We start from the raw sequence: 144,179 nt of genomic DNA, 5'->3' as shown, positions 1-144,179 counted from the left end.
TGCTGGACCCATGCTGCTTTTCTTCCCCTGAGCACACATGGTTCTTTATTTTATTTTATTTTATTTTATTTTTTGGTTTTTTGAGACAGGGTTTCTCTGTGGCTTTGGAGCCTGTCCTGGCACTAGCTCTTGTAGACCAGGCTGGTCTCGAACTCACAGAGATCCGCCTGCCTCTGCCTCCCGAGTGCTGGGATTAAAGGCGTGCGCCACCACCGCCCGGCTAACACATGGTTCTTTATTGATCAACACTGGCACTGCCCACCAGGAAGTCAATAACTGGAATTACCTTTCTACCACACGCTATCAGTTTTGCCCAGAAGCCTCAGTGGTTGTTCTGAGCTGAATACACAAGTGATGTCTTCAGTTCCTGCAGCCAGACTCTCCCCAGAAGCCCAACCTTCTTCCCGAAAAGAAAAGGAGCCCTAACTGGGAGGCTGGATTTGAACAGACAAACTGTCCAAGTCACTGCCTCTTCTGGTCTTGGGTTTTCAGTGTGAGATGTGATATTTAGATTTGATGGTGCCTGGGACTCTTTTTCTAAGAATTTCCAGCATAAAAACTAACTGGGGAGCCTGGACCCAGGACAGCTTCCCATGCTCCTTGAAGCACTGGTTTTCTACTTTGGGACACTTAGTCTCAATCTAAAGGATCTCCTGTATTCACTCACATTCCCGCTGTCCTACTCCATCATGGCTACATAGTGGACCACATTCTTGGCCCCAGGTCTTTGCTCCTCCTTGCATTCCCAAGTTAGGCACATTTATCTGGTGTCAGTCATGGGACCTGGATGGTAAGCAGAAGTCACCATAACCAACCCTGGGTCCTCAAAGTCCTTCTTTTCTCCTACTTGCAATATTGTTCCTCCGCAGTGGACGGCTAGCACCATCCTTTCCCTAGATAGTTCAGACAACTCAAGAAGTGTGAGCTCCTTGGAAGTCACAGAGCACTCATCCTGTGCCCTAGAAAGCAGCCCTCAGGGAGGGGAACTTAGACCAAACAGCAGTGCAGTCAGCAGCAATGACTGAAAGATTTCTCAGAAGCTTTTTGGTCCCTGGGAATTGAAGGCTGTGCCATGCTCTGTCCAGTTGCTTGAGCACTATTTGCCTCAAAGCCTCTTCTCCCTGAACTGATGGATCCTCTCAGGACTAGATTCAGCTGGGAGGTGAGCTGGCGTGGGCCTGGTAAGGGAGAAATTTGCTCAGTTCATCCCTGACAAAACCTCATCATCAGCTACTTGGCCAGTGACCAGGAGTCCTGCAAATGCGCACAGATCACAGGCGCCTGCAGGTCCACAGAGTGCTGGCCTAAGCCATTTGGCTTACAAGTTGAGCACAGCCTTGTTTACCAAATCCATGGTCGGTACCTGTGAGTAGTAAAGGCCTTTTTCCCAGTGTCAGGACCAGGAATCTAGTGACTGTCCAACTAAAATAGGACTGCGTGCCTGAGAAACTGCGGGGAGGTCATTTTAAGCCCTTTCTACAATAGCTGTTTTACCCCCATCATCCAGAGTCAGTGGGGAAGGGAGCATCCTTATATAAAAACACACAGGCATCTCTTCCATGTGTAGTGATATTTCATTTATATTTTAATAAACAAAGTTTGCCTGAAGATCAGAGATTAAAACAGCCATACTGGTCAGCCTTATAGACCAGGCAGTGGTGACACACACCTTTAATCCCAGTAACCACACTAGTCTGCCATAGAAACTGAAAAGTAGTGGTGCACGCTTTTAATTCCAGTCTTAGAGAGGAATATAAGATGGGAGAAGACAGCTTTTAGAAACAATCTTATTCTGAGATTCTTGGAGGCAGAATCGCCATTTTAGACTGAGGTAGAGGTAAGAGTCAGATAGCTGTTCTGCTTTTCCAACCTTCGGGTTGAACCCCAATATCTGTCTCTGGGATGTTATTAATCGTGCTACAAACATGTCCCTTTGTCTGGGGTGGGACAACATCAAAAGACAATCTTGTCCAATGTAGACTTTTTTTCTGCATCTGTCGCCCTTCTATGTCTTCTATTACAAGGAATTCACTACCTGATCCAAACAGCTGACAATGGATTGGAATCTGCTTTGCTCCTTTTTCTGCCTCAATCTCAGCCAGGTATAGCTACTTTAAAAGTCTCTTTCACTGGATATTAATCCACACACCTATACACACCTGATTTTTGACAAAGAAGCTAAAATTATACAATGGAAGAAAGAAAGCATTTTTAACAAATGGTGCTGGCATAGCTGGATGCCAACTTGTAGAAGAATGAAAATAGATCCATATCTATCACCATGCACAAAACTCAAGTCCAAATGGGTTGAAGAGCTCAACATAAATCTGACTACACTGAACCTGATAGAAGAGAAAGTGGGAAGTAGCCTGCAATGCATGGGCACAGGAGACTACTTCCTATGTATAACCCCAGTAGCACAGACAATAAGAGCAACGATGAATAAATGGGACCTCCTGAGACTGAGAAGCTTCTGTAAAGCAAAGAACACAGTCAATCAGACAAAAGGCAACCTACTGAATGGGAGAAGATCTTCACTAACCCCATATCAGACAAAGGACTGATCCCCAAAACATATAAAGAATTCAAGAAACCAGACATTAAAATTCTAAATAACCCAATTAAAAAATGGGGCACTGATCTAAACAGAGAATTCTCAACAGAAGAATTTCAAATGGCAAAAAGATACTTAAGGATATGTTCAACTTCCTTAGCTATCAGGGAAATGCAAATCAAAACAACTTTGAGATACCATCTTACACCTATCAGAATGGCTAAAATAAAAAACATCAATGATAGCTTATGCTGAAGAGGATGTAGAGTAAGGGGAACACTCATCCATTGCTGGTAGGAATACAAACTTGTGGAACCACTTTGGAAATCAGTGTGACAGTTTCTCAGAAAATTGGGAGTCAACCTACTTCAGGATCCAGCAATTCCACTCTTGGGAATATACCCAAAAGATGCACAATCATACTATAAAAGCATTTGTTCAACTATGTTCATAGCAGCATTATTTGTAATAGCCAGAACCTGGAAACAACCTAGATGCCCCTCAATGGAAGAATGGATAAAGAAAGTTGGCACATCTATACATTAGAGTACTGCTCAGTGGTAAAAAAGCAATGACATCTTGAATTTTGTGTGCAAAGGATCACACTACCCTGAGTGAGATAACCCAGACCCAAAAATATGAATGTGGTATGTACTCTTTCATTAGTGGATTCTAGCCATAAACAAAGGACATTGAGCCTATAGTTCGTGATCCTAGAGAAGCTAAGTAATAAGGTGAACCCAAAGAAAAACATATATAGATCCACCTGGAAATTGGAAGCAGACAAGATCGCCAAGAAAAGGTTGGGAGCATGGGGAAAGAGGGAGGTAGAAGGAAGGGGAGGGGGAGAAGAGATAAGGGGAGGGTTGTGGAGAGCTTGGGGGAGTGGGATGGTTGAGATGGAGGAAGGATGGATATGAAAGCAGAGAAGGAAATATATTAATTGAGGGAGTCATTTTGGGGTTGGCAAGAGGCTTGGCCCTGAAGGGTTCCCATGAGTCCACGGAGATGACCCCAGCTAGGAAGCTGGGCAGTGGAGGAGAGGGTGCCTGAACTAGCAGTCAGACTGATGATTATCTTGAATATCACCATAGAATCTTCTTTGTCCGGCCGTGGATGGAGACAGAGACCCACAATGGAGCATTGGACTGAGCTCCCAAGGTCCAGTTGAAGAGCGGAAGGAGGGAGAATATGAGCAAGGAAGTCAGGACCATGAGAGGTTGGTTCACCCACTGAGACAGTGTGCCAGAGCTAATTGGAGCTCACCAACTCCAGCTGGACTGGGAATGAACAAGCATGGGATCAAACTGGACTCTCTGAATGTGGCTGAAAATTGAGGCAGACTGAGGGGCCAATGATAATGGCACTGGGATTTGTCTCTACTGAATGTACTGGCTTTTTGGGACTCTATTATCTTTGGATGCATACCTTCCTAAGCCTGGATGTAGGGGCGGAGGGCCTTGGACTTCCCACAGGGTAAGGTGCCTTGCCCTCTCTTAGGACAGGGGGGGGTGGGGGAAAGGGTGTTGGGGGGGAGCGAGAGGGAAGTGGGAGGAGAGGAGGAAGTGGGAATTTTGATTGATATTATTTTCAAAATAATAAAAAAGGGGAAAAAATAAAATAAAAGTCTCTTTTGTAAAGAACTCATTAGGAAAGACACCATCTCTATCTCTGTCTCTTGTCTTCAAGTCAAATAGCTCTAACTTGGCAACTGTCTTCATGTAGCCAATTTTTAGCCCATCATATGCTGGACTCCCCTCTATGGCTGTTTCAGAAGGAACCAATCCTTCTCAAGGACCCCCATCAAGTCTGACACAGTCTGCAGATTCCTGGACAAGATTGAGACAGGCTGTCACCCGCACCCAGAGTTAGTCCTCTGTGGAGCTTGTTCGCCACTGGGGAAATACACAATCCACTTACCCTAAGTAACATGCTGTCATTCAAGTAAGACTAGAACACTGGGCTGCATCTGGTCCTACATTAATGAAAACTGGCACCAGTTCTCCACTGCCACAATTAAAGATGAGATGTATTTGTCTTTTGGGTAACAGTGCCAGAGACACGAGGTTTATGGGTCCACTCCTCAAAGTCATGCTACGACAGAGAAGTCATAGAGGGGCCACCATCCAGTGCCCTAGCATTCTCCAGAAAAGCTGAGCCAATAGCTTGTGTGTGTGCCGAAATTTATGTTAAGAAGTCAGGTAATATGATTTTAAAAATTTGACTGAGAGCTGTGGAGATAGCTGTCAATAAAGAGCCTGCCACAAAAGCGTGAAGACCTCAGTTTCATCACTATCACCCAAGTAAAAGAGGAGGACATGTTGGACTGGAGAGAAGGCTCAGCAGCTAAGAGCACTGGCTACTCTTCCAGAGGTCCTAAGTTCAATCCCCAGCAACCACATGGTGGCTCACAGTGATCTATAGTAAGATATGATGCTCTCTTCTCACATAAAATTACACATGCAGATAGAGCACTCATATACATAAAATAAATAAATCTTTTTAAAACACTGGAAATGTGGAGACATAACTGTACTCCTGGTGCTAGGAAGAAGAGACGGCAGGACCCTGGGAACTCCTTGGTAAGCCAGTCTTGAGGAATGAATGAACTTCATGTTTAGTGAGAGATCCTGCCTCAAAAACAGGGTAGAGAATGGTTGAGTCAAACAACCCATGTCAACACACATGTACACATACACAGAGTTGGGGGGACACTGGAAGGACATGCTGGAGGTTTGGGGTGGCAGAAAGAGCCCAACGCAGACTTTTAGTAAATGTTCTCTTTTAGGGGAGGTCAGCTTTTGTTCTGTTTGGTACCTTCAGCAGAATGAATAAGAGCACCTGCATACAAAAGGTTGTTTCCTTCAACTCCACTAGTTTACAGGTGAACATCATGGAGAAGCACCCTTCTCGAAACATCTAGAGCAGTGGCTCCCAACTTGTAGATTGCAGCCTCTTTGGGGATCAAATGACCCTTTCACAGGGGTCGCCTAAGACCATTGGAAAATGCAGATATTTACATTATGGCTCATAATTGTAGCATAATTACAGTTATAATAACAAAATAATTTTATGATTCGACCTTACCACAACATGAGGAACTGTATTAAGTGGTCACAACACAAAGCTGAGAACCACTGACCTAGAATAATGTGTGGCCATACGTTGGGGACTGGCCAGGCTGACACACGAGATTAGCCATCCCTCCCAATAAGCCTCCCATCCAGGGACAATGGAGGTTATTTGAGACATGCTTAAACTTGAAAGGTTTTCCAGAAGACAATGGCAGTGTCAGGAATCTTCCTGGAGCATCACAGATTCTCGCATTCTTATTATCTAAGGCAGTGATGGGTTTCCTCACACCACAGACTACAATCTGGAAACCTACAGCCCAGGGTTCAGTCATCCGGTCATCTAGCCATCAAAACTGATATTGTCTTAAAATCCTTAGTCAGCTGGTGAGACATTATTAAGTATAGATGTCAGAATAAGGTGAAACAACAATTTACAATGAAACAGTTTGCATCCATCAAAATGGGCATAGTCTCTATCTCCAGACGTGGAACTAAAATGGGCTTTTTGGTTTGTTTGCTTATCTTGCGAGCATTATGTAACATCTTTGTTAAGATCCTCCACCAATAGCTAAGGGAGGTAATAAATAAAGAAAAATTCCTCATCTAGACAAAATGATTTTAGAAAATCATCCCCCATCGCTCAAAATACATAAAATTCTAAAATAGATATGCCATTTCTCTGAATTATGCTTCAGTTTAATCTAACTAAACTTATACCTCCTAGCTTGAGTGTTTTGTTGTTGATCAGACTGTTCAGTTAGAAAGTGTTTCCATGGGTTCTGACAAAATTGGGGGAAGAACTTTATAAACCTTATTAAGTACCATGCAGGAACCAATTATTTTTAGGAGACATTTTTATCCACAAATGCTGGTGTTTTGGTACTTGCCTGAAGCTGTAACAAACTTCCATAGACTGGCTAATTTATAAAGAACAAAAGTTCACTGCTCACAGCTGGTGGGCTGAGTACAAGGAAGGCTGGGTCTTCTGCCTCAAAGACGGGAGCTTATTGCTGTGTCTTCTCAAGAGACAGCATGTATTCTCCCACAATGGAAGGCATGAAAGGTTAAAAGGATGCCCAGTTCCCTTGTCTTCTTCTATAAGGTCATTAATCCCATTCATGAGGTAATTGCCTTCTACAAGGCCCTCCCTCCGAAGACTACATTGACAGTTAACCATCAGTGTGTGTTTTGAAGACATATTCAGACAGAGACACTGGCCATAATTAATTCTTTTTTACTCATGTTTACAAGTAAGTATCAGCATTTCTGCTCTCAGCCGCCACTTCTGCCAAGCTGACTACTTCAGACTTTCCTCAGCAGTCCTGTGTTTGAAGGGGAAAAAAATCCTCACCTTTAGTTGGTAGTCACATGAGGCTGAACTGCAGGTTCTGCATCTGTCAAGGGGATCTTACTGAGTGTCCAGGTTGTGTCCAGGTTGCTCAGCTTAGAGCTTGGTGACTCCTTAATGAGGCGAGGGGGATATCCTGTGTAATATAGGATGACTAACATTATCCCTGGCTTCTACCCACTCAATTCCAGCAGCAGACAACTAGCAATATCTCTGGGCAAATTTTTTTTTATCATATTGGTTGAAATTGGTCTGCATGGTCTCACGAACTCTGGAATAATAAGCATGAAAGAATGACTAGATAAGCATTTGAAAAGCAGAAAGCACCTTGCCCATGGGGACCTCCCACACCACTCTCTGTGTGGTTTGATGGGGTCTCACTGGCCTCGCATTCAAACTCTGGAATTAGAGTTACGCGCTCTCTTGCATCCGTCATCAGGGACACTTGAAGGAGCATCGCCCCGAGATAGTCTGTACCAATACAGAATCAGGGCAAAGGAGTTGTACAAAAACCAAAACAACAAAAGTCCTACAGGAGTTGGAAGTGGTGCGTGGGTATATCCGCATCTTTGGATCGCTAAAAAATTCTGGAGGGTGCAAACAACAGCAAGGCAGTGAGAAATAGGTAGCTCTCCTGCTGGTCTGTGCCTCAGACAGACCTGGTTCCCCAGGCCTGGTCTTCTCAGGCCTGGTCCCCACTGCTAGGCACCTGGTCTCAAGGCCACCCTTACACCTGTTCCCTAAGAGGAGGCCCTGATGACAGGAAGGAGTTTCAGCGACTCAGAGGCTGAGGGAAAGAGGAAGGAAGATGCCTGGCTTCTGGCTTGCCTCTGCATCTGTTCTGTGATGTTTATGCTACTTTTTCCAGCCTTGACACTAAAAGCCCAGATCTGGGCCTGGAGAGATGATGGGATGATGTTTCAGATGTCGCCAGGCTTTATGACTCTGATACTCCAACCTGCTGAAATTCTGAGCTCTGTCTACCCCACACGTACTCTGAAAGTCTGCCTCTATTCACCTGAACTCAGGGACCTGTGGTGGCTCCCTGCTTTCCACAGTTAAGCTCACTATTTCTTGGGACCACTGTGGCAAGTTGCTATAAACTAGGTAGTTTAAAATGGTAGAAAAGTATCTTCCCGCAGCCCTAGAGAGTCATAAGACAGTGATCAAGGTGTTGGCAAGGCTGGCAGTTCTTGAGGATCCATGGGAGCATTGCTCAAGGCCTTTCTTGACATTAGCTGGCAACTGTTGGCATCCTTTACTGGCCGCATTGAACTCCTGTCTCTGCTTCCTGCTCCTGTGTATCTGTGTCTTCTCCCTGTCCTTTTTCTTATAAGGAAAATGTCACTGGCCTTCAAGCTCCTCTGGAAAGCCTGAGACTTACCTGGACCGATTACATCTGCAAGTATCTTCCGTGAAAGTCAAGGTCACAGATAGGACAGCAAGTGGGCACGGAGAGAGCCATAACCACACTCAGTGCAGTGCCCCCGGGTGTCCAGGGATGAGCATCCTGGCTTTGTTCTTTTCTTCACTCATTGGAATCAGTGAGATTCCAACCTAGGCCAACATCTTAGGTGTCTTCTGGAGTGTGTGTGTGTGTGTGTGTGTAGGGGGGCTTTTTCTTCTACCCTTTTGTCCATGTGGCCATGTTCAAGGCTCCTAACAACATTTCCACTGCCTCAGGACATCTTCTTGGCCTTCCCTGTCCTCACTGATCTCCCTGTCATTGATATATCCCCACAGGATCTTCATCAGCCTCACTGACAGGTGTGGACTCCTGCTGAGCCCCTGCAAAACACCGATCACATGCAGCTCAGCAGGTTAGTAGGAACCAGTACTGTACTCTGTGGTCCTGTGATGGTTAAGAATGGCTGTACTTGACAGAACTTTGAGTCACCTAGGAGTCAGGTTTCTGGGCATGTCTTTGAGGGAGATTTTTAGATTAGGTTAATGCCGGGGTAAAGAATCCTCCTCACTACAGTTGACTCCATCCCAGTGTGAGATTCCTGACTATAAAAAGGAGACAGAGGCCTGAGCATCATAATTCATCTCTCTTTGTTTACTGGCTAGGGACACCAAGTGACCAGCCACCTCAAACTCCTGGCTCCGCTGTTGTGACTTCCCTGCTATGATGGATTGTACCCTCCTTTCCTTGAGTTGCTTTTGACAGGTGTCCTTGTCATAACATCAGGAGACATCGCTAATGCTAACTGTTTTCTACCACGGCACAGGGGCAGAAGATGGAGAGGAGAAGCTCGTCACCAGAAACTTCACAAAGCAGCGCCACGACTAGGCTTGAATCCTATTGTGTCCCCATGTCCCCATTGACTTCTAAGGAACCGAGGCCTCTGCAGTGCCTTGGCTTCAAGTTCAAACTCTAAGATGAGCTGGGACTGGGGACAGTTTTCCTGGAACCTCTTGAAGAGATTTTCTACAGCTGGCTGGAACAAAAGGCCACTTGACGCAAACTTCAGTTTAGACACTCACTGCTGTTTCCTCTCCGGATGCTTCCCGGTCTAGGTTTCCATCTGTCACCTGTGTGTTGTCAGTGCCTAGGGAGGCAAGTGCCAAGGACAGGAGAAGATGCCTGTGAAGCCCTGAGTGGGCCTGGCAGTGTGGCCCAGTAGGGAGACCTTCAACACAGGAAAGGTTTCTCATCTTTCCAGAACAAGCTGAGGGACCCCTCGCCACCAGGTCCCCACAGACACTACAGTAATCCCTTCCCTGATTTGCACTCCCTCCCCTCTCCAGCCACCCCACTTCTCTCACCAGGGTCCAGCATTGCATGGTTCACTGCTGTTTAGCCTGTGGCAGTGCCCCAGCCCCTAACCCTGGTTTACCCCTTCTCAAGCCCATACTCATTTCCATTGGCCTAGGCGGGTAGTTGTTCCGGCTATGCAGACCAGCTCTGCTTTGAGCACATTTCCATCACAGACTTACGTGGGGGCTGTTGAGGAGGACTGAGCCTTGAGTCACACTGCACACCTCATATTAGAGCAGCACCAGAAGCTCTGGGTTTAGCTGCATGTGTTGCATTCGGGCACCCAAGTGCCCAACACACCGTACAGCAAATTCCCCTTGTTTCCTCCATTGCCAGCTCCATTTCCCTAAGTCCTCCTGCCTTCTCTGCTACAGTCTTTGGATGAGCCCTCACTGCAGGCTTTTTCCTGGTTCTTCTTTCTGAGTGTGACTGAAAGCTGGAGGCTTGAAGGACAAATGCAAAAAAAAATCTGTGGGACCTCCACTTTACTACTTTTCGGATGCACGTGCATGTGTGTGTGTGTGTGTGTGTGTCTGTGTGTGTGTGTCTGTGTGTGTCTGTGTGTGTGCGTGTCTGTGTGTGTGTCTGTGTGTGTGTGTGTCTGTGGCCATGTGTGTAAATCCAAGGGCTCACGCAGACTAAGCACTGAGTTATCAACATGCCTGTTCCAACCCAGATATAGCTTCCAACAACAAAGTCAAGAAGCTCTTGGCCAGAAGTCAAGGTCACAAAAGGTCAAGTCTGCCTCTGGTCTCCAGCTCTATGAACAGTTTCTTATTTTCAGGAAGAAGGGGCATGGCAGAGAACTGAAGGAATATAATCAAAAGCACCTGCTTACTACTTTATTTATCTGTCTATCCATTGATTTAATAGCTTTTCGGAGGCAAAGTGACGTGCAGTAAACCAGATGTGTTCAAACCACACAATTTCATACGTTTTGTCACACACCTCGTGACACCACACGACAGTGAGCACACACCGGTCCCTAAGGCTCTCCAGTTGATAGATCTTCCTTCACTGTCCTGCAACTCTGGGTCCCAGCTCCAGTCACTACTGTGCTTTCTGTGACTGTAAACTCATTCAACTATCCTAGCTCCCATGGGAAAGGAGTCAGAGTGTGCACACTTCCGTCTAGCCTCTCTTGACCATTATTATTATAGATTCATCCATATTGTAGTATACACCCGTCGCTTATCCCTTTTTGTGACTGAGTAATACTCTTTTGGAAGGATATACCACAGTTTGCTTCAACGTTCTTAGCTGATAAGCATTTGGGCTGTTTCCTGTTTGAGCAGGGCTACAATGAAACAGCTGTAATGGGGTATGTTTTCTTTTTCTCCTGGGTACTTAGGAAACATGGAAAGGCTCAGTCACACAGGAAGCAGAGAGTTAATTCTCTGAGAAACAATGTTTACCAGTGAAGATGGGAGCTTTCACATATCCAGCAGCTACGTAAGCCTTCTCCTTCCTTTCCACCCTCTCTAAGATGGTTTTAAGCTGTACCTGCTCTGACAGTGGTGTGCTATTGTGCTTCTAATTTGCATCTTCCTAATTACTAATGCGAATGAGCATCTTTTCATGTGGTTTCCCATCCCAATACCTAACCTTTTGTAAAGCAGATTCTATTCAAGTCTTTTGCTCACTTTTTATTGTGCTGTTTTCTTAAGATTGATTTTTGAAAGTTCCTTAAATATTTGGATGTGAGTTCTTTATTTTCGCACAGAATGGAGCTTGTGTTTTCATTCTGTCAATGGTGCCTTTTGAAAAGCAGGAGGTGTTCATTTGCGGGGTGGTCAGGACATCCATTGGTTGTCTCAGAATGGCATAAGGATTCATCGAAACATTTGAAAAAAAAGCTTCTGGAGGCCATCAGTCAACATTTATGAAGAACCTATTTTGTATCGGGAGCTAATAACCTACTAGGCACCAAGAACTGGTGTTGGGGACTGAAGGCCTACTATCTTCCAAAAACTAAGAACCTACTGCATATCGGGGAATGAGAACCCACAGTGTTTCAGGAACTTAGAACCTACTCTGGTCCAAGAACTAAGAACCTACTGTGTATTGGGGAATGGAAACCCACTGTGTGCCAGGGATGTTTGACTCCAAAGAGAAAAAGGAATGAGATACAGTACCTGATTTCAGTCACCAGTAGAGGAGAGGGTAATGGCGACTCATGGACCATGACAACATTATCAACGTTGTCAGAGAAGAGCAGAGGGTAATGGGATTCCAAGGGGAAGTAAGAAAAAAAATTATGTGGGTAAAAACCCATTCTTGAGGGGGTTTTGTTTGTGGGAAAGTGTGAGGTTTGGGTTTGAAATACCTCCACATGCTGAAGGCTCCATTGCTTACCCATGGTCCTATGAGGAGCTGAAGGAAACTTCAGGGGGTGGGTCCAGTGAAGGCTGGTAGGCAATTGGAGGCATTATTGGGATCCCAGCCCCTGCTTTCTTTCTCCTTCGCTTCCCAGGCATCAGGAGGTGGACTACCCGCACCAAGCTGAAGCCCAGTCATCGTGCGCCATGGACAGAAAGCTCAGAAACTATGAGTACAGACGAACCTTTCTTCTTTTCGCTCATTTTATTTATTTTCTTCCTTCTTTCTTTTTTGCTTTATGTGGTTTATGTGTGTGTTGTGGAGACTGCTTGTGCACATGAGTGTGGAACCCAGAGGTTTCCTTGGCCAGCTTCTCCATGGGTGCGAGAGTTCCAAACTCAGGTCCTCGTGCCTCTGCAGGAAGCGCTCTAAAGGCCGTGTTATCTCTTCAGCCCCCTTTCTCCCTTAAACTGTTACCTCAGGTATTTTGACACAGCAAGAGTGCCAACCGAAAGAGAAAGCTGTCCTAACTTTGTTTTCTCTGTTTAGGGAAGGTGAAATGTTGGAAAACAGGCCTCACTGAAAACAAAAGAGCTTTGTTGGATCAAAAACTGAGAAGAGCTGGCTGGGAGAAAATGCCAAGAAGGGTAGGGGGGAGATTAAGAAGAGGAGGAAAAATGACTAGAGCAAAGAAGTATCAAGGGAAGTTTCTACTCATAAAATAGAAATTAATGGATTATAGAGCAAGGGCATTAAGAAAGATCTTTAAGGGTTGCCGGAAATGGGAGAACCAGGGCGACTCTGAGCTGTCATGTAGAACGTTTTATATAACAAACTGCTGGGGAAAGCTAATATGGGCTTTATCTTACAAAGGGTAAGAGGCCATGCAAGTCCGAGAGAGGAAAAGAGAGAGGAGGGCCCACACCAGGACACACATGCAGCTGACTTCACCAGAATTCGGTGTTGCTTCAGGTTAAGCTGCTGTCCCTTTTCCCTTGTTCATTTAGGGGTCACAGGACAGAGATTTTTGGGGGGACAGAGGACAGGGATGTTTTCCTGCAGACTGCAGAACCTTTTCATGCTTACATTTTCCCTGGAAGTTGCTTCAGCTTGAAGGGGAACGTGGGAAACTAGGCAGATACAAAATGCTTCTTCCTGCTGTGGTGTGCTTTGGAGGGCCACAGAGCACAGGTGTCCAGAGCACAGGGGTGCCCGACTAGAGAAAGCCTGAGGTACTTGAAGGAATTTGCTCTTCTTGCTTCCAGCATCTAGTGGTCAGCAAACTGACAGGCACAGGGAAAGCAGGGAAAGACATCAGGCGGGAAGGATGTTCGCTTTCACTTTAAACTGTCGTCTCAGGTGAAGAGCTGTCTGAATTGCAATACAGTAACAGTGAGCATTCCAGGGCTAAGCAGTGGGGCAATGGGGTGACTGGGGGACTGAAGATGAGGGGATGGCACCAAACAAAGGCCAGGAAACTGACAATCCCATGGCCACCTGAGGCATTTTGTTCTCCCTTCTCTGAAATATTAACTTCAAAGACAGGCGATGCCTGCACTTTGTGAGTCAGGTTGAGTCCCAGCTGACAGGTCTCACCCCAAACAGCAACATAATCCTTCTCAACTATGTGAAATGGGATTAAAATGTGACTGACCAAAATTCAAAATACAGCAGTGACTTAAATGCATTATCTTATTAACATAGAAGTCTGGATGGGCTGGAGAGATGACTCAGCAGGCAAAGTGCTTGCTCCCCAAGCCTGAGGACCTGAGTTCCGGTTCCCAGAACCAATGCAAGGCTGGGTGCAGTAGCTTGAGTCTATAATCCCAGTGTTCTTACTTCAAGATGGTAACCAGACAGGAGAATCCCAGCTCAGGGAACAGCAGACCTGTGTGAGCAAGGGACCAACAGAGAGACCCTGTCTCACTCGAGACTGTCCTCTCCCTCTGCAGGAGTTGTGATGTATGTACGTGTGTAAATGCACACACAAAGACCTTACAAGTAGATCAAAAGACTGATAGAAGGGGACGCCAGAGACCCTGGAAGCTTCTAGACCACTGTTTTTTGCCACCCCTGCACTGCAAACCGTATTCTAATAGTCTAAAGGAACTTGTGTGTCTTAAGAATGAACAGATAATGGGGGCAGGGAGGTACATACCTGGTCTCTTCCTAAAAGGCCTCGGACCTACTGTAGGTAAACACTCCTGCTCACAGGGCTTAGCCAGCTTAATCCCATGGCCATGCGTTCAGCTATGTCACTTGGGGTAAAATGTGACTGACTAACAATCAAAGTACAGTGGTTTACAGACAGGTGGGAAGCACTGTCTTAAGGTATGGCAGTCATATACTCTGATAACACTCTGCTTCTATGGAAGAGGAGAAAATGGATATTAAAATCAGCTGGTGACCGCTGATGTGGGAAGTCCTTCTGTCTATGTGTTGCTTTTATTTGCTAACAAATAAAAAATTACTTTGAGCCTATAGCAAGGGAAGAACAGAACTAAGCGGGGAAAGCTAGGCTGTATGCTGGGAAAAAGGCAGAGTCAGAGAGAAGTCACGGAGCTGCTGGAGACAGATGCTGGGAACTTTACCCAGTAAGCCACAGTCGTGTGGAGATGCACAGATTAATAAAAATGGGTTAAATTAATATAAGAGTTAGCCAATAAGAAGCTAGAGCTACAACAGATTGGTCCCCAACGTGGGGCCCAAACCAATGACCCTGAGATTAAGAGTCTCATGCTCTACTGACTGAGAACCAACAAGCAGCTCTCCTTACAACAGATCTCAGTCACCTTAATGACTCTCTGACATTAAGTCCTAAATTACAGAAAATGTAAAGACATTATCATGTGTTGAACTGCATTATGATTAGCAATTGCAGTTAAGATTCTGTCACAGGAAATAAAAAGGGTGGCCCATCACAGGGTCCCAGGGAGGCAAATGGACAGGTGTGTGTGTGTGTGTGTGTGTGTGTGTGTGTGTGTTCCTGTGTATGTAGGTACATATGTGAATGGTTACAGGACAGAAGGCAATCCCGGGTCTCATTCTTCTGGTATAGTTCTCCATCTTTTTGTTTTTATTGTTCATTTTGAGGAAGGGCCTCTCGCACTGGTCTGGAACTCCCTAGGTAAGAGAAGCTGGTTGGTCTGCAAGTCCCAGTTATCTAGCAGACGCCATATCCCTAGTGCTAGAATTACAAGTACATACTGCCATGTCCAACTTTTTTTAAAGAGAGGTTCTGCTAATCAAACTCATGTCCTCGTGCTTATAAAGTAAGCACTTTACTGATTGACCTGCCCTCCAAGTCCATTGGGCAACTTTGGCTTTAGTGAAATAGGACAGTGTTAAAGACAGGCAGACAGACAGACAGACACACACACACACACACACACAGAGAGAGAGAGAGAGAGAGAGAGAGAGAGAGAGAGAGAGAGAGAGAGAGAGAGAGCAATGAGCAAGAGCAGAATGACTCTGGGTCACATGCTCTGTAGGTCACAGGAAAGCTACGGAACTGGGAGCAGGAGCAGAGGAGCTGCAGTCAGGGGGTGTCCATAGAAAGGGGTGTGGGCAAAAGCAAAATGGAGTGTGACGCATGAAAACTCAGGTGTTGAAATAGGAAGCAGCGGGCTGTGTCCCGCCACACGGCTAGCTTTACCCGAAATAATTACGTGGAAACTGTATTCTTTTAAACACCGCTTGGCCCATTTCTATCTAGCCTCTTCTAGGCTAGCTCTCGCACCTGGACTAGCCCATTTCTAATAATCTGCTATAGCCCACGAGCTGGCTTACCAGGAATGATCTTAATCTGCATCTGCCTGGAGTGGGAGAATCATGGCGACTCTCTGACTCAGCTTCTTTCTCCCAGCCTTCTGTTCTGTTTACTCCTCCCACCTATGTTTTAACCTATGAGGGCCAAGCAGTTTCTTTATTGCTTAGCCAATGAAATCAACAGATAGAAAGATGACCCACCTCCATCACTCAGGTTATCACTTACCTGCTCTGTGTCCTTTGGTGGCAGGACAGGCTTCATTCACCTTGATGGTCTTCCTGAACACTTGTCCTTCACAAAGACTCATGCTGAGACCAGGAGATGAAGGAAGAGAAAGGAGATCATCATGTCTCTGCTTTCCCGGTGGAGGTGGAGATTCCAGTCTCAGAATGCTGCCTGTGTACCTTACATGGCTAAGGGACACTTTGACATGGACCACTTCAAGCTTTGTACCTTAGTTCATAACCACCATAACAGAGATCTTTACTAAACAGGTACCCAATGGCATTTAATAACGAAAGTTCTGGCATCAGATATTGACATTTGCACAGTGGCTTTTCCCGTATTACCACTAAAATTCTTTAACAGATGGCCTATTGATCACTGATGTGTGTGTGCATATATGTATGTATGTATGTGTGTGTGTGTATTCATATTCTGTAGTGGACAAGTATAGGATATGTGTCCTCTTTGGGTCTCAGTTTTTTGAACTATAAAGTTGGGATAAACATTTTGAGCTTTTATAATTGCTGCACATGCATAGTGCTCTATAGGGCTCTGGGACTCCAAAAGTGTTCAGAGCATTCCCCGCCCCATGGTACTAGAAGAATCCTTTTGGCTCTGATGGCTTCCTGTCTGCTTTTTCATATCCTCTCACACAGAAACCACACTGTGACTGGGTATTCATGATGTTTTATAACAAATTTCTCATGAATGGTAAGAAACTACTGTTGTAGGGAAATTCTCTCTTCCAATTTAATATAGAGCTTGATATAGAGCTCCAATTTCTGGCCTTTCATCTCCTCTGTAGACTAATCTTGTCTCCCCATTGCTGAGTCTCTGAGACGAGACTGAACATCTATGTAAAGCAATTGTCTGGATCATTACAACGTTTGCTTTTCAATTCCCATTTCAGGTATTGGAATGATAGGGAATGTTGAAAATTACTGTTTTTATTTTTTTCCTTCTTTCAATAATGTTTACTCATGCTATTATTGGTTATCAAGCAATATGTCAGAGGCTAGGTATAAGGAACAAAAAGCCAAAGTCTATGCCTTCCAGAAACTCACTTGGGGAGTGGGCCCATAGGTGGGCAATATGGTTGAGTTCCCAGCACCAGCAAATAAACAATCCCCATTAGAGGACATTAGGAAATCATGACTTGAGCTTCAGGCTGTGCCAGTGTGCATGAGTGGTAGTGACAGGTGAAAGTCCTTGCCAGGCCTCGGTAGGCCATCAAACGCATTAGATTACCTCCCTCTGTGCACCAGTCAGATGGAAAGAAACACACTTAAGTAGAGGGGGAACATGGAGAAAGACCTAGGGCGATTTCAGGTCATGCCGGAACTCCAGTGATGCAGGAGGGTGGAGACTATGTTTTTAAGCTTACCTGGGAATATCAGATACGCACCTATCATCTGCAGGGTACCAGAAATACAATGTAGACTCTATCCTTGGAAAGATACTGGCTTCGTGAGGAAAATAAGATGTGTACCTGGGGGCTGAAGATGCAGCTCAGAGACAAAGTGCTTGCCTTCTTGGGTTCAAGGTAGTAGGAGGAGGAAGAGGAGAGATGAACTCGTAATTAACCAGACCAAGGTATCTGTTATAGACTGAAGGTTTATGGCCGCACCCTTGCCCTTAGACAAGGTGATTTATTGAAGCCCTAATCTGCAATGAAGTTGTGTTTAGAGACAAAGCCTCTAAATAAGTAGCTGGGATTTAAAACAGTCATAAGGGTGGTGCTCTAGTCCCACAGGATTAGTGAACTTGAAGAACCAAGAGCTTTCCATCGCCCCCTCTCTCAGTACACACCAAAGAAAGGTTATGTAAGGACATGGTGATGATCCAGGACCCTGTCCATCACTGGGGTATTTGGTGAAGCAGCCTGAGCTGACTGCCACAATCACCACAAACATGCCATCAGGGGGACTGACGATGGGAGAGGGAGCTCCTATCCACTGAGAAGCTGGAACTAGTTGCAGGAGGCAGCAACCCTGACTGAGCCTGGAAACACCTGCAAACAGTTAGATTTAAGAGAGATTGATAGAGACCATTCCAGCTAAAGGATATACCGAGGGCTGGCGGGCAGTAGGAAAGCAAGCACAAGGCCCTCTGGGCTCATGCCGTAAAAGACTCTTTAAGTCTGGGTAGAAACATGGAGTTGCAACCCATGTTACTGAGTTTTGACAAGTTTCACTGAGTCTTGTGCTTTGGCAGAAAGACCAAAAGGTCATGGGAGAGTCCCCAACGACAAGGTGACTACAGAAATATAGGGGAACTACAGTAACTATAGCATGAAGGGTGCAGCTCAGGTCAACAGGGATGGGGAGGTGGCAAGAGAGTTCCTGGAGTTCAGATCCACTGAATTTTGTAGCCATTGGATGTGAGCAGGAGCGGGATACGGATGTTAGACAACAAGGTACACTCACACAATCTTTGCTACTGTCAGCTTCTAAATCACTTCCTCCTAAACAGGCCTACCTTGGGGGTGAGGACATGTAGTTGGAAGAGTTAGTTAATATTACACCCAAAACTTCATTCCTTTTTGATAGTCAAGGCTGCTGCTCAGTTTGAGTTCCGAGCATGAGGTCATTAGAAGTGAGCTTACAAAAGAAAGTAGAGTGAGTTTGGACTAAGATGAAATAGTTTTCAGATTTTCTGAGCCCAAAATGACACCATGAATTTGGCAAAGTGTCCATGCCTGCCAGAGAGATGAAGGTGAGTGCATGGATTTGGGGGTTCGAGGAACTCACTCAAGTGAAAGCAGCAGCAGACAGAGGCCCTGGTACAGCCACACCTAGAATTCAAGAGAAGGGAGAAAAGCACAGGAAAACCGAAGGTTTAGAACAAGGGATACAACCTGACTGCTGGTGTCAGGTTGGGGACCACTGGGAACCACAATGTCAGCAGAGAACTGTGACCAGTTGAGCCAACCACTGTGAATTCTGGGAAACGAGAACAGAAAAGCACCCACGTGTTATGAGAAGAGTAAAAAACCCTCCCTCTGCACTGGACAGCAGATCTCTCCAGCCTGAGGGAGAACTTTGGACCAGGCAGGATGGATCTGAGGTCTGCTGTCCTGCAATTTGGGGGACCTTTGTTCCACTCTGTCCTGTAACCAAAGGTGTATAGGAAGGTACAATGAGCAACCTGTACTTGGGGAAAATGCCACAGAACATCTCAGTGAATGTCACAATCATCAACAATCATGCTGTTGTCATTTCCTGCACCTTGGCATATATGGGGACCATCTGATCATCATTTTCAAGAGTAAGGGATGTCAATGTGTCAGATTATCCAGCCAGAGGTCATCTACACAAGGGTCTATAGGACAGATCGTGAACCAACAGTCCCTGGAATCTCCTGGAGAGGTTATTCTTTGACTGGAACCGGTCCTAAAACATTAGAATTTGTTGACTATGTTTGAAAAATCTAAAACTTTTACTTTAAAATGACTCCATGTTCTATCTTTTCTCAAGAACCCCTGGAGTTTCAGTGGTTAGCATCTGCCTGTCAGAGGAGAAGCTGGTGCAGAACACATCCACAGATGCCCATCTATGACCAGGGAGGAGCCCTCCACCCATTCTGCAGAGAGCTCTGCCCCAGACTGACTCTACTTCTTCACTGAGGCAACCCTGGGCTCTGTGATCTCCCAGAACCTTCCGTTCCTCTTCTTTTGTTAGCCCCTCACCGGACAAAGGAGACAAAATGCAGAGAGGGTGCGAGACAGGGTGCACACACTGTTCTACACCACATCTGTCCTGGTCTGATTGCTGTTGCTGTGGCAAAGCAGCTTAGGGAAGAAAGAGTTAATTCTGCCTACAACTCCAGGCTCCAGTCCATCACTGGAGTCAAGACAGGAGTCACAGCACCTCCATAGTCAAGAGCAAAACGAAATGGATGCGCGCACGCTCACTTGGTTACTTGTTAGCTTGTGCTCGGCTCTATTTCTACACTCTCATACACTTCAGGACCCCTTGCCTAGGGAATGGTAACGCCCTTGGTGGTCTGGGTCTTCCCACATCAATTAACTTAGTTAAAACAGTCCCCACAGACATACCCACAGTCTGACCCAATGTAAACCAAGCCTCATTGAAACTTCCTAGATTCCTAGGTTGTGTCAAGCTGGCAACGAAAGACAATCATCACATGCCTTCGACCCTTTGTGTGCTTAGGAATTGCTCCCTAAAGATCCCTTGCCCAAACCATGCTGTCATTATTAGATGCTGAACTCCTCCCATGACTGCTCTCTGTGGGAACAAAACCATCCATGGAGGACCATACGAGACCAAATCACTCATCTCTTTGTCCTCTTCTCCTCCAGGTGCCTTCTTTTGTTTCTTGGGGAGAGGCTGAGGCACACCAACTCAAAAAAAATGTGCTTCAACTGAAGGAGAACCTGGAGTTTATCTAATAGGCAGGTTGGGAAAAATGAAAACGCTAATTACTTCAGGAGAAGCCATGGAGAATGAGTCAGCTGATTGGGCCACAGGGCAGCCAGTAGGAGCTGTTTTTTTTTCCCCCTGCTAGAGGATAATGACTTATTCTTATTCCCGGGGATTTTAGCTGTGCACACACAACAAAAAAATCATTCCAAGTGTCTGCTAGTAAAATCCCAGGCTGCTGAACGTCACGTTTGAAAATGAATGTGACAAGCTGGAGGCCCATTTGCCCTGAGATCAGAAGACAATGAAAGCTTCCTCTGCAGGAAATGTCTCAAGGTAGAAGCAGAGACCCGAAACTGGGGAAGCAAGGGGGCAGAGCCCCACCCCAGGACCCGGACAAGAGTCGGCTGCAACCTGGCAGCTGCCTTTGTCTTCACAGTCAGGCCCGGCCTCCTCAGTTACCGAACATCCACAGAGAAGCTAGTGAGGCTGATCATCAATCGCCTTATTCATCCCATCATTAAAATGAGAGGTCTTGCCAACGGAGCAGCACTAGCTGTCTGAGCATCAGACACACCTCCTGGTAGAAAGGTCTCCCCGCAGGACCCTTACAGGGACTTGGGGTTCACCTGATCACCGCTGGACTACAGGAGCTTGGGACCCCAAAGTCCTGGCTCTTACTCCCCAGCTTGCCGTAGAATTAATGAAGCTGGGGTAGCCCTGGATGCGGGGCACACTCTGGTCCCTTGCAGCTCTTTGTCTGCAGTCTGGCTCTTGTCTTTCAGAGCTGGCTGCCACTGTCTCTCGGGCTGATGCGGCAGTCAGATAATGAACAGTATATCAGCGCAAAGGGGGAGAGGGGCGAGGGAGCGCCTGAGCCAGCCAGCCTGACTTATTATTCCTTCACTCTCAAACAAAACAAAATCATTGGCCTGCCAGGGTCATTAAGGACCCCGGGGTTGTCATAGAAACGACCTTTGGGGCCCGGTGGTTGTTAATGCATGAGTGACTGCCTGCATTGTGTGTTCCAGGAGAGGTCAGAGTCTTGTTGGTGGCTTAAGAAAGAAAGAGGGGAAGAGAGAGAGAGAGAGAGAGAGAGAGAGAGAGAGAGAGAGAGAGAGCCAGCACAAAGCCCAGAAATGGACAGCTGACATTCAGGAAGAAGGCTATGTAAGATAGCACTGATTGGTTGGTTGTCTGGGACGGTGACTCTCTGGAGCCTGGTTCATCATAGGTGCTTAGTACAGGTCCTGCAAAGGGTGGACTCCTCTGGTTTCAGGGCCCCTGTCTCTCCTCCTACTCCATCCCTTCCCTGTAGAAGCTGCCCCACTAGTGTCCTCTAGAAAGACCACTTCTGTGGTCCCAGTGAAGATTAGCAAACTCAACAGACCGGTTTTAGAAAATATCAGCCTTCATCTTGAACCACATCATCTTTTTTTAATTAATTTATTTATTTATTTATTTATTAAAGATTCCTGTCTCTTCCCCGCCACCGCCTCCCATTTCCCTCCCCCTTCCCCAATCAAGTCCCCCTCCCTTGTCAGCCCAAAGAGCAATCAGGGTTCCCTGCCCTGTGGGAAGTCCAAGGACCACACACCTCCATCCAGGTCTAGTAAGGTGAGCATCCAAACTGCCTAGGCTCCCACAAAGCCAGTACATATTAGAGTACTACTCAGCAGTAAAAAACAAGGACTTCTTGAATTTTGCATGCAAATGAATGGAAATAGAAAACACTATCCTGAGTGAGGTAAGCCAGACCCAAAAAGAGGGACATGGGATGTACTCACTCATATTTGGTTTCTAGCCATAAATAAAGGACATTGAGCCTATAATTAGTGATCCTAGAGAAGCTAAATAAGAAGGAGAACCCAAAGAATAACATATAGGCATCCTCCTGAACCACATCATCTTTGAGGCCACTCGGAGACCAGGAGGAGCTGGGGAGCAAGACTGTTGCAGAGCAAAGGGACAGGCAAGCAGGGTCAAACATGCCAGCCTTGGACATTATATAGCTTTTTCAAGTCACCTCCTAGTCAAGGGAAGAGATATTAGTATCAAGTTTTAGGGCCAAGCCCAGCACCCAAATCCTAATGAACTCTGCCCGGCCGCAGGCCCCAGTACAATAGCTAAAGAGCTAAGCAATGGTGAAAAACAGAGATTCAATCAACACAGCCACAAGGAAAAGGTGTCAGCGACCTCAAAGTCCATCTTTGGGGTACTGACAAGCTATGAGTTTAACCAGGGCAACTGAAGTGTCGGGGTGGGGGGCAGTTAGGTGTCAAAGTGTGGTCTGGTTGATCTGACCTCAGGTTTATAGAAGGCCTCAATGCTTGAGAGGACAGCCCAGTTCCCATGAGATGGTTGCTCTAGTTTGAAGACAGCATCACGATGAGGTGGTCAGTTGAAAGGCTCTTCCATTGCTGGGATCCAGCTTGACTGTAGATTTAGGAGGATGGGTCAGAAAAGATAATGGGAACGCTGACAGTAAGGTGTCTCAGTCATTCTTCATTCCTTCAGATTTGAAGGGAGATAAGGGAACCTGTGTATCTCTAGGTTTTGAACCTTGACCCATTAACATGTTTGCAAAATTAAACAGGTAAGGGACATGAAATACAGGACACATATATAAAATGAAGACAGAGACACCCGGCCTTTATACTGTTTTGGTTTCCTTGAGGATCCAAGGTGAGGAGTTCAGGTCGGTTAGAGTGTTCTTGCCGGAGTCTCTGAGTCCCACTGGGCTGCAGAGCACACACGCCCTAGGAGTTGCTTCTTAGAAAGCTTAACCTATGTTGATTTTCCCCAGGCTGCCCCAGAGACCAGAAAGAACTTAGGGTTCAGGATCTACCTCGCTGTTAACTGTGCATCCTCCTGCAAGCCTCCTGCATCATTTTCTGTATCTGTCCGTGACATCAGAGATGGACCAGATGATAACTAAGACCCACACTTGCTGTGCTGCTTCTGTTCGGGTTTTTCCTCAACTTTATCAAGCAGTTTTTAGATAATCCGTGGGTGACAATGGAACTATCTGAGCCCTGAGAAGGCTGGTACTATCTATCCAATTTCTGTGGTGCAGCCATAGACGTGAGGTAGTTAGGACATTTTGAACCCATCTCACAAGCTAGGGACATCATCCAGCAATCCTAGTGTTAACTCCAGCATGGCTTCACCCCAACAGCTGCCTGAAGTCCCCAGGCCACAGTTGGCAGTAGGTCCTGAGACCTACTGGGAGTCACACCCATTTACATATTTGACATAAGCAAACACATAGCCAGGAAGCGGGAAAAGGGGCAGGAGAACCCAAAGCCACAACCTCAGTCTGCCATTGTCCTACCTGTAATGCTGGCCAGGTTGTCCCCAGATCAGTACCAGAGAGGGAGAGCAAACCTTATCATCTGCAGTTCTCGCTGCTGTCTAAAATGAACTTCCAGAGAGCTTTATTCCCCTTTGTTTTTGTTTTAACAGTCTGTATATCTGATTTGCATAACTATCTGGGCTGTGGTCTGGCACCTGCTCTCCCAGGGGACAAGGCAGAAGGAGACTAACTAGCTCTTGGAGTATTTTTCTCTTTCTTCTTGATTGCTTGTGGAAGCAGAAGGGGAGGAGCTCAGCAGGGACTCAGCTCTGCCTGATAGCTGATGGGTTGATTTTTTTTTTCTTTAGCAAACATCTTCCCAGACCACTGAGGAGACAAAAGTCCTGAGGAGCTTCCTAGGTTTACCAAGGCACAATGACTCCACAATAAAACAGTTCACATATTAGGTCTAATGTCCAAGAAAGGTGTTGAGGGGCCTCTGTTGGGAAGGGAAGACTGAAACTAGAAGGACCCAACTTCCCTGAGACCAGAAGGGCTCCTGACTCTTGCAGGAATGCTGAGCACATCGCCTCCCCTTGTGAGGCCTACTTCCATTTCTGTAAAATGTAAAGGGGAACCCAATGAGATGGCTCAATCTGGGAGAAAAACTGAGTTCTAGCCTCAGACGCCATATAAAAGGTAGATACAATGCTGTATGCCTGCAAGAAGCCAGCTCTGAGGAGACAGAGACAGGAGGGTCCTAGGTATTTGCTGACCAGTCTGTCTAGAGGGAATCAGTGAATTCCAAGTTCAATGAGAAACCCTGCACCAAAAATATAAGTTGGGAAAGGATTGAAGAAGACCCCAGCATCGCTCTCTGGTCTCCACATATGTGTGCACACATACATTCCACATTTCACACACACACACTGCGTACACCACACACACACACACACACACACACACACACACACACACATACTACGTAAACTATACACACAACACAAATACCACACACATACATATCACATATACCACACACACATACTATGTAAACTATACACACAACACATATACCACACACATATCACACATACATCATATACACCACACACCACACACACACACACACACACACCACACATATTACATATACCACACACACATACTATGTAAACTATACACACAACACATATACCACACACACATACCACATACACCACACACACACACACACACCACACACATATTACATATACCACACACACATACTACGTAAACTATACACACAACACATATACCACACACACATACCACATACACCACACACACACACACACCACACACATATTACATATACCACACACACATACTACGTAAACTATACACACAACACATATACCACACACACACCACATACACACATACACACCACATACACCACACGCACACACCACACACAACACATATACCACACACATATCACACATACATCATATACACCACACACCACACACACACACACACAAACACAAAACATGAACACACACATATAAATGAGCCTACACTGTGCAGTGCTCTTATTTTGAAGCCTGGGTTCTTCTAAAGGACGATAAAGTACGATTTGTACTTATTGAAATTAACACTAGGTTATGAAATCACAGCACTTCTTTGGAGGTTGGTGCATCAGAAGGAAAGAATAGAATGTTTCTCATAATCCTTAAATTTAGGATGTTTCCTTAGAAATAAGATGAAACACAACACTATAGAAAATGCCATGAGTATTTGCATATCATACAGATATGCATATAATATTTGCATATAATTACTTATGTGAAGGAGGATGCTTGTTTCTCAGGGTGGGAAATAGGCTAGCTGACAACTTTCCTAAGCTCCTCTGGTATACCAGGTACTTGTCAGGTAGGATTGAGTCCTCAGCATCCCAGATGCTCGGTACTTGTTAAACACATCTTGAAACTGAAGACCAGAGCAGGAACTGGCCAGTGGCCCTACCATGCTGTGTGGGAACTTTGTTATTTCTTGGTAGCCTTTCCTCTTCTCTGGCATCACAGTATCCAGCGGAAGAGATGTGTCTGCAGTAATATCAGCAAGGTGGAGTCATGGGAAGTGGGTTCTAGTCATATTCCTCTGCTGCATGGAAGGTTTGGGCAAAGTGACCTCTGAGATCCATTTTGGTTTTGAAGTCTCAAATGTAAGGTGCTTACTTAAGTAGCAGTTACCAAATCAAACTTTGAAACATGGTCTGCCCAGGAAACCTAAGTTTTGTAATCAAATGTGTTTAAAAAAAAAAAAACTGTGTTCCCAGTGAGAGAACATACAAAGCATGTTTATAGCATCAAAGAGTCTGATAAAGCCTGCAATAAAAGCTTGGGTAATAATTTCATTTCTTTCCCAGACTTACTGTATTCTCAATCCCCCTTTTTCTCCCCACATAACACTTGCTGTCATTTGCTGGGGAGACTAGAATAACAGCAATGGCAGCAATGGCTGTAATTCAAGGGTTCTTACTCCCTTTCTTTCCTGGCTTCCTTCCTTCTCCATGTGGGCAGGGGACCAGCAGTCCTCAGGGAGAAGAGTGGGGTCAGAAGTGAGGGCTGGGGAGAGTGTCTGTGTAAGATTAACATGCCCAGCTTCTGCTTCCAGGAGCAATTTGCCCACAGCTCTTAGAGCTCACAGGTGGCTTACTCATAAAAAGGAAGAGCCTGGGCTCCCGTGTGAGCCCTTCGAGAAGAAACTCATCCCACTGAAGCTGCTTCTGACATCTTGGCACTAGAAGGATCTTCATGCTCTCTGTATACCTTCACCCATGGATGAACACAAAACATGGTTGCTTTTCTGGTTTCGTCTTCCTTCTACGGGGCGGTCTTCTTCTATCACCAAAGTCAGGAAATACCCACTCTCAACCCAAGACTGTGGCTCATGGTTCCTACAGTCTGTTTATGTTGTTCCTCGGCTGTATCAAGTGAGTTGGTTCCATGTCTGTGTGGGGACTTCCTTAATCCTCGGTGGCCCTGGCTCTGTCTCACAGCTCCTCTGCCACTTGCTCACAGACAGTTTCTCTGACTGCAGGCCAGATCTGGTTCCCTTTTCTCCTTCTGTGACAACTTGGACTAGTCTGCAAGTAGCTGTCGCCTTTGAGATCACACATATGAGGGCTTCGTTGCAAATGCCTGGTCCTCCACTAGAGCACACATCTCCCAAGGACAGGGATCACGCCTATTGGCTCACACTGTGTGACCACCATCTGCCCAGACTGTGCGGAAGAACGTTTGGTTGAGTAAGTAAGTGAAGGAGCTGTTCTGTGAAGCAGCCTTGTCTGCCTGGGCCCTCGCCAAAGTTAGGCGCCTTTGCTAGCAACTGTAACATTTCTCTTCATTTAAACTTGACCTTCCTCTCATAGCCTGACCTCAGCTCCCCACTGACACGGACCCTAAGCCACTAGATAAGGCTCACCATTCCCCCTCTTCCCATTCCCACAGGCTCAATCATGTTTCCTACCAATGGGAAGACCACAGAGAGGGGATCTACAAATAATTGACTTTTTGATATCAAAGCTATACTAAAGGACATTTGTTCAATTTTATCTTTTATCCCATGAAGAAAGTCACAGTGTTAGTTTCAAAATGGCGCCTACTTGGTTAGGATTTATTTCTAAGCAAAACTTCAAACCAATGCATGATTGAGTTTTGAAAAATATAAATGGATTCTAAGATTGTGCAAAGAGAATGTTCAAGGCCTTGCTACCTCCTCCCACTTAACAAATGAAGAAACTGAGACCCTCATGATCATGAAGTTAGGAAGTGAAGCTGCCCAAGTTCTTTACCAAGCCCTAAGCTCCGCTAATCAGCTCAGGCTACAGTGATTGCCTGTCTCCTCTCCAAGATTATGAGCTACTTAAAAGTAGGGGCCATGACTTCTCTTTGGCAACCCCAAGCTCAGTATAATGGCACATAAAGAACATCGAGATGAATAACAGAAATATTAAAAGCTGTCACAGCAGTCAGCTCAGCGTGAGTCCCATGAAAGATGTGCAAAATGAAGAAGTCAGAGAGTCTTGAAGTTCTGAGGAATCACAAGTGCAAGGCCAGCCTGGGAAACTTAATAACACTGCTTCAAAATTAATAACAAAAAAATTTGCAAGCACTCAGTGTTAGAGTGCTTACCTAGCATTCACCAGACCTTAGGAGCAATCACGAAAAAGGAAGGCAGACAGGCAGGAAGACAAGAAAGCAGGAAGGCAGGAAGGAAGGCAGGCAGGAAGGTAGGAAGGCAGGTAGGAAGGAAAGAAGCAAGAAAGGGAGGGAGGAAGGGAAAGAGGGAGGGAAGGAGGGAGGGAGGGAGGGGGAGGAGGAGGAAGGAAGGAAGGAAGGAAGGAAGGAAGGAAGGAAGGAAGGAAGGAAGGAAGGAAGGGAAAGAAGGAGGGGGAGACAGACAGAGAGGAGGGTGATTAGGAAGGTAGAAAGACAGGAAGACAGGCATGCAGGAAGGAAGAAAGAAAGGGAGGGAGGGAGAAGGGGGAGGAAGGAAGGAAAGGAAAGAAGGTAGAGACAGACAAAGAGGAGGGTGATCAAAACATGTAGAATCTGGAGATAAACGTTTCACTCTTTTAGGTCAAATGAACTTATAAGAACTAATTTGTTTTACAGCAAAAGATTTGAATATAAAAGTCTAAAGATATTCAAATTGTCTAGATAGAAGGATAATTGTAGTGATTTGCTATTCTTCAAATTAACATCTAGAAATAGTGGTGGGAACCATAGGAAGACAGTTACCGTCTGCTTACCATTAACTCAATATAAACATTACTGTGTGTGCCCTGTGTGTGAACTCATAGCATCACCAAATGACTCCAGACACTTGTAAGAAAGGGTAGAGGTAGAGAACCAGTGTGCATGCATGTGAGCATAGGGGAAGGACTGCTGCCCTAACGCTTTTGAGTATATATCTTAACCCTCTCTTAGAGGTCTTGAGAGTAGTTTCAATAAATGGAATTTGCCTTGTAATTAACACAGAGGGCTTCCCAAGTGGCCTCTTTGTCCTTTTTTTAAAAAAATAGCTTTAAGCCATCTTTTGTCATGGCATTTGTCACTTCCTGAACAAGCCACCTTTTTTTGTTTTGCCACAAAGGTGATCTTTACCCAAATCCAGTCCTATAAAACCCACAAACTCCAGAGGGAGCAGATGCTTCAAGCTAAGTGTGTGTGCTGCGCCTCAGAGGAGACCTGGCTGGCAAGGCTGTGAGCAGCAAGGATGCTAAAGCAGGGTGGATGGCAGCCTTTTGCTCAGTACAGGGTACAGGCTCTGCCCGTGAGAGTGCTGACTGAAGCCAGCGGGGATGGGGAGGTGAACCCCAGCCACAAGTGGAGGAAGGCAGGGAGGAGAGGCAGAAAATGCTCCCCTTCCCCAGGGTCCCAGGATTGTTTTGGTAATTACCCCAGCTCCTTCAACAGCTTATGATTTGTCCAGTGCCAGAGAACCTGGATTTGGCTTACACAATGCATAATTCATAGGGCATGGACAGCAATTATGAGCTAATTGAGGGGTGTAATGTTTAAAGAAAGGATCCATTATGAGGCACATAAGGGATGCTGGAGCGAAGACACTCTTGAGTCCATGGAGGCTCGTTGCCTCTAATTCAGCTTTCCTTGAGATGACTCTAATTGTCTCCTGAAGGGCACTGAAGCTGCCTCTTTCAGGAGGCCAAGGGCTGGGCACAGGAGCGCCCTGTTAGAGGAGGCTCAAAGGGACCCAGAGTGACGTTCCTGCCTTGCACGTGTCACACCGACGCCGTTACCTGGATTCATAAGGTTTGACAGATGCAGTGTGATCCCAACCATATTTTCCAAAGGCAAGTCAAGATCACACCTCAGGCTGTGGAGGACGCTATAATCTTTGAAACGGTGCAGTGAGGAATTCACATCGTTTCCACCATAAAATCACCTCTTATCTAGGTTGGGAGATCTTAGGTGGCACATCCTGGAAAACAGGGAGCTAGGTGTCTTCGTAAGAAGCCCCTGGGCTGGCAACCTGTATGTGACTAGTTTTCCTCTTGCTATGGGTCACGGAGACACCATCACCCAGCTTCACCAGGTGAACTAAGGAATGCAGGTGGAAGGAGTGTGGTCTTCGGACCTCCCCCGCCCCCCCCCCCCCGTCCCCATGCATCATTCCTCTGCACCCAGACTCATCTTTCTGACTGAAAAATAAAACGTTTGAGACAGAGTATTTCTATGTAAACCAGGCTGTCCTCAGATTCGTGGGGAGATCTGCCTGCCTCTGTTTCCTGAGTACTGGAATTGCAGGTTTATTCTACATCCTTGGTTCTGACTGAAAAATTTAAACCATCTCTATAGAAGTCTTGCTTCCCTTGGGACCAACTCTGTGTACCATGGCTCCCACAGGATACCTACAATGTGACTGTCACACACATATGCTCATGTGATAACATATCAAGAAAAATATTTCCCCATCAGCTTCACTACCAAGTCAGATCCACAGTTCATAACAATCAAAAATACTTTGTAAAATAAGGACTCTGTCGACATCTGTTTGTGTAACTGGGAGGTTGAGGTAATTGTATACCGCATATGGATTGCCACCTTTCTGGAACCCTGTAGGCCTCAGCATATAGCTCACTCGGATTGTTCTAGCATGGCCCTTTAGAAAGTGAATTTCTCCTTTGTCTCCAACCAGGAACTTTCACAACAACGTGTGAGTATCATGTGAAGCCCTCTTTAACAAGCCTTATCTGATTGTATTACTGCAGCTACTCAAGCTGGCTTGCAGTGTCCCACAGCACCAATAAAGCTCAGTTTTTGAAGTGTGTCACACACAACCCAAAGAGTCAAGCCGTCATGGAGTCATTCCATGGGCAATAGGGGTCTTATGGACCACTGTGTCCAAACAGGCTTTGAACAGATGCTTTGTCCTTTATGGAACTTACTCTGTCTGCAAAGGAATCCTCAGCTATGGCATCATTGACTGTCATTGACTGTCACACAGCACCTTAGAGTATCTCATTTAAGCAGAGTATCCGACCAGTTTGCCTGGCCCCTTAGAGCACCAAAACTGACGGCCTCCGCTCCTCATGTCCTGATAAGAATAACAATGGCTGAACAATCTTTAATCTTTATTTTTGAGGTCTCCAAGGTGAGAAATTGAAAAAAAAGCAAAATGACCATATTGCTCCAAGGGTTAAATCACACAAGGCCCAGAAAACAAACAAACAACAACAACAACAAAACCCCACTGTCTCCTTTCTGCTTCAGATCTGAACCTTTCATGCTTTGTGGATGTTGGCTTCTGACGAGTAAAGTAAGAAATGGGATGGGGTGGGCCGTCCCTTTTCCCTTCTGATGGGGGTTCAGGAGTTCCCGTCTCTTTCCTCTCCTCACCGATCTGACTGAAGATCTTCCCACAACACGGGCCACTGCACCTTTCTTCACTGAGTTGCGCAAAACTTTTCAAAACCCTTTTCTTCCTTTCTATTTCTCTTCCCCGAGATTGTAACTAATTACAAACCCACAACTCATGTCACTTTAAAATGCTGCTTTTGCCTCCAATTCAGCTTCCATCATGTTACTCAGTGGATCGGTTTTCCAAGGTCCTTCTTGGTTTCTTCATCAAACTCCTGCCCCTGGACCATCTCCTCACTGCTGAAGTACCAGGCAGTTAGCCAAGCTCCACCTCTCCCACCCCATATCTCCTTCACTCAAGAGTTCATTCAACCTGTATGCTCATCAGTCATGGATCAAGCGCAAGGACAGGATCCAGGTTACAAACACCACAATAAAAAGCTGCCTTCAATGAGCCTGTGGCTTTTGTGACAAAGCTCATATCACTGTCATCATCTTGGCTGAGGGTTATGACAAAGGTGGCCAAGGGGCAGTTGAAGCATAGAAAAAAGTGTGACCAATGGTCTGTCCTCGTAAAACTTCCCTTGCTAATTGTACTGATTAGATTTTTGGCAACTTGACACAAACTAAGATCATCTGGGGAAAGGGGAGCTCAACTGAGAAAATGCCTGTATCAGATTAGCCTACAAACACTATGTGAGGCATTTCTCGATTAATGATTGATGTGGGAGGGCCCAGTTCACTATGGGCAGTGTTACCCTTAGACAGGTATTCCTGGAATACATAAGAAAACAGTCAGGGCAAGCCACAGAGAACAAGTCAATAGACAGAGTTCCCCGTGTTCTCTTCTCCAGCTCCTGCCTCGAGGTTCTTTCCCTGCTGGAGTCCCTGCCCTGGCTTCCCTCAGTGGCCTGGGAGACGAAAGAAGCCGTTTCTTCCCCAAGTTGGTTTGGACTGTGGTGTTTATCAGTGACAAAAAGCAAACTCTCACTCTGGCCTACATTCCTTTATTTTTTTAATCTTTTCTCCCCTTGATGTCTAGAGGGCCAACTGAATGCTGAGCTCTCTCAGAAAGCCAGAAGACAATGGAGAAGCGGCCATTCAACCTGCTACCCTTGTGAGTAACTGTTGGGAGGTTGACTAGATCCCCTCCTTTGAATTACCTGCTAACATCATCTTGAGAATTCAGCTTACCTTTTGGCTTGCACACATAGGGGCTTATTTCCCACAGGATGGCTTTTAGGAACCCCACCTGGTATGGCCAGATGAGATGGATATGTAGTTGTTTCTCTTGGAGACTGTTTTCCAGGTGTCCCTATCCTGGATTTAAGCTTCAATTTACACAGTAAGTCATTCACAGTTTTGCAGGTTATAAAGTGTGTTAGCATGTGGTTCCCCTTATTCTAATCATCAAGATGCTGATAAAGGCCTTGGCTGGACCCATGGAGAAAGGCAAGCAGTATAACAAGACTCAAAGCCAAGCTGTCTTAGCAAAGCCTGACTCCTATGCTGTTCCTTACTGTAGCTCCTCTGTGAGATAGCATACTCACCAAAGACCATGATCACCGGGACTAGTGATTGGTCACAAATAGCAAGTAATGAGATGGTGAACCTGAGTCCCATGTTGAGCCCACACCATGGGCAGGCATGTCTCCTGCTGAGGATCTAAATGCATTCTCTAGATGTGCAAATCATTGAGGTCGTTGGTTTCCAAACTGAAGTCCCCTGAGCAAGAGCAGCAGGGCACCTGTGAGGGTTACTGCTGTCTGTGTTCACCCATGACCTATCAGACTTAGGAACTGCCCGGATGGGTCATCTGTGTATGACCCTCCCAGATTCACCACACGTTTCTGACGCAAGCTCATACTTGGAAGGCTGGCTTAGATCACGGGTTCTCCACGGTGACACACCTAGATTCAGTTTCATGGGTCTCAGATGGGCCTGGGTATGGACATTTTCACCTTTCCTCTTGAGATCCCAGTGGGCAACAGAGGACCAGGACTGAGATACTGCATACTTTTGCCCATAGTGACCATATGTTAGGTATCCTGTTGATCTTATAGGTATGCTAAAGGCCTATAAACAAGGGGCAAGCCCAGTCATATGGCCCTTATGAGGTGAGGCCCTATGGCATGGTGGCGAATGCATGACTGGATGCTGTTGAGGTTCCAGAGGAGCGAGACAATGGGAAATTGTCAAATCTCACCATCACGGGAGAAGCAGGAAAAATTCACAGTGGGGCTATGCCATACCAGCCGTCATGCTACATGGATTACACACAGCAAAGGCTCTGTTGTGCCATTGGTGTAACGCGGCATCTTTTGTTTTGCTAGCTTTAAAACTGCAGTGAGGGATGGGCATGCTCAGTTGGGACAGCACTTGCCCAGCATGCATGAGGCCCCGGGTTTGTTTTGCAACACCATATAAATGTGATACTGCAAGCTTATATCCCAGCACTGGGGAGGTAGAAGTAGGAGGACCAGAAGTTCAAGGTTAAAGACAGCTTATTGCACTTGCCATTCCAAAAACAAACAAACCAGCAGTAAATCTGCAATGGTGCTTTGGCATCCCATCAGAGGAAAGTAAGCAGAGGTTGGGTTGTAGCTTTGTTTAAATTTAAACCATCTTCCACTATGATCTTTGAAGCCCACATTTGGAAGCTGTGGAAACAAGCTTCCCTCTGTCAGTTCCTGAGTTTGGAAGATTGTCACACCATGCTTCCTGCAGAGGTTGACGTGTGTTTCGGCCACATGTCCACGGGTCCCCTCTTGGTATATAGGCATTTAAAGGTTACCTGTTGGAGGTACCCTGGCAAGCCCAGGGCCCCCATACCCTCTAGAGGGCACCCAAGCTCTCTAGCATGTCCTCTGCACCTTGGGTTGAAGATTTCCAGGCAGTAATTAAATGTAATTTCATGGAAAGAAAATTTGGTCAGTTTCGATGTGGGACAAATTGGCTTCCCCTATCTGTCTTGAGGAGGCTTTGTGTGCTAGCCTGCTATCGGCCATTTTCTTGGAAGCATTGTTTCCCATTTCAATATAATTGCTTCAAAATAATGTGGAGAGATCAATTGCCACTTGTCAGCTGTAATTTTCTGTCACCGGGGGAAAAATAATGTGGGGAGGAAAACAAAATATGAGCCGGCTTATTAGCCAGGATGGAGGGAGGGTGGGAAGGCTGCTTTCACATGGGACAGTGGGTTTATCCAGAAGACAACATGCCATATGGCTCCCATTCCTGCGGCCCTCCCCGCCCAGAACTAGCAAGATCTCACCCTCCTCTTCCTGAACCATTTCTACTTTTCACAAGAAAAGCCTTCCTGACCTCCAGCTGTGCAGACCTGGCCTCCCCAGTGACCAAGCCAATAAATACAGATCAAATACCCAGGTTTACTTGTTTACAGAGAAAGTCTTTAGGCTTCAAGAAACCAGAAGTCTCACAGAGAGAGATTTCAACAGCTCATTTTCTTCCCATCACAAGAAAATGACTTCAGGTTGGGCTTAGAACCCACTTCCTTGCAGACTCCTTTGTTCTTTGAGATGGTTAAATGACCACCCAGGCTGCAAACATCCACCTGCCTCCCTGCAGGAACAGAAGCCTGGGCAGGAGCCTCCCACAGAGGAGAGAGCTCTTGTTAGGAAAGCCAATCTCTCCCAGGAAACCCCTGGCAGTGTTTAGAAACATCTCCAAGGGAGAAGTGACTATAACAAATTGCACCTATTTAGAGTACACGATCTGATCCACCTTGATGAAGTCCTCAGTCAAGACAGTCCAGAGATCAATTGTTCTCACAAAATATCTTCTCCAGAAGCACGCCCTCCGCTCTGCAACTTGGAAGAAGAAATTAACCATGCCCTGTTGTCCAGACTTGCTTTGGTAACCACCTAGAACTTGGAAAACACCCAGGAAAGTCAGGGCTTTGATCACCAAGACACATGGGAGTAAGAAGCTCGGAAGTCAACTTTGGCTACTGATGAGTGTGTCTGCTTTGCCTACTGCCCTGGTCTCAGAAAGAGTTGAGAACTGGGCAACCAGACTCTCTGGCCATGCAGTTGGTGGCAGCATGGTTAGCATGGCTGAATTGCAACAGAATCTATCTTGGTGGGCTGCCTGCTTTGGTGATACTGAGAGATAGTGGAAACTTGAGAGGAGGACTCTAGTAAGAGATTCCTGGTTCATTGAAGCCAAGGCCTTCCAGAGAATCATGCCTCCCAGACATGCAATGGACAGTTTGCTGGGTCATGCAGGCCCACCATGATGGACTTCTTTCCCATAGACTTAAAGCAGTGGGACCAATCAATCATAGACTGAAACCTCCAAAACCATGAGCCAAATGAGCCGCTTTCTCTGTATAGATTGGTGTCTCAAGTATTGTGTGACAGAAACAGAGAGCTAATTCATATACTCCATAGGCACCCAAGAGACAATGAAGGAAGGGAACTAGATCCCTGCATTTATTGTACAAATGGTGTACCTGTTATTTCCTAAGAACTGAGCTCCTCCTGCATGTCCAGTTACTACAGAGTCCCTGTGGGATATGCAAAGTATGTACTTCTCAGCCTTTCTTCAAGGAGGTCTGCAGAGGTGACATGACTGGTCTGGAGGGACATAGATGTAAGATAGTAAAGTAGGATCCTTGACCAATTTGAGACTATGACAGGCTCACGTTTGAGTCCAATAGGTTTTTATAGGTGAGAAGACCTACCCAAAGCCTGGCATTCAGAAGTCATGAGGCTTGAGTCAGAACCCTCACCTATGGGCATCTGCCATTCATTGTTCTCTGTGCCCAGAATGTGAAGATGCATGGAGAAGGGTATGGACAAGATGCATAGAAAATCTTAGAGAAAGACTTGCAAAATTTGGAACTATTGCCAGCTGTAGGATCTTGGGGCTTCTATGATCCTATGAACATATAGAGAACCCCTCGATTCTTCCCACAGGATTACTTTAGAGATCTGGAGATATAATTACTGACACTGTTTCTGCCATATAGCCATGAAGAGCCAGAATGGAGTCTCTGCACTGCAATATTGACCAGCTTTGTGGCCTTTGGCAAGGCAGACAACTTCTTGTGCTCACCTTTTTTATTCTGCTATTTACTAATGCTCTTGTACATTGTAAAGATTAGTCACTCATACTGACTTAATAAAATCCTGATTGGCCAGTAGCCAGGCAGGAACTATAGGCAGGACAACCAGACTAGAAGAATTCTGGGAAGAGAAAAGGCAGAGAGTTAGTCACCACCCAGACATAGAGGAAGCAAAATGAGAAGGCATTACTGAGAAAACGTACCAAGCCACATGGCTAAACATAGATAATACTAATGAGCTAATTTAAGTTGTAAGAGCTAGTTAGTAATAAGCCTGAGCAACCAGTTTATAATTAATATAAGCCTCTGTGTGTTTATTTGTGACTGAATGGCTGTGGGACTGGGCAGGGCAGAAACTTCCACTTACACCATTCATGTGTAAGAACAGTCTTTCTGTTCCTTGGAGTTATGTCAGTGGCTCTCAACCTTCCTAATGTTGTGACCCTTTAATACAGAGCCTCATGTTATGGTAACTCCCAATCATAGAATTATTTTCATTGCTACTTCATAACTGTAATTTTGCTATTGTTATGAATCATAATGTAAATATCTATGTTTTCTGAAGGTCTTAGGTGACCCTTGTGAAGTGTGATCCACAGATTGAGAAACACTGAGCTATGCTATTCTAGTGGAGATAATGCTCTTCCAGTATTTCTCTGTGGCTCAGTGCAAATGAACCACAATGGAAAGAATTCCCCAGGTGAACTTGAGAATTCATCACCAAGAACTAGATTTTGCTTGTAAATAAGACACCACTCTTTGACATAGATAATGGGACCCACACAGGCAGGCACCCTCAGGGTACCTTCTTGGCTCTATTCATTTGCTGTTGCAAAACCCTGACATTGTCACTAAAGTGCAAGCATGAGGACCTGAGTTTGTATTCCTAGCACCCGTGTGAAAAGGTTATGGTGGCATGAACTTGTAAGTCCAACACTGGGTGGGAGAGACAAAAAGATCCCTGGGTCTTTGTTGCCAATCAACAGAGCTGAAATCGTAAAGCTTCCAGTACAAGGGAGAGACTCTGTTTCAAAGAAACAAGATAGAGGACTCCTGAAGAATGATACTATGAGTTGACTTCTGGCCTCCACGCCCAAACTTCCAAAATGATTGTTTATAAATGCTTGTTTTCATTTAAAGGGGATTGATTATAGGTGATTAATGGTCACAGTAAATTAAAAAAATAAGGACGCTATGACTAGCGATGAATACTTTGCCCTGGTATGTATCTTGGTTACTGGTATAAATTTAAAGTCAATTTTGTTACACTGTGTTTATGTATTTCAGTTCTTGTTTAAGCTATCATCCTTAGCTCATTTAAAAATGTAATACATAATTAAAATTGCAGATTAATAGGTAGTCATTTATACTAGTTAAACTTGTAGTCATGTTAGATTTTTCTAGATATATAGAGATATATTTGAGTTAGATAAATAATCTTCAACACCCCAAAGACCTACAAAATATAGCATTTAAAACTTTTTAAGAACTTAGACTTTTCTTGACAGTGAGACATGTCTGCTTCTGGCAGCACCAATCTACTTCAAGAAGATGATGGGCATCAAAGAGGCTCCTTATGGAGTTTGCTAGCCATTTGGGCAAGAAACTGCTTTTGCCTGTACCGCTTAATGGTACGCTATGTGAACTAGACATGTAGCACCCACAGAAAAGTTACTGATGGTCCTCCAGGGTTCCTGCTTCACAGAGGAAACTGCCAGACATTCTACAGGACACAGAAAAAAAGCAACTGATGAACTTTGCAATCACAAGGCAAAACAGATCTTCAAATTTCCTGCTTCATAGAAAAATCTGTCAAATATATTGGGCCTGTAGGCTGAAGATGGATGTCCCAATGTTTCAGAAGAACTTTGGGTAACTGTCCAGACAGCAAGATGTCTCTGTCAATTCTAAAGTTTTGGAAGTTTTTTACAATGCACTTTCTGTTAACTTAGGTAATATTATATTCTTCTGGAGGCTTTGAAGAGTTGAAGACAGATATTTATAGTTTTCCTTAGTTATGATAAAAGATAAATTAGGTATAAAACTTTAGACTCACAAAGATAAAATAGATGATAGTATATTTTCTTTAATTTTGCCAGATACAAATAGACTAAATATTGTAACTGTAATTCTTGCTTAAACTTGTTTTGTATATGGAATTTTACTACGTTAAAGTTAAAACCTTCTTTTTTATTTAGACAGAAAAGGGGAGATTATGTGGGATGTCCTTCTGTATATGTGTTGCCTTTATTGATTGATGAATAAATCTGTTTGGGCGAATGGCTTAGCAGAGTAAAGCCAGATGTGAAATCAGAACAGAGCAAGAGGGAGAGAGTAAGCAGAGTTGAAGAGACACCATGTAACATCCAAATGACACAGACGCCCCAGAACCTTACCAGTAAGCCACAGCCTCGTGGTGATACACAGATTAATACAAATGGGTTGATTTAAGATGTAAGAGTTAATTAATAAGAAGCCCTAGCTAATAGGCCAAACAGCGTTGTAACTAATACAGTTTCTGTGCAATTATTTGGGTCTGAGTAGCCGGGAAACAAACAAGCAGTCTCTGCCTACAAACAGGCACATGTATCCCTCCCACAAACACATGTGTAAACCCTGTGCTTGTCACCTACACAGAGTCCCACCCCACCCTGGAGGGTCTTCTGGTCATGACCAGCTTGCTTCATGTGCCCACTTGCCTTGGTCTCAACCTAAGAACAATGTTTCAGGTTTGGGGCTCTGAGGCTTTGAGTTACTAACATCAGAAGGCCCCTGGACACTCGCCGCAGAGATCCATTGCCAGACACTGTGCTTGAATATCTAGAGTGTTCTTTTTCCTAGTCCCAGAGCCCCTGAAAGGAGGTAGAGGGTCCTGCTGAACGCTGAGCTGCCTGTGGAGGCAGGAAATCGCCCACAGTGGTGGGGCCAAATTTCCAGTGGTGGAAATGCCCTCAAACTGACCTGCAGAATGTGGCCTTGAAGCAAGCCATCCAAGGCCAGAATAATCTTGAATGGATCCTTGCTTTCTCGGAGCCTTGCCTGCTCCAGTATGCCTGCGGGACCCAATATTGCAGAAGAGAAGGGTGAGTGGAAGACAGATTCATCCACACCTTTAGGGAATCATCTCTCGGCGAGAGAGTTTGGAAGACACGGACCTTACTGGCTCCTGGCTCCTGGCCAACCAGCTGCCGGGGAGGCTAATGAAGGCCTGTCAGTTCTCTGCCTTGCCCTTCCCTCTGGTTAATGGGGTGGTCTTCATGGTGGCCGAATTGAGCCCAGGAGCCTGGAGCAGAGCCCTTAATGAGGGCGACTTGGTGATGAAAGGCCCCTTAAGCTTCAGCCACCATTACTACATGATGAAATAAATGCAGTCGGGCTCCGAGCTGCGCAAGAATAAATTTGAATAGCGAGACACAAATGCGGCCCTTAACTCTGACGCGCAAATAGAGTTTAATACCGAGGTAAACTGAGACCGCTTTTATTTATTGCTGTGTAAATGTATTTAAAAAGTATTGGCTTTGTGCGGCTACAGAGGCCGGCTCCTCCACAGCCTGGCACTTTCATGCCCGCCGCTGTTATTAGAGCCATAATGAATGGGCCGCTGTGAGTGCACTCTTCAGAAGGGCTGCAGAGGTACAAGATTAATGAGATGACAGCATCGAAAGGTACAGACAGCCCTGTTTCCCAGCCGCGGCGCACTGTCTACAGCAGCACCTCTGCCTTTGTTTGCTCTGCAGTAGCTGTGAAGCTGCAGCAGATAAACGTTGACAGGAACCAGGCTCAGGGATGGAGATTGCAAAGCAGAGGCATCCCCGACATACCGAATTGGGGGCCAGAAGCAATGCACGTCCCACTAGCCTCCGCCTTAACATGCAGCATCTCCTCCCGCAGGGGGAGAGCCCTTGTCAGCCCCTCTCCAAAACAAGCCGTTCCAGCTGCCGCCCCCACCCCAGCCTGCACTGCAATGCACATTTGTTTTTGTTTCTGATTGCGCATAGCCTCCCCACTCTCTCTTTTTTTGGGAGGGGCTGTAGAAAACCTCCCATTGCTCCTGAAACCCAGTAGCCACATTCAAGGTGGGGAATTGAATGTGCTGTAAGGCAGCTTCTTAGAAAAAGGTGTGGTATGTTTAATATCTGTGTGGAGGTCTTCAGGATGGGGGGGGGTTGTCAAATACTAATGCAAAAGTGAGCTTAGGCAGTGGTAAAGAGAATGGACTGTCCTGGACTGGAAATCCACAAACCACCTACAGGAAGATTATCTAGTACAGTGGTTCTCAACCTTCCTAATGCTGCAACCCTTTAATACAGTTCCTCATGTTGTGGTGACCCCCCAATCATAAAATTATTTTATTGCTATTTCATAACTGTGATTTTCCTGCTGTTATGAATCACAATGTAAATATCTGATATGTGACCCCCAAAGGGGGTTGAGGCTCACAGGTTGAGACTCACTAATCTAGGGGGGTGGAAAAAAATCAACTAGTGTCTCACATCCCTAGAGGGAGGATAAGAACCCATTTTATAGATAGGGACACAGAGGCAGAAAGAGAAAAATGCGTGTCTAATGTCACATGGCTAAGGTGCTAGGTTCAAGACCCATTTTTTCAGTGAAAAGAACTTCTGCGGGACAGTGTGGTGCCGTGCCATATCTTCACACTTCAGTCATAGCCTGGATAGACCGTGAAGAATTGATGCAGGCTGGAGAAAAGAGATCCCACCTCTAGGGGCAAGGTGAGCATCTGGCAGAAGCGCTTGCGTGCAGAGCCTGTGTGAGCCAGGTAAGTTATTCTGTCTCTCTGAGCCTCAACTTGCTCATCTAGCCATGGAGATGGCACCATTGCCACATTCTTTGCATAGAAGCACATACATCAGCACTCGGGAGGCAGAGGCAGGCAGATCTCTGTGAGTTCGAGACCAGCCTGGTCTACAAGAGCTAGTTCCAGGACAGGCTCCAAAGCCACAGAGAAACCCTGTCTCGAAAAAAAACCACACACACAAAAAAAGAAGCACATACATCTAAAATACTTAAAAAGACATGACTAGGGGCTGGGGAGATGGCTTAGGTCAATATTGCACTTGTAAAAGCAGGAGGACTGGAGTTCAAATTCCAGCACACACATAAAGAGCTATGTGTTCTGGGTGTGCACCTGCAATCCTAGCACAGGAGAAGAGGACACAGGGGTCCCTGGAGCTCTGTGACCTTAAGTGAGCTGGCGAAAGACTCTCAAAATTTGATGGAGAGCAATAGAGAGGAGGCCTGGCTTTGGCTGCTGACCTCTAAACTCTCTCTCTCTCTCTCTCAAAAACAGACACCTGCACATGCATGCACACATAAACATGTGTGACTGCATGTACTCTCCCATCAAAAAAAATAATACACATGATAAATCCTTAAAAATAACATGGGAAAAAAAAGAACTCAAGCACCATAAGAAGGCGATTCTGAGTCTATATACAGCACATTTAGACAGCAGAGCAAGGAGAGTTCCTAGATTGGAGGAGTGAACTCTTGTGTACTCTGTTTTTGTGTACAGTAGGATGATCATAATTAATAATTACGTTGCTTGTCTCAAAACCACCACAAGAGAGGTCTTTGAGTTTTCTACTTATAACAAATTGGCCAGTATATAAGGGGATAGATATGCTAACTGCCCTGATTTGATTGTTGTACAATGGAAGCACAAATATTGCAACCATAAATATAAATACTTAATAAGTCTCATCAATGTATGTTTGCTGTGTTTTGTTTTGTTTTGTTTGAGACAGGATCTCATATATAGCTCTGACTAGCCTGAAATTTGTTTTGTAGGTCAGGTTGGCCTCAAACTCGTACAGATCTGCCTGCTTTTGCCTCCCGAGTGCTGGGATTAAAGGCGTGGACTGCTACACCCAGCTAATCAGAGTATGTCTTTAATCCTAGCACTTGAGGGAAAGAGGGATGATCTGGTGGAGGGTGGGATCGGGACACATCTACTTTTTAGCAGGCAATGTGGTGTGACTTCCCCACATGTGATCTTGTGTTGGCCACAAGAGAGGCAGCAGTGACCACGGGGCCCTAGCACCTACCTCTCGACAGCCCATTGTCTAAGGATGTGGTCAGGACTTGAGTGGTGGGAAGGGCCACCAAGAGGGGTGGCAAGGGTGGACCAGAGACTCAGTGGAGGATGAACAGGCATGGCGTCACTAGAGAGACATCTTAAAAACATCTTAGCCAGGTAGAAAATAAGTTTTTCAGGTGTCTGATGAGAAAATTTTCTAGACAAGAATTCCAATCCACCTCCCCAGCATGAACAACTCTGGCCCAGTTCTGCAAGGGGTGGGTCATCTCAAGCTTCAGTATTACAGAGGCAGAGAGGACAAGTTAGGGTCATAGTGGACTTGGGAGATACAGGATGTCCTGGACAAGAACTAGGGCAGTGCCAGGGACAAATAGCAAGCTGGCGGGTAGACTCGTACCTGAACCAGGAGGACGCAGCAGGTGTGTAGAGCTGGGAGTCCCAGAGGCAGAAGTAGAGCTGACCCAGCTGATGCCCAAGCCTGAGCCCACCCTCGGCCCTCCTGGCCTCACATTAGTACTCATTAGCACATCTTCTAACTTACCAAGAAATTCAATTTTCTACAAAATCACCCGCCAAGTCCCCAGGGAACCAAAGCCTTATTCATCACAGCCAGCCTCACTAAGGACCTCACTGTCCGCCTGTGGATCTGCTCCTGTAGGGAGACTGGCCCACCGTGGGAAGAGGGACTAATTGGCACCACAGCAGGCTGGGGTGTTTTTTCCACTGGATCTGCAGTTTCTGAGTAAACAGGCATCAAATGAGCAGAATGCATGAGCCAGGGGAAAGTCTGCACACCGGCCATGTGGCTTGAATTAAAGAGTGTGCTGTAGTCACCGAGGCCTCTCTGCTAAAAAACAAACTTCCAGTATGGCAGGAATGGGGATGTTTTCTGTGGCCTTTTAAGGGAGGCAGATGTCAATTTTTTTTAATTCCAAATAAAAATGTCCCTGGCAATATTTCTGACAGCATTTCACAAACATCAGCCCGTGCAAGCTGTAGTACGCATGCTGACATGGATACGAATATAGATGAGGATGTGTGCGAGAGAGGACCTAAAAAGTTTTCGGACACACACGCATCACCGTGAGTAAAACACGTAAGCGGGTGTAAATCTGCATGTGTGTGAATATAGGCTGCGTGGATGTGGTGTGATTACGTGTGGGAGAATGCTCGTGAGCACATACATGTGTGTATGCATGAGTGTGACATATGAGAAGGCACGAGTGATGCGTGCATTGTGTGTGCGAATGAGTGCATGTTTGTATGCACATGCGTGGATTGTGTGTGAACATGTGAGTATCCTGCACTGTTTCATGTGTGGACAGATAGGTAGTTGTGTGTGTGGGCACGGGAACTGAATACCTGTGTCTCCTCCTGCTTTCTTCAGCAGCAGAGGCACTAAGGCTGCAGCCAAGAATGCAATCAGACCTCCCATTTGTCTCCTGTCTGTCACCCATGGGGGCTGGAGGTGTGCAGGTTGGGAGTGTGGGGGGGAGTGCAGTCCCCCTCCTCCTTGGAAGCCAGAACTCACTATAGCAGAAGAGCGCTGAGCCTGCTGGGGGCAGGGGCAGGTTTCCACCACGCTCCCAATTACTGGCACCTTCTGAGCAGCTTATGGAAAAGGCCTCGGTTGCCACGAGGAAGATATTCCACTGAAGCATTCCCGTCCCCACAAAAAGAGCCTTCCACATATTAGCCACATTTTTCAACGTAATTATCCCCAGCCCACACACACACAGCTTGGAGGATTAAAACATAAAATACAGTCTGCTCCCCACACATGAGACCAACGCTACAACTGGCATCATAATAAATAAATGAGTGGCCTCTCTCCTCCTTCTCCCCTGCGCCGCTTCCTCCGCTCCGCCTTTTCTCCCTCCCCTCCCCCTCCACTCTGCTTGGCACCAGGCTTGTTTTGCATCTTGTCTTCTGGTTCCAATCCATCCCTCCCACCCTCTCCCAGTACAGCCCAGGGTGGGCAGCATTGCCACCGAGAAAGTCACCCCACACTGCTGCTGCTGCCATGAATCTCTGGCTTTGTTCAACGCACCACCCAGGGCTCCGGTTGGTGCTCTGCGGCAGGATTCACGGTGCTCTAAGAGCTGGCTGATGGGATGGGGGTGGGAGGAGGGAGGAAAGGGAGAGGAGGGAGATTTTCTAAGCAAATGGCTTCTTGGATCATTGGCGGGGCGTTAAAAATCCTTCCGGAGCACCTAAAACCGAAGCCTTCTGCAAATGGATGGAAGGGCATCAGCTGCGGACCTGCAGTTGTGGCCAGCAGCTCGGGTTGCTAGGGAACAGCCCCGAAAATGTTTTGTCTTCCTGCTTCTGATCTGGATCCACCTGGGATTTCCAAGGCTGGGGCTACTGCCAGTCTGTGGTTCCAACAACAAGGGCCAGCAGAAGCAGGAAAGCAGTCCAGTCGGGTTTCAGGGCACCAAACAGGCAGCAGGAGGCTCTGGATGAGATGAGCATGCGCCCACAGGCCTGTCAATCAGCTAAGGATGACCCCATTTGGACCCAGAGCTGGTTGGTCCTGAACCTAATATGCCTGCTCTGTGGGTCCTCCTCCCCGTCCTCCGAGTTTCTCTTGACCACTCCACTCTCCAGGAGCGACTGCTGACCATGTTCATGCTCTTTGAGGATGAGAGGTGAGGGGACCTCCCCATCCCACTGCACATTAGAAACACTGACTTGCTAGGTAAATAACGAAAATTGGGTGCGGTTCTCCACAGTCCAGAGAAATAAGGGGGAGAGCAGGACCTGGTTCTGTTGACATCACATCCCTAGATGTGAACTGTCTCTGATTTGAACTCAATGTCCAGATTTTTAAGAGGCCGAGAAAATACTTACTGAGCAGGTGGGGCCAGAGTTAAGAGGCAGAAAGAGGCAAGTTGGGTTCTCACCACACCTCTGCTCCTAGGAACTGTTAGACAAGACATTGACTCCACTGAGCCTCAGTTTCCTAATCTATAAAATGGGCCAGAGAGAACTGGGTAAATTAGTGTACTGTAAGTTCAAAGCCCAGGTGTTGCTTCCAGCCCTCAGGCCTGGGCCCAGTGTAGCTACAAGGCAATTCCTTCTCCACTTCCTACCTGCCACCTCACCCTACCTTACTCCACCACTGCCATTGCCTCTCTGTGCCCACCTAAGTCTGCAAGTGTGTCCAGGAGCTGTGAGCTTGCTCACTTGCCTTCTGCCCTACTGTCCCTGATTCCACTGGAACCTGCCAGAACTTTCTCTTCTGAGCTTACATCAGATTTTGCCCTACTGGTGAGGAGCTGGCCAAGGTCTCAGACCTTTGAGGAGTCTGTGGTTGTGACCCCACAGCTGGTTGCTGAGCTCAGAGTCTCATTCCCACCGCAGGGTGCCACACCTGACCACACAGCCCCTAAAGCTTTGTTTTGCACTCCGTGTTCTTGGGGGCAGTCACACCAGAGTTCAACCACAGTCTCCCTGCAGTCTCCTTCCTGGGGTCTCTGAAGTCTCTTGGATAGAGAAAGGGAAAAAGGGCCCCAGGCAGGCCGGGCATAGGACTGTACTGAGTACCTACTGAATGGGAGTGGGCATCTAGAGGCTGTCCTCCACCCCCCACAGGCTCAGCATACCTAAGAGCTGGGTGTAAATCCCTCTTTGCAGGTGGTAAAACCGAGGCTTGGAGGTTTCATCTGTGGCAGCACCCACAGAGCACCTGGGGCTCAGATCTCAGCTACGTTGACCCTTGAGTGGCTGTCACCTGGGCAGGAGTGTGCTCATCTCACTACAGTGCTTCACTGACACCAAAGGGACACAAGGATTCAGGAGATACAGCTTTCAGAATCGAGCAAATTGCCCAGTCTAAGGTCTAGTGAGGGCCATGAGTCCCACGGCTTTCTCCTATACCCTTGAGGGCACCCAAGCAGGCATGGCAACTTCAAGATGATACAGAATCGAGAAGCTAGGAGAAAAGGGGAGACAGAGCCTGTGGTCTGATTTAGGGGTCCAGTCAGCAAAGATGAAACCACTGAAGGGCTGACTTGAGGGTCTCCGAATAGCACTGTAGAGTGTAGATGTGTGTGTCTGTCAGTGTGTATGTATATATCCCTCTCTGTGTGTGTCTGTATGTGTCTCTATGTGAGTGTGTTTGTCTACACATCCCTCTTGTATATCAGTGTCTGTGTGTGTATCCCATTGCCCCGTCTGTGTATGTATGTATGTATGTGTGTGTGTGTGTGTGTGTGTCTGTGTATGTGATTTAGTGTATGTGACCCCTTGTATGTGTGTGTATGTTTGTGTGGTCCCACCCTATCCCCTATGTGTGATCCCCTTGTGTATGCGTGTGTTTGTGTATATGTCTCTGTGTGTATGTGTCTGTACCTGTACATGTCTGTTCACCTCCAGGTGTGTGTGTGTGTGTGTGTGTGTGTGTGTGTGTGCAGCCTGGGACATCCCTGGAAATCCAGAGGGCCAGAGGAGGCCTGCACCATGAATGGATGTGCCAGCATCAGAGGATAACTCCAGGAGTAGAGAAGACTGAGCTCAAAGAGCCCCAAAGGGGTGTCCTTCTTCTCTGTCTCCTTAGGGGACAGCACATCACTGGCCACAAAGATCCTGTGAGGGCTGCGTGGATTGTGGGAATCCGGGTCAGACTCTGAGCTTGGATCAGGAGTTGCTCAGAGAAAAGGGAGCTGGTGTCTTCTGGGCTCTCTATCCTTTCTTGTTTCCCCAGAACTTGTCCTGCCTCTAAATTCTCTAAGCTGCTTGAAAATCTGCAGTTGAAATTAAACTCCATTACAGTCACTTGTGTTCATATTCAGGCATCTGTACTGGCCTGATCTTGGGGTATCCGCTCTCAGCAGTAGCCACTAAGAGCTCTACCTGTGCACATTCACTACGTTCCCTTTTAAAAGGGTCCTGCCCATCTCCTCTCTCTCTCTCTCTCTCTCTCTCTCTCTCTCTCTCTCTCTCTCTCCCTCTCTCCTCTTCTGCCACTCCTGTCCCCAGAGGCCAGTCTCCCCTCTCCCTTACCCCCCTTTCCTATTCACTTTCCCCCAACCAAAACAAAACAAACCCTTCACCTGAGCTCTGTTGCATGGCATCTTTCTCTTATGCGCCACTTTTTCAAATTACAACAACTTGGGGCTCTGGCCTGCTGGATGCTGCACAGCTTTCCCTCCGCATGTGAGAGACATAGGGGTGAGCAGGCCTGTGCTTACCTAGGAACAGCAGCTGAAAGACAGAGGTACTCCTGCCTAGCCTCTGCGCCGCCTCCTCTACAGGACCTGCCTGGACTGCTTGCTACCTCCACCCCACCCCCATCTTTCAGCTTGACAGGACCCGTGAATCATCACCAGCACCAGGACATGTTAGCTGGGACTTTGTGGGTTGGGATGGGAAGCAGCTGGGCCTTTTCTCACATCTAACCCTGCACAGTAGTTTACCAAGTCTCCAGGTCCGGCTGAAAAGCTTTTCTATACCTTGTCTGTCTGGAAGGCTCCCATGCAGCCAATGGAACTCATGTTAACCGTCTACTCCTCTGAGACACCACCACAAACTTTCTCTCTAAGTTCCTAGCAGAGTGATTGTCACCCTTGGAGCCCACCTTTGCAGCTACCTGGAGCCTGATCTGAAATATTGTTTCCATGCCTGCATCTCTGTCCTTCAGAGTACAACTCTCTCTGTTTGGGACTGCACCTGCGCCTAGACAAAGGGTCCTGTGGCCCTAGGATAGGAGCCAGCAGAGGAAGCTAGACTTTAGAATCCTAGGAGCCAAGGTCCTATAAGAGCGTCCCCAAGTACCTTCTTCCCTCAAGGGCTCAAGCAAGAGAGAGATCATGGGGTTTGACTCCAGGACCCTTCCAACTGGAATCTAGAATTAGGATCCACCTGATTTTACATCTGACAGTTTCTTCACTTTTATCTTTTAAGAGTATTATAAAGGTTAAACTGTAGGCTTTGGGGGGGACCCTAATAATTTGTATGTCATGAAAATTAAAACTTACCAAGAAATATCGTGAAGAACTGGAAAAGCAAATCACAGAACACGAGGGAACATTCACAATGCGTGTGACAAAGGACTTCTACCAGGAATATATAGCCTTCCAACTTAATAAGACATGACAGCTTACAGGAGCATGGGCAAAAGATTTGAACGGCCACTTCGCAAACCTAAACAGTCAACAGGCAGAAGAAACTCAGCTTCACTAGTCAGTAGAGAAATGCCAATTAAGTCTGTGATAAGATCCTGCCATACACATTCTAGAACGGTTAAACTCTGAGGGCTGACAAGACTAAGTGTTAACAAGGGTGCAGAACAAATGGAATTCTTCAGCTAATAACTCTGTTCCTACAAACCAACACACAAGCTTATATGCAAGCATGTTTGTATGCTCTCTGCCACAGCATTCAGAAGTGTTAAAAAAAAAAAGAAGAAACAACCCATATGCATGCAAGTGGGTACAGAAGCAACAGAATTCTACAAAACCATGAAAGTGAGCAAACCACTGCCATGTACCTGCTCAGAGCCCTTGTGCTGGGTGAAGTATGGCGCTCTCTGATAAGTTCTTAGGTTTCTACTCCTCTGTCAGTTCCTGCAGCATGCCCTCTAGCCTACTGGCATTGCCTGGTGTCTGCAGCCCTCTTGTGCCATCTCAAGTCATCCTGGTTGGGTCCTGTGAGCACCATTATGCTGGGCTGAGGGGAAGTGGTGTTTAAGGCTTGGCATGGGGGAAGAACACACAGATCTTTGTTGCCAGGCTACAAATGACTCTTTTTTTTTTTCCTCCCCCAGAAGAGAGAAACAATGATTAAAAACTCCTCAGTTGCTTGGCAGGCTTCTGGGTGGTTTGCTGTGAATGTCGGAGGCCAGGAGGGAGCCTGCCTTTCGCAGAGTCTCTGCCTCACTGGTTTTCTTGGTTTGGGATCTGTGCTGTATCCATCTTCTAAAGAAAGAGGGGATGTTGACCTATGGAAAGAATGATGTTCTCCTTTTAAATATTTTTCCGGAATGATCCAGTGTATTGGTGATTTGGTCCAGAGTGGCAGGGAGAGCCCCCAAAGGGCAGGGGCAGTGATACCACAAGTGGCAGGCCGAGATTAAGGTCAATGAAGGAAAGGCAAACACAATGCAAGAAGGCAGAAGGCACAAGTGACACGAAGCTAGGAGGCAGTGGGGAAAAGGCTTGTCTGGAACGTGGTGTCCAGAGTGGGCAGTGGCCCTGCCGTGTCTCTGCTCTTTCTCTATAGCCAGTGGCTTTCTCCTGTGAAAAGCCAACCTCTGGTTCTACTCAAATCTGGCTCCTCTGCAAGGCCACAACCCTAGGGCTTTCCATTTTGTCATGGCCTGGATGGAGGGATTGTTCACGTAACTCCAGTATTTTTGGTTGCCTAGAATAGCTCTGTACGTTTCCCATATAAATATTTGCAGCATTTTAAAGATAGACTTTTAGGACACAGCACTACAGATCAGGTAGCATATGAGCAACAGAGGTCTGCTACTTACTATGTAGGCCAGCAAGCCCATAATGGAAGGTGGCATCTGGTATGGCCCCACTTGTTACACTGGGATATGGCACACAGCATCACATAGTGAGAGAGAGCCAATGATGCTCTGTGGTCTCAAATCCCTTAAGAGGATTTGGCCATGGACACACCCACAAAGAGAGGTGTAACCTTCATAAGTTGGGCACCTTCCCGTGGCTGCTCCTCCCATTATTGCTGTGTGGGATAATCACATTTCCAACCCAAATGTGGGGTCACACTCAGATCAGACCACACTAAGACCACATTGCCCTTTGTTACTATTATTTGGGTTTGCCCGGTGAGGGAAGATGGTACCATTCTCCCAGAACCCACTAAAGGATCCAGTCATGCTCTGTGGAGGTCCTGGGAGCAAATAAAAGGTCATGATGTATGCATAGCTCACCCAGCTTCACAAGCTAGTAAGTGGTAGAAATGATGTAGGAGTGTCATATATCAATCTGTTGATTTCATTGGTTAAGCAATAAAGAAACTGCTTGGCCCTGATAGGTTAAAACATAGGTGGGAGGAGTAAACAGAACAGAATGCTGGGAGAAAGAGGAAGTGAGCTCAGAGATGCCATGCTCCCCTCGCCCGGCCAGACGCATGCGATGAAGCTCTGACCCAGGATGGACGTAGGCTAGAATCTCCCTGGTAAGCCACCTCATGGGCTACACAGATTATAAGAAATGGGCTAGTCCAGGTGCGAGAGTTAGCCGAGAAGAGGCTAGATAGAAATGGGCCAAGCAGTGTTTAAATGAATACAGTTTGTGTGTTGTTATTTTGGGCATAAGCTAGCAGGTGGCCGGGGTGCTGGGGACGCAGCCCCGCTGCTCATATTACAACATAGAAAGAGTGTCAAAGAGGAACCTAAGAGAGCTCAAAGATGAGATGTTTGCTCTTCCATAAAATCACCTTGATGCCAAATATGATGACTGTCCTCCCAACACGTAGGTCACAGAGGCACAAGTTGGAAAACAGCTTGCCCTAATTAGTGAGATTTTGTCTCAAAAAGACCCCCTCAAAAGAAAAGCACAAAGGCTGGGCCTGGGTTTCCTGACTCCTGAGAACCCCTGGGGAGTAAAATCTCCTGTGCAACCATTTGTTACTTTTGTTCTCACCAAGAGGAGTGTCTCCATCCCAAGAGCCTTCACAGGGACCCTGCCTCTGCCTTGAGTTCACCTGCACAGGCATGGGACATAGAATGACTGTTCCAGTCAGATTTCCTTCCTGGAGCTATTCCCCCTCACAGACTGGAGCAGCCTGATTAATCAGAAGAGATGCTGTGGCAAATGCTGTCAGACTTCCTCCACCCCCTTACAGCAGGGAGGGAAGCCCAGCCTCTAGTCCCTTTCTGGCTGCAATCAGAGCTTCCTGCATGAGCATGAAGGTGAGCCGGTAATCAACACCATCGCTGCCTGAAGAACTCCCTCCCACGAGTCTGCTTCACTGAGGCTGCTACACAAATCACACAGGCTCCAGAGCCAGCACAGGCGCAGTACGCCCTTGTGTAGGGGTTAGAAAAGCAGCCAAGTCTTTACTGGTCCTCACCTGTGGGTTGATTGCAGCGCTTACGGGTTAATTCCCTCTCAGACTCTGAGGCGTCATGTGCACGAACATTCTTAGCCATTATTGTAAACGTGAGTCATTTCACCCAGCGGCGCAGGCATGGAAGAAGACAGTTGATCGAAGCAGGTAGAATCGTCCCCGGACTTCACTGATGCTTTGTGCGGATGTACTTTCAAAGCAGTGAGTTGGCTTTGATATTAGAGTTAAGTTTCCCTTGAGTCAAGGATTTATTCCCTCATCCTTTGAACAAATATTTAGCGACTATCATGTACTATCTGAGAGCATCTCTCGGCTTGGCAGTGTGGTCATGACTGACCTTTGGGACCTACGTGGGATATGAAGAGCCTGTTTCCTTCATTCTCAGGAGTACATCCAGAGTGGATCATCCCTATAAAACAGATCCTAGCACTGAGACAGGAGAATCACATCTTGGAAGTCAGCCTTGGCACTTGGCATCTCTCAGTCAAGAAAAGCAGATAGAAAGCAATGGTCTTAAATTAGGCAGGGCATTGCTGGGATGGTGCCCTTCCAGGCAGATCAGCTGACTGAGAGGTATAGTAGGGCTCTCTGAACTCCAGCTTCCACCTCAACTTCCTGGGGCTGTGACCTTAGACTGATCAAGGGCATCCTCTGAGCCTCGGTGAGACATGGAATTCAAAGTGCTTGGTGCTTAGTGGAGCCTTTGCAACCATGATCTCCTCTCTTCCTCCATGGGTGGGAGACTCAAGGATGCTGCCCATGGCCCCAGTTTACCTACTTCCAACCTCCTCCTTCTAGAACATTCTGCTACACTATGGAAACACACCGCTTCCTCTTTAGCCCTGGTTATGATACAGTTTCTTCCCGGTAGGGTCATGTGAAACTCCTTGTAAGCTGAAAGCCACCTTTGCACCGCTGGTCTTGCCAGCTGTAGGACAGTAACAGAAGAGGCAGGAAAGCTTAGAATCGTGGCTTCATAGCCAGACAAGACAGCTTTCTCACTCCTGCACAGGATGAAGACAGCACCTGTGCCAGGCCATGATGGAATCCATAACGCTGGCATTGACCGAAGCTTGGAGAAAGAACTCCTTGACAGGCATGGGCCAAGAGCACAAATGGGAAATTTCCTTTCAATGAGCAGAAAGGAGATATAAAACCATATGAAGCAGAAGACCCACAATGCAAGCTTTAATGTACCTCACAAGGTGAGGCTGCTGGCTGAGTGTGGGAGCCACATATGTGTCCCTCAAACTCCTGACACTTTAACTCCGCGGGGTACCTGACCTTGCACAGAAGGAAGTGGGAACAAACACATATAAATACAAATATGTGCATGCACATATGCACACAAAAAATTCTAGGGTCAATACCCTAAAACTCATAAGTACTGTGTTCAAACACACATAAAGATGCCCACACATTAACACATATGCTTGTATACTTGTACATACATGTTTACATAGTTACATATGTCCCAAAACATGACCACGTGCATATCAGTCTGGGTGCACACACACACAGGAGTGTAAACCCTGCATATATTCATACAAGCAAAAATCATACCTATACACATATGAATATACACATGCATGTCCATATATGTACATATATATTCTCACAGACAAGCACACACAAACACACATATCCACACAAGCATATATTCCTCCCCATTCACACACAAGCCTATCCTAGACCAGGCCAGTGGAGCACTGGAAGGCCACAGAGCTGGTTTCTGTTGTGAAAAACAGTAAGGCGGTCCTGTCCCCAGCCACTTATTGATGACAAACAACAGTCACTGTGGCCTCCAAGCCAATTCCAACTACTTCTCCAGTGCCCACATAAAGACTTCCCCTTTCAGAAGAATACCACCACCACCACCCATTCTTCACTCCCTAGCTAGTGAGGTTTTTGTTTTTGTTCCTCTTTGTCCCAGCCCAGAGCACACCAGGCCGTCCTAGCAGGCTGATGTACCAGCTCAGGAACCAGGCAGCTCTTTCCATATCTCTAGAAAAGCTCAGGAGCAGTTCAGTCATTGAAAATCCCTTCCCCCTTTGCTAATAAAACTTATCAGTGTGGGGCAGGAGGCCGTGAGGAGAGGGACCACAGACAGTTACCTTCTAAATCGCTTGGAGAAATGGCCCTGATCAGCCATCCGGGAGCTGAAAGAAAGGAAGCAATGTAACATTTATGGAGTGGGATTTTCCTACCTACCGTCGCCTACCCAGGTCTTTGAGGCTCAGCAATGTTCCCTCCATCTCACAAATGAAGAAAACCAACCTCAGCTGTACACCAGAGTGAACCAAAGAGGGCCTAGGCTCCCGCCTGCTGTGTGTGCCCTGTGGCTCAGCCTGGACTGTTCCTTTCTAGATAGGGTCCCTGTCTTAGAACCCAACCCTTAAAGGCAAAGAGGAGTGAGATATGAGCAAACCAGCAACACAGATCCCAGCCTCCACCTGTCTCCCCTGAATCACACACAGACAAGCCTGTAAGCTTTCCCCAGTCCTGGAGATCCTAGAAGCTTACCGAGCTGGTGTGTGACACCTTACCCTTCTTACTAGAGCCGAGGAAAATCCTATCCCCAAACTCCTTCTACATAACATAAGTAGGGAGGGGGAGAGGCCGCAGGTCATTCATCCCAAGCTACAGGGAGGGCCCTCCAATTTTTTGACATGGAGCCTTTTGGTTTCAGTATTTCCTTACGTAAGAATACAGTGGCCATTCTTGCGGCTGGTCTCCTTAGCAAGCCTTAATCTGTGACACCCAGAACTTGCCCCACAACTCAGAAAGAGGCGGGTTCTGAGGGTGGGAAACATGGGAGCCCCAAGCAGACAGATCCATCCAGAATGGTACAGCATTGAAGAAGCAGTGGACTTGAACGTAGAAGGAAATGTGGCTAAGTAAGAGAGAAAATTCCCCTAGGAAACTCTATTAGGCTGTGAAATAGTATTCCACAGGAAGTGGTGGAGGGGGTGCCCGGAGGTATTTAAAGCCATGCTGGACTAAGTAATAGAAGCCGCGTGGTGTGTGGAGTGGCTGAGAACTGGCCTCAGGGGAGCTGCTGTTGTGCCCTAATAGGTCGTCTCCAATAGAAGTAATTTCCGAGCCCGCCCCGGCATTCCACAGCGCTATACAGCTCTTGCCAGGCAAAGAAGGCGCTCGCGTACAGCTCGGAAAAAGACACAGGGTTTGATGCTGGCATAGCCATCACTTGTTAGCAGGCTGGCAGTCCCCAACAAACAGATGTCTGCATTCAGCAAACCCCTCTCAAAATCACATCCGCCTTTTAAGTGGAAACTGACAAGCCAATCTTCAAATTCATATAGAATCACAAGACCCTCAACAGAGCCAAAAAAGATCTCTAGACAGAATCAAGTAGGAAAATTCCCACTTCCTAATCTCAAAATTTACTACAGAGACCGTGTGGTACCGACACAAGAATAGACATATAGATCCGTCGCACAGATCTCAGAGCCCGTAAGTAAAATCTTTACGTACACGGTTGAAATTTTTTTCTTTTTGCATGTGTTTGTATATGTGGTATGTATACATTCAGGTTTGCATCTGTGTTCACATGTGTGTAGGCACACATGTGTGAGTGAGCGCCTGTGCTCCCGTGTGTACATCCATGTAGAGGCCAGAGGTGGATGTCAGGGATCTTCCTTGATTGCTAGTCCACCTTACTATTTTTGAGGCAGCATCTCTTACTAAATGAACACATTACTCGCTAACACAGCTGATCTCACCAGCCAACTTGATCCAGGATTTCCTGTTCCCACCCACTGAAGCTGGAATTACAGACAGGCTGCCACACCCAGCCAGCGTATACATGGGCTCTGGGGACCTGAACTCTGGTACCCTCGCTTGCACGACCAGCAGTTTAATTACTAAGCCACAGTCCCACTTTTGGTCAGCTGGTTTTTGACAAGCATGCCAAGATAATGCAACAAAATAGAGCAAGACAATCAGCAAATGCCCATGGAATGATTGAGTATCCACAAACAAAATAATGACATCAAATCCCTACCTCACACTACATACTAAGGAATATCTGAACATGTGATATGTGTATGCAAACATGCTCATGGAAAATCTTTTAGAGGAATATCTGAGTGAAAAGTTCATCAATTTTAGACTTGGCTCCAAATTCTTCTTTCTTTTCTCTCTCTCTCTCTCTCTCTCTCTCTCTCTCTCTCTCTCTCTCTCTCTCTCTCTCTTTTGGTTTTGTTTGTTTGTTTTTCGAGACAAGGATTCTCTGTAGCCTTGGAGCCTGTCCTGAAACTAGCTTTTGTAGACCAGGTTAGCCTTGAACTCACAGAGATCCGCCTGCCTCTGCCTCCCCAGTGCTGGGATTAAAGGTGTGCGCCACCACCACCCAACCTGTCTCTGATTTCTTATATCTGGGGCCAAAATACAAGCACCAAAGAGAAAAACAGATTAGATTTCATCACAATATCATTAAGAAAGTAAAATATTAGAAAACTGTGTATTTGATAAGACTCTAGAATCTTCTCTGTACTTTCTGAATCTCAGTAACAAATAAAAAAATAATACAAAGAGTTTCGAGAGATGTTTCTCTAGCGGAGATATACAAATAGTGAACAAAAGGTGATCAAAATGGTTAGTTATCAGGAAGTGTGAATCAAAATCATAGAAAGATACCAGTTCACATCTGCTGGTATGGTTTAAATAAGAAAGAAAGCTGATAAGTGCTGTCAGGAGGCAGGATGTTGACAAACAGGACCCTCCTTGCATCGCCAAATGAGGAGAGAGTGCAAACACTTCAACAGCTATCCACAACATTAAAACGTCAACAGCGACAATCCGACTTCTCATCATAGACCCAGAGGATTGGATGCATGCTGTTCATTAGGGTTTGCATTAATAATATTCATTATCGGGACCAGAGAGGTAAAGATGCCTGTCAGCAAGCTTGATGACCTGAGTTCAATCCCCTGGATCTATCTGGAAAAAAAGATCTGACACCTGCAAACCCATAGGTTTGGATACTATTTCATTGAATAAGGAATGGCATGCACTATGACATAGATAAGAGCTGCATTTATTTATGTTTGTTCATTTATGTACTTTTATGTTTATAGACAATTGATTTTTTTTTTTTTTTTTGGTATACCAAGTAGGCCAAGACACAGGAAAGAGCCGGCTGGTGAGCAAATGCTTCCAGAACAACTGAAAATCCACAGGCAACGGAGCTGGGTCCCTACCTCACACTGCACACGCCTGGATTAAGGAGTTGCGTGTAAGATCTGAACCTGTGGAGCCATTAGAGGAGCGCACATCTGTAAATCTTCCCCACCTTGGATCTTAAGCCTTAGAAGCCAGTCACAAAAAGCTACATATCACGATTCCATTTGTATGAAGTGTCTGTAATAGGCAGATTTATAGAGACAGAAAATGTATTCATGTTCAGCAAGGACTGGGGGAGGGGAAAGGAAAGAGATTATGAAATTTTCATTGGATAGTGATGAGGACTATAGAGTTCTGGGAATACACTAAATCATAAGTATTGCACAGCAAAGGAGCAAGGATCTTTGTATATGAAGTACCTCTCTGAATTGTTCCTTAAATGTTAAAGTTACCTGTGAACCTACCACACAGAGACTGCTTCTGTATCTCTCTTGTATAACATCACTTCACTTATGTGAGTCTTCACCATATGCAAAATTTGGAACCTGGTCTTGCTTTCTGTCACAAAGCTCTTCTGTGTTCTTAGCATCTCTTTCTTAATGTGTTCCATGGTTGCTATTTCCACATATCCGGGGTCACTTCTTTCTTCTGCAGTGTGATGTCAGGGTGTGCTGGAGTTCTTTCCTTAGGTTGTGATTGGTCATATCTGTGTATAAACTCTTATCTGTATTTGGGGGAGGGTAAGTTTGTTTATGTTAAATTCCTAAAGTTGAGATGACTTAGGGGAAGCAATATGGTTTATGATTTTGTTGCTGGTGATGCCAAACCACCCTTTTCAAGAGGCCATTTCGTCCAGAGTAGAGTCACAGCCACAAGAAGGACCCACTGGCACACTAGGAGTTTATTGTCCTTGAAGTCAGACTTTTCCAGGGTCAAATCCCAGCTCTGGCCTCTTGACACTGAGAATGATCTTAGCCAAGAAACTCAGGGACCTAGTCTCAGTGAAACTGTTTCTCCTGCTACAAAAAAAGCATAATCACAACCATTTATTGTAAAGATAATAATATGCATAACACACTATGATCAACCCTCAGAGCTAGGCATCTACTTTATCTGTGTTTGTCCCCTTCCTTCTCTGCCTATCCTTACTCTTTCAATAACCTTTAGGATGCTGAGTTCAGCATAGGTCTGTGTCTTAGTCCCTGTTCTCTTGCTATGAAGAGACACCCTGAGCAAGGCAACTCTTACAAAATAAAGCATTTAACTGGGGGCTTGCTTACAGCTTCAGAGCCCATTATTATCTTAGAAGGAAACATGGTGGCAAAGAGCACGGCAGCAGGCACTCGTGGTGCAGGAGAAATAGCTGAAAGCTTCACCCTGACCAACAAGCAGAGAGCGACTGGACCTGGTGTGGGTTTTGAAATCTCGAAGCCCAGCACCCGGTGGCATACTTTCTCTAACAAAGCCACTGCTTCTAATTCTTCTAATCTTTTTAAACAGTCTCAATCCTTGGTGACTAAGCATTCAAATATATGTGCCTATGGGGGCCATTCTTACTCAAACCACCACACTTTGAATCCATAGACATGAGGATACTGCTCTAGTGATGTGGCTATGATGCAGAGTAGTAAATTCATCATCAGCAACTCTTTTCAGATATACCAAGCTCAGTCAAGGGGCAGCCGCTCGGTAGGTAGAGCCCTTGGTTAGTACACACAGAGCCCTAGCTTCCATCCTTGGCACTGCATAGGGGGTGCACACTTGTAATCCTGGCACATGGGAGGTTGGAGACAGAAGGACTAGAAGTTCAAAGTCAGTGTGAGATTCATGATACCCTGTCTTCCAAATAAACAATAGCAATCCCTCCCAATGACCAGCAAGCTGCATCAACAGATAAAGGTCCGTCCTGCCAAGTTGGGTGAGCTAAGTTTGACTCCCAAGAATATGCATGATGGAAGGAGGGAATCAAGTCCCACAAGTTGTTCTCTGAGAGCCATATGCACTCCATGGCATGCAACACCCTCTCCCAACACAGACACACACACTTGCACACAAAGGCAACAGAAATTTTAGAACAAATGAAGTGTACATGTGCGGATGTGTGACCGACTTGTTTCTTAATACTGAGCTCATTTGCTTTTCTTCCAGTAGATTGTAGCCCCACAGATGCCTGGGTAAGCCCTGGATCACCACATACTAGAGTAATCACTAATTACACGTTTCCCCATTCTGTAGCTTATTAGTAAATTGCATGTAGAGGGATCGGAAAGTAATTGCGCTTCTTCTGTAACTTCAGCAGCTTGTGGAAATCGGAAGGAATTACCTTATTTACCTCCTGAGCGATTCCCAGAGGTGGTTTGTCAGATATACAGAAGGGGGGGAAGACTGTACCATCCCCAAATCCTGCTCGCTAATGGTACGTGGGGATCACAAGAAATCTCGAGTAGAAAAAAAGGTTGTTAAAGAGCCACCGACAGACTGTATGTAAACATCCCCAAGTGGCTAATAGATTAATTTTGATCATTGTTCAGAAGAGCAGGCCCTTTAAATTATTAATAGGTGTCAGCTACAAGCAAATGTTTAACTGGAAGCTTAGAAGAGCTTGAGCTATGTGAGTGACACTGTCTTTCCCACCCCTGTGTATAGAGGAGTTAAGGTGGGTAGGAAGGAAGGATTAAAAAAAAAAAACGCAGTAAGCAGAAAACCTGCTTCTTATTCTGATGGCTCTGGGTAAATGATTTTATACCCTGGGAACCAGATAGTGCTTCCTTCTCTATTTAATAAATTATAGCCATACTAAGTTCCTTTTATGTGCGTGTGTGTGTGCATGCACGTATGCACATACTATATGTGCATGTGTGGGTGCCACAAGGATGCATGTTCCCGCCTCCTGGAAGTTAGAGGTGAACCTCAGTTGTTATTCTTCCTGTATCTTCTACTGTTTGGATAAGACAAACATTGACTTGGAACTCTACGTAGGCTGTCCTAGCTGCCCTCACTTGTGGGGATCCATCTGTCACCTCCTCCCATCTCACCACCCTGGGATGACAAGCATATATCACCACTCCTGAATTTTCCATGGGTTCTGAGGGTCCAAACCTGGGTCTTTGCACTGTGAGGCCAGTGCTTTGCCAGCGAGGGTCATCTCCCCAGCCTTTTGTTTTGCTTGTTTTTCAAGTCAGGGTTTCTCTGTGTAGCACTGGCTGTCCTGGAACTCTCTCTGTAGACTAGGCTGGCCTTGAACTCACAGAGATCCTACTCCCTCTGCCTCCCTAGTGCTGGGATTAAAGGTATGTGCCACCACAGCCAGCTTTCCCAGACCTTTTTAAAGAAATTTAAAACTTTAGAAGAAATTTCTTTCTTTTTAGGGAAATCTGATCTCAGTGAAGCTCAGAGCTTCTGGAAGCATCTGGCTGGGACACACGTTTTCTACCTTTGCCGGGAAGGAAAGATTCTCATACCCAAGCACTTACTGTGGTGGAAGAACCCTGAGTAGGTTCTTCTGAAATACACTGAGGTTCTCAAGAGACCCACTCAGTGGAAGGAACAGGGCCACAAAGATGGCCTCTGAGATCCCTTCTCAGAAAACACAAGCAATACATTATGGGAAGATTGCATTAACAAGAAAGAAGGCATGGGCCATCTTCCTGTTTGATTGGCTAGCTCTGCAAGGCATGCTTCTGGCCTTTTGGGTAATTTAGCACTGTTAGAGGTAAAAGTGGGGTCCAAAGGACTGGGGCCAGTTCGGTGACCACCTTAGGACACTTGTTCTTGGTATGTCCTCTTCCCTCTCTCCAGGCCTGCAGGACAAAGAGTTGACATGCCAAATGCTACACTCTACAGATTCCATCGTTCCTCCTGACTATGCAGAACTATGAGTGCATTGCTCATTAAGGACAGAAGTCATAAGGAAAGTGTTAATTAGAAATGGCAGACTACTACTACAGATCACCACGAATAGATGCTGGAGTCGTGGCTTCGTCTGTGAAGAGTCTCGTGTTTCTCCAATGATGACCTGGGTGGTTGTAAGACCAGATACCTCTTTTATACAGAGCCTAGATCATCTGTCTTGGCAGAAGCAAGAGGCCAAAACTAAAGTCTGTGGTCTCATGGGCTGTTAAATCTGACCGCTTCCTCCCTCACTATAAATCCATTCATCCCACTCATCCTTAGCCATCTGTTTGACCCCCAGGCCTCCCATCCTCCACCAAATGCAGGAGTCCGGACTGATGAATCTAGAGCCAAGAGAGAATCATCAATACCCTATCTCCCTGTCAGCAGTCATGTGTGGGGTAGACGGGATTTCTCTGAAGAAATAGAGCTCCCCAGAGAAGGTGAGAGAGCAGTGGCTGGCATCCACTGTGCACCAGGCTCTGGGTTAGGCTTGGGAGTACTTAATCTACTGCTGGGAGCAGGCATCAGCAACTAAGCGCCTCCAGCATAGAGATGACCACATTTGGAACAAGAACAAGAGACAGCAGTGTGTGCTGTGGAAGCCAAGTGTCTGCTGGGGGCATAGGGACATCTTCTGAACAACTGTGTCTAGATTGCCATTTTAGGAGCACAGAAGAGCTTGACAAACAGAAAGCAATCCCTCAGAAAAGCCTTTGCCCCATGGTAGCTGACTGCCTAGGCATGGAAATGGCCTAGAGCAAAGATGGCATTAACTAACCTTTAGTGTACTCGGATCTGATTGGCCAGGGCAGACAGTATCACCAGCCTTAGGTCAAATTGCCTGATCCCCATTATGAAATGTTCACCCATTTCTGGAAATGAGGTCTCCCCAGAAGCACACCTACCCAATGTGTTAGTTTGTGAGACTCAACAGATTATCCTGAAACTGTAGATTCTGGTAGACTGGAGCCCTACTTTATAGTCAGCCCAGAGCCTCATACACTAGGTGCCTGGCCTCGTGTTAAAATGATGATAGTAATAGTAACAAAATTCCAGTTTTACAGATGAGCCCAGGAGGTGATGTATATAATTTGTCCAGTCGCACCACTCACCCCTGGGCAAAGGCAGGAGCAAGCACATCGAAACTCTTGGCCTTGGGCTTCCGAGCGACTGCACAGCTGATGACACTTGGCACAGTAGGCTTAAGGCTTCCTGTGCTCTGGGAGGGGATGAGCAGGAGTTACCAGAAGGAACAGAGGCTATCCAAGAAGCTGAGGTCAGGACAGGGAGACTCACCATGGTGCCATAAAAGAGTCTGTCCAATTTAGGGCTCCACAGGAGAGACAGACAACTGGGAGGTGTGGGGGGTTCTTGGGATGAATAGGTGGGCAAGATGCTTGAGAACTCAGACACATAAATTTGTGCTCAATTCTGGTTCTATGTGGCCAGAGAGAAAGCTTCACTCAAGAGGCCAAGGAGGCAGAGAGACTGAGAGACCAGCTGTGCAGGAAAGACCCTTGGAAGAAGGCACACAGTGTCTCCTACACACAGATTTAACTAATCTTACATTTCATTTTTCAAATCTTAGTTTACTTACTATGTGTGGGAAGAGGGAAAGACAGAGACAGAGATGGAGACAGACAGAGTGAGGCAGAAAGACTACAAGCTCATATGTGCCATGCTGTGTATATGGAGGTCAGAGGACAAAGCTCACCTTCCATTGCTTTGAGGCAGGGTCTTGTTTGTGCTGACATATATTTCAGGTTAGCTGGCCCTTAGCAAGCTCCTAGCAAATGTGTATGTCTCCTCCCCTGATGTCCCCTAGGAGTGTTGGAATTACAGATGTAAACCATGACTCCCATCTTTTTGCCATTCTGGGGGTTTAACTCAGTCCATCTAGATCAACTTCAGAGAGGGGAAGAAACATCTGCTCTAAACATAGGCAGCATCATGCTACTACAGGCTAGGGACCTGGATGGAATGAAAGCAAAGAGGAGAAGCAATCCAGCTCAGAGCCCAGGAAGTGTCCCTCTCTGCATCCTGGCTGCCATGATAGGAGATACCCTGCTCACCATACTGTCCCACCACAATGGGAGGAAACCCCTGAAGGGGCGAGCAGAATAATTCTTCCCTTAAGGCACTCAGAGTAACGGAATGCCCAAGTTAATGGTAATTTCTTCTCATAAAGTACTGGTTACCATTTGAGCTATTGGGAGAATGGTCCAGCAGACTGGCTCAGCAGGAAGTTGTCACTCAGTGGCCAGAGACACCCTTCAGTGTGTAACTGAGGAGTGCTCAGAGTGAGAAGTTTTGGGGTGGTGACAGCGTGTGCATTCCGAGCAGGACAGTTCCTGGGGTATGCTCTGCCCTCTAACTTTACGGTTGCCCAACAGGGAGATCATCTGCTTGGCTTTAGCTGGCTTACAGTTGGCTCTCTGTCACCGTGAAGACCAGAGTCCTAACATATGTAAGCGGGGTCACTACGGAGATCTAGGGGGAATAAATTTTAAATCCATACTCAGAGCAAGGTGGGGAAGGGATTGAGGAGATGGCTCGGTTGATACACTGATTGTTTTCTAAGTGTGAGGACCTGGGTTTGAGTACAGAAACCATATAAAATGACAAGTATAAGGGGTGCCTACAATCTCAGAGATGGGGAGATGGGAGACAGAGGAGACTCCCTGGAAGGCCACAGCTCTACAGGGTGCAGTTCCAGGCTACTGAGATACCCTACCTCCAACAGAAGGCAGACAGCCTCTGAAAAGTGACACCTGAGGTTGTTCTCTGAGCACCACAGACGTTTAAACACACGTGCCCACATGCAGGCACACACACGCACACACACACGGTGAAGAAGATTTGGAGTCCCGGCTCAGGATCATTACACTGTGAGACAGTGATAACAAAACCACCTCTGTTCTCCAGGCCGAGATGAAGCTCTTTGGAGTTCACTCAAGACCTTTGGCCACTGGGCAGAAAGGGTCCTTGACTGTCATTGTCGAGGGGTTTAGAAATGGAGAGATGAAGACACTGTGCATCTTGGAGGCCTGTGTCCCCACCCTGTGTACCTGGCTCCTCGCCCAGTGATCAGCTGAGAGCAGGCTCCTGACAAAAGCCAAGAGCATTCAGCATGAATGAAGATGAGCAAACCTCCAGATTTCAGGAGGACATAAGGACTACACATAGAGGCGGATAGCGGATGAAGCTGAGCCACACTCTGTAACCTGGGAGAGCTTTGTGTTCTGTGGGTACTTACACTGCAGCCTATCCTGGTATTCACACAAACACCACTCCTCTGAAAGCAACCCACTTTCTTTTCTGCCCTTCTCCTCCTTTTCTATTCTCTCCTTTTCCCTTCCTTCCTTCCTTCTTTCCTTCCTTCCTCCTTTCCTTCCTTTCTTCCTTCCTTCTTTCTTTCCTTCCTCCCTTCCTTCCTTTCTTCCTTCCTTCCTTTGTTCTTTCCTTCCTTCTCTTTCCTTTCTTTTTGCCTTTTCTTCCTCTTCCTTTTTGCTCCCTTCCCTTTTATCCTCTCCTTCCTTTATCCCTCCCTTCCCTTTCCTCTCCCCAGGAGGTACACTCTACAGCCTTTACACTACCTTTTAGGGTAACAAGGAGACCTCTAGCTGAGGTAACACACAATCAGGAAGGTGGGCATACAATTGCTTCAAGAGCCATGCTCTGGGCATGCTGATTAATTCATTGCCGTTCAGCTTGTCATTTCTGCTGCTCTCCAGGGCCCGAGATAAGCCTTTGTCCTTGACTCTCTCCTGTTCAGACAAATTTTGTGACTACTTGAACGAAACATACAAAGCTCCTTATCAAACTCATGGATTCTGGTGAGCTGAGAGGGGTTGACAAACAAGGCAGAGGGAAGAGGGCCGGGCCATGTCACTCAGTGGAGAGGGAGATACAACAAGTCCCTCTGCTTGCAAACCAGGGTGCAAACTTATTAAGTGTACAAGGAGGGAGCTAGAGCTGTGCCTTAGGAGCTCCTGGGCCAGAGAAGAGAATCTTCAGTCACCTTCTACTCAGTGGGCCTCTCCTTGCTTTCCACCTGTCTCTTCCTCTCTACCCTTTATCCCTCGTTCCCCCTTCTCATCTCTTTGGTGTGTAACTATGCTGTTTAATGCTTTGCTCTCAGGAGGTTCACTCTAAATCCTTTACACTACCCTTTTGCAGGGGTGGCAATGCAAGGGTGGGGGTGGGGGACAAAGAAGTTCATGGTCTCATCCAAGAATTTCCTAGTCCAACTCCACTTTAATCTTAGATTCATTCCTAGCTCTAATACTGAAGAAAATTGACCATTTCAACGAGCTCAGACATCAACCTCAGAGTGAAAACAGGACAATTCAGAAGGTAGATGGTTCCTATTTTCAATGTGTCAAAGGACTTCCATGAAAGGAATGCCACACTGTATCCACTAAGGGTTACACCTAGCATCAGGAAGTAGATACCCTCCTTCTTTGGGGCCCTTCCATATTTTAGTTGGTAGAACAACAATATAGCTATTTATAGCTGAAACTATTTATTGGTGGGAAGTAGGAACGTGAGTTCCGCACCCAGAGAGGCATCCAAGCAGAAGCTGAACTGATCTTCGGGAGTTTTTTCCAGGCTTGAACATCCACAGAGGCATGGGACTGACCACTAGACCAAGATCCTCTGCCTCCTACAACTTGGTCCTGGTTATGTGGGTGCTACAAACACCCCAGGTGGGATGGAGAGCAGTCACAGCGTCCCATGCTGCCCCCAGTGCAAGAGAAAGGAGTTTCCGGGTCAGTTCCCCAAGTCACAGTGGTCACTGATGGTCTTCCAGGAACCAGTAGGCATTTTTCATCCTTTCAAAGATTCTCCCCGGGGACCTGGAAAAACACTTCCAGCATGAAACCTCCATGGGAAGCACATGTGGAGAGCAGTGTGTGAGCTGTCTTCCTCTATTACTTTTCCTCATTATTTTTGACAGGGGATTAGTGAACCAGAGGGCCTGGTTGACTAGCGAGTCCTGAGGATCTGCCTGTCTCTGCACCCTCAATGCTGGCATTGAAGGTATAGGTAGATTGGAACTCAGGGCCTCGTGCTTGCACACCAGCACCCTTCCTGAGCCATTCCACTGGCTAATTCCACTGCAGATGCACACACGGAATGACGTCATAGTCCAATAATTCCAGTATAGACATCATGGAGGCCAGGAAGGCACTTTGAGACTCACAATAAACTGAGCAATATGCATGAATTAGCCACTCAATAGCTGCTTCACTGTGGTGTGAAATTTTTGTTGTTTTTTAACTATATTTTTATTTAAAAGTCTTTTTTTCATTTAACATACTAATCACAGTTCCCCCTCCCTCCCCTTCTCCTGTTCAATCCCCTGTCCACCCCTAAGAAAGGGTAAGACTTCCCGTGGGGAGTCAGTGAAGTCTGACATATAAAGTTGAGGCAGGACCAAGCTCTTCTCTCCTGTATCAAGGCTGAGCAAGGTGTCCCTCCATAGGGAATGGGCTTCAAAAAGCCAGTTCATACACTGGTGATAAATTCTGGTCCCATTTCCAGTGGCCCCACAGACTGCCCAAGTCACAAGCTGTCACCCACATTTAGAGGGCCTAATTCAGTCCTATGCAGGTTCCCCAACTGTCAGTCCAGAGTCAGTAAGCTCCCACTAGCTCAGGTCAGCTGTCTGTGTGGGTGTCCCCATCATGATCTTGACCCCTTTCCTCATATAATCCCTCCTTCCTCTTTTTGACTGGACTCCAGGAGCTCAGCCCAGTGTTAGCTGTGATCTCTGCATCTGCTTCTGTCAGTTACCAGATGAAGGTTCCATAATGAAAATTAGGGCGGTCATCAATCTCATTACTGGGGAAGGCCAGTTCAGGCACCCGCTCCACTATTGCTAAAAGCCTTGACTGGGGTCATCCTTGTGGATTTTTGGGAATTTCCCTAGCACCAGGTTTCTCTTTAACCTCATAATGGCTCCCTCTATCAAGATGTTTCTTTCCTTTCTCTCCCTGTCTGTCCCTTCCACAACTCAACCATCCTGTTCCCTCACGTTCTCCTCTCCCTCCCATGAGCCCCTCTCTCCTCTCCCACCCCAATCCCACCCCCAAATGCTACCAATTTACTAAGGAGATCTTAACTATTTCCCCTTCCCAGGGGTGGTATGGGAAGTCCTTCTGAATATGTGTTGCTTTTATTGGTTAACAAATAAGGAATCTGTCTGGGGCCTGGCAGGGCAGAATAGAGGTAGGCCGGGAAAACTAAACTGACCACTGGGAGAAAGAAAGCAAAGTCAAAAGATGCCATGAAGCCACCACCTGGAACAGACAAGCTGGAACCTTGTCAATAAGCCACAGCCACATGGCAATACACAGATTAATAGAAATGAATTAAATTAAAACGTAAGAGCTAGCCAATAAGAAGCTAGAGCTAATAGGACTATTAAAGCAGTGATTTAATTAATACAGTTTCTGTGTGGTTATATCAGGAGTCTGGGCAGCCAGGAAATGAACAAGCAGCCTCTTACAACACAGGAGCATCTATGCATGTCTGTCTTAGGGTCCTCCTTATTACCTAGCTTCTCAGGGGATGTGGATTGTAGCCTGATTATCCTATTTTTACATCTAATATTCACTTATAAATGAATACATACCATGTTTGTCTTTCTGGGTCTGGGTTACCTCACTCAGGATGATTTCCAAAGTTTGCATTCCCACCAGCAATGGAGGACTGTTCCCCTTACTCCACATCTTCTCCAGCATACACTATCATTGGTGGTTTTGATTTTAGCCATTCTGACAGGCATAATATGATATCTCAGAGTTGTTTTGATTTGCATTTTCCTGATAACTAAAGGTGTAGAACAATTCTTTAAGTGTATTTCAGCCATTTGGGGTTTTGTTCTGTTGAGGATTCTCTGTTTAGATCTGTACCCCATTTTTAAATTCGATTATTTGGTATTTTGATGTCTAGTTTCTTGATATATATTTATTGGAAATTAGTCATCTGTCAGATGTGGGATTGGTGAAGATCTTTTCCCATTCTGTAGGCTGTCATTTTGTCTTATTTACCATGTTCTTTGCTTTACAGAAGCTTCTCAGTTTCAGGAGGTCCCATTGTTGCTCTCAGTGTCTGTGCTACTAGTGTCAAATTTAGGAAGTGGTTTCCTGTGCCAATTCATCCAAGGCTACCTCCTACTTTATCTTATATCAGGTTCAGTGTATCTTTATTTATGTTGAGGCCTTTGATCTACTTGAACTTAAATTTTGTGCATGGCAATAGATATGGATCTATTTGCCTTTTTCTACATGTCAACATCCAGTTATGTCAGCACCATTTGTTGAAGAATTTTTCTTTTTTTCCATAGTACGATTTTGGCTTCTTTGTTAAAAATCAGGTGTTCAAAGGTGTGTGGGTTAATATCAGGATCTTTAATTTGGTTCCATTGCTTCACATGTCTGTTTTTATGACAATCCCAAGCTATTTCTATTACTAGAGCTCTATAGCATAGCTTTAAGTAAAAAATGGTGATGCCTCCGGAGGTTCATTTATTGTACAGAATTATTTTGGCTATTCTTAGATTTTTTGTTTTTCCATATGAAGTTGAACATTGTTCTTTTGAAGTCTGTGAAGAATTGTGATGGGATTTTGATGGGGATTGCATTGAATCTGTAGACTGTTTTTGGTAGGATTGCCATTTTTACTATGCTGATCCTATCTCTCCAAGAGCAAGGGAGATACGTCCATTTTCTGATATCTTCTTCAATTTCTTTCTTTGGAGTCTTAACCTTCTTGTTATATGGGTCTTTCGCTTGTTTGGTTAGAGTTGCCCCAAGATATTTTATGCTATTTGTGGCTATTGTAGAAGGTGATGTTTCCCTGATTTCTTTTTCAGTCTATTTATCATTTGTAAACCACACAAAGATGCAACAAAGAAAGAGAATTACAGAGCAATCTCCCTCATGAACATTTATGCAAAAATACTCAATAAAATATTGACAAGTTGAATCTAAGAACACATCAGAAAAATCATTCACCATGATCAAGTAGGCACCTCAGAGATGGAGATGGTTCAACATACAAAAATCTGTCAATGTAATCCACCATATAAACAAATTAAAAGAAAAAAATACATGATTATCTCATTAGATGCCAAAAAGGCCTTTGACAAAAATCTAACAGTCCTTCATGATAAGGGTCTTGGACAGATCAGTGATACAAGAAACATACCTAAACATAATAAAGACAATATACAGGAAGTCGACAGTCAACATCAAATTAAATGGAGAGAAACTCAAAGAGATTCCAGTAAAATCAGAAACTAAAAAAGGCTGTCCACTCTCTCCATATTTATTCAATATAGACTCCAAGTTCTAGCTAAAGCAATAAGACAACAAAAGAAGATAAAGAGGATACACATTGAAAATGAAGACATCAAACTTTTGTTGTTTGTAAATGATATGATAGTATACATAAGTGACCTTAAAAGATTCTATTAGGGAGCTCCCACAGCTGATAAACACCTTCGACAATGTGTCAAGATACAAGATCAACTAAAAAAAAAATCAGTAGCCCTCCTATACACAAATGTGGTGTGATATTTAATCATGATCCTACTACATATCTAATTCCAAAGTTCGAGCAAGTTCCCTAGTCTCTCAGAGCCTCTGTTTCCCAATCTATGAGAAATATGTCAATGTGGGGCTCAGAGCAGTGCTAATAAGAATGACTTTCTGCACAAGGTGAAGTCAGGAGACCCAAAGACAGAATCAGAGAAGGGAAAGGAAGTTACCCATGAGTGAAGTCACTTTGTACAGGAAGAGCGGCTTGCTCAATGCGGGGTCTCTCCCAGACCTCCTGGGCATGACTGCGCATGTCTCACCATAGACAGCTTAATGTCAGAACTATCCAACTGCCCCACCCGTACGCCTTGCACTTGTCACGCGTGCACTTCAAGTGGGCATTTCCAGCTATTTTTAAACCGGAATGAGACGGCTGCTTTGACGCTGTGATTGCTGAGCTCGTGGCTGACAGGGTGAAAGTCTCCCACCTACAGTGAGGGGGCTGTCATCTGTTTTGATCCACACTTGTAGCCCTCGAGAATGACTAATAATCGATGTGCTCAGCAAGTCAATCACAGCTCTGTCTGGTTCATGCTTATTTAGCAAGGCAGTTGCAGCATACAAGAAAGACACCAGGCTGGGTGTCAGCAGAGCAATACCCACACCCGACGTCTCCCAGAAGCTGTGACTTCAGATCAATCGTTCCCTCGTCCCAGCCCACAGTGTCATCATCCGATCCTCAAGATGGTTCTCTCAGACATCTATTATTACCATCTTGTGTAAAAAAAAGTAGCATTTTACCTAAGTCTCTCAACCCGCCCTTCATACACATTTGCATGCAAATCTCATAGCAGGTGTGCTGGGTTGCTTGCGATGACTTACTTTCCTAATGGATGGATAGCTTCCTCTTCTCATTCTGTTCCTTTGCTTCTGCCTCATGACCTCACTTAGCAAGCCATCTCCCTGACATGCAGGTCACAAGCATAGAACAGCCCGCTGCGTGTCCCTACATCCTGTCTCCATGCCCAATTGACTATCTGTAGAAACAATGCTGTCTGATTCTTTTGCACTCACAAAAATGGGATTGTGTGCTATGTACTTTTCTGTGTTCGAAGCAGACCCCTCTGGATGTGCTCTTCTGGGTCACATGGTGTTCTTCACTGGAAAGAGGACCTGCTGTACTTAAGTCTGCTCCTCTCCTGCCGGGTGCCTACCTTGCTCTTTCAGCTAACTTCATTCCAGATAGACATACTGCAATAAACATCTTTGAACACACACAGAGACAAACATACATAAAAGCAGGCATACACACAAGGGAAACACACACAAACATATACAAATACACAGACAAACATAAACACAGACATACAGAGACATACACATACACACATATATACACAGGCAACCATACACATAGACATACAGATACACAAGTACATAGCATATGTAAATATACACACAAACACACAATGACACACACAGAAACAGACCCACACATGTAAAGACACACAGACATCTGCACAGAAACAGACAAGACACACACATACACAGACACATACGCACAGACACACAAACACATAAAAATACAAACAGACACACAGAGATTCACACGGGGGCATACACATAGGCACACACACAGACACACACACACTTCCCATTTCCTCATTTGAACATTCTCTATCTTTCCATTTTTGTTAACTCAAAGAAGGAAGCCATACTTACAGATATTAAGGGCTATTTCTGGTGTCACAAGTCAGTGTCATTGGCAGTGGAAGGCACAGAACACTGTATTGCTCACAATTTAGTATCTGATGTCTTCCCTCACCTTCCACCTACCAAAACAGCTTCTATCCATCGGGGTCTAGGATTGCCCTGGGAGCCTACCTACTGATAATGTGATGAGGTCATGGGCTGTCAGAGTGTTTCAGTGACTCTGGGCAGAGAACTCACTGGGAGCAGTACTCAGAAGCCCATACTGGCATGTGGCAAGGACTTAGGAAAGGCAAGCTAAAAGGACTTCATTCGTTCAGAGAGTCAACATCAAATACTAGCAGTGCTCCAGGCCAGCCCTCCCTGAAGGTATGTGAATATCTCTGGACCTAGTACGTGTCCTGCTGAGGATGGGCCAGTAGAGGTGGACCTCCTGGGTGCACTGGCCAGGGCTTTGCAGGTCCCCACGGCCGAGTAGAGAGATGGGTTGTCTGGTCCCCTCGTAGTCTCCACATCATGCAGCCCTCCTCTGGGAATGGGGAGAGAGATATTATATTCTTAAACTGGTGCCCGGGACAGCTAGGAGGCACTGCCAACATGTTCCATGGCACTGTGATGGGGTAAGATGTAAGCACTGGACGTCCTGGCCTCCTCATTGTGTTGCTTTTGTCTTGAGTATGTATGTAAACCTGTGTTTCTCTCCATGACCCCAAGGACTTGCAAAAAGCTTGAAATCATGAGTTGTGAGGCCCAAATAGGCCCAGGTCCCAGGCTCAAATGGGCCACCTGCTAGGTGATCTCGGGAGGAGTTTGAAACCGATGAAGGTTTCTGGGAGCATTAGTGCCCTGGGCTGCGAAGGAATGTTTTAAAAGCCTTCATAGCTATGAAACCACCCATTGTGGGCCATCGAGAAAGCATCAATAGTGAGAGTGATACTTGTGGGACTTTTTGTAAAGCTCCCTGCAGTGGACTCAGCCTCCAGGGTGACGACTTTCCCTGAAATGACCCTTCTTTTGACGTGTGTGGATCCTCTAGGAAGCCTTTCTAAACCACGTTAGTCTGCTGTTGTTGCTGCTTTTCTTTCCAACTTGTCACCTCCAGCATCCCCAGAGTTATTGGCTGGGGCTCAGCATCCTGACTTAAGATGCCTCTGGCTAACACAGCAATGAATGTGGAGTAGATGTGTCTGTCGGGGACGGACTGGGATGGCACAGGGAACCTTTTCCCTAGTACAGAGGCCTTAGAATCTTGCTTCTAAGAGGTTGTCTTCACTAGCCTCAGGGAAAAGAGCCATTGAATTTGAATTTTCCATTCTCCCTACATGGGGTAAAACCTGAAGGCAATTGGGCTACTCTGCTTTCTTATTAAAAAAAGAGCCACCGTCTGACAAGCCTTAGAAAGGCAGAAATTGCAAAACCTTTCATATGTATATCCTAATTTTTAATATTTGTGTACACGTAAATAAGGGGATGAGAGGGTAAGTACAGACTATGAGATTAGGTAGGAGGCCACTCGAGGGGAGCAAGCGTTATTGAGAGGGGTGGGCACAAAGGTGGCTGTTGCATGAGAGCGGAATGCAGACCGCTGGGGGCAAGAAGAAGGGAGGGGCGTGGAGAAGGGAGGGAGGGAGAACAACGACAAATTTTGTTTGAAAAAATGTCATAATAAAGCCTAATCCTGTGTGAGCAAATAAAAAATAAATAAAAGGAATGAAAGTCACCTTCCAACAGAGAGAATGGAGCTTCCTGAGTGGCGCCCATGGACTAACCTGTGTGGACACCCACGAAGACCAGTATGGGGCAGAGGGACATCCTTTTTGCCTCTGAAATGCTCATTCTCATGGAAATCCAGTAAAATTAATGGAAAGTGTGAACTCCACATTTGTCATTGACAGAAGAGTAACTCACAGCAAAGGTAGCCTTGTCACAGGCCCATACCTTCAGGGTCACATCCACACCCATCCTTTCCTCAGGAGGGGAGGGTAATCCTCCCACCTTTCTCCAATGAACAGGGTCCAGCTCCTCCTTCCAAGGACATCTGTCAGCATCTAAGCATGGATCTTACTTACAGCCAGAATACATGCAGCTGTGGTGATCTACAAAACCATCAACTTCTTAACGGCCACAGGGACCTGTTCAGCTTAGCAGGTCTGTGGCCATGGGGAGGCAAGAGTGGAATTCCTGTCCTGTTCAAGATTGCTGCTGCACATTCTGTGTCACACCCTCAGGGAGGGTGTGGCTTCAGTTCTGCCCTCCCAGAACACCACAAAGCCTTGCTTTTCCCCTCTGGGGAAGAAGGAAGAGACATTTACTAAGCCACTGTTACAATCCCCCTGGAGTTGCTTGCTAGTGCTCCAGGTCAACAAGGGAAAAGGTAACCAGTTTGAAGGAGGAAGAGGAAAGAGTACTGGCTCTTACAGGCTGGGCTGGAACACACGTCCTCACCTGAACCATGAAGGCATCTGGGAGCCAAAAGAGAAGCATAGTTGTCTTTGTGGGACAGAGGAGTACCCTGGGATTGTCACACAGCAATGGGTATGTTTAGCTGACAAGACTTCAAATCCCAATCTGCCTGATACCTGGATCTATGGCTCACCAAACCACCCAAAAATATGAATATGGTATGTACTCACTCATTAGTGGATTCTAGCCATAAACAAAGGACACTGAGCCTATAGTTCATGATTCTGGAGAAGCTAAGTAATAAGGTGAACCCAAAGAAAAACATATATAGATCCACCTGGAAATTGGAAGCAGACAAGACACCAGGCAAAAGTTGGGAGCAGGGGGGTGGAGGGGAAGTGGAGGGAAGGGGAAGGGGGAAGAGGGGAGAAGGGGAGGGCTGGGGAGACCTTGGGGGAATAGGATGGTTGAGATGGAGGAAGGACGGATATGGGAGCAGAAAAGGAGATATATTAATCGAGGGAACCATTTTGGGGTTGGCAAGAGGCTTGGCCCAGGAGTCCACAGGGATGTCCCCAGCTCTAGGACTCTGGGCAGTGGAGGAAAGGGTGCCTGAACTGGCCTTGTCCCTAGTCAGACTGATGACTATATTGAGTATCACCATAGAATCTTCATCCTGCAACAGATGGAGATAGAGACAGAAACCCACCTGGAGGGTGTGTGGTCACAGGCCGAGACAGAGCTACTCACTACCCTGTTCCCAAGAGCATCTTTTGAAGGTTGCATCCTTGGATGTTGGCCTCTTTGTCAGCTGTGCTGACTCACCTTGGCCTTCTGTTTCCTTAAATGCACACTCCACCCGAGACCCACACTGACCCTTGTGACACAGGGGAAGAGCACAGCTTCTGGAGCCTGTGCGCACATTCACCACTCTGGTATGTTCTGCCCACGGCCCTACAAAACAGGCTGGAGTCATCATTGGTTTCAACGACTGAGGAGCAGCCGTTGAGGTTGCTTATGTTCCAAGAGGTAAAGAGTGTTGTTTCCTGGTATTTGGTGGAGCAGTGGTTTTACCCCAGCAATTTCATCACCACTCACTGGTGAATGCTGTCCTGGAAGACATGTTTGTCTAGCATCCAGTCCCAGTTCTACCACATCCTCAGAACTGGCTCTGACACCCAGCAGCTTCGTTTGTGAAGCAGTAGCTCCCTGAAGTGACTGCTACAGTTTCCAGAAGCTGATATTTTTAATTTTTCTGTTAACTAGCTTTTTTTCCAAGGATAGGGTCTGGAGGAACAGAGAGTGTGGAAACCTATAGTCTAGGGAAACTACCATTTGGTCCAACTGAGTAAAGTCAGGGCTAGAGAGGAATACTCACGATACTGATTGGAGAAAGGAAAGCTGAGCATGGGTATGACAGGAACACACTGTGGCCCTGAGGTGAGATCACAGGCATGGTGATATAAAAAAAAAATGCCAGCATCAAAGCCAAACACGATTTCTATGAAAACATAAATGGCTAAAATTAACTACAAAATGGATATTTCATCAGATGAAACTCCAAAAGAAACTGGAGGGAAAAGGTAAAGGATTACATTACTAATCATTTTGCATTACAAAAAGGCTCAAATAGTATTAAAGAGGGTCTTCAAAATATTAAAATTTTTTTCAAGAAATAAACTATTTCCAGGGTTTATAAGCTTTTCCAAGGTAGTGAGTTGAGGTGGGTTGTGTGTGTGTGTGTGTGTGTGTGTGTGTGTGTGTGTGTGTGTGTGTTATGTGCTCCACATACATGCAGAGACACTGTAGGTCATAAGAGGACTTTACAAGTGGCTTTACAGGTGTTTGTGAGCTTCTATGTGGGCACTGAGAACCGAATCCATGTCCTCCACGAGAATAATAAATGCTTTTAACCACTAAGCCTCCTCTTCAACTCCCCCCCACTACCACCATATTTGAGACATGGTCTCTGCATTGAACCTACAGCATGCTGTTCAGCTAGACTGGCTGGTCAGTGAGCCTCTGGGATGGCCCTGTCTCTGCTTTCCCCAGCACTGGGTTACACGTGTGACCCTCACTCACACCATTTACACTGAGTGCTGGGCATCTAAACCCCAGTGCTCACGCTTATGCAGTAAGCATTTTCCCCACTGAGTCACTCTTCCAGTCCCAAGTTGGAATAGTTTTAATAACAATGTCTGACAAATACAATATACAAAAAACGAATCCATAAGATAACATCACCAAGGGACTTATATGTAAAAATTCTAAATAAATATGTATATGAGTCAGATTTTAGAGGCTGTTAAAAGAATAATTGAAGTATGATTAGGCAAAATATAGCCTAGCGACATTAGGTTCAAAGTCAATTGATATATTAAGCTAAAAATAGTAAGAGAAGGCAAGATCGTACCTTTGCAATCCTATTCAAATGTATTTACACAGAAAGTTCTGTGAAATGGGAAATCGTTAGTCTGGATTTAATCAAAATAAAATACCTTTGCTCGTCTCAAGATCATTGAGAATGTGAAAAGATGATCCACAGTTGGGGAGAAAACAGCTGTAAGCCCGCATCTGGTAGAGAAAAAAATGTGCATCTAGAACACGTCAAAGACTCTGACGCCCCAACAAAAAGGAAAATGGCATGCAAGTTTGAAAAGAGATGAAGCATCTGAGCAGACTCCAACAAAGACTCCACTCCAGTAGCCAGTAACACCGGAGAAGAGGCGTGCCACGGTTCATCTTAAGAACGTAACGCTAGAGTAAGAGCAAAATGATAGTCCAGTGCACATCTGTCCGAATGTCTCTAAGCAGCAGGACAGGAATGTCGAGGAGAACCCACTTCAGCAATGTAGGGGCAAGAAGATGCAGAGCGTGGGTGATGTGCCACAGGGAGGGCAGACTGGTCACAAGAGAGACTCCTGGGCAAGTGCTGGGATGAGAGATGAGTTCCGAGACTTGATTGCTGTAGAATTTCCCACCATACATGTTTGCTAAAACTCACTCAACTGCCCCCCCCTAAAGTGTACCAGTTTTATAGTAAATGTGTGGCGGCCAATAGTGTTGATTTTGACAGTGTCTGGAAAGCTCTTTAGCAATCTGATTCACTGCTACCTCTGACTGGCAGAGTAAGAAGTGGTGTGTCTCTTACTTGTTTAGGATTCTTCCTGCTTTTCCTGTCAATCGCTGTACACTGAATGTGGAATATTCTTTAATTTCTCCCAAGGAGGACTCTTGTAAGATTCCACAGTCTTATGGATTGTGGAAGACACCATCTCCTACACAATTTCTTGTGTGGGATGGCAGCTCAATAAACAGAAAGCTCTTCTCTCTCTCTCTCTCTCTCTCTCTCTCTCTCTCTCTCTCTCTCTCTCTCTCTCTCTCTCTCTCTCTTTCTACTTAAAAATAAATTCCTGGCCTGGAGAGATGGCTCAGAAGTTAAGACCATTGGTTACTCTTTCAGAGATCCTGAGTTCAATTCCCAGCAACCACATGGTGGCTCACAACCATCTATAATGAGATCTGGTGCCCTCTTCTGGTGTGCAGGAATACATGCAGATAGAACACTGTATACATAATAAACAAATAAATCAATAAATCTTTCTTTTAAACAAAAGGAAAAAAGAAAGAAAATCCCCTTAACTCCATTTTCTTGGCCCATTGACACCTGAGTCAGTGTTCTTGGGAAGGAGACACATGTCCCATGTCACCCTGTCTGCAGGATGCATTGCTTGCACTGATTTTCCCCTCTGACTCTTGGCTTCCAGTGTTCCCAGTAGGAAGATGTGCATAGTCACAACAGATGGAGACACATGGCTTCAGCAGGTGAAGTATAGAGCACCACCCATGGAGAGGTAAGCTAGGAGTCACTGGGTTTCCTCTGTCACACACACCTCTGAAGAACTGGGTGGAGGGTCAGAACCTGGGGTCATCTGGGTCCTTTCCAACTCCAGACCTGACAGGTCTCCTGAAGACTTCTGGGACAGGCTCTGTGCATATCTGAACTGTGTCTCCTGGGAACCTTGCAACATTTTTTTTTGTGAAAACGACTTTGAGCGAGCATCCATCACAATTACGTGTTCCTGGCAGTAGGGAAGCCTAGGAAGCAGAGTGTAGCCTGGGCCGGGCATAACTCACCAACAAAGGGACTGTCCTCCCACCCCAAAGTGTTATACTTTGAAGTGCACTGTTTTAGTTAGGGTTTTTGTTGACGTGATAAAACACCATGACAATAGTCAACTTATGGAGAAGAGCTTTTCTGTTTATACTTTCCAGTCACAGTTCATCACTGAGGGAAATCAGGGCAGGAACCAAGCAGGAACCTAAAGTCAGGACCTGGAGGAATGCTGCTTACTGACTAGTTTCTTATGGTTTGCTCAACCTGATTTGTTTATTTATTTAGTTAGTTTTAGCATTTTTTCCTTTTATTGAAAATAGATTCTTTTCTCACAAAATATATCCTGATTATGAGTTCCCCTCGCTCTCCTCCTCCCAGTTCTCCTTTTCCATCTGGATCTACCCCATTTTGTCTCTCATTACAAAAGAACAGGCTTCTAAGTAATAATAAAATACAACAAAACAAAGTGTGGTAAGATAAAATAAAAACCCACATTCAAGTTGGACAAGACAAACAAAAGAAAAAGAGCATAAGTCAGGGACAATTATCAGAGATCCACTCATTTGCATAATTCAATTCAATAAGAGCACTAAACTGGAAACCATCATATATATGCAGAGAACCTGGTGCAGACTCATGCAAACCCTGTTCAGATTGCTTTTTTATAGGCTTCCAGAATCACCAGCCCACAGTGAGCTAGGCCCTTTTTGCATAAGTCAGTCAAGAAAACATACCACAGACTTGCCCACAATCCAAACTAATCCAGGGGGAGCATTTTCTCAATTGAGGTTCCCTCTTCCCAAATGACTCTAGCTGGTGTCAAGCTGACATAAAATTAGCCAGCACAGGTTGCAGGGGGTTAGCTAGGAAAAGCAATGTCACATGCTGTGTGCAGTTAGCAGGTAGCAATGGGGGGTACTTCCCTTCCAGTTACCCACATGTGGGATAGCAGGCAACGCAGGGCAGAAGCCCCAGAGAAGTACAGTGCCTAAGCTAAGCTAGTCCATTTTCACCAGTCTTTGGTTTGGCTTCACCCTGTTTCCTGCTTATGGACCCAAGAAGGCAGAGGTCAAGTTGGCATCCCAGTTTGGCTGAGACAAAAAAAAAAAAAAAAAAAAAGGACTTCTGGGAAGTGGAATTAGTTGTATGGTGCAAAACCAATTTCTAGAACAAAAAATAAAATAAATAAATAACCTATGTAAAATGATCTCTGGAAACCTGCAGGATGTCTCGGTGCATTTCTTGGTAGGTCTGTGCTTGCCTAGCCTAAAATACCAAAAGATGGGATAGCCAGCAACCAGAAGGTTGTATGATGCCTGTTGCCAAAGAGACCAGACAGGGGACTATTCACACTGTACAAGGATAGTGCAGCATCTTCAAGGTCCCCTGTACACTGAATGGAAGGAGCCTCTGGAGGTGAGTCTGGCTCTCTCCAGTAAATACTGCTCCAGACCTAGCCAGAAACTCTCAGAGACCAGCAAAAGCTGACCAAATAAGCCACAGGTAACAACCGGTTCCCAGAGCCAAACCCACTTCCTCTAGAGCAGTGGTTCTCAGCCTTCCCAAAGCTGCCACCCTTTAATACAGTTCCTCATGTTGTGCTGACCCCAACCATAAATTATTTTTCATTTCTACTTAACAACTATAATTTTGCTACTGTTATGAATCATAATGTAAATACCTGTGTTTCCCAAAGGTCTTAGGTGATCCCTGTGGAAAGGTCGTTCCACCCCTGAAGAGGTCGAGACCTACAGGTTGAGAATCACTTCATTAAAGGAAGAGAGCAAAACCCAGACTCCTGACTACACCAAAGGTGTCCTGTCCACTTAGCACCAAACCCATAAACGACACCAAGAAGTGGGGGACAGAGTGGACCGTAAACAAACAGAATGTCTGTGTGAAGACGGACACAGAAAATAGTTGGCAGATGTTTTGACAGGTGTTAGGGGAGTGCACCCAAAAGAGGGAAGAGGAGGACCAGGGAAAGAAGGAAGAGGAGGAAGAAGGAGGGAGGGAGGGAAAGAGAGAGAAAGAGAGAGGAGAGAAGAACCAAAGAAGAAAAGCAATGCATTATACAGAAATGTTTGACTGAATGGGATTAGCAAGGGATTAGATGCTCCAGGGTGAGAAGACCAGTGGACCTGAAGAGAATGGGTCGACCCTGCAGGAAGTGAAGTACCGAAAAGCTGGCTGGGCCTCTGTGAGTCCTGGAGACAATATTAAACCACCAAACAGAAGCATAAAATGAAAGGAAGCAATTTTTTTGCCTAAATAATGGTTAAACATTTCCAAACTTGATGAAATTTATAAACTCCCCAATTCAGAGTCAACAACCCCAGGCAGGATCAACACACAAAAGAACTGAACCACAATACGTCAGAGTCAAATTGCTGGAACCAACAATTATAAAAAAAGTGCAAAGCAGCCAAAGAAGAAAAGACAAATCCTGGAGATTCTTCTGGGGCCCAGACTGTGGTTTCCATGAGAGGGAAGAGAGCCTGTCTTCCAGGCAAGGTAGAACTCCCCTCTCCCTCAGGAACTTAGGGGTCTGAAAGAGGCTTTCTTGGGAAAACAGGCCTTCAGATCCACATGGGAGGAAAGACAATTGAGCCTTAGTGGGGAGAGCTATCGGAATGCCCAGACAAGGCTAGAGACTGCGGGACAAGTGCACCAGCCAAGTGACATGTAACAATGTGCATTCCCAGACTCGGAGAGTAGGGGGAATGACATTCGTTTAGTCTTTGACAACAGGACAAGGTCTAGCCTTGGAATCAAGAACACAGAGCGCGGAGCAAATTGAACAGTGTGACAGCGTTGTCAGTGCTGGGCAGTCCCCACCAGAGATGCCTAACACAATGCCACGGAGGCAGGAGCACAAGGGTGCGCCCCTCAGCCGTTAGAGACAAGCGCTTCTTTACTGCCCTTGTCTGGAAGCTCAGTGTCCACTCCTTCATCTGAAGACCCTATCCGAGAGCAGATTTGGCTAAGATACATTTCCGGGCAGAGCCTGAGCTGTTGATGTCTGGGATCCTGCACAGAGCAGTGGCGCAAACACACCCAAATATAACGGTATTTTGATGTGTTTCTCTTGTTCTCACTCCAATATGCCTCTTAGGAGGAAGTACGCTGTCTCTAAAGAAAAAAAAATAATAAAGCCTTCCATTCTTCCCCACCCTCCCTGTCAGCCCAAACTCCATTCCACAGACAGGTGTCAGGGAGTTGGCTGCTCTCCAAATCTGCCTGGCTCACTCACTCTTAAAATTCCCTCAGCCATAGATGCTTCTAGAATGTGAACTGACCTGGAACACTTTTCGTCAAGGGCAGCAAAGCTTTCAAGCAGTTTCTTGGAACAGAAGAAGAGATAGGGGACCGTTGCTGAAAATGAGACTGAGCAGTTCACACAAGCGGTCAAAAGAGAGTGGGCCAGCAGGCTGCTGGGAAGGCTGGCTGCCTCAGATGCCCCAGAAAAATCAACCTCTTGCACAAGGCATGGGGCCTTAGCATGCACGTTGGAGAATGTTACGAGGAGACAGCAAGATGTCTTATGTCAGCTGGAGGGTGGGGGAGGCAGGGATAGAGGGAGTGCATGGAACCCCTGGGGCATTCTAGAGCCTGGCTTCAGTGTTGTGTGGTCTCGGGGTCAGTGGTACCTTGGCTTTAACTCTGCTCTCACCACTTTTTACAGATGTAGACCTTAAACATCCTTCTAAATCTTGCCGGGCCATCTATCAGCTAAGGATATCAAAGTCACCAGTGTCTTCAGCAGACAGAAAACATGTGCTGTGTGGTTGTGTGCACAGAATCCAGCTCACTGTCTGCACAGTAACGAGCACTGTCTACGCCACCCCTTCCTCTGCCTGCCACTGCTGGAAGTACTTGCTAGGGAGGGCACAAAGACCCCTGCGTATCCCTCCAGTTATTTTTTAACACACACATCCAGCTTGCCTCTCTCTCATCTGCTGCTACCTCTACCAGGTCCACTTTGACAGGCCTTCCGCATTCCACCCACACGGCAGCCTGGAACAGTCACCCTCAGTGAGGACTGGCAGATGACAACAAAAACCAGTGTTGTTTTCTTATCAGGCATTCTTGAATGTATTGAAGCTATGCTTAGCTGTCTCCTGTGGCCAACTGTCCTTTGCCCTGGTGCCCAACTAGGTGACCCATTTTCCAGAATCTGATCACTTTGTAGCTTGGCTCTGTATAAGCTGGCCAAGTGACAGGGGACAAAGATGGTCTTTGCATTCTTCCCAAGCTATGTTCTTCCTCAGGTTCTGTATATGTCTAGTGAACCTTTCACACAGAAAATTGAGTAAAATCTTGAAAGGGACATAAAGTATCCCATGCAGGCGGGTCAAAGTACAGTCGGTAACTCCCCTGTCTCTCAGCCTCTCCATCATGCAGTCTGTACAGAGAGGTGCAGCGACTCACTGTTTGTGGTGGTTTCAATAGGTATAGGCCCCATAGACTCGTGTGTTTAAATGCTTGGCTCATAGGGAGTGGCGCGATTAGGAGGCGTGGCCTTGTTGGAGTTGAATGCAGCTTTGTTGGAATAAGTATGTCATTATGGGACAAGCTTTGAGATCTCAGAAACTCAAGCCAGTTTACTTCCTGCTGCCTGCAGATCAAGATGTCGAAGTCTCAGCTCCTTCTCAGGCACCATCTCTGCCTGCATGCCTCCATGTTTCCCACCATGACGATAATGAATTAAACCTCAGACTGTAAGCCAGCTTCAATGCATGCTTTCCTTTATAAGAGTTGCCGTGGTCATGGGGTCTCTTCTCAGCAATAAAACCCTAACTAAGACACTGTCCCCAGGTACACCCTTCAGATCAGGGCACAAGAGCTGGGGGATAAGGGTCCAGCTCTCAGCTTTCCCCAGGCAGTGTGGAAGAAGGTCCTCAGAACTTCTCAGAAGTCTTGGGAAACCAGATCCCACCAGTTAGCAGTCTGCCTGAAACAGGGATGTCACCAACGCCTCTGCTATTAGATTTTCCTCCCCAACTTCCCTCACCCTCCTGAACCTGCTTGTTGAGATCACTTCCTGATAAGCCACCCACATACCCATCCAGGGGTCAGCATCTACCTTCTGGAGAAACTACTCGAATAATACATACACATCTCTGTGAGCACCGTGAGGTGCCACTGGGTCAGTGCACACTGCAGATAGTACGGGAGCCAATGTCCAGGAGCCTAACTTAGTTGCTGGAGGCTTGGGCTGATCCGATTTCTTAGAGAGGAAGCCAGCTCAAATTCCTACCACCCCTGGTGCTCACTGTCCTAGAAACTGGAGTCTTAGACTATAGAATCTTCCCTTGGGTTTTCTCTCTCAGAAGTCACAGCAACGTCCCTCTTGAGCTGTGGAAGACTCATTCTGCCAAATCATTTCTTTGTGGCTTTGCCCAGGGGCAGGATAGAAGCATTGCGTGAGTCCCTATGCCTGAGGTAAGTATCTGTGGAGCTCACACCTGACTAAGGTCCCTTCAGCCCCTGAGCAAAGCCTGCACTTTGCAAACCAACTTCCAAAACAGTCCTGTCATCTACCCAAAACCTCACCTTCAGTCTAGGTGTGCTTTAGGGGCTGAAAAACCTGGGGTAGAGTTTGTGCATCCGACTGACTGACCTTCATAGTGGTGGGAGTTTCAGCAGCTACCTCATTCTTTCACTCGTTCAGCGAGTGTATGTTTCAAAACCTACTGTCTTCAGGTTACTCTGGATGCCAGTGGGTTCTGGTACAGAGCAGAGATGCCTGGATTCAGCTCATGTGTTCACAGTATGGTCTAGGAATGCAAGGCAAACCAGGAACAACCATGGCGGAAGGTGCTGGAAGTCTAGGTCTCCACCAAGCTCAGCTTTGAAGTTGCTGCTTTCCAGCCACTATTGCGGTTGCAGCTTTCCTCTCAGCCCCAGGCAATCCTCTCTGGAGCACTCCACAGACTCCTAGAGACCAATCCTCTTATCATTTATCCACTGCCTCTGGGAGTTGTCTCTTCCAACCTTTGCATTGTCAAGGCCTAACCATCAACTCTGAGCTCCTCCTTGGTCCTCTCCTGACCTCAGCCTGTCCACCTACCTAGGCAGCACTCCTCGTTGCCCTCACAGACTTCATCCCTACCTACAGAGCCGTTCCTTTCCTCTGCTCCCCTCCCCCACTCTGCAACTAGAACTCAAGTACACAGCGATCCCACCCCTCTCTTCCTGGGACACCTACAGCACTGCCTAGTGTCTGCCTAAGTCACACCAAGACCCAAAAGCAGGTGCTGGAGCTCCAACCATTAAATGTCCTTTGCAAATATCAGAAAGTAGAAGCAAGACTAATATCTGTGACCTCACTTTTTGAAAGAGACACACAAGCCCAGGCGTATGGACATACACACACTGGAAGAAACTGAGAGCCATGTCTTCCCTGGAGTTCTGGCTGCTCTAAAAACAGGTGGTTACTGGAGAGATGAATGGACAGATGTTGTAGAAAGACCTTGCAGCCTCTGCCGTTAGACATCTGTATCTCTTCCTGTGGGAGGAGACCCCATAAGCTCCAGAAAATGGAAGCAGTTATCCTAGAGAACCCCGGGGAAGAGGACTTGGCAGCCATTGAGATTCTGTCTGCTGAACTCTGGTTGTCACCCATGGGAACAGAACACTGGGTTCTGAGCTGGGTCCTGGCTCCAGTGCCCCTCTGTGGGACCTCCCTTCAGAGTTCAATCAGAGTCCACATGACAAGATCTAGTAAAGGGACTCCCTGGGATTCCCTGGCACCCTGGGGCCAAGGCTTCTAAATTACCTGTTTTTCAACACAGAAGTAAGAAGACTGTGGCCAACAGCTTTCTCCTTGACAACAGTGAGCGCAGCTGAGAGTGAGGCCTCCGTGTGAAGTCTCTGTGTGAAAGCCAATGCCACCGTGGACCTAAACTTCAGAGCTCAAAGTTGCCAAGCTGGTGGTGCCTTCCATAGTGGGGATGCAGACGCTGTTAGAAGAGTTCAGCATTCTCCCCTCCTTTCAGCTGAGAGCTAGAGGAACCAGAAGCCAAGGAGCTCAAAGTGCTGCAGCCTTCGATGGAGAGATGGCCACTGTCCCCTAAAACTTCACAGAATGATGCACAGCAGATACGCTCAGACCCTCTGAGTCAGACCCTCCCTCCTTGGCTCTGGGTCCAGAGATCTTTCCTTGCGGCCAGAGATCACCTCTTTGCCTGGCACTGACAGCCTTCCATAGTAAAGACCCGTGAGAGATGTTCCTACGAGGAGCATGCATGTCTGGGCAAGAGAGGATAGAAACCATCACCTACCCTCACCAGGACTTAATGCTGCAGATGATGGGGGAACTGCCATCTCTGCCTCTTTTCCACAGGAGGCACGACCAAGACAAGTTGACGTAGAAGGGAAGACCTTTCTCAGGCTACATATGTTACCTCTGTCATTTGAAGGGCAGCCTACACCAGTTTCTCCTCTCCTCAGAGGCTATGGTGTCCTGGCTTGAGGGTTCGTTGCCCTACCCAGCTTCAGGCTCGGGAATGGAAAATTTAATTTCTACTCTGGAAATAAGAAGGTGCCTCAACTATCCAGCCTCAACCTTTGTCCCTAACTCTTTGCCGCTTCTACGGGCTGACTTGATGTCCCAGCTTTGGTCTGGCTGGTGCTTAAGAAAGAAAGCTTATGGCAGTCCTGGCCTCCACATGCGTGGAGCTGAGCAAAGGAGGTAGCCCCCTGGCCTTGGTCCCTGACTAGCACACTCCAACATCCGGAGTTCTCTGACCATGGTTTCACGTTCTCAGAGATCTCTTGGAGCGAATTTCTCATGGGAGTTGGGCTGTGATGGAGGGTACAGACCTGCACCCTCATTGTGAAGTTAGCACAGAAGAATCCCCCAGGCAGAGGAAGGGGTTTAAGAGGCTGAAGGAAGTCAGCTCTCAGGACACAGATGGGAACAGTCTAGACCCTTGAGATACTTAGGGTCACACATCTGAGAAATGGGTAGGTAGAAAAAACCCTGGGGCTGGCCCAAGAAGGGCACACGAGAGATTGAGCTGCTGGTCCTCTGTTGGCCCCCACTGACTCCTGCTGTCACCAGCCTATCTGTCCCTGGTGTCTCTGGGGCAGGGACATCCTGCATATGGCTATAGCAGGGTGTTACACAAACAAGAAAAGAAAGATCTGGGAATGTACCCTATGGAAGAGAGAGAGAGAGAGAGAGAGAGAGAGAGAGAGAGAGAGAGAGAGAGAGATGACAGAAGCCCCTAATAAGCAATCTGAAGTCGTCTTGTGGCCACCCTTGACTAGTGTTTCCCTGACTTTTCCAAAGAGCGTTCACAGCTTTTGCATAGCTTGGTTTACTCTGAGGTGTTGACCATAACCCAGTTAGTGAACTGGGAAAAAGAGGCTGAGAGTAGATAATGCAGTAAGTAAAGGGTAGACCAGATGCAGGTTTCCATGAATCTCGCCAAGCAAGACAACCGGGTACCAGGAGACCATACATCTGTGGCGGAACTGTGGGAAGAAATAGTTTACCAAAGATGCGGACCATGTGTGCACCGTTGTGTATAAAGAGAGTCTGACCGAGGCAGGGGAGGAGGTATGAGGGGGTGGAGGGTTTGTGAATGTGTGGAAAGAGAGACAACGTCTTGGCTCTGGCTGGAAACTTTGTTACAGAGCCTAAGCTTCTGTCTGTTTTTCTCATTGTCTCTCACACTTCTTACAAGGTTACTTCTGCAATTAGATATTTTAAAAAAACAATGTTTTTCAGGCAGGGAAATGCCTTCAGGTCGTCTGGCCTGGGGACCCAAATCTAAACTCCAGAACCCACTGAGTGGAAGGAGAGATCAGACCCCAACTCCAGTTGCTGTTCCCTGACAACATGTGTATACTCTGATGAACACCCAGACAATAAATACATAAACAAATGTAATTTTAAAAGATTTTAAAAACCAATGTTTTCTTCTAAGGACATGGAAGTTTAAGTGAGAGGGCAAGCTGGGTAATGAGGAAACCAGCAAGGATCGGGGTAAGGAAACTTGGCTCCCCTCCCAGCAATGGGATCTTTCCCTGGCCTGCTGTGTGGCCTTGGCTTGTGCCACTTCCCTCTCTGAGTTCTCCTTCTCTCATCTGTAATTACAGTTTGGGCTGAAAGTGCCTGCAGATCTTTGCTTCTCTCCTCTGTATGTCACAGTCACTTCAAAGAAGAAAGAACCCCCAGGCCCCAGCTTTAGGCTCTGGGCTTCCAAACCCATCCCTCCTCCTTCTGGGATGCAGGACACAGGCATGGATACTCCAGCCTCCGTTGGAAAGAATGAAAAACAGGTTTCTGTGAACCTGACAAGCTGTTTCCACTGTGCTCTGTCATCAGCAGGGTTTTCCTAACCCTGTGTCTGTTTTCCAAAGTCTCCCGCATCAGGCACAGTGGCTTTCTTGTCCTTTTGCCCAGCTGTCCAGCCCTCTGAACCCTCAGGGGACAGATACACAGTCCCCTTTCTCTTCACAACAGGGTCTTTCCTAGCAGGTCCCAGGCAGGTGGCAGCTTAGAACCTCCCGGAGTCGTCTGGATGTGCTGATCCCTGCTTTCACTCTTGGGGCTGTCTCTGCTCTGTACAGATGTTTACACAGCTGGCTGGATTACTTAACTACACTGACATCATATACCTTGATATTTCCTCTATGCAGAAATGGCTCAGATGGGAGAGGGGTAGGCTGTTGAGAATCACAGTTCTTCATAACTGACCCACAGAACACTCCCATTTACTAAGAAGGCTTTGGACTCAATTGCTTTCCAGTACTGCCCTCAGCCTCAAGGGCCTCAGTTTCCCCCTTTGTAAATCAAAGGGGTCAGTTTGGGCTGCCTCAGAGTATGTTTGAGTGCATGGAATTGATCTGAAAGACCACTTCCTTCTCCATGCAAATTTGAGACCCAGAATGGGAGCTGATTCTACATGACTGGCAACGAATGATGGAGATCCGCCAAGAGACAGGTACGGGGATGTCTCCAAGTGGTTCAGGGTGCCAGGAGCTGTTCCAACCTGCCCAAGGCTGACATTTCCTCCAAGCCTCAAGTCCAACAAGTCTGGCTTTCTTTTGGCTTCTCAGAGTGAAGCTTAGAGGATCACAACTTCACCAAACAGCAACCCAGCATGATCAGATCCCACCCACATGTGACTGGACACCTATACCCTTAAATGTGTCCATCATTCATGCCTAACTTTCCTCATTCTTGAGTTTAACCTGTGACACAAGACAAGTCAAAAACTGATGTTTACATGTACTCAGGGTGGGTACCAGGTGCTGGAAGGACCCTGCTTTGGTGATAAGTGGCCTAGAGAAAGTGACATTTCGACTGGTCTTTGAAGATGAAGCAAGAGCCTGCAGGCAGCCTCTGTGGGTACATACTACCTGTGGCTGGCCAAGGTGGCCAGGGCTCATTCTGGCCGCCCTCTCTTTCAAAGCATTCTAGTCGGAGGGAAGATCCAAGAGGATTTGGATCTGAAAGATGAATCGACAGCCAAAGATGACCTGCTGGCCCAGGCTTCTCCTACTTGTCTGTTCCTCGGGTTCTATCTGGCTTGTGTCCCAACATCTGGCACAGAGCAAGACATAGCTCACATTTGTAGAACAAACAAGCACACCTGCAGGAATCCTTTCTAGTGGCAGCAGAACTTGGGAAACTTTTTGATCACTTGTATAGACAGTGGGCTGCCTCCTTTCACTTCCAAGGGCATACACCACCAAAGTCACTCTCCAAGCAGGGCACAGGTAAGTTCCCTCCTGATTGGTGAGATAAAATAACATTGGTCCAAAGTCATGCCATTAGCAAGTGGCAGAGGCAGGATTCATACACAGGCCACAGGGACCTCAGAGCCCATGCTCGAATGCCTCTTTAGCAAGCTCTAAGTACCCCCTTTGCTCCTGGGAGAAGGACCGTGGTCTCAGGCATGAGATGCCACAGCCCCGGGGCCCATTATGGGCCTGCTTTTCCTCTCATATCTGTTGTCAACCCGCTTCTGGACCAATTAGACCTCGCCTTCTGCTCACTGTAACTCATATGTGAGGGGAAACAGAGCCAGGGCCCGTGGCCTAATGTTCCATCCAGGCAGGAAAGGACATCCAGTGCACTCAGAGTTTGTTCTGTTAGCCTGTAGTGGGATTTCTTGGAGGCAGATCCCTGTACCTCCCTGGCTTGTTAGGTTTCCATACCATGCCCTCAGCCCTGTCCTATAAGGTCTTAGCTCTGGGAAATGAGAGAGGGTGGAACCCTGCCTCCAGCCACTCCCTGCTTCTCACCCGGCACACTTCCTTCCCCCTATTCTGCTACAAACCTCCACCGGGGTGGAATGCTGGAATGCCTCTTTCCCTCTGGAGTAAGAACAGCGATGTTTTTAAAACACTGTTTCTTTTCAAGGCACGTTCTCAAATACTGGCCCTGAGAGATGCCTAAGAAAGAAAGAGGACCCCAACACCAAAACACATAATGCCACTACGTGCTCTGCCTGTAGGTCCCCAAAGCCCATGAAGACCTGCAGCATGCCCCAAAGGTACTCAGTACCCTCACAGCGTGAGTTCCTAATGCAAGGCTGAGGGGGAAACTAAAGCTCAAACAGGAGTCCCCTTCTTTATAGTCTTGTGCTCCTGGAGCCCCTTCTCATCCCACTGAATACATGGCTGGCTTCTCTTGGGGAAGGGAGAGTTCTTGTCCACAGAAAGGACTTTCCCTGCTAACTCCAAAGGCAAGAAGCGAGGTTAGGAGGGACAGCTCAAAGGAGGCTGTTGAGCTGCTTCGGCCCATGCGTGTTCCAGCCACGGTGGTATATAGGCCAAGGTACACCATCTCAGAGAGTGCTAGGCTACCTCCTTGCTTCTCCAGAAGCAAGGACGTAGAGGGGTTGGAGAGGTGGATGCTTAGGCTGCCTCTAGGAACCGATCCTTAGGATAAGTCCCCCCTTTACAGTAATGAGAGGTCATGTGAGGGTTCCTGTACCCTGTACATGCCATCTGGGGAGGAGCTGGAGGAAAACTGGTTGATTGTTTGATTGGTGGCTGCTGTCGTCAGTCATCCTGCCAGTTGGGCACCATTCATGGGACACTAACTCTGAGCAGGAGATTGGTAGGAGGGACAACTTTTCTTTTTTTAAGAAAGATATACCTATTTTAGGCTGAATATTCAGCCGCGACTTATTCTCAGCACTTTGACCAATTATTAGTTCTGTACTAACTGCTGGTCACTGCAAAAACAAGCTTCTCTGGCCAAAGTTTTGAACTGAGCTAGTCTATAGACCGAAACATAAATATTTAGACAGTGGTTTGAGGATCCAGCCAGCATATCCATTTAACAAAGCATCACAGAATCTTCTCCACCAGAGCATGTGACTTCCCTAGCAAAGGGCTTTTGATTGGGTTTAAAGCACCAAGCGTGAATTCCCTTCTCAATAGGCCTTAAAACCAATCAGAAAGAGCTGGGTACCCCCATAACAGTATACCACTATTGTGCCAGTAGGCACGCCTTGCCTGTCACGTCAACAGTGTTATATGCAGGTTCCGCATCTGGTTATGATCACTGTTGACTTTTCTTTTTCAGCAGCTTTTATAACATCTTCTGGCCAGTGAGGAGGAAGCTTCTAGCTGAGCTCTAGCATGGACTTTCTTACGGTCTGCAACCAAAGCGTATGGTGCCTTCCACAATGGGCTATACCATCTAGTTCTGATGGGAAACAGAGTGGTAGTAACATATTGGCTCTCCTGCCTTGGAAGCCTTAGGGACTTCCTTGACAAAGAACTCACAGGGAAGTAGCCCACTTTAGGAGCCGCATCCATATAGGTATATCCACAGTTATAAGAATATGAGAGAAAATGGCCTGGGGCAACCTCTAAGCAAATCTGTTGAAGGCCCCTGGATTCCTGGTTCAAGCATCCTGGACATAAGTGATTGTACACCGTCGTTCAGGTTTGTATATTTATGAAAATCCGGTTATTCTGTAAAATGAAACGTGAGCCTGTGGGACAAATGGAGAGAGAGAGGATGGAGATTGCTGCTGCATCTGTCCAGTCAAGGACTAGGCTGGGTTTGGAGAACATCCATGATCCTGTAGTTAAGATACAGGAGCTGGGGATGCAGCTCAGTCAATAGAGCACTTGCCTAGTGTACATAAAGCCTTGGGTCCAGTTCTCAACATCACATAAAACAGTACATTTCTGCAATCCCAGCACTCTACAGGTAGAGGCAGGAAGATCTGAAGTTCAAGTTCATCCTGTGCTACAAAGTGAGTTCACGACCAGGAGGGGGTGGGGAGAGACTGTCCTTCCTTGCCTATGAGCTGTCCAGTTTAAAAGAGCCAGTGCCCTGCTCCTGGCGTCCTCTTCGTAAGGGAGACCAACAGTCTCCGGTAGTCTAGCCTTCCAATAGAACTAGGGCACACAAGGACAAGGGCCGGGTGCCCTGTCACGACTGAGGACAAGTGTGTTTTTCCTCTCACACTGTGACCCTGCTGCTTGACCCCATATCCACTGATCTTCTCATGAGGAGTACAGCTTCCTCCCAGCTGTCTAGGATCCACTTGAGGCAGAGCCAACCTCTCCTGTCCCAAGGGCGTTCAGGACAGCCCAGAACCAACAGAGGGAGGATGCAGATCCCAGACAGTGCCCATCAGCTGGTGTGTCTTTACCTCCCAGAGTGTTGGCCATATGAGAACAGCCTCCCAGGATTCTCTGTCCCTGATGGAGGTTCTCAGGCCCTTGAGGTACAAGACTGAAAGATTCTAGAGGCTTTCTTAGCAAGCCGAAAAGAAAAATAAGGTGCATAGTATAGACCCAGATCTCAAGACAAGTTATCAGTCAGTACCCAGTGACTTTGCCGGTCTCTGCCTAGGATTGGGCATGATGTAGCTGTAGGTGTTCAGAGCTTGATGTTACGTGGGGTCTGGGAGGTAACAGCTCCAGAGTTTAGGGGTTGGCACATGTTGGAAGGTGTCCAGTTCAAAACTAGACCCTATTAGCACTCAGAAGGGTGGAGCCAAGTCCAGCTCACAGAGAGCCCATGTGTGCTTCTGACAGAGGGATTTGGGGCAAGGGCAGTCTGGTTCACAAAAGCCCAATAATAGTCCTGGGAAGCTCATGATGATGAAGGAAGAATGAGATCAAATGGTAGCACAGGTGCAGGGGACCAGGAAGAAGTTCTTTAAATTAGCAATCCCTTTGTGTCATCCTATTCTTAAAACCTTTCAGGGTCTGTCCCCATTCCTAGTAGGCTATTGGTCCGCCTTGCAACACCATCCTCACCCTCCTCTTCTCAAGACAGACCCTCTGGGTCCTGGAAATTCTCGCAATCTTCCCCCACTCCAGGACTTTTACACATACCACTTTCTCCATTAGGAGAAATCCACTTCCCCCAGCCTTCAGCACCAGACCCTTCTCAAAGCCCCCACCTAAACATCCACTCCGGAGGAATACCACCCCACCCATTGCCATACTGCGCTGGCCACGCTAGTCTAAGTGCCTGGCTTTGTCTCTGTTAGCCTTTATTCCATAGCTTCCTTTATTTTTCGAGTCGTTCATCTGCTTGTTGCCTGTCTCATCCATTTGAAACCCCCCTAACAGGACACTGCTCTCAGCAATGGACAACACTGTTCTTGTTTGTCTGCCAAGGTGGTAGCTCCAAAGGCCTGTGATAAGTATTGTGTCATTGCCGAGTGAGAATGGAGACTCACTTGCTTGAGGAGCTGTCATACCTGGCCTCCTGCATCCCAGGACAGACACGGATGTCCCTGCCACACTGTCCAGGGCTCCTTCCTCAGCAATGGAAGTCCCGTCTAGGTTCCACCTTGCCCAGTTGCTAGAGTCACCCGTGCGATCCCCCAGCACAGACACTGCCACCTACTCACCATGAACTGTATTTAAAATGTAAATAAAAAAAGGCTTTTAGGAGATTTAAGTGTTTCCCTTGGTATTTAAATTATTCAATTATAACTAAAGCTATTAAAATACAGTTAATTAAAATTGTTAGATTGTTTTCCTTCGCGCTGATCGCGGCATCGCCGACTTCTCCCTCTAGCTGTTTAATTCCTATTAAAAATGATAATGCCCTGCTTTATTCATAAACGCAGCAACCTTCCCGTACATTCTTCAAGCGCTCTCCCTTCCCCAAGCCGCACCATCATCTTTGCTCCTAGCAATGAAGCAGAAACTCTGCTTTAGTCTTCAGAGGTTTAATCAGCAGTAAAAAGACTCGAAATTTAAACATTAGCAAGGCTCACAACAAATACTACAGACCCCCCCCACCATTTTAAAAAGTAGCTTTCTAATTCTGATGCAACATAATGTCATTAGAGACCAAAGCAGGACTCCAACGTTTAATAGACGGTGGGATTCAGATAAAGGTTTTATGACTTACAACATAAAATTACTGGATCGTACACTAAATATTTATTTGAAAAGTTTTGCAGCATTTCTGGTGGGAATAGCTCAGTGTGCTGTGCAGAGGGGTGTGTCCTGCTGGAACAGGAAAAAGAAAAGAGTTCGGAAAGGAAGAGAAAATGCAGGCAAAGCCAGTCCCTGTCTTGGTCTTGAACTGGGCATCACTAAACACATACCTTCTGAGAAGATAACAGTTGCGGTGTTTCAGTGTTTGAGCTGTGTGTTACATGAAATAATGGTGAGGATGGGCCAAATGGAAAAGAGTTTAGGGTTCCCAGAAGGGCCAGGTACCACCTCGGGCATTAGGGGATATTTGTGAACATATTTGGATGGGTGCCTCCTCACATGTCCCCAGATGCCACGGCAAAGGGTATGGCTACAAACTGAAAGTGGTGCAGTTACTAAGAGATGTGTGTGGCTGTCTTCAGGGAGCTTGGGTCCACACCAGTCATGCAAGCTGCATGTGAGTTGCAAGGTCTATTAGTATAGTCCCTACAGTGTTCCTGTGTGGATACAGAAGATTCCACAGGGGAAGTGATGCTTTGGATGACTCAGGTCTCCTCCAGACAAAGTCAAAGGGAAGGTGAAGATGAAGGGACAAGAATGAGCTGGTGAGTCTGGGACCCTGGGACCCTGGGACCCTGCTGCAGTTCGATATAGCCCAGGTGGAAGTGTATAGAAGGAATACATGGATTTAGGGACCTTGTTAATAGTAACCTTTGACATGTCTTCTCTGAAGGTTAATCACTAACTAAGGGTAGGCCACCATGGGTCATCAAAGACATATGCAACTCTCAGAGCCAGGCTTGTTTGTGAATAACCAGATGAAGAACTGCAGTGAGTACCTGATATGTTCTAGGTACTGACTGGAAATGCCCCAGGGCTGGCTTCTGAGCTGCTGGGGACCCAGTCAAAAGTGTGGGCTCAGCATTCTGAGCTCTTGTACCTGTTCTGCAAATGTCCTGACTACTCACACTGAGACTAAAGACATTCTACCCAGGCCCACCTCCTTCTATGCTGGATGCACAATAGTGTGTCATTCTAGTCTAGATTTACCCTCCCCTACCAGCTCATATACTCTCTCTGCTTCCCTGGAGCATTGTGCCTCTTGGACCAAAGGGGATCATTTGGTGCAATTGGTTAGACTCTGAAGGGCACAGAAGAGAGAGAGGTCAGCTCAGTCCATCATAGGGCAGAGCTCAGGGGAAATGAGTTGCTACACACCACTGCTGGATATTTGGATATCTTTTGCATAGCTAATATCCTTTGGAAGACAGTAGGCAGCTTTTCCATTGCATTCCTGCGGAGACAAGTGAAAGCATATGTCCACTCTGAGATTTGGATCAGCTGCTGGCAACAGCTTTGCTCACAGCTTTGCTCACAGGAGTGGAAACAACCCGAGTCCATCCACAGGGGAATGGTGAAAGAAACTGTGGTAGATCCATTCAAGGGAATACGACTCAACTATGAAAAAGAGCAAACTGCTGAAATATGAATTTCTGCATAATCGTTCGGAGTAAAAGTCAGGCAGAATGGTGTGCGAGCCATCTACAGTGCATGTGCCCGGAGATGAGTCGTCAGGGTGGGATGACGTAAGGAAGCAGAAAGATAGATTTGGTATGCCAGTCACATTCACTCTTGACTGTGGTGACAGATTCATGCCCGCAGACAGATGCTTATCAAAGCTCACACATTTAGTTTATTGTATGTCAAACACACTACAAAAAAAAAGTGACTTTAAAATAAATAAAAAGCCCAGACTTTAGAGGTTTCTTTTTTATAATGTTGACCGTGGCATTGTTTTGAGTGGATGAAATAGCAAGAGCTGTTGAGAGTCCCTGAATAGGCTTTCCTCAGTCAGCAACCCCCAACCCCACTACTGCCCTTTCCTCTCTCCCTCCTCTTCTGTATGAACTAGTCAAGAGATGAGTCCAAGATATTCTCCTCCTTTGGCCGAGCACCTCAGGGTGTATGGACCCCATAAGAGAATGTCAATAACTGTGCCTAACAGGTGTCTCTCTGTACTGAGATGTCCTATTAGGATCTCATGACTATCCACGAGTTCCTCTGAGACAGGAACTTGTCAGGAGGATCTTAGTCAGTGTAACGACCCTTTCCAGAGTTCCAGGGTTCAAAATTTCCCTTCTATGTTTTAAAACCCACTCTTCCTTCCCCATTTCCTTTCATGCTAATATTGTTCAGATCCATAGGAAAGGGGTCTCAGCCGTGGTTGCTGATGTATCCATGGCAGGATGTATCCTGACTCTTGAAACTTCTTTCTGCTGATGCTAGAACACGAGGCTTGCACCTTATGACCCAGTAGGTCTGCCAGAGGACCCCTGTGCAGGATGGGCAGGAACAGGCCCTGCTGCCTAGCAGCCCTCAGCTGAAGGTGCTACCTGGCTAGGATGACTTCTGCTTGTTAAGTCGGAGCTTTAGCTCTTGATAGCTTCAGGGTAGTGAGAGCTGGCTAGCTGATGTGACAAAGGACATCGGGGAGCTGGGGCTGTAGTGTCACATGTGGTCCTGATAGAGATGCAGGAGAAGAGGGGATCAAGGCAAGTTGAGGGCCACTCTGGATAAGGGTGAGCTTGTACTGAAAAGGCCCAGAGGCGCCAAGTTGGGAAGAAAAATAGAAAGAGCCCACCCACGATGGGAAAGGCAGGGGGACGGGGTCCTCATATACTCCATCCCCGTAGCTCTGCAGGCCCTGCCCAGATTCTCACACTGCCTGGCTCTGTTTGTTTCCTAGTGCTGCCTAGGTAACAAATGACCACACGCTGGGTGGCTTAAAACACCCGCGGTACAGGCCAGAAGTCCAAAGTAAAGGTGCCAGCTGGGCGGAATGTGTGGGGTGTGCAGGCTGATCTCACATCAGTGAGGCCTCCCTATCTATCTATCTATCTATCTATCTATCTATCTATCTATCTATCGTCTATCCCTCTCTTTTTGTTGTGAATTATTTATCCATGGCTCCCAACTTCCACAGGGTTCTCCCTCCCTTACCGGGGCTCTAGGCTCTGCAGTCCTTGAGACCTTTGCCTCTCAGTTGTATCACTCCAGCCCCTGCCTCCACCTTTACAAACATCCTTGCTTGGGCTTACGAACCATAGCACTGAGCGTCTTGTCCTTTCTATCCCCGATAAGGTCATCTGCCTCTGGATTCAGGCCACCCTGCTCTGGGATGGGCTCATCCGAAGACACACATGTATTATGTCACAAAGATCCTTACTTGACTCGTGCCCCTTTCTGAGGCTCTGCGAGACTCCATTGCAGATGGAGCACCATTCAATCCCATGCATGGGCTGTGAGCAAACGGTCTGTCTTTGCCATAGCTTCCCTGGATCCTTCCTGGCCTGTATGAGAAACTTAGGAAGCCTCATTCTCAAAGGTCTCCTAAGCCTAAAGGAAGGGAAGAGTATGGACTTAGGGGTGGGGAATGCGGAGCTGACTCCAGTGACCTCAGATTCTCACAGTCCAACAACCAGTCTTTCCTGTAGCACAAAGATGAGGCACACTGCGGATGACACAAAGGTGAGGAGAGAACACTGCAATGCTGGGCTGCGCTCTGGAATCCTAGAGCACATAGTCAATCTCTCTGTGCTTCATTGTCCTTCCTTGGAAGCTCAGTTTCAAAACTGGGGTTCGAGTGTCTATTGAGTTCTGTAGCAGGGATGTGATGTGAAGGACGCAAAGTTTCTGGGCTCGTGAAGCTTCTAGGGTGATGGAGGCATCAAGGTATCAGAGCTGGTGAGAGCTAACTGCAAGGCATCTGGTCCAAACACGTAAGACCAAGATAGACAAACCCTGCACGCAACCCAAAGGAGGGAGTGCTGAGCTATGACATAAAGGGCACTGAAGAGTCAGAGAGAACGGGGAGGTCCCAGGGGTGGCATGAACCCAGGGTGAGCCTGGAAAAGTGTTTGATGAATTCAGAAAGTGCTCTCTGGCCTTGGGGGGCAGAGTGGGATACTGTGGGGGTCCCAGAAACAACTACAGAGAGATGGAAAGCAACCTTGGGTGCAAAGAAGTCAGGGTTTTATTCTGCTCCCTCCGGCGGCTGATGGGGGCTGTTCAGCCAACTGCAGAATGAACAAATTTGTAGTGTAGAATGATCACTCAGGCGGCTAGAGGGCACACGCCGGGAGCGGGAGAGGAGCCGAAAGCTACTGCCTCACCCATGAGAGATGATAAGGGCTGAGGTGCGACGGAGGGGAAGGGATGGATGCAAGAGGCTTTGGAGGGCAGCACGCAGAGAGCAGGGTGACCTCACCTAAGCCTGCTTGGCAGACCTGTCTCTGGATCTCAGAGATAATGGATGTGATGCGCTTTGGAAAGTGTGGAACACCTCAGCCTGGCAGGGGCTGGTTTGAGCTGGATGCTGAAGAGCAGCCTCTCTTGTCTCCTCCTGGGAGTCTCTCCTCCCTGTTTTCCTTTGCCTGTAAGCAGAAGAGAGAGGGGAGGTGAAAAACAGACACATTAAGTGCCAAAGCTTATGTTAATACAGCATTAAGGTTGAAAATGTAATCTCCTAGGAGTCAGGAAATTCCGAACGAGGGGTTTCCATGGCAACCCAGCCACACTGCTCCTCTGTCCATTCGGGCCCTGTTTTCCTTGTTAAATATGATCCCGTCATATATTATATTTTAACCAGCTAAATGTGCTCCCCACAGCACCCGGAGCCCTGGTGATGGCACACAGAGCTGCCAGAAATGAGTGTGTGTGCACACACATGTGTGGCAAGGAGCAGGTGCCTGCAGGGTGAGCCTGACATAACACAGCCACATTCTGCTATCTAATAAATGCATTGTAATTGCATTAAGGACAGTTTCCTGATACATCAGTGAGCCAGGGTTCTGTATCCTTTGTGTTCAGAGGGGGTGGGACAGAGTGCCCAGTCCAGGTCCCCAGAGATGATAGTAGACACAGTAGGACTCCTCCCAGACCCCAAGGGGAGACAGTAGGCTCCAGCCTGAATGGTCAGAAGCCCCCTTAGATGGTGTTGTCAGGATGTGGGTCATAATTACCTGGTCCACTGACTCTTCATGAGCGCCAGCCAATCAGAGATTATCTGTCACTGTTCATTAACATCCCCAGGGCTCATCCACACAGCAAACACACACATAGAGGAAATATGACCACACGTGCGTGTGTATGCACTCACGCATGCGCACGCGCGCGCGCGCGCGCACACACACACACACACACACACAGTGCAGCACAGTGGACAAAAGCCTTCTATAGTGGATACAGGGATGTAAGAAGGGAGATAGGAGAAACGGACCTGAGGGCGGGCAGTGGGATGACTAAGTAGCAGGATGTGTGAAACATCTGTCCCATAATGCAGTGGAAAGAGCCTGGAATTTTTGACTCAGGCTGCTGGGCTCAGTTATCTCCCAGACATGTGGTCTTCAGCAAGCCCCTTAATTTCTCTTTGTCTTGGTTTTTCATCTGCAAAATTGGGATAAAATTACCATTAACCTCACACAGGCTTGTTGGGGGATTAAATGGGATAATTGATGCAAACGCTTGCTGGAAACGTCTAAATCCCTAATACACATGCCACGCTGCCAGGGAACTCTAGAAGCCCACGCTGCATTCTGGATTTATACTGGATCTAGATAGTAAGGGGTGTTAAGGGATCTAGAACGAGGGTGGTCAAACATTTTTCTGGGGAGATTCAAATAGTAAGCATTTTGGAATTTTCAGGCCATATTGTAACTTCTTTGCCCTAGGCAGCACATGAAACAAATGAATGTGGCTGTTTCAATAAAGTTTTATTTTCAAAAGCAGGAAACAGTATGCTGGTCCCTAGTCTATGCTTTTCTATATAAAAAAAAAAGTATGTGGTATTTTTTCAGCTGAGAATTCAACTCTTCCTCCTATCTCCACCCATCCCCACACAAATATAACCCCTCTTTAGCCTACTTCACCTTCCAAAACCAATGAAGGTGACCTGTAGGAGCAGCTGTATTAGCTTCTGACTCTTGTCTGTCTCTTTCCTAGACCGGGACATTCTGCAACAACCAACTCAACTCAATCCAGTTAATAATTTTTAGTTAGTGGTCTGACAATGTGATTAGTGTGTGTGTGTGTGTGTGTGTGTGTGTGTGTGTGTGTGTGTGTGTTTCCAGCTCATTCAAGGCTTCTAGAATAGTCAAGAACATGATCCCAACAGTAGATAAAGCTCAAATCTATGCCCACTTCATGGTGTGGAGCCAGCCAGCTCCCTCTATGGGTGTGAGGGTGTACCCGGGCAGCAGGCCAGATGGCAGGAGCAGGTGGGCAGATGGTTCAAGCTCTGGTGAGCTATTCTACAGCCCCCCTCCCTCTGAAGGAAGAGCACTGTGTCATTGTGAACAAGCATTCGTGCTAGTGACGCAGAACAGCCTCCGCATGCTACCCTCTGGGAGCCTTAGCCTCCTCCAACTCGAGATGCTGGAAGCTTCTAGAAGTGTGGCAGACATTCAGCTTTCTCACTGGCAAACTTCCCTCCTCCTCCCCAGCCTGGGCTGAACAGTTGGGCAGAACCAAGTTGTGTAACTCACCTCTGAGTCACACTTACCCAGCATGGTGTCTGCTGTGTGTCCTATAGAGAAAAGCTTCCTTGGGTTGTGGGACCCAATAGGTGACTTGTCCAGGAGTCAAAGCCAGTTAGGGGCTCTTCTCCCAGCACATCAACTAAGGAACTGCTTTTAGTTACATTGAGGAGGAGAATATATATGAGGGTGTGTTTGTGCATGTGGAGTGAGGCTCCAGAGGAAGCCTCGGATTACTGCATGCGTGTGGAGGGGGCAGACTGTGTGTGCATGTGTGTATGATTTCACGTGTGTGTATGTGCTGAAGTTCTGCAGGCATGTGCATTGTAAACACACCGCCTCACATTGAGGTATGCACACGTAGTTGGCTCTATATCCATACCTATGGGAGCTCACATGTGGGCATGTGAGAGGGTGTTCCACGTGTGCGTTTTAGGCACTTATTTCTGGGCATGCTGAAGGTTGTCTGTTTCCTAAACATGTTGTAGCCGTGCCTGGGAATGTCTTCTGGGTCTGTGTATGTCTTTAATGTGGATCTCCATTTTCCTAGGGGACACAGTGGCCTCTGTCCTCCAGCTTCAGATGAATATTTAATTCCCTTGCTTTGCAGTGGCATTAGCTAGTGTTCCTATGTAGGTTCAGGGCTTGACAAACTCCAGCTGGCAGGCAGAGTCCAGGCTCCACTGACAGAGTCTTGAAAAGTCAGCCCCCACTACAGTGTCCTTGAGGAGGGGAGCTCCCCATGCTGGTGCTGGTGTCATTAGGAGCCCATGAGTCAGACCCTTTCCCACTTCCTCCAACAGTGCTCTCTGGGTGTGAACCCTCACAGGAGGCCACAGGGAGCTTCCTGCTGCTCCTACAAAAACAGTCCAGAGCCTTTTCATGTTTCCTCAAGACGCTCCTGGGAGCAGAAGGTCACTGCACAACACAAGGCAACAGTGCAAACCTGGCTTCGCCTTGGGTACTGAATTTGTGTGGCAAGGCAGCCATGTTGAGGAGAAAGACAAAGGGCACGGAACCAGGAGGCTGTGGACAATGCTCAGAATGGCCATCTTCCAGAATCTTCTAACGGTGCAATGGGTGAGACACTCCTGGCTGCTCTTTCCCAGATGAAGATCCCAAGGGTCTAAGAAGGCCTCACCGGAGCCATTCTGAGAACACTCTATGGAGTTGTCGCTGGTGGAGAGGCCTGGCTCTCTGTGGGCCCCTGTACAATTCACCGGGAGTGACTAGGTGCTATGTACCACAATAACCACTTAAAGGGTCTCAGCCCACCCCCAACAGTCTTCACACCCTCTGCAAGAGAAGGTGTGGGCCCGTCCCAGGAAACAGGCAGGCATGAGTCAGGTGAATGGATTTAAAAGGTACTCCCACACCCTTGCTGTGTGACCCTGTGTGGGTTACTCGGTATCTCTGGGCCTGTTTCATCCCCTGGTGATTCAGACCTCTTCTTGGAATGCTCCAAGCACAGGACTTGAGAGATGACTGCTTTAGGAAGCTCGCAGTGACTAGACACCGTGTGACCAGGTAAGGGTTCCAGAGCACAGGCAGAGAGGGGATTTGTGTCTTCCTGTGCCTACTGCCTCCCACCCAGGATATAACATCCTGCAGGTTCCTGGGAAGCGGTAGTGTATTGGAGCCACTCTCAGAGTGGTAGCATTAAAAAGGACTCCCTCTAGCTTGGAAGGCCTGTGGCAATTTGTCCAGACAAGAGACAACACATGCTTCAGAGATGGAATGGGTAGGTGTGCAAAGGGCTCTAAACCTGTGGTCAGACACAGACACACACACACACACACACACACACATACACACACACACACACACACACACACACACACACACTGTTATTCATTGCCTTCCATTCTTGGCCCAGTAGCTGTAGCCACAGGTGGAAAGCACTAAGTCCCTTCCCCATGCCTGTCAGCATCAAGGACATGGCAGTCCAGTTCTGTCACCACCATGCAGTTGGAGTCTTGTTGGCTGGCCTGCACAGAGGCTGCCCCTGCGCCCAGCCCTGGTTCCTCTCATTGCCCAAGTTTTTCCCAAGCTCTCATTATAACCTCTATCTGTCTGGTTCAGCTTTGCTCCTCCCTGACTCACCTTCTGAGTAGTGGCCCAAGCGGACCCTCTCTCTGCTCATCCCTTGCCTACTGGTCTCGATTCCAAGGAGCTCAGCGGCACTTTGAGGAGGAGGTGACTAGCCACTCTCCATCTCTTGTCCCTTGGGTGCAACCCTTTCAGCTCTGCTCTGCGCCAGCAAGATGCTCTTGGGGGTGCTGCTGCCATCAGGAGTCTGGCTCATCAGCGACCATGAAGACACTTGGACCAGCTGCACTTAAGAATCCGCGGTGGCCCAATCAACACAAGGGGACACCTCTTCCCACTTCTCCAAGCCCCCAAGGCTTGTCGCCCTCTTCTCAGCCTGGGTGGTCATGGCAGTGAGGGAATCTTATTCTCCCCCAGCCACCCTCTCCTCTTCCAGCCAGCCTCTGATGCCAACCCTGGCATGGGCATTAGGCACCGTGGAGGGTGCGGGATAAAAGCCTTCATTCACAACAGTCTCAAACCCTTGGCTCTGGAGGGAGACAGATTTGCTCTGGGTCTGAACTGTCGCCGGGAAAGGAAAGCCGATCCGCAGAGCAACGCTGGTTAATGCGCCTCTGTTCTGCTCACCTGGCAGGCCAGCACAGCAGCCCACTTGTGCCTCTGAAATCCTAGCTGGCCTCTGGCTGGAAGCTTTGGGGACTGCAGGGGAGACACTGGGTAGAGTGTGCCAGGCAAGCACACCCAGCCAACTCTACACCCAGCCAGGGCCAGGAGAGAAGAGGAAGGCCTGTGATCGCAGCCACTCCCACTTCCCTGTGAGCAGCAGCCTCTCCTTGGGCTCAGTGCACACTGCAACCCTGTGCATGGGGATGGTAGAACATGGGTGCTAAGAGCCAAGTATCCTTTTCTCATTTTTCTCATTTCTAAGACTCCCCTATAAATCTCATGAAGTTGGATGCTAAAGGAATTCACATCCCAGAACCACTCAGTTGGCCCCATAGAGATCATCCTCAGAAGTTTCCAACATCTCCCTCCACAATGGGGCAAAACCCAGTTCAAACAGGGCCATCAGACACCCACACCCAGGCAGGGGGAGGTGGGGTATGGTTGACAGGGGATGAATCGTAGCTCATGTTTACTTGATTAAAAGTAAATCTGACGCTTTGCAGAGTGTGTTTTGCAAATGAGAGCTATTGAGCTCAGAAAAGCCCTTCCACAGGGGAGGATAGTCTAACTGGGTATGCAGCAAGCCGGCAATTTCCAGCCTTCCTTTCAGCTAAATATGGTGCTGTCTCTAAGCTTTGCAACTAATATGCTAACCAAGATGTGTGGAACCCGCAAGGAAACCTTGAAATGAATAAACATGTTGCCTCCTGCGCTTTACGTGTGGTGCCTCTTAGCGAGCGAGGCTCTCACTGAAGCAGGCATTGTGGGTCACTCAGGCAGTCACAGCTAGGCGGAGGATGGTATCACAGCGAGGTGGAAGAGTCTCTGACGCTCAGCGAGCTACTCTCCCTCCCAGCCTGGGACTCTGTACCTGGCTTGTATCTTTATGCCATTGTCATGTTGAGTTCTTTTGATACTATGTTTGAAGAAGTAACTTAGCTAATTACCTCAGTGCTCCAAACATGAATAGACTCCCATTTCTCCTCACTCAGTTTGCTTCCCATGGCCATCCTGGCTTCCTGTTCCTGGTCAGTCTCCCCAACTGCTGAGTCTCTGTTCTCCAATGAGTCTCTCTCTCTGTGAAGCATACAGGACCTCCTGGGAGGGCTCTACTCTCTCCAGTCCTAAACAGGGGCTGAGGAACCGTATTCTATGATGTCTGTGTACGGTTTTGTAGCTCATGCTCAGACAGGGGCAACTGGGAGAAGTTAAGATGCTTGCATGGGCAACCCCTCCTCATCCTCACCAGAACAAGATTTAAGAATCCCCTCATTCTCTCCAGAGTGAAATCCACCTTAGGCTGCTGGTGCCTCAAAGTCTGCTGCCCTGCTCTGCATCAGCTCTACCTACTAACTGTCGCTTGCAAGCATGTCTAACCTGTGGTCCTTGGGCCACATGCTGTCAAGCTAACTATGAATGCAGACCAAAAGAAAGTGATAACATGGGCTGGAGAGATGGCTCAGAGGTTAAGAACATTGTCTGCTCATCCAAAGGTCCTGAGTTCAATTCCCAGCATCACATGGTGGCTCACAACCATCTGTGATGGGGTCTGGTGTCCTGCAGGCATACACACAGAATATTGTATACATAATAAATAAATAAATAAATAAATAAATAAATAAATAAATAAATAAATAAATAAATAAATAAATAAAGTGATAACATACTTAAAGCCTTTTGAATTTTTTTTTAAAGATTCTGGTGGAGGTAAACTCAACTGTAGGTTAGAGTGACTAGGTTGTGTTGCAATATCAAAAGGTTGGAAATCTCTACATGTGCTCTGTACCCTCAACAGATGTTTCTGGAACCCCGATCTGTCACTAGACCTCCTGAGCAGCTTGTTGTGGTCACTCTTCAAGGTCACCTCCTTGGCTAACACTCCAGCTTTTGACTTGTCTGCCCCACACAACTTTGTTCCCATTTTTGCGCAGCGGCAGCCTGCATTACTGAGGCCATCTGTAGACCACACAGAACAGCCAAGGCCGAGATGCCAGCATGGGCCTCAGGAGCTGGGTGCCCACCATGTCTCCAAAAGTGGAGATGAGAAACAGGAATGAGAGTCAGAAGCAGTGCTCAGCACTCTGTTGCCTAAAGAAGAGCAAAGCCCCCACCCCCCCTACCCCATCCTAGCATCTCCTCTCTCTGTAGCCATAACCCAAGGCCAGTACAGTGATCAGGGAAGGAAAGTAGCTGCTCAACTAAATGCCAGTTGAATGTATTTATTTCTTGAGTGATTCTCTCTTTTTTCAGTTCCCTAAACATCTGGGCTTGCTAATTGATCTGTCCCTAGGCACACAGAGTTGAAGGAGGCTGATGCCCAGCCTGGTAGATAGATAACATCCCCAGCTATACAAAAAAGTGAGGTACCAGATCCCTGGTCCTTCGTGGATGGGTCTCTGTAACATTTGGAGGGGGAGCTGGGTGATGTAAGCAGCCCTTAGGCACTTGTGTGGGCAGGTCATAAGAGATGAGAAGCAGGGTGATCCAGGGCTGCTGGCAGCCAGAGGATCGTTTGCAGAAAGACAGTCTTGTTCTGCCTGAGTGTTTTTCCTCATGACTTCATTCTGCAACAGGCTCCGCTTGGGTCATATTCTTTTGATGGGCCCCAGCCCCAATCCCAGCTGCATGGAGAAAATGGTCTCTGACCCCATTCCAGGGTGACCATGCCAGGACAAGCAGGGTTTGTTCACTGCCTGGGGCTGAGCACCTGGCTTGCCACCTACTGCCCTGCAAATTCTAGGCAGCCTGGGCCACATCTGGAAGAAGTTGCATAGGTCTATGGACTTCCCTCTACAGTCTCCATGTCTTGGACTTCTGTTTTCTCAACAACAAATGTCAGGATGCTCCCTCACAGTTCGCAAGGTCAGCAAGGGCCCAGTAAACACACATGAGGCATTGCTGGCCCTGTCTGGACGGCTCAGGATCTCCCTCACAGTTCACAAGGTCAGCAAGGGTCCAGTAAGCACACATCAGGCTTTGCTGGCCCTGTCTGGACCATTCCTGTGTTCACTGTCCCAGAAGCCCACTTCCTCCAATCTTGACAGTCATCAGAACCACCACAGCTTCTCTACCAGGACTCCCACAGACAGGAAGGGATTCAGAGAGACTCCTCTGTGCTGAGGACTGCAAATGTCATGTGTGATAGGAGTATCTGACAGATGCTCAGGGGAGGGAGCAATGAATTACATGGGTAAAGTTACTGGCTCAGTCTTCATGAATGATCTTCAGTTTGCCTAGCAAGGCCAGAGGACAGGGCACTGCAGATTTGGGTCCCAGTGAACTCGGACTGGTCACTTCTTGGGACAAGGAAGGCTAAGAGAAGTCTCTGTCAAATGGGACAGGGATTTACAATGGGACAGGGACTGGTTTACAATGAGGATAGACATCACCTGGTACTGCAGACTTCCACCCAAACAACACTGTGGCTCTATTAGAATGGCAGGACGTTGGAAACAGGCACGGTCACTGCATGGGCAATGAACGGAACTGGCACAAACATCTCTGGTGCGTGGCAGTATGATGAGGATGTGGTAAGACAAGTGGCCCAAACAAAATCTAAATGGAAAGTTTCCAGACTCAACACCAAGATGGGAGCAATCCTCTCACGAACTCTACAGCTGAGGCTATTGTGGGTATTGGAACCAACGCTTCATATAGCAAGCATTCCCTGGTAGGCAGACACCCCAAGGGTAGCTTAACCACTGTCACTTCCCTTCTATGTTGGGCATGAGTCCCTAAGTGTACCAACTGCCTCTTGTCAAGTCAATGACCCTACATTTTCACAATATCACTGCTACCAAGAGGACTTTTAAATGAATGAATGAATGAAAATGAATAAAGCCATATCTCCCACCACCAGTTCCCTGCTATGCCTCATGGGAACAAAATTCACAACCCTCCCCACCTTGCAAAGCTACTGAGAAGATCAAACAGGAAGGCTTCCTTGGGCAGCTAGAAAGAGATGGGTCAATGCTGGTCCCTTTGAACCCTCAGAAGGCAAAGCACACTTCCCTGTTTGCTGATGGAATGTGGTACCTCCTCACTTCTCTCTTTGGAGCGCTGGGGAAGTAAAGACAGCTATGTGGTCCTAGGTTTCTGGAGAGGCCACCAGGAAACACATGTAGCTTCCCAGTAGGTCCTGCCAAAGACGTCAACGGGAGAATGATGAGTATAAGCAGCTGTCTGTCTCTGCAAATGCAATCGGGAGCAGAATATTAAGCCCTTTACAACAGGACATATATCTCTGGCATAATGGACTGCATTTTGTAAAGCAGGCCTTGTCCAGGCAAGAGGCAGGTGGGCCCATGTCTCAGGCCAGCACATCGAGTCACAGCTACAAAGTCCCACCACATGGTCACCCACAAATTCCTGGGACTTCTCATCATCATGGGAACCGTCAGCATCACTGGAGCTATTTCCTATTTCATTCCAGGGATGTTATGTGTAGTCAATCCACTTTCTTTGTAAGAGAATATGGGCTGGGGGATCGAGGGAGAAATGAAATCTTAGCAACATAAAATCACATGCGGTAGCCTACCACACAGATGGAGTGTACAGGGGTGGTCACTGCCCTTTGCGGAAGATGGGGTTCCCTGGGGACCTGAGCTGCTTCAAAAGATTGAAAATATAAAGCTTGTCTTGTCTCGGGGTGTCTAGGAACCAGTGTCCTGTGGTCCTACCATTTTCAGGGTAACACATGACAATGCCTAGCTTACTTGGATATGAAGATAACTATCTTACAGGGCCTATGGTGTCTCTAAGAAAGACCTGGCTGAACATCTCTTTACCATGTCGTTGAATAACGAATATTTTGATGGGTTTATGGAATAACATGGTTTGTTGCTCTGAACGGTAGGATTGCAGTCATTTCGTTTGAAGTACCTAAAGGAATCAGGATATTTCTATGTCACCTAGAGCTTCGAGGCACATGACTAAAAAGCCCTGTCTGTCTAGGTGTGGGTTGTCCCTGAACTGTCCCCAGGGTCTAAAAAGAATGTCATGAAGCTCTCAAAGGAGCGGAGAGAAGAGGTCCCCAAAGCCCTTTCATGCCTATCATCTCATTTTCTAATCACAGGAACCTTGTGGGAAAACGCAACTTCAACCCATTTTCTAGGTAGAGAAACCGAAGGCTGACAGACTTTTAATTTGGCACATGCAGACAGGTCCTACTGTTGTGAAACATTTGTCACACAATGACCTCTGACTCTGACAAACAGATTGCTGTCCCTCATCAAAGAACTTCTGGTCTAGCCAGAAGCAAGAGAGAGAGTGTGACAGTCACCAGTAACATAAAGAATCAACAGTAAGCTAAGGAAGGGTGAGGACACCTGTCTGAGAAAGGGACCATTAACTGCAGAGGTAAGGGAGGGTTCCCAGACAGAGGGGGAAGACAGGCACAGAGCCCTGGCACGGTCTGTTTCTGAAAGGCAGCTTGAATGCTCTCAGGGACAGGAGCCTGCGCCAAGCTTTGGAAGGACCCCATGTTGAGCTGAGCTTTCTGGCCTGGATGTGAATTTGAACTTGGGGCTTCTAGCTTGCGCCCAGCCCTCTCAAAGCACTCCAGGGTCCTGCTAGCTTAGCTCTCAGCAGCATCCCTTCCCTAACAAAGGGAGGCCCTCCTCTGCCTAACCCCAGCCGCTCCCCAGAACCACTCCACAGCTCTGTACAGAGCCCTGAGCTCCCCCACCCCACTCCCCCTTGCAAACTTCTGTACCCTCCTGGCCACCCTCTCTCAGCCAAGTCACCAGGCAGCATTCCTAGGAGCCCAGGGAGCGGGCCAGGGGTGAGAGCTGGGCAGGAGCCCGAGGGCTGTGTGGCTTTCATGAGCAGAGCATCTGGAGAGGAAGACAGGAATGTTTGTGTCTGAATTTAGCTAATATCCCAGGAATTTCTCCTGGCATTGCAGAGGGCTCCTAGGGGGACTGCAAAGCTGTGATGTCTGGGTCCTGGAGCAGGCGGCTGTGCTCAAAGCCTCTTTGTCTTCCCACTCTACCCCTGCCGATGCCTTGCTGTGTCTCTAGGTCAGGGTGTCTTCTCGATGTAGCTTTTTTTTCCTCTGTGTCTGTCTGTCTGTCTGTCTGTGAGTACTGGAGTTTACCAGGATGTGTGTGGGGTATATCTCTGCATGTCTATGACTGTGTGTGTGTGTGTGTGTGTGTGTGTGTGTTTGTGCTTTACGTGGGTGACAGTATTTGTGTGCGTGCATGCACACACTCGTGCAGGCATGTGCATGTATATCTCTGTGTGTTCCTGAGTACCTGTGTCGCGTAGTTATGTCATCTTCATCTCTCCAGCTGTCTGAGGATCAGTCTCACCAGGCAACCACCCTTGTACGACACTGGCCACTGCCCATCTAATTCTGCCATGCCTGTGACTCTTTGCATCTCTGGACTTCTGTTTTTAATCTGCTCCTCTTCTTGGCCCCTTCTAGGATAGATACCACCCTCCTTGTTAGAAAGAAGTCCAGTGAACTTGAACTAGGAAAGGAGAAAGAGGAAGTGGAAGGTGTTGAGAAGCGAAAAGCAGAATATTGGGGGAAAGGAGCCTCTGGGTGCACACCTACGTCCTCAGGTGTCCCTGTGTGCACTAATCCATGTACATTTCTCGTATACAACTACATGTAACACAATGCATGTGCTTCTGGGAATGTCTGAGCATGTGGGTGGGCTCCGTTCCTCAGTTGGTATGTGCACATGGGCATGATCTATGTGTGACTCTCACACAACTGTCTGTGGAGACGAGTGTGTTAGCACATGGGTATGCTCCATACATGGCCTTTATGTGTCTGTTTGGATGTGTGTGAAGAGGAGTGTGGTTTGTGCATGGCTGTCCATTCACTTGTCTGCATGTATATATTTGTGCACATGGGTATTGTGTGCACACAGCTATCTGAATCTAGCTGCATGTGTATGTGAGTGCACGGATGTCAGGAGCCATGTCCTCCTAAAATCATTACAGGAACCATCACCCTGGGGAGTCTGCAGAGAACCCCACATCCCTAATTGTGTTAGGAATCATTCTATTGACAGAGCCTACCCCACACCCAAATTGGCTGTTAATGAGAGCTATCTGTTAGCGGAACCCACCCCACATTCCAAACTATCTAGAGAACTAGGTGTGTCATCTCCTAGTTGTGACTTCCTGGCCTACGTGACCTAACCAAAGGTAACCTCCTGGACCATGCGGCAAGAGCCCAGGCCCCTGTGCCCACCCCCCAACTCCTTACCCTATATAAGCTGTACCCATCTCTAATAAACGGAGGCTTTGACAAGAACCCCCCCCCCCCCCCCCCCGCTTAGCCTCCTTCTTCTCTCCTAGCCCATTATCTTCCAGATAGTGCCTCTCCGGGACCCTGGAATAACTGACTGCAGGGTGGGTTACAACCCCTAGACTAAGTAACCCACCCCAAAAGCGGTTTACACATGGACACAGTCACCACACGACTGTCCATGCATCTGTAGGATCCTAGCAAGCTGCGCTTCACTTTCAGCTTATATAGAAAGAGTATCCTTGAAACCATACGTAGATTCTTTCTAGGTTCTGGGGCAGGAGTGACAGCCCAAACTCTTGTGTGCTCCTTCCACTGGTTTGCTTACAAAACACTGTAGAGTTTGCCATACAGCAGAATCATCCTCTTTGCCTCTGACTGAGACCTGCAGTATGAGTCCAAGCATCCTCCCGTCTTCCACAGACCATTGCTCATCCCTGGCCACCACTCTGTCTCCCAAACATACCCATGGCCACATCACACTTTTCAGGGCATGCTCAATGACCACATAGGGTTTCCCATCATCATGAGCCTCACAAAGTCAAACCCCTGCTCCTGGGTCAAGAAGTTCTGCAGGATATCCCAATAAGGCTTCTGGCCCCATCCCCTATGAGCTTTACCCCTGTGCCTCCATGACCAACATTTCTGGGCTAAGGAATTATCTCCTTGATGCCTTTCTTGGGCGATAGAAGTAATTCTACTCTGACATCCCTGGACACCAGGTCTGCACTCTGCAGAGTCCCTGCTCCTAAGTGAAGGCAGAGTTCCAGGTCCCACTGGCATCTATGAGGAAGCTGTATGATCTGGTCTCCCTCAGTTCCTAACAGCTACTCTTTTTTTGTTGTTTCTCTTGTATCACCATTCCTGAACCCCGACACATACACACATGCACACACACACACACACACACACACACACAAGTACAGTATCCTAACAGCTGCCTCCTTCCCAGCAGGCCACTTACCTCATGGGCCACCCCCTCTTTACTGTACCCTGGGCATTCTGGGGCTCTCTGGCTCCACCAAAAGGTTTATCACTCACTACACAATTTGAACATATCTTCAGCACACAGACAGTCTGTTTAGAACTGTTTACTCTTTGTGCAGTCTACTAGTTTTTCTGATCTAGTGAAACAAATTACCAAAAATGTCATGGCTTAAACAAGAGGCTGTCCTCTCTTAGTTCAAGTTCACAATCAAGGCATTGAAATCCCATGAAACCTGTACTCCCTTCAAAGGATTTGGGCAAAAACCGTAGCTGGCTCACTTCTTCAAGTTTCTAGTACTTGCCGTGGTCCTTGGCATTTCAGGAATCAACACATCCATCCTCCCTTCTCCTTCCATCTTCAGGGGCCTTTCCCTGCCTGTGTGTCTCAAAACTACCTCTCCTTATAAGGATGCCAGTCATTGGTATTCAGGCCCACCCCGCATCCAGGATGATCTCATCTCAAGATTGTTAACTTTGCTATGTCTGCGGAGTCCCAAGAAGGGAACCACTTGAATACACAGGTGCCTAGAATTCCAGGGACATAACTCTATCCCTTCATGTCCTCACAGCTCTGGACACAGAGTGACACGTCAATGTAGCTTGCAGGCGTAGGCTCTGATGTCGACAAGTCCCAGTAGAGCATTGTTTGTGATGATGAGCCTTGCCTGCTCACCATGCTGCATGCTGCAAGGTCTCTGTAGCAGTAGCACGTCCTCCTGCCTGCGTGAGCTTCGTGGGAGCTGAGGTTGAGAAGTGGGGCTTCTGGGGGATAAAAACATGTGGTGTGAATTCAAGTCTGCTTTTCTGCTACTTGAATCCTTGATGCCTCCGAGTGTAGGTGTGGATGTGGGTGGGCACGACTAAACCCAGGCCCTTGTGTACACCAGTTGAGTGCCCTGTTACTAAGCTGCATTCTTTACTCTTAGATATTTTTTTGACAAGGTCTTATTATGTAGCCCAGGCTTGTCTGGATCTAATGATTTTCCCCTGGCCACCTCCTCATTGCTAGGATCACACAGGCACATACCAGCCCATGGTGAAATGAACCTAGCTCACAAAGTAAGAGACAGGTAGGTACTGGGCCAAGAAGGCACTCTGCCAGCCATGGCTGCAGCCCTTCCAAAGCACAACTGCTACAGAAGGTGGTATTGCTGGGGTATTCCTGGACCAGAGTTCCATGGCCCACCTGCAAACCCTTACACTAACCCATAAGCATGGGGAGTGGGGAGTCGTGAATGAGACCCTCCTGTTTTCTGGGTACCACCCATGGAACAAATTTATAACTCAGTCCTAAGGTTGCTATGAGGACCAATTGTTCTATAAACCTGAGCACCTAGGGTCTACAAAGGCCAGGATTATCCAGAATAAAAAGAATCGAAACATCAGGTTTGGAACAGTAGCTAGGTCATTTGCTTCAGAGAAAAACTTTAACCCACAAATATTCCAAAAAGCATGCAAGAAGGCTAGTAGGTGGCATTGCTGTGCCAGGCATTGTGCCCGCCCATGACCCACAGCATGCCATTTAATGATGCAGTAGGTCCTACTGGGCACAGGGACTTCAAGACCTATTCTCAGAAGAGGGAAGGGAAGCACAGAGCCCGACCGAGGTGCGGTTGCCAGGAGGCTCGGGTGTCTACAGAAATCTCCCCAACAAACACTGAAGTGAGGGCAGTGAGGGAGGGCTGGACACACACACCCTGGTGCCAGCGGAGAAGTCTGGGAGGGAAAACAAATAAGCAGGCGCTGATTTCCCTGGAGAAGGCTGGACCACCTTTCCTTCTTTCACAGGCTCCCAAGCCAAAACAGCTGCTTTTTATCATTCCTCAGAAATCCATAAAAGGGATGGAAAATGTTGGTGCTTGTGGGGAGTGTGGATGCACACTTAAATTTAACTGTGGCTCCCACTGCCTGTGATGGAGCCTGGAGATAACACTTCCAAGCTTGGGACTGCTCCAGCCCAGGCATGGAGAAGTATGGTGTCCAAAGTCCACTCTGACCACTGTCCTTATCCTTCCTTCTCCCTATCAAACGTAGCTCCTTTCCCCCTTCCATCTCGTGTGTGTGTGTGTGTGTGTGTGTGTGTGTGTGTGTGTACATGTGTGTCTGTGAGCACCTAGGAGTTCACATGAACTGGCTGAATTCCCCACTCAGACCTGAAGGAAGCCTTTCTGGCCCTGGCAATGGCCTTGCCAGTAGTTCTTGCTCACCATCTTTGTCTGGCACGATGAGACCAAGCTTGAAAGTCAGACTCCGGGCTCAGGGCTGACTCTATAAATCAGTCTCCTTCCATTGTTGAGTTGCCAGAGACTCAAGAGCCCATGCAGGAGCTGCCTCCTCCTCCTCAGGGAGCATGAGGCAGGGGCTGGGGATGTGGTGTTCAGCAGGCCCTGGGAGGATACCTCTAAGGCTTCACAGATCATGTACTCAGTCACGTCATGGGTGGGGAAACTAAGGCCCATAAAGGTTCAGAAGTTAACCGAGGTTATACCAAGAAAGGGAGTAGCAGGGAGTGACACTCACCCTCTACTCCATCCTCTGTTGTGAGGTCCTGACATTTAAATGCTCCAGGGACTGAAAAACCAGGAGCCAGCCGGCAGCCCATGCTCCCACTCACTGTCACCCATGACTCTACGAGACCAGCACCCACAGCACATGCGATTTCTTTTTTGTTTACTTGTTATTTTTTGGTTTTTTTTCCCAAGTCAGGGTTTCTTTGTGTTGCTCTGGGTGTCCTGGAACTCGCTCTGTAGACCAAGCTGGTCTCAAACTCACAGAAGTCTACCTGCCTCTGCCTTTCGAGTGCTGGGATTAAAGGCGTGCGCCCCTGCCTCGCAACAATACATATGATTTCTGTGAGAAGTCAAAGGTACTAGTCATCAACACTTTCAAGTTTTAACAGAGTATTCAAAGCTAATCATGAGAACTCTAGTGACCACACCAAACATGCTAGCAAGTTGAGGAACTTTGAAGTATCACTTGTCCACATTTTCTGCCCTGACCTGGAAGAACCAGGGGGGGCCACCCCTTCCGATTCCCTGAATCTTATTGCCCAGGTTCTCCTCAAGCTGCCTGTTCTGAATGCTAGGGTGGGTCGGATCACCCTGTGCTGCCTCGGCCATGCTCAGAGGGGCCCTGGGACTGATAGAAAAGGGCAGGTATAGCATGCGGTAGTCTGGAGCCAACACCGACTCTCTACACTCTTAACCATCATCTTCCCAGCCTCTGTCTCCTTACATGTAAAGCTTAGCTGATAATGGCAACACCTCAAACCTCTATGAACAGAGAATAAAAAGGTTAGGAACATTCTTGCAGTCCAGCCTGACCTGGTCTGGATAGTTTTTGCCCTTTGATCTTTTTGCAAACCATGCCTTGAACCAGGAGATCTTAAGTGCTTCCAACACTGCCCAAGGTTCCTTCAGTACCAAGGCTCCCATGAGCCATCCAGTCTTCCTCTGTATGCCCCTCTGATTTACTGTTTCACTGTGCCCAAGCTCCAGCCCTTCCCGGAAATGCCCATCTGCCACCTCCAGTGCAGCTTGAACTTAACCTGACCAGGGGCAGGGAAGGAATGAAGAAAGGACAGACAAACATACAGAAAGCTATGGCCAGGTAAGTTGCATGCATTTCTGACGGAGTGGCACCAGCTACTGCCGCTATACAGAACCTCAGCGTGTTTGTTATGTGGAGCATGAGGAGAGGGGTTAGCCAGTCTCAGCAGGAAGCGTCTGGAGGTGAGCAGTCTCAGGCTGTAAACATCCAGGAGGAGGAAGCTGCAGTTGCTAATTTTTGCACACACTGCCAACACTGAGACTCAGACCAGAGAAAGACATTGCCAGTTCTGAGCCTGATGCTATCGGGAAGGCTTTGCCAATTTCCCATGACTGGCTCATGTCAAACACTATGCATTAACAGGGGACTTCATTCACTCAGGACTTCACTCATTCCCTAGACCTATCTCTTAGTAACATCTTCTCAGCAGATAGTAGAGAGGTAGAGAGGACAGGGCTCAGCCTGCCCTCTGCTACACAGGAACAGCTACCTAGAGCATCTGGAAGTAAGAAAGGTTTAGAGAGATGTCCACACTGAGTAAAAGGAAATGCTATATCTGCTGAGGACTCCATAGGGAGGCAGAGGAGCTCCCCTGCAATGCGCCTGCAGCTCACCATCCTTTATACAGCAGATGCAATATCTGAGCATGTGTGAGTATGTGCTCATGTGTGCATGTGTCAGTGTACAAGTACATGTGTGTGCAAGTATGAAGATAAGCCTCTGCTGCTGTTCTTCAGGAACCATCAATCTTACCTTTTGAGACAGTATCTCTCTATGGGACCTTAGACTTGCCGATTAGGTTAGACTGCTGGCCGGCCAGCCCCAGGAATCCTTTTATCTCTGCCTCTCCAGGGCTGAGATCACAATGCACATACCATACCTAGCTTTTTATGTGGGAGCTGGGGATTGAACTCACAAGCTCATGCTTCTGTGGCAGGCAGTTTACTGATCAAACCTCTGCCCCAGCCCTGGACAGTTCCTCATAATCTGGACTTCTCGGAGTCACACTGTGAGGTCGGTGTACGACCAGGAGAACTGAGAAAATCAGAGACGTGAGGGAGTGAAACGACTTGCCTAGAACCCCAGCGAGCCCCAAAAGTAAGAGCAGAGTTCGACTGTCTCTGCTTTGCCCTCTGACCTCATTTATTTTCCCACCCTGATCATAGCCCGGGTCTGTGGACAGTCATACCCGTGGGTGTGTGTGATAGACCCAAGACGGCATTTGGACATCTGCTGAGGCTGCAACAACCTGTGTGAACCTGCAAAGTCTCTCATCTTCCTCACCTCCCCACAGAAATGCATCACAGATGATGTCTTTCATGGAGCTGAAGGCCACAACGAGAAACCACATGGGCTACTAGCTTCCCAAGACACCTGCCTCATGGACTTTCACAGGAGGGCTCTGGCTGATGCCTGCCTCCCTCCCGACCTAGGGCACAGTGCATCCTGGTTGCCTACAGAAGCTCGGAGGAATCAGGCCACAGCAGTGGACAGAAACTGGGACCAGATTGTTCTGACCCCATAGTTCAGGGTCAGAGCCCTGTCCCACCTGCCTGGTGACCCAAGATGCAGTTCTACCCTAAAAGCTTTGACTGGTGGCGCCTGCCCCTGCTGCATCACCTGGCGTGAGAGAGCTGGATGAAATAAGGTCTGGTCAGAGATTCAGCTGTGACCGCAAACGCTCTTTGCACATATGCCCAAGCCTTCCTTTATTTATTCGTTTCTACTTGTAACTCCCCAAGTCATAAGTGAGGAGGGGAAGGTGACCCACGCATGGTTTTCTGCAGCCTGACTTCCCACAGAAAGGCCCCAAGTTGATGATTCCAGGGTTTCCCGGCAAAGAACAACATTCCAGGCAAAGGCTCCTGTGGCCAAAGAATGCCTTTGGCCCAGGGAAAGGCAATCTGCCACCCACGCTCACAACTCGGTGGGAGGTCCTAGCCAGACAGCAAAAAAGACAAAGAAAAAAGAAAACGAAAAAAATGGGTAGCATTAATTTAGCACCTACTGTGTTCCCAGTAGCTGCTAGAGATTTCATTGCATTTAGATCCTTTATCCTTAAAACAATCACACTGAGTCCCAATCCCCCTGACCTATAGAGCTTATAAACACCAGGCTGGGATCTGGTTTCATTGTTCTGGGTGGGCCAGGCACAGGACTTTTTCAAAATGCCCCAGGGCATTTGAGTGTGTAGTCAAGGCTGCCCACAGGGCCCTAGTCACCCATTCTTGACCTTCCAAGGGCATACAAGTGAATCCCATGGATATTGTTAAAATACAGATTGCAATTCAGCAGGGCCGGGAAGGACCTTTCTAACTAGCTCTCAGCTCTTAGACTATGCAGAAGCCACTGAGCCTTGGACTAAGCTTTGTAGAACAAGAGTGTAGTCTGGCTGTAAACCTCATGGCAATAAAAACTGGTTCCTTTAAGGTCTCTAAAATCAAGGGACTTCAGAATAAATATTTGTCAAAGATGTAAAAAAAAATGAAGAAGGTTTGCAAGAGGGGTCACATGGATAGTCATCAAAAGGTAGGAGCAATATTCATGATTTCTAAGAGTTATCTGGAAGATTAAAAGAGACCATACAAAAACTGGATGTTAGATGGTGTTAAAAACTATATTGCTTACTTTTAAAGTATGACAACAGTTTTTAATTCTAACTAATTTGTTTACTAGTAGCTGTATATCGATATTTATAGGTGGACAATACAATGTCTGAAGTGTGCTTTAGATACTCCAGTCAGAAGCAAGGGGAACAGAAAATGACAGAAGAGGGAAGAAAAGAGGAGGAGAGGAGGAGGATGAAGAAAAGGGGGATGAAGAAGAGGAGGGGGAGAAGAAAAGCAGAGGGATGGATTAAAGCAATTAAAGAAGAGATGGCTCGGTGAATGAAGTGATTGCTGCACAGACATGAAGACTTGAGCTGGGATCTGACACCCATGTGAAAACCACACCGTGCAATCAGCACTGGTGGAGTGGGTAGAGGGAGAGGCACAGACCGAGGATATTTGGGACTTGCTGCCAGCCTGTCTTATTAAATTGGTGAGATCAATTTCAGGTTCTGCAAAAGACTGTCTCAAAACATAAGGTGAAAAGCAATTGAAGAAGACCCACAACACCAAACCCCAGCCACCTCTTGCATATGCACATACATAACACAATACATAATAAACACACCTAATACACACTGAGGGTGAACATGAATGCTTACTGAAATGAGGTGATAGGGACAAGAGGCCCTTACTATTCTATTTTTGCAAACATGTGAATATTCTCGTAAGTAAAAGTTAATGATCAAAAGAAATATTTTGTTGTATGTTGACACAGGTAACTTGGCTCCTGGTTGGTGATATCTGTAAATCGTATCCTCCAACCTTGGGTGATGTCATGGAACAGTGTCCCCATGCTAAAAAAAGCAAGAAGATGTAAAAGGAGATCTTGCTGATGTCCAGCCCCTGCCGCAACCCATAGCTGGCAAAGCCATGCTAGTGTGCATGAGTAATAGTTAGCAGTGGTTGAGGAGGAGAACATACAAACCACTATTGCATGTGTGTACTGAGTCCAACATTGCCCACAGACTGAATTCCCATAGCACCCTGAGACTAGAACTGAGGCACTTTGACTATGCCACTGTGTACCCCAGTATTCCTGAGTACCTCTGCACACCCCTTTTCTATCAACAAGGCTCAGACTGCAACCTGGTTTGGCATCTTAATGTACTAGGCTCTGGGTACAAATCATGTTCCGCTCACTGGCGCCATACCCTCAAAGGGGTCAATCAGCAGCCACTTTCGCCTACTTTCCTGCCAGCCCTAGTCCCAGGGCCAAGGCACATGGAAGAGAAAAGTCCTCTCTGATTACCATCTCCACTATAACCAGCATAAAAGGACACCCATCCTGGGGAGCTACACTTTCATAAGCACAAGCCTCCTGGTCCCCTGGGTACATATCAAGTCCTGCTATCATCGCCACTGTGAATGACAGCATTCCCTACCCATACTCCACTGCGCCACCTCTGCACAACCCTCTCTCCAGGCCTGTAAACACCAAAGCCACACGTGCAGCAGGGCTATAGCAGCCAATAAATCTTGGCCTCTGGTTTCTCTTAAAGAAGCAGAGCGGTGACGAACACTATGCCAGACCCTGCAGAGTGCCAGTGGGTCTTTCTAGCCAGCCCTCAGTGGCTGCCTCTCATCCCAGCCCCAACAGGAAGAAAGAGAAGGGCGGCTGCACCAAGAATGCCCCCCAAGGCTTGTTTCTCTCACTCTATCAAAGTTAACATCCCCCCACTCTGCCACTCACTCCAGGGCCGGGAGGATGGGAGACCCAGAAGAAGGGAATGGAAGTAATTTTCTCGAGTTGGTTCACAGGCTCCTGAGGGCTGCTGGGGAAGGGGGAAGCAGATATCTACTGGGCTCTCGACTCCCCAAGCCTAGGAGAAGACTAAGCAGACTGTCAGGCCAGAAGAAAGAACAAATGGAGAGCAGATGCTCATCGAATCCACTAAGAAGGGCACAGAGGCCGTGGCGCGGGACGTGCCTCCACCTGGTCTTCACCCAGGGAGAGCCAGGGAGAGCCAGGCCTATACCTTCACTCTCCACTCATCGTCGGTTATGCTCTTCCATCTGGATAAAGCATAGCACGAGGGGCGCAGCATGGAGCCTATCCTTCTTGCTATGGTGGGTTCAGCTTTTCTGGATTCAGGTTACCACAGAAACACAGACCCACCGCACAAATGTCTTTTGGGTTAGGGTCTTTTTAGGATACTCCATTCTGTCTGTCCCCTGAAGCCTGACTCCTGGCTAGCAATTGGAGCCCTGTTATGCACACCCCTCCCCTGAGGAACAAACAATCAGGTGGAATAGAGGTACTTCTTCCCGGCCTGTGTGACTCTGTGCCCTTGCTACTCAAGGTACTTGATATTGATCAGAGCCAGACAACCAGAGGGAGACCCATAGGCCCCCTGCCCTAGGAGGAATTTAGGTTCCTGCGGGAGACATGATCAGTCAGGTTTCCAGGGTCATAGCTGTGTGACTGTGCCAATGCTCAGGGCAGGAAAGCCAGGGCACATTCCAGTACAATTAAGCTCGAAGACAGCAGGCTGGGGAGGTCAGAGGCCATGAGGAAGCCTAGACCTGGGCCACATATACCAACTACAAGTCCACCAAGGAAGAGAGCCCTGTGACACCATCCCTACCTTACACTTGTCCCTTTGAATTTCAAACTCACAGTAAGGGAAAAGCCAGGTAAGTCTTGGGGACAGGATAGTACCCAAGGTCACTCAACTAATTGGAGTCAGTTTGGTTGTGTGGTTTTTATTATCCCTGTGGGGCAGCCAGTGGGCATAAAAACTGGGGCATTTGATAGTGTTCTGAGTCACTGATTAACTTGTGACCTTCCAACCTTGGTTACCTGACTACCAGAGTATTAGACACTTGGCTGGTACCTGGGCCGGGGTGACTTGAGAAACAGGCAGATCCTCTGCCCTCTCTGGTCTCTATGCCCTTTCACTATGGACTGTCCATGCTGCGGGCACGATGTGCCTACTCTATCTAAGTCCCCAACTCCCAGTACCAAGCATTCCAAACCTAGTGCCCAGCATTCAACACCAGTCTGTCACCTATAAGAGCTCAGGCAGAATATGAAGAAGGTGACATAACACTACCCTCACTTTGCCAAGTACCATCAGAGTACCAGAGCTCTGTTACCCAAGCTCTGCCCTCCAGGGATTGTCCCAAAGTAGCCCTTGTACTCCCGGGTGCCACTGCATTGCCCAGCATTACCCAATGGTGGTGGTGAGAGCCATCTCAGGTTATGGGAAGGTATGAGGCCTATGGGCAAAGCCCCAGCCCTGTAGATAGAATCATGGCCTCCAAAGCTGACCCTGAGGCTGAACACCACAGTGGAATGCTAGAGGTCCCGTTACACCAGTAGCCACCGCCTTTGGAGCCACTACAAGAATGATGACAAACAGCAATGACGCCAGCTGCCAGTGAGCCCAAGCGAATGGGAAGCAGTCCCAGCCCCTGTGCAAGAAGATGTCTTGTCTTCCCAGAATGCTGCCGATGAGTGTAGGTCCTCGGCTTCTTCATGGATGAGGGAACCAAGCCCCTTAGCCATTAATACCTCTTCACATCCATGTAGCTGGTTGCTTCTCCAGTCTCCACTTTCTGAGCTACAGCCTTCCGTGAGGTCAGTGAATGTGCAGTCATGGATAACTCATCACCACTCCCAGACACGAAGCGCTGCTTTCTTAAGGACCAAGGGTAGGAAGACAGCAGCTTTGGACCAGGAAGCCAGGTGAACACAAGCCAGGGTGCTTCTTCTTTTCTGTTATTGTTTTGTTGATGTTTGGTTTTTCGAGACAGGGCTTCTCTGTAGCTTTGGAGCCTGTCCTGGAACTAGCTCTTGTAGTTTGGATCTCAAACCCAGATCCACCTGCTTCTGCCTTCCTAGTGCTGGAATTAAAGGTGTGCACCACCACCGCTGGCTTAGCCATGCCAAGATGCTTAAAGATGGCTGGAATGCTTAGAGGCTTGGGCAGTATGAACTCCTCTTAGCTTCTGATGTGAGCCTCAAGGAACCCACCAGGACTCCCAAGGGACAAGGGCACAGGCAGTGAAGGAAGACACAATTGGGGCAGCACAGGGTGGGAATAATTGAGGCTAAGTATACACATAAGGCTCTCACCTGCCTACATGAGAGGATGACAAAGTATCCTGACTTCCTTCTAAAGGCCTGTGGTTTACAATCTGTGCACAGGAAGACAGACGATCCGTGTATTGTGGGTAACCAGGTGCGGAGGTGAGCAGAACACCTCTTGTGAGGTCAGCCCACCCCAAGAGCAGGCATCTAAACAGGCATCTTCAAGTTATACTTAAATAGATAAAGGGATGACCTCGAGGCTCCTGGATAAATAGGTAATGCTGGGTTCTCTCTCCCTCTGCTTCTCTTACAAAGGAGGCATCTGGAATGGGCAGAAAATGTCCTTTGAACTGTGGGATTCCTTGTGCCTCAAGGGTTTCAACTGTGACAACAGACTCCTGCCAGAGCCTATAGCCCTGAGGTTTCTCCTGAACCTAGTGATGAATCCTCTTCTGCCACTGGCCCTCCCGAACAGGAGGGGGAGCCTGGTCTTCATAGACCTCCATCACCCTTCACAGCCCAGCCAGCACTGGCCTTTAGCGCCCACATTGCAGGAGTTGATGCTTGTTAAGCTGGCTGGTTTTTGGAGCTTGCACGAATGCATTTGACAAGAACCTGCTCTCGTTCTCTTAAAAAGGGAAGTACCATCTTTCTAAAACAGCTATGAAATGGCTTCCAGTGGAGTCCCAAGCCCCTCATTCACTTTGGGGTAACTCAGGTCAAGTTCCCACCATCCCGATGGCCCTACCTCTCTGTCTTCACCATGGTGAGAGCCTTGTAGCTAGGAGCCCCATGACTTGGCAGACCTGCTTACCCAGCAATGGAGCTTTCTGGAGTACACCTCCACTTTCCTGGGGGATGCCTACAGCAGCACCCAAGTTTAGCCACTGATATCAAGCAGGAAAGCCCGGCTGCAGCATTCATGGTAGGCTTGAGGTCAAAGACAGGTCACTTTTCACCATGGCCCCAGGTACAACTAACGCTGTCATGAGAGACAAATTGGTTGTCTGAAGAAGCCACCTCCAGAATTAATTGCACCACTGGGCTCCAACCCAGATGCATTCTCCTAAAACAGCTTCAGAACTCTCGCCGTTAGCTATCTCCGTTTCCGCCACAGTGACGTTTCCAAGCTTCGCTACTGCACTTTGAGGTACCATTTCCCTAAAACGCTACTCCCCACTTTGCCTCTCTTTCTGATCACTCTATGGCGGGAAGGAGTCCGTGCCTTGCTGTGTCACACAGCAAGCTGGATCTCCAGAGGTTTGACTCTGACCCCTAAATCCATGTGTTGAAACTTAATCACCAATATGATTATTGTTTGTAAATTATCCAGAATCAATCATTATGTTATGGCATCACAGGTGCGACCCCTGAGTGAATAGGGGATCCCCATCTTCCCAAATGTCCGTCTGTACTAAACTGACAGCTTCCTGTTTTATTCTCTACTCATCCCTGCCTGTGGCAACTGGCTGCATGCCAGGTTGCAGAAACTCTGTGGTTTTTGTTATGATCAGACTAAGGCTCAGAAACTTTTAAGGGTTCTGCCCAAGGTCACACAACTAGTGTCTGATGAAGCTGTCACAAATATCCAGTCTAGCTGTCTTCTACATCCAGCTCCCTCTAACACTCATGATGGTGGTTCTGCCAACTGCTGTACTATGTGTTACTTAGCCTGTAAAGAGAAGCAACTAACGTCAGAAACCCCAGGACTTTCATTCCCCCGGTATCATAAGTTTTCACGACCAGAGGCCCTTGGTGATAGTGGCTGACAAGGGCCAATAATTCAACACCAGCTTTTGGAAAAGTATAGATTTCTCTTTCTACTCATTTTGCAAAAAAAAAAAATTCCATTTGGCCTCAGAAAAAGATATTCTCAGTGCCAAACACGATTTTTGCACATGGTAAGGATGTGTGATTTTTTTCATATGTATTTTTTCCCTTTTTCCCCTTTTAGTAAAAACAGTTTCATCCCTGGCAAGAGACTGAAAGAAAGGGAGTAAAAAAATGCTACAGAAAACCATTGCTTGGCTATTACAGAGACCAAAGCCAAGAGTTTTAGAAGCTCAGTAGTTGAAAAAGAGTAAGATCTAAATAAAGATTATCAGAGCATGAAACAAAAGCTAAGTTTGGGGACTGACTCCCATGTGTCCTTGCCCAAGCAGCTCAGGACCATTTAGATGTCTCTCAACTCTTAGAAAAAAAGGGCATCAATATTGCCACTCTTCCTACCTATGCCCATGGCAGACATTAGTAATCCATCACAGCAGGGATGCAGCCTGGAGCTCCAAGAGGCTCTTAACCACTGATTAGAATTGGCAAAGAAGATGCAACAAATTGCTCCCCTACCCCCATCAATTCATTCATTCATTTATGAAGCTTCTGACACACAGAGAAAAAGAGCGGACTGGCAAAGGTTACTAGAGAAGTTGGCACCAGTAAGCCTTCTCCTGACTTCGCTACAGGGGTCGTCAGCTAGGTTTTTTTTTTTTATGCCTCTCCATCTTCTGAGTGTCATGGAAGGGAAAATTCTGGGAGTTGGAGAATGTCAACTGTGGACTTAAGTCTTCTGGCTGCATGGACTTATCAACGGGATCTGTCGCATGTGTTCTGTGGATCACCTGGGGTCACAGTGGCATCTCTGAGGGGCCGAAGCAGCCCTGCCAGCATCACTACCTTCTACATGTTTGTGGGGAGCACTCAGATCTGTGAAGGTCAGTGTTCCTACCACCCTGGAAACGTTTTTTGTGCATTGCTCTTGCTTCAGTTTTAAGAAGGAAGTTTTCTAGGGAGCTAGCATTTCCAAATTATTTTATGTAAAACACATTCCCAAGATGTCCTTGAAGATTTTCCACGAGAGAACCAGAACCAAAATGCAAATCAAATGAAACAGAAGAGATGTGCAGCCAAATACACTGGAGGCGCTCAGAATGCCGCCTCCTCCCTGTGGAATCACCTAGTTCTTGATCGCGAAGGTCCTGAGAAGTCCAGCTAAAAGCCCTGTGTGCCATTGTTTCCATATGTGCCTCTTTATCGGAAGTTCAGAAGTGACACTTAGTCATTGTGCTAGTCAGCTTTCCTTTACTCTAACAGATAGTTCATATAACCAAGTTAGGTAGAGGAAAGGGTTCTTTGATTTCACACTTTGGAGCTCTCAGGGAGATGCTAGCTCTAGGGTTGTGAGCCTCTGGCAAGGCAACTTGTCAGGAAGCAGGAACTAAGCAAGACTGGTCACTTTGTGGCCAGCAGGAGGCAATGGGAAAAGGAAGAGGGGGTTCTGGGGTTTCACTCACCTCTTCAGGGACACTTGTGGTGACAGGAAATACTGTCTCTCATGAGTCCTCAACTCCTAAAGGTTATACCACCTCCTGATAGCACCACTCTGGCGACCAATCTTTTCCCACATTGGCCTAGAAGAGAGGGTTATGATCCAATTTACAGCAACATTCATGAAGATTCTGTTAGGCATTATTTTTTCAAAAAAAAATGTGGCTTATTTACACACATTAGAGGAGAAATAACCTGGGATCAGAAAAACTGAGTTTGGACTTTAACTGGGGAGAGAGAGAGAGAGAGAGAGAGAGAGAGAGAGAGAGAGAGAGAGAGAGAGAGAGAGAATGTGGTTGTTTTGGAACGGTTGCTGTGTGTTTGTGTTATTGTTATTATTCTTTTCTTTTGTTACTACAGGGACTTCCTATGTAGCCCAAGCCACATCCATCCTCCTGCCTCGTTCCCATAAATGCTATGGACAACCTGTGCCATTGCCTCTGCCAACTTGTGTTTTATTTTCTCTGTGATGGAAAATTACCAGAATTTACTTTGGGCTCACTGGACAAATGAAACCCAAGACAAATATAGGTGGATCTCTGTGAGTGCAAGGCCACCCTGGTTTACATACTGAGTAGCTGCCAATGCTATCAAAAAATATTTTGAAATTTCTCATAATTTCTTACATGTAAATTTTGTTAAATTTATAATATATCTCCTTAAGTCTTTTCAGCATTTCAAATAATTTGAAGATACATACTTTTGGAGTTTTTAAATGATAATGTGCAATTTGATATTCTTTTTTGGTTATTTAACAACTAAAAAGGTGTGTGATTAGTGAAAACATCTATAAACACTCTGGAAAAGGTGTGTTTAAGTTACACAATAAGAATCCATTATTTGAATATTATCTGAAAATTTTGGACCAGCTATTTGAGAATTCATAATTATTTGTGTTTGGGTAAGGTAGGATTAGGTAAAAGTGGTGTATTATGAAGTGCTATAGTGGAACTTCTAAAGAATCCTAGAATCAAAGGCAATGTCAAGACAAGAAAACATTCAAATATTCATGCTGAGGTCAAGGATGGCTATTCAAAGTCTCCTTTTAGTTCGAGGTTAGGCTTAGGACTTGCTAAACTTGCAGCAAGCCTCGGGCCAATTTACTATCTCTAAGGCCCTGTGGATTTGGGCACTGCGGGTGTCATGTTATGGGCCTGTGTTGTGATTGCCAGCCAAGCCAAACCTTCCCTGGTGCGGGCTGGCACTGATCCAAGGCTTTCGTCATCCGCCAGCGAGGCTGCAGTGAGCTTGCTTGCCGTCCACTCTTCTGTTTGTCTGTGGCTGCTTTCTTAGCATTGAACCTCTGGGTCACCCCGAGGGAACTTTTGAGTTCCCTGACGAAGTAACCATCAGGATAACTGGACACCTTATATTCCTCCCAGCATCACCTCCTGAAACAACCTCTGATCACATACTAACTGGAAGGCAGTATTTCTTTTTATAGCTCTCATGCAAACCTTTTTTTTATGTTTGTATTTTTCTCCATAGTTCTTTCCACGTTAAACTTGAATGCACAGTCACACATACACACCGCTTGGAATGTATATGAAATTTCCCTATTTTTTTTAAAAAAATTTATCTTCTCAATTTAAGTTGTTTTCATATTTTTCTGAAGAAGAAAGCAAAGTATGGGATACATATGCCATGCAGAATACTAAACCACAGAAGAATGTCGAACACGAGCCCTTGTCTTCAACTAAACCACCCGAAGAGCAATCATCTAATATTTCTGTCTCTTTGAAACAGGCTCATCTTATACCTGTGGCTTTGGAGCGTGGTCCTACCTTCCCTTTATCCTCAATCATATATTTTCAGTCTTAAGGAAAGCCACCCAATAATGTACTTGTCTATCAGAACGCAGCATTCCATTATCTTGACACATATTAACTTAAATGTATCTTCTAGACTGGGACTCTCAAGTTGTCTCCAGTTTTTGTCATTGCTTGGAGAGTTGTGACTAATGTCTTAGAGCCCTCATCCATTCCCAGGTGGTGGTCGCTTCTCTATCATAAATACCTATAATTGAGGGGATAAGTCGCAGATAGGTTTTCTCATTGCTTTTCTGGTAACTGCTACCTATTGAGGAGTTTTTATGACACAGTGATTTTATAACGCATAGTTGAAGAAAACAGTCACCCAGAGGCAGCTACTGATAAAAAGTGTTGGCCTTTTTGGTAAACTCTGTTGTCTCTGTGGGGATATTTATGTAAGTAAACCAGGGGTTATTATCTGTACGTCCAGTGGACAATGCTTTATAAACCAGGAATCTTTTTCTGTGCTGCTGAGTTCCTCGAGTAAAAGTGCTTGCTACCAAGCTGGGGGGTGGGGGGTGACTGAGTGTGATCTCTGGAGTCCACGGGGAAGAGAAGCATAACTCCCCAAAGCTTTGCTCTGACATCTACACATGCACTGTATACACACTCAAACACACACAGGTACACAAAACACACATGCACTGTATACACACTCAAACACACACAGGTACACAAAACACACATGCACTGTCTACACATTCAAACACACACAGGTACACAAAACACACATGCACAACACACATGCACCATACAAAAACAGACTACACAAAAACACACAACATACTACATATTCATGATAATAATAAGTGAAATAATTTTTAAGGGATACTTTTAATGACCACATACTATCACGTTCTTACTGGGGCGAAGTTGAAGGTATAAGTATAGCTTTATAAGTATTTTACATTTTTTTTAGTTATTTCTAATACAATTTCTTGAGTATCTGGGTGGTTTCCTTAATTACTTGCTCAAGACAAATTTATAGAAGTACTAATGATGAGTTAATAATGTTTGAGGGGTTTGATATACACTTGTAGATTAAGTACTCTATGGAGTCAGGCCTAATGCACACACCTCCCTTGGGAATATGAGTAATTTAGTCAGGGTTTCTATTGCTGCAGCAAAACACCATGACCAAAAAGCAAGCTCAGGAGGAATGCGTTTATTTGACTTACACTTCTACACCACAGTGCATCGTGGAAGGAAGTCAGGACAGGAACTCAAACAGAGCAGAAACCTGGAGGCAGGAGCTGATGCAGAGGCCATGGAGGAGTGCTGCTTACTGGCTTGCACCTCAGAGCTTGCTCAGCCTGCTTTCTTATAGAACCCAAACCCACTGGCCCAGGGATGGCAACACCACCCACAATGGGCTGGGTGCCCTCATCAGTCACTAACTAAAAGAATGCCTTACAGCCTGATCTTATGGAGGCATCTTCTCAATTTAAGCACCCTCCTCTCAGATAACTCTAGATTGTGTGTCAAGTTGACAGAAGATTAAGTCAGCACAATGAACTTGCTTGACAGAGTTAGGCCAGCTAGGTAGCTTACCAATTTAGTCTGTCTCTCTGTCTCTCTCCGTGTGTGTCTCTCTGTGTCTTCCCGCCTCCTTTCTGCTCCCTCTTAATCCTCTCCCTTCCTCTCCCTCTCCCTATTTGCGCATGTGTGTGTGTTTCTTTCTTTTTTTTAATATTTATTTTATTTATTTATTATGTATACAATAGTCTGTGTGTATGCCTGCAGGCTAGAAGAGGGCACCAGACCTCATTACAGATGGTTGTGAGCCACCATGTGGTTGCTGGGAATTGAACTCAGGACCTTTGGAAGAGCAGGCAATGCTCTTAACCACTGAGCCATCTCTCCAGCCCGTGTGTGTTTCTTGAAACAAGGACTTCCTATGTAACCCAGGCTGGCCTCAAAGTTGTCATCCTCTTGCCTCTGACTCCCAAATGATAGGATTGCATTGGAACACCACCGCACCTGGCCCTTAAGGCATTTTCTCTTATTAAAAATGTGTGCTGCTGGACCAGTGGGATGGCTCAGCAGGTGAGGGCGCTTGTCATAAGCGTCTGCCCGCTGAGTTCATTGCTGGGTCCATGTGTATGTAGAAGAAGATTCCAGATTCCACAAAGTTGTCCTTTCACACACACACACACAGACATACACAGTGACAACTTGAAATCCTGCCTTAAGAAATAAAAGCAAAATAACTCATTAAAAAAAGTCAAAAGTGCTAAAATGAGATCCTGTGGCTACTTTAATAAGCTCTGAGCTTTAAAAATTGCAACACGAATTATTTTTCACTTTTACTGACCATTTGTTTTTCTCTTCTGTCCATCGCTTTTTCTCACATTTGGCATGTTTTTTTTTTTTTTTTTGCTCTCCTCATGATGAGCTTTCTGTATAAATCAAGCATATTAACACAATGCATTTTGTAAGCAGACCAGAAAAGCCTACCTGTTCCCTTTTGTACGATACCTGTGCGTACTATAGTAACAACTGCATCTAGTCATGCCTGTCAGAGTTGTCTCCATAATGCCTTTTATCAGCATCTGCCTTCAAATGGTCCTCCACACTGGGTCAAGTCTGATGCATTTCCTTCGAGGGTCTTCATGACTTTACTATATATATATATATATATATATATATATATATATATATATATATATATATTCCTGTTCACCAAGAATTGTTTGCTGTCCCATTCTGCTCCCATTAAATTCCTTCCTTTTTCAAACAAGCCACCCCTCCTGTTTTCACGTCTTTTAGTTGGTTTGTACTTTTTGTTTGTAATATTTTACGCCACACTGCATTTAATTAGGGTTGTTTGCATGAGCCTGGTTTGTGGTGGATGTTGTTGACTGGAACATGGGCAACTTCACAGCGGCTACAGCACTGGAGAAAGTGACTCCTCCTTTTCCACCAATGGTTCACTACCCCTAGCTCCTCAGACATCGTGAGCCCCTCTTTGTCTATGGCACAATGTTGATGGCTTCATCTTGTGTCAGTCTCATGCAGATAACCAGAGCTGCCAGACCGTGTTACAGCCATATTATATCCCGATAAGAGCTTTTCACAGTGCTCCTCCGCATTCTCCACCTCTCCTCTCTTTTCCTCTTCCCCCCTTCCACAATGTTCTGGAGGTGTGAAGGAAACTTGCACAAGTCAGGCACTTAGGACGAAGTGGTTTCATGAACGTGGGGCCTTGTTTCTGCCACACAAAGCTGCTGAGAAACTGGCTCATTTCCAGGCTGAGGCAGAGACCTGGCTGAGAGGGAGATATGAGTCAGAGAGAAAAGTAAGGCCTGGTCAAGGACTCTGCCTAGAAATGGGGGCAGCCCCTCTAAGACAGGAAGACAAGAAAGGGCACAGACCCACCAAAGGAACTTACCTCCTGCTCTCCAGTAGCCTGAGAGGACAGACTTGGCCCTGAAGTCCAAATTCACAGCAGAAAACCCCCCACATACAATGACCCAGCTGATTGCCTCTCCAGGCCTCAGTTTCCCCATCTGTGAAATGCAAATGGCACAGCAACATGTACCACATTTGTGTGGACATTATCTAAGTTAGCTGACAGGGCTCTGAAGATGATTACTAACAGATATTAGCAGTACATCTAACACACGTATGTAAAAAAACACTCAAACAAGGCCAACAGAGAGAAAGTGAAGTGTAAAATAGCCCCGAGATTCCCCTGCCAGCACCCATCAGCAATAGCTTCTAACACATCCTTCTACACCCACACAATTATAATTTATAATGTCTGTGTATATCTGGGCATGCATATCACAAAATACTTCCCGGCTACTGTCCTACACTCAGAGACAATTTACAGTGGCCCATCACAATGCTGGTGTGGCATGTACACGGTATGTGTATGTATGTACACTGCATGTACACGGTATCACACGTTCATTTGTGTGTACGCACACATGAGTGTGTGGAAGCAGGAGGTTAGTGTTGGGTGTCTTCCTCACCTACTCTCTTTATTGAGACAGGATCTCTCACTGACCTGAAGCTCATGACTCTGGTTAGAATGGCTGGTCAATAGTCCAAGGAATCCTGCTGTCTCTGCAGTCCTAACACTGGGGTATTAAAGGTTTGCCTGGCTTTTTATGTGAATGATGAGGATCCAAGCTCAAGTACTCATAGCTTTCATAAAGGCAAAAGCCTGTCTCTTCTAGACTCAGGATAACGGAAACCTGCTTCCCCCAAGTTGTTCCCTAGAGGTGGTTCCTTGTTACCTCTACCCACCAGTGCTGGTGGAGGCTGCTAGATCCCAGTATGATCAATATCTGAATGGTGAGCAAGCAGTCTGTTCTCCACATCAGCACCATAGAGTCTATGAACTCCTTGAAACATGGAAAGAAATACTGCAAACTCAAGCAATGAATAAATATTTAATTCAGTAGTTCCCAAAACACGTAGGCTGTTCTGTGATGAGATGAAGAACTAAGGTTGTTTGTCCTTTTCCCCTTCTGTCCTGACACTATGATGTTGTGGAATATTACTTTAACTATGTAAAGATGTGCTGAGTTGTTTATGTTGCATTTGTTTTATGTAAAGATGTGTTGCTGTTTTACCTTGCCTGCCTAAGGCACCTGATTGGTCTAATAAAAAGCTGAATAGCCAGTAGGTAGGCAGAGGAGGAATAGGCACGGCTGGCGGGAAGAGAGAATAACTAGGAGGAGGAATCTAGGCTCAAGAGAGAGAAGAGAACAAGGAAGAATGAGAGGGAGATGGAGCTAGCCAGCCAGGTAACTGCCAGACAGCCAGACACAGAGTAGAACTTACAGAAGAAGGAAAGGTAAAACACCCCAAGGCAAAACTTAGATGAAAATAAACAGATTAAATTAAGTTATAAGAGGTAGCAAGAAACAAGCATATGATAAGATCAAGCATTCATAACTAATAGTAAGTCTCTGTATCATGATTTGGGAGCTGGTTGGTGGCCTAAAAAAGTCTTCTGCATTATGATCTTGGCAGCACTTAGTCTGTACTAAGTAAGTGATCCTTTGATCTTTTGGGAAATGGAAATATGGCTTGGGATCTCTCTCTCTCTCTCTCTCTCTCTCTCTCTCTCTCTGTGTGTGTGTGTGTGTGTGTGTGTGTGTGTGTGTGTGTGTGTGTGTGTTTTGAGGATTGAGTCCAGATCTTTTCACGCCATAGGCAAGCCCTCTACCAATAAGTCATATCCCCAGCCACATTTTGCTTCATTCAGCTTTTAATTAGGAGACGGCCTTGTTAAGTTACTTAAGCTGACATTGAACTTGTGATTCTCCTGCTTCTGCCTCCCAAGGAGCCAAAACTCCAGGCTGTCCCCACAGGTCCAGTTGATGATAGATCTCTAAGACTCTCCTAAATGCCCCTTGTGAGCACAGGCAGCAGAAAGGGTTCAATGCCCTTGCTCTGGTTTGCACGTCAATTTTTGTCAGTGTGGCAAATGCCTGCTGTAATCAATTTGAGAGGGGAAGGTTTTATTTGGGATCACGGTTTCATTTGGCTTTAGTCCATGGTCACTTGGTTCCAGGGCCTTTGGGTCCCCTACGGTGAGACAGAACATTATGGCAGGGAGCAGGTAATAGCACAGAGAGGTTCCCCTCATAGAGGACTAGCAGTAGACTGTGTTTGAGAGAAGAAGGCAGGGACTAGATTTGCCCTTCAAAGGCATGACCCTCTTGACACATTGTTAAGATTCATCTCCCTGCTTCCATCCCCTTTAAAACACTGTTCAGTTTTGAGCCCATCAACAGACCTGTCCACTAATGAGGGCAGAGCCCTCGTCATGCAGTTCTTACTCACCTCCAAACAGAGGCCGCTTGGCACTCGAGCCTTGGAGGAAAGGTTTCATGTCCAAATTACAACAGTTTTACTGTAATTTTTTTTTGTAGTCAAGTATCCTGGGGACTCATGGATATTCCAGTTCTCTCCTTCTCTGAGGCCTGTAGAACATAGGCATCTCAACCCTCTCGGAATGTAGTCATCTCAAAGGTAGCGTGCTCTGGCCAGTGCGATGTGAACAGAGGTGAAGTATGTCAGAGTTTGCGATCAACTGTGGTTGTTGTGCTGTCTGACCTATTTTCTGATTCAGTTCCATGCAAGGTCAAGAGATGCCAGTGGAGGTGACAGAGCAGGGAACAAGTGGAAGAACCTCTGAGGGCTGAGACGGAAACAGAAGTACTGATTATGCTCCCTCAATGGAAATGCCCCTCCCACCCACCCATCCTGCCTGTTTAAAGTGAATTCAGAGGAGAGGGTCAGATCCATCACAGCCGAAGGGTCCCTTGATAGCTGGAAGATTGGATGAGATATCTGAGGGCAGGGACCATGGTACAGCCGGCCACTTCTGTAACCCCAGGGGTCTAGCCAAGAGCCTTTTTTCTGGCAGTTACCAAGAATGGGTTTGATGTCAGATGACTGAACTTGAGGCTGAAATCCTAATAGAAGGATCCAGCATTAGGGATTCTGAAGAGGAACAAGCCTGGGCTCAAAAGCGCTTCACGTGGTATTGTATGTGTGACTTTGAACCAGTCCCTTAAGCAAGCTGACATCAGTTTCCTCAGGCGTAGAGATAATGAAATATTGATTAATAAGATTGGTGTCGGGGAGGGGGTTGGGTGGGAAGATAACTCTAGTGGGCTTTGCTTTAAGACCTCCGTGTGGACAATACCAGATAAAGATTACACAGCTCTGGGCCCACATTCAAGTTGCAGTCCCGATCTCACAGTTTCTGGCAAGGTGACCTCAGGCCAGGCCTTTCCTTTGTCACTGCTTTGTGGCTGAATGAAACTAATGCTGTTTAATTCCCAGGCAACATTCAAAGAGATGGCACTAGGCCACCAGTATGAAGCCAGGCACATTTTGGAGGCAACTTTGGTCTTTTTCTTCACTTCAGGGTCAGTGCAGGTCTGGCCTCCGGCGCAGCACCACGGATACCTGCGGGGCTCCTCCATCCCACCTGTCCAGATAGCAGTGTGATTGGAGAGATGAAGTTGCATTAGTGGGATAATAGGGGATAATGGGTTTGTTTGTCATGTCTATCAGGGTCTGCTTCAGACCTGAGCCTGCTGTTGGGTCTCTGATGACCTATGTTCTGGTGGCCTCAGTGGTGATGGCTCCCAGAACTGTCAAGACCAGGTTGCCCACACTCTTTGATGCTCTGTGTAGGTTCTCCATAAAGCTGCTCTCCTAGGGCATGCAAGTCAGATAGTGGTTTGGTGCTGAGTGATCCAGAATGGCTGTAGAAGGCTCCTTGACTCATAAACTCACTCTCCTGCTGCCTGTCAAGAAAACCTAGTACTCCTCCCCAGCTCCCAGCCCCAAGCTCTAGTCAAGACCTTATTCCTAAGGGGGTTTCAAGACACCTGGCCTTTCCCACATCTAGAGGTCGTTATCTCATCCATTAATACTTATTGAGCACCCTCTGTATACGAGCACTTGGCAGTCTGCCAATGGCATTTCATTTGGTCTTTCCAGATACTCTGTGAATCATGCATTATTGACCTTATTTCCCAAGCAAAGGATTGAGTTTGGGAGATAATAATTAAATTGTCCTCCCAAATACAGGGAAGATGATGTAAGTCCTCATTTGGACCCCAAAGCCTGTTCCCCTTCTACCTCATTCCATAGCCCTTCCTTATCATAAAGAAGGCAAAGAAAACCTACAAAGATGACAAATGGCTGTTAGGAGGGTTGTTTTTAAGTGGGGGATTTCAGATACCCCAAGAAGAGTGGTGTCATTGAGGGTCACTCCTGTGACTGCCTCAGCTGGCCATTTTGAAAGGATTGTAGTCAGCAAGTCTGGAACATTATAGCACGAGGGCTCTTCTCAAAGGAAAGTGTCTGTCCCCTTCAACAGGTACAGGTGACACCATCTCTAGAGCCCAGTCCTATATTTTGGGGGGGGGGACACCAGAATTTTCCCCACAGCACTGATAAAGCTTCTGGCCAGGGTGGGGGCCATTCCTCATGGGCTCTGCCGTGCTGAATCATCCATAAAGGGATAGGAAGGGGCTCTGAGCAGGAGGAAGGCAGGCTGGGAGAAGACCCCAGTCACTCATCTCCCTGGTCCTCCCTTCCTTCCCTTCTGCAGCCAGGCACTGTGCCTTCGCTTGGTCCGGCAGCTCTCCCATAGGTGTGTGGCATCCTCTCCCTTCTCTCCCAGTCTCCATATCCCATCTCCTGCACAATTAGAGACAGCAGTGACATGCTCCCAGGGAAGTTTTAAAGAGAGAGAGGCTGCAGCCATACGACCTAGAAAAAGGAGCACTGGGCAAAAATGCTACTCTGAGATCTCTGGCAAAGGAGAAGATGCAGTCTGTGTGAGGCCAGAGGGTGGCAGTGGAGCCAGTGACCCATGCTTCTGGGGTATCTCTCGGGATGTGCCAGGAATAGAATAGAGATTCTGGTGTCCTCCAAACTCAGACCTCATTTCGTTACAAGTGGCATCTCCCAGGATAAACTTCCACACAAAAGAGTTAACAGGTCCAATTCCTAGCAACCCCAGCAGATCAGAGGGCTAGAGGCCACAGGGGTCTGAAGGACAGAGAGTCCATGATCTGTTTTTTTTAAGGCTGGGGCCACAAAGAACCTGGGGCCATGACCTTGTAACTGGTGTTATACTGTGGGTGACTACTTAAAAATTGGTGTATGAAATAGAACAGATTTTTTTAGTTATTCTGTATTCTATCTCTCTGTACCGTGACATCTTCCACTGCAGACCCCAAGACACTGAGATAGGGTACCATGTGCCTTTTGGAGCGTGTCACTGCAACTAGAAGACAGAGGCTAGAGCTGCTTTTCAGCTCCACTGATCTGGCTTCAAGCCCCAGGTGGCCATTAACATGAGGTAGACTCTGTTACTCAGGAAGACTCGCATGCAGAAATAGATCCCATGAGGAATCCTACCTTCGAGGTACACGTAGGGCTGATGTGAGGTGACATTGGTCAATCACTTTGCTCTGGCCTTGATCCGTGGGGCATGTTTCATAAATGGTAGCTATGGTAATTAACATAGGTATAATAAAGTACAAGCCCCCGGCGAATTGTGTGAGGGAAAGGACGGTAATGACAGATGATCAGACTGCCAGCTGTGACTGTCAAGTGCCCAGCTTACAGGAGTTCAGAGTTGCCTGTCATACTAGGTCACTAAAGCTTTCTCTCCAGGGATATGTCTGCCCCATGTGGTACCAAGAGAGGACAGAATGGAGTCTTGTCACATAATGGCCAGGTACCCACATCTCTTGCTCAGGGACTTTGCTGAGAGGTATGATGACATCCATTTAACAGATAAGGATCCAGAACTTTCCCGAGGAGCCAGAGCTGGCCAGGGGGCAGTTCTGGGATGCAAATCCAGTTCAGCCAAAATATAGACCCAGATCTTCTGCCTTGAATTTAAATCCTTTTTCATGACGCACAGATTTCTAGAAAAAAATTAAGATGCCCTTGACTTCGCACTTATACACAGATCATCCCAGAATCTACTCTCAGGACTGATTCAGGTCTGAGTCCCAAATATACATCCAGCAAAGGATGCCTAAACTCTCCTCTTGACAGCCTCGCTGGCAGAATCCCAGAGCTGCAGAGCTGAGGGATGGTGAAAAAGGCTTTGAAGTCTCCCTCATAGGGAGCTGCAGAAAGCGGCTTGTTGTCTTATACAGAGAACAGTTGAGGGTATCAAAGGCAAGATGGGATGTTAAATTTGACTGATCAATGTTTAATAGTCACGGTAGTAAGCTGTCACGAGGGATGCCCTGGGTGGGAAGCCTCACAGATTGCAGGATTTGAGATACCACTGCCATAGGCTGTGGAGGAGCCCTCTGGCATCCCTGTGCGCAGGGAGAACCGATGAAGAAGTACAGGGGTGAGCCCACACCCCTCTACCTGGCTGCTTATGTGGGAGGAAGTAGCCTAGAATCAGGGCAGGGGCAGGGGCCAAGTGAACACACAGGCTCTGCCCAGGGAGCAATCAATCACACAGATGTCTGTCCCTCCTCATCAGGGTTGCCAAGGGCAGCTGTGTTCTATCTAGCACCACAGCAAGGTAGAGCGGGGTCCACCCAGGGGTTAAAGGAACCTGGGGATCTAACCCTTGGAAACTTTGCCAGGGAAAGCGGTAACATTGTGCTGCAACCTCTCTGGGAAGTTCCATGTTGAGGGCAGGAGGAGGAGACTGAGTGACAACAGGAGACAGTGATGTCAGAGGAGATGGGACCTTCCTCTTCCTGAGGAGCTCAACGGCTCCTTCTGAGTATCCTAGCATCCATGATGTCTGTCGCCTTTCACAGAAGGAGCTTGAAGGAATGTCACCTTCTTTGTTTTTTGTGGTTTCAAGACCCTAGCAGATGGAGTGAGCTCCCCCAAGCCAAGCCCTCTGTCACCTTCACAGGTTGTTCTGTGGCAGGGAATTCAGCGCCGGCCCCTCCCCCTCTAGAGCTTATTTGCATGCATGACTGCGGCATGACAGGGCTAAGGACCAGGAGGAGCGCTCCCTAAAAGCTTTCTTGGCTGAAGAGCAGGAGACAGGCTGGGCTGTCCCCACAGGCAGCCCTCATCTGTTCCCAAATTCGGAAATCCCAAGAGAGCATCAGGAAAGGCTTTGAGGAGTGGGGATGGGGACTGACTGACAGGAGAAGTCGTGGAATCCCAGCCCTGGTGCCTGGCTAGGCAGGGGCCGCCAGACCTCACATGGCTGCCTGCCACCTCCTGAGCAAAACACAATTTCACGACTCTTTGGGGGATAAAGGATTTTATTTACCTCTTTTCAAAAGCTTCGGAATTCTTCCTGAACATCAAATAACTCCTGGCAAACATATCCTGATGAGTAACATGAAATGAAACAGAACCAGATGGGCTGCCTTGCTCTGGGCTCTGGGCTTGCACGGGAGGAGGAAGGGCAGCTCTCACACACAGTGAGGCTGGGCTGTGGGCCACAGGAAGTGCATCAGGAGGGGGGCACAGTCTTCCAGGCAGGGAGGGGACAAAGTCCCCTGGACCTTGCTGGAGATGGAGTCACACTGCCTGCCATCTGGCTTTGTTGGGAAGAGAAAAGAAACGGGGCTTCCGGCAGCCTGTTGGTGACACCGCAGCAGTGTGGATCATGCCAAACCTAGCGTCTATGGCATGGGGGACCCAGGAGACGCTGAGACATAAGCTAGAGTCATGTGATAGGATGGCCAGTGTATTTAAAAAGCCTCTAAGACCCTCCCGAGGACTCTGCTAACTGTCCAAACAGAGCCACTTATTTTATTCTTTCCTGAATTGGTTCCAGTCAGCTGAACCACACCATTTCCCAGCCTCTCTTCAAGAGGAGGCACTGCGGCAGGCCTGACCAGTGGGAAGCAGCTCGTGTCTAGGAGAATGAGAACGGCTGTAAGCTTTGCCTTCTTCTCCTCCAGACTTTGCTTCCTTTCTTGTCACAGCCTTGTTCCCCCTGCCCCGGGAGGGAGGCTATAGCTGGAGCTGGAGTTCCACGGAGAGATGACCAAGGCTGGTGGGACAGGATGGAGAAGCCTGAACCCCACGAGCTCCGAGGAGCCACGGCATCATCCTCGAACATCTCTGGCCTTGTGCCTGTCGGTAAGGCTGAATTGCTGTGGGGTTCAGTAGATGGTGTCGCACTTCTCTGTGGGATGTCGTCCAGAGTGAGCCTGACACCAGACCAGTCCCGGTGGACAGTCCCAGAAAGTCAGACTCACATATGTGCTAGGCCTGCGCTAATCTCTTAAGCTACCTAGACTCACTTCTCTTGCTGCATCCCCAGTTGCCTCCCTCGTGGGTCTCTGGCCCATCTCCTTCAGGAGGCCCACGAACTTCCACTTCAGCAGAGGCCACCACTTCCGTAGTTCAGCCCACACCCAAGACTCTAGCCTGTCTTTTAAGAGCAGATTGTTAAAATATAGGTGACGATTTTCTAGCTTATCTGGGGTTTGGCAGTTTCAACATGGGTCTTGCTTATATAAAATGGAACTTGTATGTGGCAAGCCAGGCCACATCAGTCACCTAGGGAACCACATGGGAACTCATAAAGCTTATCCATTGATTTTTTTTCTTAACATGGACCTTAATGGCAGGATCTCTTATAAGAGAATCGTCTGAGGTAGGATCGTTTACATGTAAGGCAGACCTTGAGGAACCTCTCCTGGGAAAACCCTGGAGATTTCACAGAGCACCACTGGAAGTCACCGTGAGTGCAAAGAAAAGGACAAACCATTCATCTAGCAAGCTGGGCAGAGCTGGGAGTGGCCACAGGGTATAACTGCTTTCCCATGTCCTTCAAACCAAAGACCCAAATACTAGACACAAGCCTATCCTCAGGGCTTCCTGTAGCACAGTGCTTCTCAGCCTTCCTAATGCTGCAGCCCTTTAATACAGCGCCTCATGGTGTGGTCACCCTCAACCATGATTTTCATTGCTACTTCATAACTGTAACTGCTACTGTGATGAACTGTACTGTAAATATTCATGTTTTCCAATGGTTAGGCCCCCTGTGAAAGGGTCATTTGACCCCCAAAGGGGTCCCAGCCCACAGTTTGAGACCTGCTACTAGCACATCCTTAGTTGAGATTCTACCAGCTCAAGCTCAGGCCATTGGTGTAGACTTCCCTCATGCATTGTATCCTCCTCTCCAGCCCCTGCTCATGCTTCTCACCATTCATACAACCTTCTCAGAGACCAGCCTAATGACATGCCTCCCCTGAAGGAACACTTCCAATGATCCGTATTGATATGACATTCAAGCCCTTACCTCCAAGCTGGCTCGGCCTTCAGTTCTCTCCCAAACTTACATCTTCCCACGGACACTCCCCCACTCTTTTCTACCCCATCTCTCCTCCAACTCCACGCTTGGTGGCCATGTGAGGCTGAGACCACTGGAAGCTGTGTCGCTCCCGTCTCCCTGTTCTCTTTGCCCCACCCCTCAGCCTTCCTCCAGGGTTTAGCTCATCTGGCCTTCTCTCTGGAGCCTTTACTTACCTCTGCTTCTGGAGGGCAGTCAATGTTGTATCCCAGAGCTTCCCAGTGTCTGCACGCACCCGGCTTGCAGCGTGCTTGTGGGGCGCATGAACGGAACAAGAAGACCTATTCCTTCACATAAGACATACGTTCTATTTGCTTGGGTCTAGAGAGGTTGCTTAGTGCACATGTGTCCTGTGTCGCTAGCTGCGCTCCCACACTCCTCGTCTAACAGTAGCCTGCCTTCCTTCTGGAATTTTCCTCTTCCCCACTGTGTGTGGTCCTGGTGGCGGGGGGGGGGGGAATTCTAGAATTCTGCCTCCCATTAGGAAAGCCAAAGGGCCAACTCCAACTCCCCATGTCTCCTGGGTCCCACTGGGGAACATGAACGTGCCTCGACCTCTCTTCTGGGAGCGCACATCTGCTGAAAGTCACGCGGAATGTCAGCCAAGCTTCTGGGTTGCCAGCGACAGAATCCAGCTTAGCCAGTTTGGAGCAGGCGGGGATTTATTCCATAGAAGGTGAGAAAGATCACAGGCCCAATGGGAAGAATGGCAGATGGGCAGAAGCAAGCCAGCCAAGCCATAACTGTGATCCTAGCTGAATAGTCATCAGGACCCCAGTCCATGTGACTATATACAGGATGCCACCTTGCTTCCATGCTGGGCACAGCATGGCCATTCATCCAACTGGTGGCTGCTACTGCAGCTACTCTAGCACTACACAGAAGTACCTTGACGGTATTCTATGACCCAGCCTGCCACTTGTTTCCCAGGTGACATGTAACTGATCCATATATATTCATGTGTCTGTGTCCAACTTCTGAGGATGCTGGGACCTTGCATTACAGAATCCTACAAAGGATGCTAGGATCTACAGTTGCATCCACAGTGGAAGCATGACCTAGCCACTTGTCTGTAAGATTTTACGGCAGGAAATTCATCAAGCCTGGAAAGGTGACAGAGAAGCAAGGAGAATGATAAAAGACAGGGAATCCAGAGACAGAGGAAGCTGGAGGTCACTGGCAGCAGCGTACAGATCACTTGCTCCCTGCTGTGTGTGGTGCTCACAACTATTGACCTAGGTGTTCAGATAGGCTCAGGCTCCCACTCTCACAAAGTCTACTCCTCTCAGATCCTGTCAAGTCTCCAAGCGCCCAACATCCTGCCAATAAATTCCTTTTTGCTGAAGTTAGCCAGTGTTAGTGTCTGCCGCCTGCAACCCAGCAACGCTAGCAAAAGCATGAGTAAACATGAGTACTCGCTGCTTATAAAATGCCAGGCCTCCCGATAAGGCTGCAGGCCCCTCGATCCCTCCCCTTGCCTCCTCCCCCTGGGGAAGCCAAGAGGGCAGCTGGCTGTGGGGATCTTCTAACTGCCTGCCAGGCCTCAACCCAGACCAAGGAGCCCCCAGCAAGTACTACCATAGATAACAACCCAGCTGAGTGCACCCAAACGTCTCCCCTTTTAATCCAGGCCATTAGGATGTGTGCTACCAGACAGAAAAGGCATTTCTGATTAAACCACCATACCCCAACACAAAGGGTTGAATCAAAAGTTATACTTCCATCGTTGGTTTGAGATGTGAAGAAATGTGAACCAGAAGAGATGCGGCATTGGTTAAAAAAATAACAGCTCCCTTATTCTGCCCCAGCCAGGGGCCAGCCAACCGCTCAGAAGCCCTGCTCATGTGACTTAATTCATTGCTGACTTCCCTCCATAATTTCTGGAGATTGAAATATAATTACCATATTTTCTGGATGAGCAGACGGAAGAGTGCATGGGTCAGATTGTTTTCTCTGAGTTACAAATCAGCAAGGGACAGACATAGAATTCAGACATAGAATTCTGTACCTACAGCTTGCTCTCTTTCTGCCCATCCCACGGTGGCCCACGTATGTCTGACTATGTACAGGTGTGTGCATGTTTGCTTGTAAATACAAATGCCCAAATAGGCTCCCCCTCTTCATTTAACTTTTATATTGACTCTGATGGTGCATGTCTGTGATCCCTAGAGAGGCTGAAGCAGGAGTTCAAGATCTGCATGAGCAACAGAGTGAGTTCATGGCCAGCCTGGGCTACTCAGTAGGATCTTATTTCAAAACAAAAAAAAAAATTTTTAAAGGGGCTTGGGTAAAGCTCTTGCCTAACATGTGCTGGGCTCTGGATCTCATGCTTGGTGCCTTGCTTTGCTGGCCCAGGACATGCTTGGGGAGCCCTCCCTGTCAATGCACAAGCACCTCCCTCATTCTGTCCAGCTGCTAAGGTCCAGAAGCACTGCGGGGCCTTCACTCTCCTCCTGCTTGTAGCATTACAACATCCTGTAGGCTCATTAGGTTGGTGGATGGGTGTTGAGACAGAGATTCTAAGTAACACATGCATGCACCACCATGCTGGGTTTATAGTGCTGGGGTCCCGTGCATGATAGACTCACACTCTAACATATGAGCTACATCACCAGTCCCATTTCCATCCCTGAGTCTCACTAACAACACTAAGATAAGCAACCTTGCCCAACTCTAGCTGTCTCTGAACACAGAGAAATGAAGTGGCTGTGACTTAAGTAGCTGAGGTAGGTCCCAGTGCCTGTGTGGGCTTGGGTATCTATCAGGGATTTAGATCCCAGATTCCTCCCCACCAGGTTTCACCCTATTCCAAAGTTCTGGGACTGGGAAGCCCTGTGTCCCACTGGTCACACTGCTTATAGGTCACTCTAACTGTAGGTGACATAAGTATTGTAAGTCAGCAAGAACTATGAGGGGACAAGAAAAGGTATCCACTGTCCAGTATGCCTTGCACATTGGGAGAAATAAAAGTTACTCCTGGACATCTCAGAGACTTTACTGAGTAACCTACTCATGACAGTAATCCCCAGAGAAGGGGGTGGGGGTGTCTCAGGATACCCTGAGCCCCAGAGCAGACAGTGAGTGTTTTAACCAACTTGCATTGATAGTGACACAAAGCCAGAGATAGGGAAAGTTAGAACCAAGAGAAGTTTCTTTGGGCTTACAGTTCTTATGCAAGGTTAAGAGACACATTTGATGTTGGCCTTCTATCTGGCAAAGTCTCAAGGAAGTATAGGATATCATATGGTAAGATACGCAAGGAGGAAGAGAGATGGAGACAGAAAACGTATTTTCTAGCCTCTCCTTGTTCTTAGGAGACCACCAGCATTCAATCGCAGAGTTCCATCCGTCTGGTTTTGTCCAGCTTTCCTCCTCATTGCCCTAAGCTTCACTCTACCCCTGTAGGAAGTTTGTTCCTGTCCTTTTAGCATGTCACAGTGCTAACTCTACTGTGAGTTTCTAGAAGAGGCAAAGTGGTTTAAATCCTTGCCGTGGTGTGTACCTCGAGACAGATAGGGCTTTAGGCAGCTCGTAGACTTCTCGGAGCTTTCCGCATGACCAGCCCTTCCCACAATCCACCCTACACCTTTCTGTCTGCACGAAAGCAGTGGAGACCTGCCTGGGAGGCAGAAGGCAAGGGCTCACTTGATGCTCAGGTCCAAGCCAATCACTTGTTTTTCAGCTAGAAAGTGGGGAAGGATGCAGCTGGGGGCTGTGACTCAGTCTCAAGGTACACACACCTCTGGGACATGTAGCATGAGCTGTGCTATATGGGGGGGGGACACCTCAGACACATCACCTATGCGCAGTAGTACAGCAGGTTCCAATCAGGGGGCGTGGCCACTGTGTTCTAGTGTCGATGCGCTCTCTTACGGTCTCCTTATCTACTAGTGAGAGTAGCTAAGTAAAACTAGAGTCTCTGCCTTCGGAGATCTGAGTCTAGACAATCCTAGCCTCCCAGAATTCTAATGGAAATGACTTGTTTGGCGGGGTATGACTCAGAGACCATGGGAGTAGCTGAACTAAATCAAAGGGTCCCTGGTAGGAGAGGGATTCCCTGATTCAGTGGCTCAACGAGATTGCCAGAGTTACTGGGGCATCCACTCAGGGGAGCAGGAGAGGGTGTGGTCAGCTCAGAATCCTGCCTGGCACTCTGGGGGCAGACAACGGTGATTTTCAGCTCATCAAGAATCAGGAAGAGCAGGAAAGAATTCAGCGGAGGTTTCTAAAAGAAAGACTCCCTCCCAGTCAGCATGGAGTGCCTGATAAGAATTTTACTGACTCCAGACACTGGGTGCTGCATACGTGAGTCCGAAAGCGAATAGCAAGTGGGGAGAGCTGCAGAGAATCGGGGATCTGAGCAGATGGCTGGGGATCTCCACAGCCTGGGGGTGAGTTGCATATGGCAATCTGCTGGTTGTGTGTAGATCTCTCCCTTTTGAATAAAGCTCTGGCTTCTTTTGCTCCTCCAGAGCCGGCCCAATGGCAGCAAGCTCTGTGGTACACAACAGGCCTAATAGCTTCACAGCAAGGAGAGCCTCGACAGAGACAAATGAGACTCAATGTCAGTCAGGCTGCACCCCTGCCACCCAGGACCAGCCCCACCCCTGTACCCTCATTAGATAAGCTGGGATATCCTCAGGCCAGAATAATGTGCACAACCCGGGCCCAAACCTGAGTGTCATTATGACAACTCTCACTTGAAATTGTTTGTTTTCTCTATTGATCTTGATTCGACACTGGAAAATGTATGCTTTGTACAGCATTCCCAAGGGCTTAATTTGTCCATGTTGAAAGCCTTTTTTTAAATAGGATTCTGCTCTGTTGTTTATTCTGAACATTGAGTTCTGAGAGTCAGGATCCAGTTCCGTTAATAGAACCTCATTACCAGGATCCCTCTGCATCAGAGATCTGATAGTGGCACGGTAAGGGGGGCTCCAGGAGCTGGCAGATCAAAGGCTCATGGAGGCTACGCTGTCATTGTCTCCAGCCACCCTCCTTCTACAGGGCAATAACAGCCACCGAGCAAGACAAGCAAGACAGCCCCATGCAGACCTCATCTCAGAATGAGTGACTAAAGGAGCAACGTTTCTCAAAGTATGACCTGTGGAACTCTGGCATCGGAGTCCCCTGAGGTGCCAGTGCAGAGGCAGGCTGCTAGGTCTCAGCAAAACACTGCCTTGAGGGGCTGGAGAGATCGCTCAGTGGTTAAGAGTACTGACTGCTCTTCCAGGGGACCCAGGTTCAATTCCCAGTACCCACATGGCAGCTCACAACTGTCTGAAGATCCAGTTGCAGGGGATCTGACACCTTCACACCAATTCACATAAAATAAAATTAAATAAACCATAAAAAATATTTTTAAAAAACCCACCACCTTGAGATCTAAAACAAGAGAGGGTCACATGAGACCCACATCTCAGCTCCTCAAAGGGACTTCCTTCCGAGACAGGCCAGCTAGATGGTCCACATCTAATGTTAGGCTTATACCTCTTTGTGTGGATCTTCTTTTCCCATTCGTCCCTCTGTTCAGAGATTGTCTCTACAGCCTAGCCCTACCTATTGACTCCAGAAGTGGACCAGTGGTGCAGTGAGCTCCAATCATTCTTCCATCGAACATCACCCAGAAGCCTCCTAATGGGGTGTGCAGTGTTAGCCAGACAGCCTGAAGGAGGGAGTGGGCCCACCGGCAAGGGAAGTGTTCCCGTCGCAGGATTGCAGGGCACTGAGCCAGTGAGATGGTGCTCACATAATTTTGAGTGGTTCCAATGGTTTACACAGACAGTCTCCTCTCTGCAAAAATAAAATAAATAAAATGTGCTGGCCTGAAGTTCTGTGCAGCCTGGAGCAGCTCTGCCAAGATCCAGCAACTCAAAAACCCCGAGTATAGAGTCCAGAAGCACTGCAATCTACTGGAAATGTAGTGAAGAGCAGGTTGAAGAGGCAGCTTCACATCCTCAAAACCAGGCTGGAGCCACAGTTGGCTGCTGGAGGACGATGGAAGAGTTACAAACGCTTGCTGGACCTTACTTCGCACTCATGA

The sequence above is a fragment of the Microtus pennsylvanicus genome, chromosome 10, assembly GCF_037038515.1.
Source record: "Microtus pennsylvanicus isolate mMicPen1 chromosome 10, mMicPen1.hap1, whole genome shotgun sequence".
NCBI lineage: Eukaryota > Metazoa > Chordata > Mammalia > Rodentia > Cricetidae > Microtus > Microtus pennsylvanicus.
Note: the sequence above shows the minus strand (reverse complement) of the source record.